Here is a 144179-nt window from a genome sequence, read left to right as displayed (position 1 = left end):
TGTGAACAGCGTTGGTTTTCCATGGAAGTGTCTTGGAGTGTTCAGCTTTCACATCTTAACTCTTCCACGTTGCCTAGAAGATGTAGGAGAGATTTATCCCCTGCCTGCTCTGAGGCATCACAGAAAATCAGCACAAAAGGAGCTGGGCTCGCTGGAGAAACGCACCACTTTTAGCCAAGTCTCTTCCAAATCCTCCTCATCCTTTTGTCTCACTCCATCACGGTGTGACAAAGCCTTTTTGGGAGGGTTGTTTTACAGATGCTTGTAGTTCAGCAACGCGTTTTTCCTCGTTCATACAGAGCACTGTCGCTGCTGTTCATGGTATCTGTTACAGGAACACCTCCGGGCCCTGCTGGGACGAGCCATGGGCATATCTGGAACTGTTGGAGCGAGTCCAGAGGAGGCCACGAAGATGCTCAGAGGGCTGGAGCCCCTCTGCTGTGGAGACAGGCTGAGAGAGTTGGGGCTGTTCAGCCTGGAGAAGAGAAGGCTCCGGGGAGACCTTCTAGCACCTTCCAGTACCTGAAGGGGCTACGGGAAAGCTGGAGAGGGGCTTTTTACAAGGGCACAGAGTGACAGGACAAGAGGGAACGGTTTTAAACTGAAAGAGGGGAGATTGAGATGAGATATTAGGAAGAAATTCTTTGCTGTGAGGGTGGTGAGACCCTGGCCCAGGTTGTCCAGAGAAGCTGTGGCTGCCCCCTCCCTGGCAGTGTTCAAGGCCAGGTTGGATGGGGCTTGGAGCAACCTGGTCTGGTGGAAGGTGTCCCTGCCTGTGACAGGGGGGTTGGAACTGGATGGTCTTTAAGGTCCCTTCCAACCCAAACCAGTCTGAGATTCTGTGATCTGTCCTCAGGGGTTTACAAGGCAGTGGCTGGGAGGGGACAGGGCAGCAGGCGAAGCTGGAGAAGCCGCCGTGTCGGAGAAGGGCTGGCTGTAGCCCTCACTCTCCTTTTTCCCACGGCAGTGTGGTCCCTCACCAGCTCTCCTGGGCATGGTCCTTGGAGGTGCTGTGGTACGAGGGGTGCGTACGTACGCTCTGTGCTTCAACATGACGATGGTAAATGTATTTGCCAAAGCTCTGCTTCAAAGCCAGGGGAGGTTTTGTGTGGCTCATCCACACGGTATGCCTTGGTTTCAGACCCATGGAAGCTCCCTCCTTCGCTGACTCTGCCCCAACATCTTACTGGTCTCATGTTTTAAAAATAAAGGCACAAAACCTTGGTGCTGGCTCTGCCTTGGTCAGGCAGCCCCTGGGCTCTCAATGGCCGCTGGGCACCCAGGTTTTTCTGGCAGCTGGGAAAACATTCAAAATGAATTTCTCCCTTCCCTCCTCCTTGGGAAGAAAGACGAAAATAACCGATTAGAGCTTGCTAAGGTTTTTCTGTTACACCATTAACAGTGCACAGCAGGCCCCCGAACAGCCCTTAGGCCATGGTCCTCCGTCCCGCCATCCATCCTGTGCCTGTCACGTCCCCGCTGACTGAGGGGTGTTTCTGTGGAGGAGGAGCGGAGACCCATCGCAGATGCAGCTGCCCGTTGTGATCTGTCTCAGATCACAGATATTTTAATGATTCTTTTTTTCCCCTTGTGATGAGGCTTTGAGCTCCCACACTGCCCCGTGCGGAGCGGTGCGGGGTAGGGCAGTGCCCGAGCTCCCAGCCGGAGCCCGTCCCATCACTGTGTCCTTCCGTGGCTGTCGGACCTGGCAGAAAATTACCTGCACGGTGCTCTGCAGCTCCAGGCCAGGCACGAGATGGGATTTTGGAGGTGTTCCCCGTTCTTTGTGCTCTGCTCCCAGGACACGTCCAAATGGGGTCAGCACTATCTGCAGTCCTCCTGTTTAACAGCAGCCAGAGTCATGCGCGGGGAGGGGGTCCCTGTTGTATCCCCATAACGTCTGTCACTGTGAAGCTTCATCCCTGTGTGAAATCCCACCACGGGGAACGTTTTGTTGCCATTAGTGGCACAAATCCCTTGGCGAGCGATGGGATTTCCTGCAGCCCCTGCCCGTTTCCCCTGGGGTGGAGTGGCAGGGGGCTGGGGGGGTGGAAGTGAAATCAGGCTGGCTTTTGCAGACGTATCTTGGGCTGTAGGCTGTTCCCCCTGGCCCAATATTTTGCTTTTATTTACAGCCCCCTCCCCAGTGTGTGCTGGCGTGCTGCTGCCCTGGGTGGCCGCATCCTGCCCGCCAGTGGATGCTGTCCAGCCCCTACTATTGCCCTGCAGGCGTCGAGACAGCAGCTCCTGGGGCATAACATGAAGCCCAAGGGCTGAGGACAATGAGATGCAGGAGCTCCTGCCTCGGGGGGTCCCCAGCCCGGCGTGTAGCCCTCGCCCCGGAGGGGATGGACCACTTGGTGTCGGGTCCACCTGGCCTGCCCCTGTCCCTCGCTGCCTGCTCCTTCTGCCAGGATCCCGTGTGCTGTTGATGTTTTTAATCGTTAGGAAACGTGTATAAAGTTGATGGATGATGTGGTGGTGATGTACACGACCTACGTGGTCTTTAAAGTAAGTATATTCGTAAAAATCTGGTAGAAACCAAGGCTGGCAGGAGACTTCTATTACTGGAAGCCTGGTTTTGTCCCAACACATCCTTCCATCAATTCTTTTGAGAGCTAAAAATTGGCTGGCTTTAGTGGAGTTAATAATCATCTGAAATGGAGTTGAGCAATTGATGTTGCTGCATCAAACTGTTTCCCTCCTCCCTTCCCCCTCCTTTCCCCCCACGTCCCCCAAAAAAGAAATTCCTGGCTTATACTCAAAATTCAGTTCAGTTCTCACTGTGCAAGTATTAAACTGTGGGTCTTTTCTTTCAAGTTTCTGGATTTTTATGGGCACAATCGGTCTGTTAACAGGACTTTTTTTTTTCTTTTTGTGGTTTCAATGCATTTATATCATTGACCTTTGCTTTAAAAAGTGTCTTGACAGTCTTTACTGGGCTGGAGCTATGAAAAGGAGTGTTGTAAGGGGGCTTTATTCTATGGAAGCAATGACCACAGGCAAAGCTTTATATTTGCTGAATGATTTAATTCTTGCACATGCAGAACTTGGCTCTGTGCCATGTGTAACGTTGAGAAGAGGGCTGCTTGAGAGGCATTAAACCCAAAGTTTCCAAAACCGTCTTTTTTTTTTTTTAAAAAAAAAAATAGCTTGCTTTCCTGTTATTTTTAAGCTAACGAGTAAAATCAAGGGATGCTGCGCTGAGCTCTAGCAGAGTCATTGGGGAAATAAAGCTCCTTTAAAGAAATGAAGTGGGAGTGTGGATGGAAGGGTGCCAGCCGGGAGGAAGAGGAGGGTGTCACTATGATAAAGGCTTGATCGAGGGACAAGAGAGAGTCAAATGGAGCACCCAGGTCTCTAGGAGGAAGCCTGGGGGGGTGAAGATTATACAGCTCTAGTGCTCGGTCCTGTAAAGTCCTACTCGTAGGGCACATGCCCAGAAGATGAGTTTTTCAGGCTAAATATCAGATCCCCCCCAAATTAGTTGCTTTTCCCTGCTTGGCTCTGCCCGTCCCCTGCCCGCTCACATGAGTAGCTGTCTGGTAGCGGTCAGAAGCAAATAAAAACAAACTGCTTTTTGTTTGCTCTTGTTTTAAACACTGTGACAACATTTGGATTGATGTTAGGTCTTGTGAAAAGCTCTTTAAAAGTCAAACATGCTGAGCTGCTTAACAGCATCCCTTTGAATACTGCATCTGCCTGCTGCAATTCCAGATAATGGTCTGGAGAGCGAGGAAACATCGTATTTCTTTTTCCTTCTTGTAATCAATCCATTAAATATGCCTGAAATTCCATATTCTGCAAGTATTTAATTGTGGAGCCACTTGGGCTGAGCTCCGTATTTTGGTGTACCTTTGAGTATTTCCTCTTCCTTTTGGCAAGCAAATGAACAACAGAAGTACTAAATTATGTTAATTTCGAACAGAAGCAATGTCTTCCCAGAACTACTGCAATCTACTGCATTTTAATTAAAAACAACCCATCAACAGTGCATCAAGCCAGTTGGAGCCTCAGCCTCTATTAGTTTTAATCAACAGATTTTTTTCTAGGGGCTTTTAGAAGCAAATCGTGCACTGCTTGCTCTTCCCAAGGAGGAGCGAGGGAGAACAATAGATGATCTTCCTGCAGGCTCACTGAACCCTGAAATACTGAATTGAAAAGGTGTGTGAATAGGGTGGAGGTTGTATAGGGGGAGAGCGAAGAGGAGGGTGCATCCAGCGGCGCGCAGGGGCTGACCGGGGCTGGCACCCGCCTCGTCCGCTGCAGCTGCAAATAAATCCATCTCCTGGAGGAGACCACATCGCGTTTCTTGGGTTGCTGTCCTGGCTCCCCTGTGCACCACGCAGGGGCTGAGGTTTCCTGCAGGTCGGCCCAGGGCTGTTGGAGATGCAGAGAGGCACTTCTGTGCTCTCTCGTCCTCGGCTCGGCCGTTAGCGGTTCCCACGCGCGCAGGTGGGACGAGCCGCGGCCGGCGGTCCCCGTGCCGGGGCGTGATGGGAAAGAGCATCTTATCCATCCCTGTGATTCCTCTGAGAGCTGAGCCTAAATGCTGCTCGTATATAAAGTTGCTTACAAAAGCGATAGGTTTGAAGCCTCTGCGTGGTGAGACTGGCATGGAAAGACGAAGGAATGAGGGTAACCCCTGCTTTTACAGCCCCCTGGTATTCGCTCCTGCCAGCTAACGCCAACACGCTTGGTTCTAGCCGTGCAGAGCTCCACCCGCCGCAGTGAGCCTCGGTGCCCGAGGGAACAGGCTCCTGCCTGGGGTTACCTACAGCGGAAACCGCTGGGGAAGGGAAAACCCTCCCCTGTCTTGCCCTGGCTCCACCTGGGGAGGAGAAGTCGAGTGGGAAGAAGGGTTTTGCCTAGGTGGCTGTGGGGATGCTGCATGGAAGGGAGAAGAGAAGGCTCTGGGGAGACCTTCTAGCACCTTCCAGTGCCTGAAGGGGCTACAGGAAAGCGGGAGAGGGACTTTTTACAAGGGCATGGAGTGACAGGACGAGGGGGAACGGTTTTAAACTGAAAGAGGGGAGATTGACATGAGATATGAGGAGGAAATTCTTTGCTGTGAGGGTGGTGAGACCCTGGCCCAGGTTGCCCAGAGAAGCTGTGGCTGCCCCCTCCCTGGCAGTGTTCAAGGCCAGGCTGGATGGGGCTTGGGGCAACCTGGTCTGGTGGAAGGTGTCCCTGCCTGTGGCAGGGGGTTGGAACTAGATGGTCTTTAAGGTCCTTTCCAACCCAAACCAGTCTGTGATTCTGTGATAAATGGGATCATGCAGGAGAAGTGGAGGGAGTGCAGGTGGCTGACGCCTGCCTGGGCTGAAAACCGAGCGAGACGCCTGAGCTGCTGCGCCGGGAAAGCAGGTGGTGAGCAGGGAATTGTCCACTCGCCCCAAAATCCCGGAGGTGCTGCTCAGCACCCATGGTGGGGAGGTGATTATCCACATGGATGCTCTGTTATCGTTCAGGTGTTATGATCACGGGTGTCCCAGTGTCCTGCAGGACCTGGGGCTGACGCAGGTGCTTGGTGAAGCTGGGACCGGAGAGGGGCCGTTGGAGCATCTGCTGGGGGCTGGTGCCTGGGAATGGATGGCTTTGGGCCAAGGCTTTCCAGAATGAGCGATGATCTCTGGTGCCCAGCTGGAAATGCTGTCAGGGCAGCTGGTTTTGCAGAGACTCGGCCTTTCTTGAACTCCTCGTCACTGTTTGGCAGTTGTTGCCCATGGGTTTCCCATCCCAGCAGGCATTTCTGCGCAGCGTTCCCCGCTCGGGAAGGGGAGGCCAAAACGCTGACCACAGGTTTGTACCTTGGATGCCTCCCAGCACATCCAGATTTCACTGTCGGTTTTTCTCTGCGCAGCTCTGGGAAATGCCAGTGTAAAGTTGGTGTCACGGGCCTGAAGTGTGACGGGTGCAGCGATGGGTACTACAGGTTTAACGACACCACCTGCGAGCCCTGCCAGTGCAACAACCACTCCAACACCTGCGACAGCTCGACAGGTAACTTTTCTCGTGTGACCGTGGTGGGTGCAGACTTTACCCGTCTCCTCTGTCTCTGGTTTCTGCCATTTTCATTCAGCAGACCTCCACTCTCATCCTCTTCATCTGCATCTTTATGTACCCAGAATCTTTACCTTAAAATCGAAATTAAAACGCAGGGCAAGGTTGGAGCTCGTCCTCTTTGCAAGGAAGTCAATAAAGGCTGCGTTATTTACCCCAGGCTGCAGTGCAGAGCCTTTATTTTGCAGTCTCTATTGGAAATCAGTGCTCTATTGTTCTCTGCACCTCCACAAATACACAACACGGGCTTTTAAGGAGCTTTTGTTTAAGTGCTGTTTACCTGGAAACACATACTGTACTGGCGCTGACGTAAGGTGACTGTTATTGCCACAGATAACGTGATTAGTGCTGGAAAAAACTGGCAGCACCTCATTTATATTGCCCACTTTTTATAAATTTGCCTTGTTCATTTTCCTTGATCGTTTCTTTGACTCTCACTCATACAGATGTTGATGGAGTGCGAATGGCGAAGCCCCCCTGCTTGAATAGCTTATGGGAGGGCAGGGGGGAAAACTAATTGCTTTCCCATCTCCCCTGAAAGGAGAGATCCCGGAGGAGCAATGTTACGTGACTGCCCGTGCAATCCCCACTTTAGCAACAAAACTCATGCTTCAAAATCCAAATTCTCATCAAAACTTCCAGGCTGAAATGCAATTTTGCAATATTTACCCAGGAGCTTAGAAAGGAGCAATAATTTCAAAAATGTTGCAGCGTTTTCTGCATAGCTGGCAGAGAGGCAGAGCTCATCAAACACGGTATTTCTGGGCAATTTCTGCCCCGGTGTCTGCTCGCTCGTGGCCTGGGTGTTTGCAGCAGAGGAGCGGGTGCCGCAGTGCTGGCTGTGCCCAGGCGATGCCCTGACCCTGCTCGGCAGAGAGGGTGTTTCTGGGGGTGGCAGGGGAGCGGCAGGCACCACATCTGCACTCCTTGAGGAGGAATTATTGCGTTCGTTCCTATACTGAACTTTATGTGCTTACGTCCTACTAATATTGCAAGATGTAAGATTGTACCTAAAGCTGGGCACACAGCAGCTGTGTTGCCGATTTGGAGCTGGGTGTGTGGGTTTTGTGAAGGAGTAAGATAATCTGCTCTTCCTTTTTCTCCCTCAATGTTCCCCCTGCTCTTGATTTAAAAAAAAAAAAAACCCAAACCCAGCGCAGACCTTGCCTCCGGGATGGGGCTGTTCAGGCAGCGCTTCTGTCCAGCGCTGACCATGGCACTGCTAAGAAAGACCCTCTTTTTGGTTAATGACCTATTGTTGACTTGACAAAAATCCCTTTTTTTTAAAAATTTTCCTCCATCTGCTTTATTTGCTGCCGGGGCTGGGGGAACCCAACCAAACCAGAACAGAGAACAGTCGATTAAAAATTAGATCTGACATCTAATAAGTAGCGCAGTGCCCTCAGCCTGCTCTAGAGACTGCACTTTGTGTGACCTCCCCAGCTCTACATCAGCTGTGGGTAGTCTTTGTCAAATTTTCAAGGTTTCTTTCATAGTGCTGCCGTACTTCGGGCTCCCTCTGCAGGCTCTGTGACCATCTCCACACGGCGTTGCTCTGGCCAGGAGGAATATTTAAAATTACTGGGCTGGGAACTGGGCAGCCAGAGCTCCCCAGGCGACAGCGCGTCCTTCGACACGACCCTTGTGTCTGTGCAATGAGTTTGGTTGCTTCTTCCCAGCTGGGGTACTGTGAGGTACCTGAGGGCATCAGCAGGATGGGAAATGCTATTAATTATTCAGGCTTTCCCCAGCGATACCTGATTGCAAGCCCATGCGTGCTTTGTGTGGCGGAGCAACTTGCTGACTCACTGGAGAGGCAGCCGCTCTGCAGGGCTGCTGTAGGTAAATGGGAGTAATTTCCGCTGGTGGGAAAGACATTGGTCCTGAAGTGACCAAGACTTGCAGCAAACGCAGGTGTGATTCCAGATTTATACCCCATTAATGCCTGCAGGGTGCAGTTCGAGGCACCCTTAGTGCTGATGGGGCAAACTGCCCTCCCACGAGCCGGTCTGTCCCAGGCGTCCCGCTGAAGCAGCTCATCAAGGTTTGCGACTCGAGAAACCAAGCCCCAGCACATAATTTTCCCCTCTAACCCTGACATCTCTCCCACAAAAACCACCGGCTCGTGTCTGACGAGCTGTTGGGTGAAGAGCAAACAGTGTGTGGGCGCTGACGCTGAGCAAGTGTCCTTAGTCATCAGGGTGCTGAATCAGCTTCCCGAGGGTTTTCCTCCTGCCCTTGCCGTGAGGGTCGGCTGCGGGGACACGCGGGGCTGGCTCAGGGATGCTCAGCTGCAGAGTCGTGGCTGTGGAAAGAGGAGAGAAGGAGCCATGCAGCGTGTTGGGCTCGCAAGGGAGCCAAACTGTTCCAATATTAATAAGAAAAGCTGCTGTGTTTTTTTTTAACAGTCAGCATTAACCTAATTCAGGATTTTTTGAGTGGTTAATGCTGATATGAGACTTTTCCATCGCCCCGCAGCACTGCTAGATGAGCTCAGTGAATCTCCTGTCTGTGCTTATATATGCAGGGAATAAACTGCTCCGTGCCGCCCTGGTTTGTTAGAAGGTGGCTGTTGCCTTTTCGGAGTCTTCTACACGGGATCTAATCAAATAAGCTCCCCTCAGGTCACTGCCACCTCGACAAGGAGCCTGCTCAATTACAGGATAGTCCTGTTGATGGATGGGCTCTTTGATAGAGGCTGAGTTTTTATAACTAGGGAGATTTTTCTTTCTCTGGTCACAATAGTATCAAAAGGCAATTCAGAGGGCCATTAGGACACAGCCTCTGCTACGACACGGCACATTGATTTTCTGATTCAGGGGCTACCCCAGGAAGGGGAGGGGTCTCACGTGAACCCCCAGTTCTCTGTTTCTCTGGGAAAGTCAGTAATTGCTGCTGCCTTGTGCCTGTGTCAAACGTTCCTCCTGTGATGGGGGGAGCTGGAGCCACGCTGGTGGGATGGAGCCATCTGCCTCCAAAGCAGGACGGTGGCACTTCCTTACCCCGACCACCAGCTCTGGGGGGTAGGAAGAGGCTGCACACAAAAAAGGGCAAAGACACAAACTGGAGGGACCCCTCGTGGGAGATTTGAAGCATCAAGATCCCGGCTCAGGGGCACGGATGCAAACCGAAGCCCCTTTCCTTGAGGAGCATTTAATATTGATAGCTTGTGTTTACCCTTCACTGACCTTTCAAAGCGATGAGCTGTGGGCCTCTCTGCTGGAGCTGCCTACTTTTTCACATTATATGTGTGTGTGTGGCAGCGGGGTACGACCATCAGAAGGTCATAAGAGGCCAGGATCATGTTTTGGCCTGAGGGCATCCAAAATCACCTGTGAGCTCTGATAATTGAGAGCGCTCCATGCAGATTCTTGCTCCAAATGTTCTGCTCCAGTTCCTGCCGCTGAAGGGTTGCTTGTGCTCCTGTCCCTGCCCCAGGCACCTGCCTGCACTGCCAGGAAAACACCGAGGGAGACCACTGCGAGCTCTGCAAGGAGGGCTTCTACAGAGGCGCCCATCCCACCCACGCCTGCCATCGCTGCCCGTGCTCCACCGTGGCATCAACCGGCACCTGTCGAATACGTAAGGCTTTTGTTTTGGTCTGATTCCTCAGATAATGAATGTAGATCTTAATGCATTTCAATTAAATCACCACTCGAAGTGCATCAGCCTAGTGAGGTGGTTTATAGCCCGTGAACCCCCCGTTCGTGGGAACCAGGGCACCTCGCTGGAAGCAGCCCCTGCCACGGTGCGTCCCTGGGGCTTGCGCTGCCTCTCGTGAGAGCAGCTGCGCAGCGGAGGGTGTCAGAAACACTTTGCCACGGGCTGCAGCCTGCTCTGAGGAACCTGCAGAGTTTTGTAGAGAGAAACTGCTGGCTGCCACAAGCCCAGTGGCAGCCAGGAGAGGTACAGGAGGTGCCCAGCAGTGCCGTGGAGCCATCTGTACCTCTTGGGAACATCTCCATGGGACTCCAAGCAGAGATTCCCCTATCTTCCTGCTCTATTTTGATGTAACCAAGAGAAGTCATAGCTGTAATAAACACATGTAAGACTTTTTTTTTGATGTTTCCTTGGTCAGTTTTGCAGTCAAGCCTCCTCTGGCTTCATACAGACCAAAAAGTTGCTGCAGATTGCTAACATCCCCGGCAGAGTTCCAGCTGTTTTCTGAAATTGTCTGTTTGAGATGGAAATGTTCAGGAGTGATAACCTGTTTGCTTAGCAACGTGCCGAGCATGCTCTGTGATGCTGGTACGAGGCATCAGAAAACCCCAAAGCTTTTTTTCTCCCTAGAAACAGGGTAACTGCTGCAGCTCCGAAGTTATATTTTCAGCTTATAATTTGAGATTGGTTAATACTCAGTGGCTGCTGACTTTTGTCCTAGTGACTCGTGGTCAGGTCCCACAGAGGGGGTGTTTCTCTGCAAGGGGCTGTGGCACATTCCTGGTTTGCTTTCTGTGTTCTTTAGAGCCTGGTGAAACCGCCCCAAGGTGTGACAAGTGCAAAACTGGGTACACCGGCCCCAACTGCAACCAGTGTGACAGCGGCTACTACAACTCTGACAGCATCTGCGTGAGATGTGAATGCAACGGGAACGTGGACCCGGCGCGGTCACCCAGCGTGTGCAAGCCGGACAGCGGGGAGTGCATCGGCTGCCTGTACCACACTGCTGGGTTTCACTGCGAGGAGTGTGAGGACGGCTACGTCCGAGACCCCGAGGGGGCCAACTGCACCAAGAAAGGTAAAACGTGCTCCTCAAATCAGCGTCGAAGCTCGCTGTGCGGCTCAGGTGGGCACAAGCTGCCTGAAGGCTGGGGAGGGCATACTGTTAATTGTTCTAATTGGTTTAGATTCATCTGGCCTCTGGTACAGGGAAGAAAACGAGACCTTTATAACATGTTGGTGCCTACTGGCCTTGAAATCTGTGGTTGAGAGTTAGCTCTGTGACCACCCTGATTCCCAGACTGTGGCAGGCACCTCTAGTGAACAAGCTGGAAAACAAAAACTATTTGCAGTGTATTTAAATGTAGGTTTTCCGATTTCTATTACACAGAATCACAGAATCAATCAGGTTGGAAGAGCCCTCTGGGATCATCGAGTCCAACCATTGCCCTGACACCACCCTGTCAACTAGACCAGGGCACTAAGTGCCATGTCCAGTCTTTTCTTAAAGACCTCCAGAGATGGTGACTCCACCACCTCCCTGGGCAGCCCGTTATTGCTTGACATACTTGATCTCTTAGTGCCCAGTGAATTGTCCTTATTGACTAGAATAACTAGTTGACTGGAATTGTCCTTATTGACTAGAAACGCCAGAATTTACTGGTGCCTGGGGGGTCTCTCGTCAGTCTTCAGTCCACATCCAAGACGCTGCTCTGGTACTTTGAGAGGCTACTGCACAGCAGAAGGACTTATAGTAAAATGAGAGAAAATGGTTCTGAAGTTTCTCCTTCAGTGGTTGTCAGGAGTAGGTCCACAAGGTGGATCTCCAGCTCCGTGCATGGAAACATTACAGGTGTTATGTCTTAGATAAGAGAACCCAGAGTTCAGGGAAGTATCTGGGCCCCAAATTCGTCCTTGTCACCAACAGCGATTTAATTCAGATCTTCCATTAGGAAGTAATGCGGTTTTCACTCCCATGCTGCTCTCTGGAGGTGTAATCATGGAGTCCTCCTCTGCACGGGGAGATGATCAATACAAAAAAGTTGAATGCTCATTAGCTGTAACTGTACAGTTCCAGGGCTGGAAATGGCACTTTGGCATCAGGTCATCCATTATCTCCCCCTGCACAGCTCTGTCGTTGTGCACAGAGCTCCATGACCTTGCTCCATTAAAATCTCTATGTGAGGCTTTGCTGGTATACGTGCAGTTTTCACCATTTGCTTTATTTCAATGACATTGTTACAGCCAATCCCTGGTGTGGGGAAAGACTGTCCCCTTTCAAAGGGACTGGGACATAGAATCACAGAATGGTTTGGGTTGGAAGGGACCTTAAAGACCATCTAGTTCCAACCCCCTGCCACGGGCAGGGACACCTTCCACCAGACCAGGTTGCTCCAAGCCCCATCCAACCTGGCCTTGAACACTGCCAGGGAGGGGGCAGCCACAGCTTCTCTGGGCAACCTGGGCCAGTGTCTCACCGCCCTCACAGGAAAGAATTTCTTCCTAATATCTCATCTAAATCTCCCCTCTTTCAGTTTAAAACCATTCCCCCTCGTCCTGTCACTCCATGCCCTTGTAAAAAGTCCCTCTCCTGCTTTCCTGTAGCCCCTTCAAGTGCTGGAAGGTGCTAGAAGGTCTCCCCAGAGCCTTCTCTTCTCCAGGCTGAACAGCCCCAACTCTCCCAGCCTGTCTCCAGAGCAGAGGGGCTCCAGCCCTCTGAGCATCTCCGTGGCCTCCTCTGGACTCGCTCCAACAGCTCCGTGTCCTTCTTGTGTTGGTGCCCCCAGAGCTGGACGCAGCACTGCAGGGGGGGTCTCAGGAGAGCGGAGCAGAGGGGCAGAATCCCCTCCCTCGCCCTGCTGGCCACGCTGCTGGGGATGCAGCCCAGGACACGGTTGGCTTTCTGGGCTGCCAGCACACGTTGCTGGCTCATGGTGAGCTTCTCATTAACCATCACCCCCAAGTCCTTCTCCTCAGGGCTGCTCTCAATCCGTCCTCCAACGGACATGCTCTTCTAGCTTTCCTGTTTCCTTGACACCTGTTTTTTCCCTTTCTTATTAAGCAATTAAGAAGTTTCTTCCCAGTTTCTTACACATAATTTGCCTAAAAATTGACATGCTGAGGTACTGTTGCACATTAAAACTAGTTTTAGGTTAAGATTTTCATAAACCACTAGTGCATTTGAGTGGCATGGTTTTGAGTGGCTTCTAGAGTGAAATCCTCACTCACCAGATCTGCAGATGAAACTGTTAGAGTTTGAGCCTGTATTTCAGTGGTTGTGGTTGATAAAAGACAGCAGATTTTGTACCAACCTCGAGTATCCACCGGGACTGTTTGGAGTCTTAAACCTGACCAAGAATTTGCTGCTTTCAAGGCTAACGGAGAGAATATTGAAAGGACGTGTGGGATGACTGAAGTCAGTGTGTGGGACCCCTGGGTGGATGGTGTTCCTGCTGTGATGGTGAGGCATAGGGACGCAGTGATGCAGCGTGGCACCGTGCCACCCAGCAGCCTTCCCCGAGAGCTGGCGCGTGGGCTGCTGGCTCCTGCCGGCGCTCGTTCATTGCGGGCGGCAGCAGCAGCTTTGCAGGGACTGTGTTCCAATCAAGCAGCTGGATGTGAGGCTCCTCACGTCAAAGCTGCCAAAGCAGCCCATTGAGCGAACAGCTGCCGCTCTCGGGGAGCTGCTTTAGGACATCTGGAGGGTTGGCACGGCCCGGCCGAGCAGAAAGAGGCATCACTGTACCACAGCCCAGAGCGACGGTCCGCGCTCAGAGCCCGGCACTGTTTCACCATGACGTTCCAGGAAATGTTTTCACCCGTGTGCCCCTTGCCAGCACTTAGCTGATGCTGACTCACAAATAAAGCCCAGAAAAGTCCTGTTTCCTTGCTGGTGAATCAGCCATTGTCTCTGTTCTGTTTTTTTCTAATTATAGCTACTGGCAGGGTTTGCCAAGAATTGAGTGTTGATGAAGGAATTTGGAAAGGATGACTGAATTCCTCGTGCCCTTCTCCCAAAGCTGTATCCAGGAACCTCTTACTCCTGTCATGTTGCTTCCTACTGCAAAATTCTGCCTGTTATCCCATAGAGAAATGCCTTCTGGCATTCAGCATCCCAAGTATCCTTCTCAACCTAAGGCAGGACCTGCAGAGAACAGAGGAGCTGCTGCAGGGAGGGACTCTGAGCAGGAGCCTAAATGAGGTGTGTGATGCCTCCTCCAAAGGAGTTTCTTTCTCCGTTGCCTGAACCAGGAACGTGACAGTCCAAAGTTAACTCGTGGGAGTTTCCCCGAGGGCCCGTGGCAGGAGACATGCTGAATATTTCCAGCTCCTGTTGCCATTGGAGATGCAACTTAGTGCAAAATCAGTCCTTCGGAAGTGACTCTCCTCTTCAGTCACAATTAGTAGACGTTCTCTTCAGGAGAGCTGGATCAATACAGCACAGCACCATCAGCTGTAATTGCTGCAGCTGTAAGTGGGTTTAAAATGAAGTTGCATTTCTGATAGCAGAAGGAGAAATGAAAGAGAGTGGAAAAGAGGGTGCAGAGAGTCCTGTGGAGCAATAGGTGTAGAGAACATTTTGGTTGATTGAGGCTTCAGCCTCTGGAGGGTTCCTGCTGCCTGGACTTGAGAATCTAAAATAGATCAGGTTATTCCTGTGAAGAAAACACTTTATTAGCTACATTTGCGAGCCTAATACTCAGGCTGTTATGGCGCTTTCTGAGGCCTGTAGCTCAACTGGTTTGAAGAAGGCGTAATGAATTTGCAACCCACTTATGAGATCTCCAGTGTTATCTTGGCGCTGACTCCTAGATCTGAGCAGGGAGTTATCCCACGGCTGCTGGAAGCAAGGGAGGTTCTGTTTTGTGCCTGGGAACAGGCTGCAGAGGAAGACAGAGCTTGTGGCACAGTCTGGTAGTTCCCATGTTCTCATCCTTCGTGTGCGGACGTATGCCAGCAGCTGAAACCAAAGCAGGATCCAAACTGGCTTCTGCTGTGTTCGAAGGCTTCGTAGGAACATTCACAGTCTTTTTTTGTTGTGATTCAGTTAACCTTCTGCTTCTGGTTATGCAGACTCGGGTTTTCCATGAGATCTGTGTGTGACTTCTTCATTCAGAAGCAGAACTGGGATTATTTTGCCCTTTTACATAAAGCAGTGTAACTATTGAAACCCATTGCTAAACACTGTGGCAGCAGAATACTCATGGTTCATTTTTTCATTTTTCATCTTCTTGTGCAGGTAAGGCAGAAATACCAATACTGTGAACATAATCCTGCACCTAGTGCACTAACTCTGAAAGGTTTAAGCTCCTGGAGTCACTGTGTCCTCCCAGCCTGACTGTGCAGCCCACGTAGACAACAAGTGAAACTCCACCTTCGTTAGGTTCAAAGTCCAGACTCTTGCTGAGCTTGGCAGAGCCCCGTTTTCGTGGGCTGAATATGAGCTGACTGGGTGGCTTGCTTTCATCATGAGCTCACGTATCTAACACTGAATCTTGGCTACTGCACATATCCATCCATCACCAGATTTTTCATAGGAATGCTGCAGTCAATGAGCACTTAGCATACAGAATTATTAAAAAAAAAAACCAAACAAACCCGACCCTGGCTAACCATTTGTGTAAACTATTTTGAAAAAATACCAGCTTTAACAGTGGCGACTTAATTGCCATAACAACTGTGATATAAATGTCAAATCTCTGATGTTTGTGTTTGATTCCAGCTTCTCATGTTTTTATTGATCATTTTTTATTTGTTTTGTAGAAGCCACTCTTGGCCCAGAAACAAGGGAGTTTACAACTTCTGCTCCAAATGCCAGCAAGGCAACATCATTTTCAACGGCAGTGATAAACAGTACGTTGTCACCAACAACTATACAGACTATATTTCCTCTAAGTTCCTCTGACAATAGCACCTCTGCTTTTGCAGATGTTTCATGGACTCAGTTTAACATCATTATTTTGACAGTTATCATCATTGTTGTGGTCCTGCTAATGGGCTTTGTAGGTGCTGTCTACATGTACCGTGAGTATCAAAACAGAAAACTTAACGCTCCTTTTTGGACCATTGAACTCAAAGAGGATAACATCAGCTTTAGCAGCTACCACGACAGCATACCCAACGCTGACGTCTCGGGGCTGCTGGAAGACGATGGGAATGAAGTGGCACCGAATGGACAGCTAACGCTGACGACTCCCATGCATAATTATAAAGCTTAGAAGAAGCAGCGATCCAGCGATTCCAAAGTTGGCTGAAAAAAGTTACAGGGCTTGTTGAAGGGGTATCCGGATCCGTGCCAAGGCTCCACGCAGAGGAGTTTGCTCTTCAGATACTCTTGTGCTGGGCATGCTGTAGCTTGCAGGTGAACAGAAAAAAAGTGTAGTACATCCGAATTTCAGGTAATGGGGTGGAATGCATTCAGTGTCCTGTTCTCCATAAAGATCCATAGAATTCACTGGTGTGAAAGACTTGATTATGCTGATCTTAAAATATTTTTTTTATGATGAGGTGGTGGGCTGGAGAAAGCAATACCCCAGGATTAATCAAAACCTACTTGATTTCCAGCCAACCTAACCCTTCTGTCTGCATCCTTTGGTTTGAAAAGTAGCTCGTGAATTAACAGTGGATTTTTCAGGAAACAGACCTTTGTAAAGGCTTCATATTAGTTCCCGATATAAATGTGTTTGAAAAGGAGGACAAAAAAAGGGAAATAATGGTTCACTGTACTACCGAGAGGCAAGTAGAGGATGAGTTGCCCACTTGAAAAAAAGTAACCATGATCAGTTTCCAGTAAGCAGGGAAACAGGAAAAAAAAATAATGAAAATATTTGATTTAGGGAGGAGACTAAGCTTTTCCCTTTCTGAGTATTTATACAGGGTGATGATGCTATTAAAACATAGCAATCCATTTTTTTTTTCTAGAAGGAGTTAATGAACTTGTATAGTTTCTGTGCAAGGGAAGACGACAAGACATCTCAGGGTTGCCGTGTAAAAATAAAAGCTAGGCTTAATGCCCTACCCTGATAGAAATGGTGTGTTCTGTATATAAAATGTAATATATCTTCTTGGAATTGTATTTGTAATTATTTGTAAAAAAGACAACCGACCAACCAAAAAAACCCCCACAACAAAACCGTGAACCCCTCCCTAAGCTCCCTTATTCCCCAAGTCATATTTTATCATCTAGATTTTAATTGTACAGCGGTTAGTGGTGGTGTTTAAAAAGAAAAAAAAATGAGGATTGTTTAAAATACTGTAAATTAGATGGCAATATTGTTGGAGCTGGGACTCTGGCAGACACCGGCTGCTTAAAGCTTTTCTTCTACTGTCATTGAATAACTTTCTTTTTTAGAGAAAACGTGAGTGCTCCCTACTTGCATCTGTCAAATTTTCCCACTCCTTTAAGTACAGAGTGAATACCAGTGTCACCATGACTAGGGCCTGGTAGGTGTCCAAAAATGGGATGTACCATTCTGTTACTTGCTTTTAAATCTTTATCCAAAATGCAAATACACTGTCGTGAATGCACTGAGAGCCTGACCTCGATGGCCGAGCTTTCCCGAAGCGGCTGCTCGTCACGTGAGTGGATCTCACTGCCGTCCCTCCCGTGCTGACTCGGTGACGGGGGGACTTCCCGGCGGGCTGAGTGCGGCCTCCTGGGGCCTCTTGAAGGGCAAAAGCAAAAATCTCCTGGATTTGGGTAGAAACGGAAGAGCTCGCAGGAGCCGATCTGCGCTTCTAGGCTTAAAAGCTAAAGTGCGGGGCTGCTTTCAGGATATTTATGTAGCACAAGGTGGTGGGGGGGAATCAGCTGACAAAAAAACCTACGGGGGACTTTTAGGTTTTACAGATTCCCCTGATTTTTGTGGGGGCTGGCGGATTGTTAAAGAGGGAGAACAGCTAATGGGCCGCACAGCACAGGGAGGTGGCCCCACGGAGCTCCTCGGTCCCCGCAGCGTGCGTGCCTCGAGGCAGGCACCGTGCCCTGCTGTGCCAGGGAGCTGCCAGGGCCGGCCAGCGAAAATCAACACCACGACATTTAAGCAGGGCGTGAAACAAATCCTGCACCTAACTCCTGAGCAACCTCAGAACTAAAGCTGCGTTGCTGCGCGTGTTGGTGCTTCGCAAGCGGTTGATGCTGAGGATAAATGAAGTACCTGCTAAAGGTCAGCAGGAGCTGACTGATGCATCCTCAGAGCCAGGCAAAAATAAATATTTCTCAAGATGAGAAATGGTAGGAAGAGTGCGGTGATTATTTATTTGCTTTCTGGTGCTGCATGGAGGCTTTTCTTATATTTGGAGACTTTGGGGGGGGGGTGGGGGGGAATAGGTGCTTTAAAGACATGCACAAAAATGCCATTTCTGCCTCAAAAACTTGCTGCCTGATTTAAAGATGAGGCACGGCAAGTAAGAAGGAAAATAGTCGAGGATGGCCAAGGGAAACGGTGGGGGCAGAATGTGATATTGCACATAGGCCTGAGCTGATGGAAAAGCCCCTGTTGCCTGCTGTGGGCCTGGGTGAGGTCCCATAGTTTAGGTAATAAATTTGGTCATTCAGAGCAATGTTACTTTTAGTTATAAAACGGGGGAGGACTGGAGGAGAAAATCTGGATATTGCTAATCCTCGAGTTACTCATCAAACATTTAAAGAGCAGAGTGGTGACAAAATAGAAAATTTCCTAAAAAATGTAATTATTTAGCAGTGCTGATTTAGTGATACACTTGCACTTGGTCACTTCATAGGGTGGGGAAAGGTAATTTAGGAAGCGTTAGCTTCTGGGACTAATGCTAGTAGGCAAAGTGAAGGACAGATTGTTCACTTTAATGTTTCCAAAATATTTTAGTAGATCTTTTCATTTTTGCCACAAAACAGCTCTTCCTCAGATTTTGGTCTGACTGTAGGCTGCTTTGTAACAGGAATAGGCTTTGATTTTTGTCTCACTGTAGAAATAACGACCATCTGCAAAACCAGCGTGAGTTCAGATGCTGAGCCCTCCTGGTCCGTGCCTACTGCAGCACAGGAGGCGTTTGCATCTGGGCTGCTTCTGACCTCCAAACTACTCTAAACACTTTGTTTGAGCCTTGGGTTTGAAAAGAGGAGGCGGTCAGGATGCCCGATAGTCCGCAAGGGAGGGGGGCACAGCCGTGCTGTTGTCTGTGGGTCGCACATCTGGATGAAGGGCTGTAGACGGCCCAGGTTTGGACAGCAGAGGAAAGCACAGGATGTTCTTTAGCAGGGACTGGAGCACAGCAAGGTTGTGGCACTGGGACAATGTTTGTCAGGTGGCAAAATGACTCAGCAGGAATATACCAGCCATCTCCAGCCAACCAGGCCTTTGGCGTAGGGGAACAGCACTTCTAAAAGGAGATTGCCTCAGCAAGCAAAGAATAAACAGCTTTATGTTTGACTTTGGTGATGGAGGATTAGGTCCTCCTTGCTCTCTCCATCAATCATGTAGCTGTCCCCTGGGCACCGCAGGTGAGGAAGAAGGTGAGCCAGATATATCTCCAGTCAGCCTAGGTTAGCATCGTACTTCGATGGAGTGCAGAGCTAAAATGCCTCTGCCGGGGTGCTGAAGGCCACCAGGACCGCCAGCTTGCCGCGTATTATGGATTGTCATGAAGCTTCCCAGATGTTGAAGTTTGCCCTATGCCATGTTAGGGTATGAGCAGGTAAAACTGAAATGGACTGATAGGCCCAACTCAGAAGCTAGCAAGACAAGGGGAAGGCCATCTGGGTGACTTCTAGGGCTGATGTGGCAATACAGATACCCGTAGCTTTCCTGAAGGGCCACCATGCATCACGTCCTAACTGGGCATGCCGCTGTCTGGCTGCAGTGGTATGGCTGTCATGGAGAAACGCAGCCGATGGCATGGTACAGTAGCTGTAGAGCATAGAGAAGGTACGACAAGGCAGGTGAGGGCTGGGTGAAGGTGGGAAACCAGCTCTCAAGGCACGATCCTCAGGGTCACAAGGGCCCTGTGGACTCAGCTGGTGTGGGTGGGGGGAGTTCAGTTCCACAGTCAAGTAACTGAAGGCAAGAGGATAAAACGGGGCGGATAAAGGGCAAAAAGGAATGATGTGTCAAAGGCACGAGGCAGCCTGGATGGCTCACAGCTTAGGAGGGCATTTGGTAAGCACAGAGTGCAGCAGACACGCAAAAATGTGGTTGGGTTAATGTGAATAGATGATCTGGGATCTTATGAACCACTGTGGCTAGAAATAACTGCGTGGAGCGCTGACCCTGGGGAGCTGTCAGATGTCATCCATTGGAATGGTAATTCCCTTGGACCAGGCTGAGCAAACTTAGCACGCTGGAAGCCATTTATGAAAGAAAGGGGATGTATTCAGCATCCTTCAGGTATCCTGGGCCACTCAACCACTGCTGTACAGCATCTTTATCTCAAATGTTACGTGCAAGGTAATTGTGGCAGAAAGTTTGCACAGTCTCCTTTAAATAAAGGATATAAGATTGAATCCTAAAAATATGTTTCTCTTTAAAGTGAAGTTTTAAAATGAGCTCCCACAGGACTCTGCTCTTCATGTGTCAGAGGGATGGATTACAATAAGAAAAATGTGGGCCTTAAAAGTTGTACTTGCTCCCAGCTGAAACCCATCAGTTTTACTACGCATCTAAATAAGGCATCTCCTAAGCATACGCTATGCTTACAAATGCATTTCTAAAAAAAAAAAAGTGTATGATTTGAATATATGTCAGAATTTATACAGAAGAATGTTATTTAAAATGAATAAAAATAAATGTATATAATTTGTATCTATGCCGCTTGGATTTTTGCATTTTTTTTTGTTTATTGAAGTTCAGCAGGAGTCTTTCCGCTGAAAGCAACCAGAGCTGGATTGAAACCCAAAGGATTGAATCTGATCTCATCCCAGTAATGACATTTGTTCCAAGAGAATTATTCCTTCATTATTCCCCTGTAAGTGAGATGAGAACCAGGGCACAAAAATGTTTTTTAACATCAGATATTCCTAAGTACAGTTGACATTCTGTGTCAGATAATCCATCTAAAAAATGAGCCCTATGATCTCTTGTATCTGCTTATTAACTGTTCCAGCTTTCAGCTGCTCTCATTAACATCTTTGGTGGCTAGACAGCCAGTGCGTGTTTCCCCATAACTCTCTGTGATATTCACACAGACATATTTTGTCAGAGATGAATGCAGTCATTAAAATGAAACCTACAGAGCAAAGCTAGAAATGGGAAGAGGATATTGTATCAGATTATTCTTCATGACCACAATGGGTCTTTCAAAGGAAATTTATGTTATCAGATACTCTGAAATCCACATCTGTGGCATCAATAGTTTTGAACAGTTCTGGTAGTGTCTGCAAATGGACCTGTGGAAAACTTGCATTTCTTTCTCACTTGTCAGTGTTAGGAAATTGATTTTTTTTTTGGCGCAGCAGCAAATACAAATGTTAAAGGCTAGTTTTTCCTGCTGAATGTTATGTCTAGCTCTTTGGCCCTCACTAAGCAAAGAATTTGAAGACAGGTAAGTCAGCATCAATGAAGTGAGCACTTAAAACTAAGTGTTTATTCAAATGTTTAGCTGAGCCAGAGCTATATAAGCAAAGGCCACACTGGTGAAATTCCAGGGAGTTTATTGAGACCTGATTTGCATTAGCAGACCCATTTGTTTGTGTATGATTTAGCTTAAGAGGAATTTTGCCCTGAACTGTACCAGGAGGAGGAATAACTGACTGCTGAACCAGGTCCCCACAGTAGGGCCTTGAGAACAGGATGGCAAGGAGGACCCGTGCTCAGCTGACGGCGACATCCATCCTCCTTGTGCCACCATCGTGCTTCAGCCACAGCACACTAAGCAGCTGCCTTTCATCCTGCTCCTTGGGAGTTTGTGGTCAACTCATCCATACCATTACACTCACCGTAAGTATTTCTTTCTCAGACTCCCTTTAGTGCTTTGTTTCTGAGGTGGTAAGGATCTTGGGCTGCTTTGTAAAGAAGTAGGAAAGTGTTGTTCTGATATGGCTTCCTGCTACGAGGATTCAGCATAATCTCCCTAAATGTACTACTAAGGTTAAACAACATTAAGCAGATTATCAGAAGGCAAGTTGTTAACTGCTTCTAAACAATGTCTCCCAGCTCTTTCTGCCCCTCGCAGCTTCTTGGTGCTGCTGCAAATTTTAAAACATTGGGCAGTGCAGTAACCCAGAGAAGTTTTCCATCACGTCTGTGTGTACATGCATGTATATATCCATATATATGCCTCTGTCCATCAGACAACCATTTCATGAGGTGATAAACTTAGCAAGGAGGGCCCTGCTGATTTCCTTTCGAAAGACAGTCTGTTGGGACGTGAACCGTGGCTCTGCAGCCGCAGAGGTGCTGTACCAGCTCACAGGCTGTGAAGGAGCTGCGCTGTACTTGTGGCTGATGGATGCTCATTTAATGGCATGCATCAAATATGTAACACCTTCCTGTAACCTTAAACAAGAGCAAGTCAGTATCATCCTTTCAGTAAGTGGACTCATTCATTTTATGGAGATCTGCTCTGTAAACACGTGAAGCCACATTTCAGGCTGGCTGATCAGCTCCTGGTGCCGCATGGCAGACCCGATTTTGCAAACTTCACTTCAGCTTGGCAGAAGGTGAGGCCACTGCAAAAGGGGACTGAGCCATGTAAGGTGACAAATGTCTCCCAAGGGCCATGAGGGAGTTGAAGGGACCGAACGTCTCTTAGGGTCGTCAGGTCCCAAGTGCAAAGCATCAAGCATGTCCAGTAGGACTGGAGATTAAGAGCTTAGTTGTGCTAAGCAGCGTCTGGCAGTTTGAAGTACTAACAGCTGCTCCATTGTGCACTTGTACACATAAAATGGAAAGACAGAAGTAGGGATGGGAAGCCCACCGTGACCATACACATCCAGTGGTTGCAATGGCTGCTACCACCAGCCTAGGGTGTTTTACAGGCTTGCTTACAACTCATCTGTTTTGAACAGAGTAGAGCTGGAGCAGGTACCTGGAGAAGATGAGGCTAATGGGGCACCATGACAATTTGGAATAATAAAACCACAAAATTACCATGGCCCATGGTCAGTCCTTATCCAGGGATAAAGTAAGAATCCCCTTGAGATAGCCCAGATGATGGTAAGTGAAACCTGACACACTTGGTGCCAAAAAGGAAACCAAATCTAACACTCAAGCACGTGGTTACTCCTGGGGGTGAGAGCCAGGCCAGTGACTCGCTTCCTCATGTTACAGGTAATGCTGAGAGTTAAGTCCTACCATGATGCCCCGGTTGAGGTCATAAATGTTGCAGGGAAGTATTTCAATCCTCACGCAGGTTTCCAACAATGGATTAAAAAAGAGGGCAAAGAGCACGAGAAGCAAGGCGAGGTTTGGAGCTCCCCCTGCTCCCAGCGCCGTCACCCCAGGCCAGGCCCTCTCTGCAGCGCCTAGCAGGGGAAATGCTGGCAGGATTTAAGGCAGTTTTAGCATTTCCAACTGTCCATGTTCTGAAATGCCCAACATAACTGTGTTTTCTCCCTGAAAAAGCAGGAGAGCTGCAACGCTCACATCTTCGCTTTAAGAAAAAAAGGCTGATTGTTTCCGAATCAGCCTGCTTCAGTGCAGGGCTGGCGATGACAGCAGCTGGCTTCCCGGATTTTCATCCCTGCCAGTTACACAGAATAGTGACTAGAATTGGAAACTAAAGCGCAATTATTTTTCTCTCCAAGTCTGACGGCGGTGTGGCGCCGGGGAGGACACGGAAACACTCGCTCAGCGGCTCGGCCAGGCCCGGCAGGAGCGCGGAGCCCCTGCGCTCCCCAGCAAAACCCTCTCCCCAACGCGTGTTTCTCGGAGCGGGGCCCGGAGGCCGCCGGGGCGAGGCGGGGCCGGCCCTCGCCGCCGCCCGGCCGCGCCGTCCCCCCGCCCCAGCTCCCGCCTCGGCCGGGCCCTTCTCGCCACAGACTAGAGGCGCGCCCAGGTTGCCCTCAGCAAAGATGGCCGCTGTGGGCGGGAACACTCCGTTGTGTCGTCAGTAAAGATAACAGCTTAACATCGTCGTTTGTCCTCCTCTGGAAGCGATGGCGGCTGGCGGACGGCTCTGCTGCTTCCCTCATTCAAGGTGGCGCCCGCCGGGTTTCGCTCCCGTTGTCTGACTGGCAGTCGCCATCGCCTCCCGCCCCGCTTTGCCCTTTACCAACATGGCGCCTGCCCGCCCTCCTTCAGCCGCCGCCCGCAGCAAGCATGGCGGCTCCCCTCCAGTTTCTATTGTGCCCGCCCTGTACGCTCCTCCGCGGTGGCTTCAGCGGCTTCACCTCCGTCGACGCAAAGATGGCGGAAGCGATTGCGGCCGTTTGAATTCCAGCGAAGCCGCCAAAGCCTCGCACAAAGGGGCCGGAGCTCCGGCCGCTGGCGGGACCCGCGGGCTGGCGCCGCCATGGACTCGCTGCCGGGGGAGGACCTGACGCTGCCGGTGGTGTTTGAGGGCAGGTAGGCGGGCGGGGCCGTTGGGCGGGGGCCGGCCCCGCCGCGGGCGCTGGGCTGAGGCGCCGGGCCCGCCGCCCCCCGCCGGTGCGTGTGGCGGGGCTGGGCCTGCCGGCCCCGAGCGGGTGGCGGGGGGCGATACCCCCCCGGGCTTTCGGCTCCTCAGCGGTGTCCTCCTTCCTCCTCAGCGTCAGCGGCTCCCAGCTGCCAGACGTCTCCCGCGGGGACCCCCAGCCCGGCCCGGACGGCGACAAAGGTAAGGCTGGATCGCGACCGGGAGCCCCCCGTGCGGTGCAGGGAGGCGGCCTCGGGCCCCCGCGGCACCGGCGGCCCGGGACGGCGCGTCACCGCCTGGCTCGGGGGGGCCGAGCCCCTCATGGCGCCGTCCCCTCCGGCGGAGGAGCCCCGCCGCCCGCCTCCGCCTCTGCGGGGGGCTCGATGCTTCGTGTGGGTCTCGAAACCTGCGGAGGAAGCGCCATGCCTGGGGAAAACCGGCACAAAGTGTTTTTAAGTGATGGGGCTTTTTGTCGGTTGTGTCTTTTTAAGACTATAAATCGCCAGCAACTGCCGCAGTTCCTACTGCCCGCTCTGTTGTCTGGGGTCATGATGCTCTGAGTCATGTTTACATAAGATGATCAGCGTGTACTTAAAATACGTAGAATATCCAGCACGGCAATGTCACTGTTCCATCTTCTGCTTGGCTTTAGGGAAGTTGCACGCTGCGTGTCATGAGCGGTTCAGCTCAGCTGTGCCCTGTGGGTTCCTGCCGGCAGACCTCATCTGGGCGCAGGATCTTAGCTCTCATCTATTCATGCGTTGAGAAGCCTTCCTGTCTGCTTCCTGTTGAACAGAAGCTGTAACTCAGAACGTTTTTCTATATGATGACCATGTAACTATGTTCATCGTCAGGCGCAGGAGACTTGCTTGAAGCCCTTTATTTTAAAGTAAAATGGTTGAATAGCATTATTTTGAAACCTGTCTGTGTGCTTAAGGGCTCCGTGTTCTGTTATGTAAATTCCAGGTGTATGTTTTTGATTTCTCTTTATGCGTGCATGTATCCAGCAACATAACTTGGCTGACTTCATTGAATAGATGAAGTAGGTAATTGAAACTAAGACAAATTAGATGGTTTATCTGGAAGATCTATTTGCTCACGAGAGGAAGCAAATATAAGAAACATACCAATGCTGCAAAATAATGTTACTGTGTTCTGCATGTGCTCTAGGAAAGCTGTCTTGGGAAATTAATTAGAATGTCAAGATTTAAAACCCATTGGCTGGTATTCTTTGGGTTATTTGAAAGACTGCTCTACATAGTTGCATAACAATTGTGGAAGTAGTTTAAATGAAATATTTTCTTTTAGTCTGAGCTCAGTGCTACGTGTTTTGTACAATCTCGTTATGCTGATTAAAAGTTTACTTTCACAGATTTGAATGGAAATAAGTTATGCATAAATGTGGCTGTTACAGAACGTGTGTGCAAACAGAAGTTTAAGTACATGTACATTCAGCAGGGATTACATTTTAGGAACATAGACACTGGCTGTGTCGTCTGTCCATGGTTTCCCTGAGTCTAAGGTGGAGGCCTGTCCTGTGACCAGGAAGATACTGAAAGATTTGAACTGCTTTCTGGTAGTTTTATAGGACTTAATTCTAACGTGGTAGTTCTTTGTAGTTGCTCTGAGGACTTATTCTTGAAAGTGCACCTCGCATGGCTTAATTTCAGTGTACATCTTGGTTTAAATGGGTGATGTTGGAATTTGGGAGTTAAGTGATAGACAGCTTACTGTGATCAGAAAGAAATCTAGATGCTAACTGCTTAGTAGCACTAACATGTAATGTAAATAAGGGGCAAAAAAATTTCTGCCTTGTTTCCCCAAAGGTGTTGTACTTTTATTATGTTTAGACTAGTGTAGGCCTTTGCTGTTTCCAAACTGAAGCCTAGCTTAAGAGATTCCACTGTCTGAACTTGTTCTGTCTTCTTAAACGTCTAGTGTTACCAGATGTGGCAGAAGATAAAGTCTCACCAACTAGAGCTCGGACCATGAAGGACTATGAAAATGTAAGCAGACTTTTAACATAAGACTTGCTGACAGATTTATGGCCAAGATATTTCTAACGTGCTGGCTAAAATGTTGACTCTCTGGGTCGGGTTCTTAGTTTGTGTCAATCAACACACCTCTGCTGGAGGTGTGACCAGCTGGCTGGCTGTGCTTTGAACCTCCATTTCTTCAGTATTGCTTTCAAAAACAGAGGCAAAAAGTTGTTGTTGAGACTAGCCAACTGCTGCTTTTAAGTTGCGAAACAAAAATTGGCACCCTCTGCTCAAAAGTTCATGAGATCACCAGAAGCACAAGAATTTGGTTTGCAAGTCTGCAGTTGATTTATTTCAGGGAAGCATCAAGTTTATTTTTGTTTAGACTAGTACAGAATTTGGCTTTTTAATTCAGTGACTGCTGTATAATACCTTTTACCTTTATAATTATGTACGGCTGTGTTTGGAATACTTTTGTTGTAACTGTCTAGTATCATTGTGCCATTCTGTAGATAAAACTGGTTTTGGCACTTACTAGAATATAACGGAAAACATCAGGGTTTTTTGTAATATATCAATTGTATTGGTTATTTAAATTGAATAAGCCAATTGTTTATAACCACTAAATGATGATTTGGTTGGGATATAGCTGTCTTGCAGGACAATTCCCCTGTAAAAAGTTTTAAATTGTTTAACTGAAGTTGTTCTAATTGTGTGAAGAAACTGTAGAGGGGAAAACAATCAAAACTCTCTGAGATGGCTGCTACAGATAAAGGCTGTGTCTTGCTTTCTTCAGGATGTGTTCAAGTGTCTGCAGTTTTTAGGGTGCTTCTGTAGCTGCTGTTAGCTTTTGTAGCAGTGTTATGTTTGAAACGAGTGTTTCTTCTAAACTCTTTCAGTTTCTTGTGGTCTTATATCCGTCTGGGGAGAAAACTATGCTCTTTGATCAGAATTTAAAGCTTGTTTTGAAAGCCTTGGTGAAGGATTTTTTTTTTAGTCTTTATCTATTTCACTTTCTCTTTTGATTTTGTGTGTTGGCTGGGGTAGAAAGACACTGCCTTGGCATTAGTATGTGCTTAAAATCTTCCACTGTGATATGTGCCAAAGACCTCAGTCTAGAATATACATTCTGCAAGTTTATTATCAGCAGTGTTTGTTTGCACAGGGGAAAAAGTTGGGAGGAAAAAATCTGTTGTTGTTTGTTCTGTGTGACGTAGAGGAGAAAGTGTCTCCCCACAGATCTCTGCCTTCCCAGTACGTACAGATCCCTTATGTTAAGCTGAGATGTAAAACTCCTTATAGGCTTTTATGGATGCCAACAGTATAATGAGGCTCAAAAATCCGTTCAAGTAAAGGAAGCAGAATCCATTAAACACAATTAAACACAGAGATATTCCTATAACCTATTTTTGAGTCTTTCAAATTGCTGGTAGGTGGAAGGCTGCACTTGAGAAAGGGAACATTTACTTTCTTTGTCCTTTTACTATTTACCAGTGACCCAGTGGTAGCTGCATTTAGATGTGCTTTTGGACTGACATCATAAGGCTGTTCTTATCCCATTTAAAACAAATCTGAATTAGCAGGTAAAGTTCCTGATATCTCCTGCTTGGAGATGGTTTGTGTGTGTGTGTATATATATATATATATATATAGTACTGCATTAATTTGCTGATCTTTGAGGCTATATTATTTATACAGGATATGACACGGAAGTAATGGGAAGAGGGGGCTCCTTGCCTTGCAGCTCGGAGAGAACAGGATGGATGTAACGACCCTTGAATGGGCTAAATGGTGGATCCATGTAGAAAAGGTCCTTTTGTGTTTAGACCTGGAGAAGATGCTGAGCTAGATAATATTAGAGGTGTAGATTTTTGTAGCATTTATGGTGTGTTCCACTTTCTTGCAATATGGAGGGGAACCACCTTGTGATAGAAAATGTGATTACATGGGCAAAATGAAAGGCATCTTTAATTGAGGACCTCGTTATGATTTGTTAGATGTTCATGAATAGAAAAGGGTGATTGGTATCAGGTTAGGGAATTCTTGTCTCCCCAGCCCACTTAGAGTTTTGCTGTCTTGTAAAATGGCCTCTGCTGGCAAAAACTGTGTCTCGCTGTGAAACCACAGCCTCTGCTGACAGATGCCATTTTGCATAAAAGTGGCTCTGTGCAGGCTTGGAAAGGAGCTAAGCCGAGCTCGGCAAGTGATATTTGCTACCATGCTGTCCCTGGTGTGGAGTATTTTGTGTAGGGTGTATTGCATTGTCCTGTTTTTTCAAGAAGTGTCTGCTATTTCTGTTTTTTCATTCCTCTTTTAAATACGGAAGTCAAAATGCATAGAGGAATTAAGACAGAGTCTTTAAATGTGTAAGTTGAGAGGATTGCCGTTAAAATCCCTTTGCAGTGTGAACTTGTTCACATTTTACACATTGTCTTTTATTAAGCTATAACTTTTTAACTGTAGTAAATTAACTTTCCTCTGAGAAACTGAATGTCAGAGGTGACATTTGTTTCACTTCTTGGTTTATGATTGCATAGTCTGTTTTGTTTGCCTTTTGAAAGTAGTACCCTTAAGGTCTTTGGTTTAATTCTATTGCCACTGAAATACATGTGAGCAGAATTAAGGAATGCTGAGTTCTTTTAAAATTATTTTTCCTTTTTGACTCAGAAATGTATTGAAAGTGTGGAGACTAATTAGAAGTTCAACTAATACAATTTCAGAGTGTCTTTGGCACTTGGACTTTTTCTGAATGGATAAACAGAGACTAACTGTTAGGAATGATCTACTGACAGCTTAAAAAAACCCACAAACCAAACCGAACAGTATAAGTTCTGCTCTCACTAGTTGAACATAGTGCTGAACTTGTCAGTAAGACATGCAGGATGTAGCCCCGTTCTGCAGCCTTGCTTCATTTAAGAAATCTTTAATTTCTTTGCTTACCCTGAATAAGGATTTCAGTTTTGAGCAATATTCTGCATTGGGCTCTGTGACTTAAAGTAGAAAGTTGCATTGTTTTCATGCTTACGTCTATTTGAATGTTCCAAAGTAGTTGTTCCAGTTACTCAAGATACCCCATGATACTCACGAGGTATCACGCTTTAAGCAGTTACAACTTGCATAGTTCAAGTTTATATCCACTGCTGTTTGTGATCATCCAATTGGAATTGTAGGAAAACAAAGTTAAAATTGCTACTGCTTCTAAAGACAGGCTTCTTCAGGAAGTGTGAATGGGCCACAAAGTTTGTGTAGGCAAGCGTGTTTTCAGTTGCTTGCATGATACTTATTTGTGTGAATAATGACGAGGCATCTTGCTGGGCAAAGATTATTAAACTGAAAAATTGTTTGCAGATGCAGGTTCTGAGTGCAGTTGCAGAAAATAATCTTAGGTTTCACAAGCCAAATATTTTAAGAATTGTATTGCTAATAACTTTTACAAGTGGTGCTATGCTGTTGTGGAAAAGCCTGCATAAATATTTTATTAGTAGCTCTGTAACATATTAGATTTCCTTTTGCTGAAAGCATCTGGCAGGGGACACAAGTCTTATTTGAATGAATGTTTTATGCTTAGTCTCTTAAAAAAAATTTAGAGGGAGACTCCTTTGTTTAGTGAAACCATCAACTATGTTACTGCTTCTACTGGGAAGGTTGAAAATCATAAGCAGTTTTCTCCCAAAGAATCACACTATGAAATATGGAATGAGATAAAGGTTTTATTGGTGTTCGATTGGGCTCACATGCCTTGTGTGCTTGTGGCTTTTCTTCCAATGAGTAAGGCTACCGTCCCAAGCTTTTGCCAAGAAAATATTTCCGTTTCAACATGATGTCTTATATTTTTTTCAAGTTCTATTTTATTGAAGAAAGATCTACTTAATATTTTTAGATTTAAAAAAACCCTTGGATGCTTTTTGTGTAAAGTCAGACAATGTTTTAGTGCTTAAAGAAGGAATATTCTAAAAAGCGCGCTCTGTACAACAGCATGTGTTGTATATTTTTAAACAATACTATTTTATAGTTGTTATTTGCTTAAGTGCTAGTGTCTCAGAGTTTTGCAGGGCTAAAATTAAACACAAGCTAAATGATAACATCTTACACAAACATACAAAGTTTATGTGTGTGCCAGTGTGCCTGTGTATCTTAAAACCAAAACAGAACCGAAAAACAAACCCCAAAACATTCAGAAGGGATAGGCTGGAGTGGAATTTCTTCTTGTTCAGGTGAGGAATGGGGATGGGGGGAGAAAAAAAAATGTTATGGCTGGGGTGGGATGGTCGGAGAAAAATATGTTGTGATATGTGCTGAAGCTGTAGAAGATAAAACCCTGTTGAAGGGCTCAGAGTATTTGCAGCTCCCTGGGTGATGCTGTCTTGGAGGGAAGGATGTTCCTTTTGTGGCTTGGGTATCACATGCTGTTATTTACACCTTCATGATTTGAATATATGTGTGTGTGTGTGTGTATATATCACTCACACATGTACATGTTTAACTATGTCCAGTGGATTGAATTCTAATCTTGCACTGTGGAGATCAAAACCAAATGATAGTAGTTTTCACTCTTTATTTTACTTAATTTGAAATACATGACAGAATTTGCTCATTTTCTTTCTTATTTCACAGCAAATCACTGATCTGAAAAAAGAGAACTTCAACCTGAAGCTTCGTATATACTTTCTGGAGGAGAGAATGCAGCAGAAGTTTGATGGTCCCACTGAAGAAATATACAAAATTGTATGCATTTAGAATAATTTAATAGAACGATGTATCTTCTTGAAGAGTTTGTTTTGTGGGAAGGTTACCTGTTTTACTCAACTTTTGAGTCTTTTTTTGTTGTTGGAAGTTTTGGTACGATAACTTCTTGTAGTAGTTAAGTACATGAATTGATGTTTAGCTAGGTCATGGTTTCAGCTACATGTTGCTGATTGGTCTTCTGTCCTGGTCTTCTGCTCTGGTGTCTGTCTTATAATTGCTAATGTATTGAAATGGTATCTGTCAACTTGCAGGCCAGGTCGTTCTGTGTACAATGTGTGCTTATGTCATAAGTAGTTTTCTCAAGCTATAACAAAATCTAAAGATTATTAAAAATTTTGGTAGTTGATACAATTAGGTTTTCAAAAGAAAATGAAAAGAAAATATCTCATAGTGCAGAGAAAAAAACATGCATGGAAGCCCTAGAAACTCCCAAGCTGACCTGCACTAGTCCCCGTTATAGCAGTAAAGTGTGTGTGTGTGTGTGTGCAGCGGATTTGTATTGCTTGAATACAATGGTCCTAAATGCTTTTTGAGATGTCTGAAAGTCTTGAACCTTGCAAAATACGTCCTTTAAAAGCTTAAATGTCTCTATGCTATTCTTAGCCCAATGATACTTTGTATTTGCTGGTCCACACAAAAAGTAATCTGCGCGTTGCCAATAACTTTTGGGTAGGGTGACCTCTGAATTCTCTCCAGACACTTTCATTCTTTTGTCCTAGAACATCGAGCTGAAAGTTGAGATCGAAAGTCTGAAGCGTGATCTGCAGGAGAGAGAGAAACTACTCATCAAAGCCTCGTAAGTGCTAGTATATTTCTCAGTCTGTTACTTAGGATTTTCAAGATCTTGCTTGTATTTGTTTTTTCCTGATGTTTTAGGAATATGAGGATCCCAAAGTAGTATTTTAAGGGCACCTACCTAGAAATTGCTTCATCCATTACAGAAGTTACATGTGTGAATTCTTAAACACACAATGAGGTTAACGTAGTTATACTGGATGGTGTGACTTTGACATTATCCTTCATTCTACTGTATTTTTCAGGTAAATAAATGACTCCTTAGTTGGGAATGGCTTAGCATTCCTATTGTAGAAGCTAAGCTAAGAGCTTAATTATCTCAGCAGGTGAAAAGGTGGACTTTTTTTTGCAGCAGTAGATTGAGAAGGCATTACACAAAACGCTTCTCAGTAAGGCTGAGAGAGCAGTTCAGAACTGATCTAGAGTTAATTTTGTGTTTCTTAATGTTATAAAAATGAATGCACTTAGAATTCCTGCTTTTCTGTTAAAACCTCTTTCTAAATAAGTATTACTTATTTAAAAGTTACGTAGTGCTACCTTGTCTTGTGGCGTGGGCAAGATGGAGTATGCTCTGGGGAGGGCATGGGTGACTGTAGGGCTGACAATAGCCTGCTAAATTGCTTCCTGCTAGATGTCTTCAAAACTAATCCAAGCTGGCAATGACTGATAGCTACTGACTACTACATGGGTCTTGGTTTCAATGGAATTTTCTTTGTGTGGCCTACCTCACATGGCATTGAATTGTTACCAATTAGCCTTTTTTCAGTAGTTCAGAGAGGCCTAGTTTCAAGTAGATCCTGAGGACCAGATTAATTTTTGTTTGGGCTCTCCAGGTAGCTGTCAAAAGGTATTGCTGGGCTTTGAATGGAACCTTGCACAAGTTCGTAATAGGAAGCAAAATTTAGGAGGAAGTTACAAACAAGTGGTCATCCTTTGTTTAGTAAGGAAACACTAGCTGTTCTTTTCTACAAGGTATTAACAATTACTGAAAAGACAGCTGGAGAAGTCTCAGCAGCAGCGTATCTTCAGTTTATTCCAGTGCTGCTTTCTGTAGAAAATACAACTCTACCAAAAGCTTGATACTGTAGTTGGAAGCTTTAAAAATACAAAGGAAATATTACACTTTTTCATCATAGCTATAAAGCGCTTGTTACCCACTGTGGCAAGGCTTGTGTGTGGAACTCTCAGACTATACCACCAAAATTGCTATATAGTGTGTAAATGTTTGTATTTAACCTTAAAATGACAAGCAGGTAGAAGTAGAAGACACTTGTGCATAATTTATCAGGCACTTGCACTTCAAATGTTTTCCACTTTGATATGCAATGGGATTTCTGTCTATACTATGGTCTTTCAGTAAGGCAGTTGAAAGCTTGGCCCAGGGTGGTGGTGCTGAAATACAGCGTGTGAAAGAAGAGGCACAAAAGAAGATGCACGAAGTGGAAGAAGTCCTGACTAGCAGAATAAACTTCCTGGAAGAGGTGAGTGGCCGAAACTGACGGAATAGTTAGAATTCAGTACTGTCTTTGTACTATTGTCTGAGATTTAATACTGTGATCTACCTATATTTTCAAAATTGTTTCAGCTTTCCTGGAAAAATAGCCAGTACAAAACCACAAAAAAACCCCAAAGGGAAGGTGTTTTTAGCTGCGTTTGAGCTGTCAAATATGAGGATAGCAGTTCTTCAGGGAATTCGTACATGTTGGTGGTATTTAGGTACACTCAGCACAAACCTTTGATTCCTGAATTCCAGTGTGAGGAGGCTCTATTTTCAGAACTGCAATCTCAGTTTAGAGGAAGAGAGGCTGGATTTTGAACACTTCTGCTGATAAGGTCTCAGCTTCATAAGTAGCTGAAACGACTGCAAGCACTCCTGTCATTTCCCATCTTTATAGGGGACCTCACTATTGCAATATAGATCTGAGATTCTGTGCCTTTCTGTATCTCAGCTCTTGTGTATTCATTATAGGCTGAGAGAGGCCACCTACTTAGGGCAGCTTCTGGGCAGGTGAACCAGTGGGTGCTTCCCTGTGGGGTGCCTGCAGGCTTTACACTCTGTTGTTTGGTTGACCTTTATCTGCCAAACATTATTGGCTTCTGCTGTCACTATATTGCCTTTTTGCATGACATTCTCCTGTTCCACAGGGTTATTCTTAATAATGTCTTTTTTAATTCCTTGCTATCTGTGGTTGAGACAGTTTTTTCCTGTATTTGTTGTTGAGCCATTGCTGGTATCTTTATGGGGGAATTGCTCCACATTTTCCCCATTTTGTAGTGTAAAAGCAAAAAAAAAATTTCTCTGTATGAATAACGTGTCCTCAGGAGCAAGGAGAAGTTCAGTTTCTTGTAAAGAACAAATTTGATATTGAATGGTCTGTACTGGAAATGTTTGTGTCAAGCTCTAGAAATACATAAGTTCATGATTGTTTTGCAGTGTTGACTGTAAATATTTATCTGGAGGTGTGGGATTGTGTAGCTGTGTTTGTGAGGGGATAGGCATCTGGTGCTCTTTCTGTAAGTAAATAGAAATAACACAAGTAGGTATATTCCAATATTTGCTTTCCTGTCCCTAAAGAATGAATTGGTCATGGGAGATCCTGGTAGCAATCTCTTGATGGTATTTTCTATCAAGATGATTTAGCAGTATTCATAAAGCAGTGAACTCCTTCAGGGAGGAGGAGGGGGGAATCTCCATGACCTTTTTTTTCAGGTTAGTGGAATTGGGATTTCTCAAAGCATTCTTCTTGCTATTGGACAGGTAGAGAGGTTCCTGAATTAATTACTCTGGACCAAAACAGCCAATCAGGCTGGTGTTTCCCAGGTCTGACAAGCAGAAGGGCAAATATTCTAATCTCATGGTGATACAGTGCTTTCTGTAGCCTGACGATAGTGTTGGCCTCTGACATTAATTTTATTATGCTTATGAATGTAAACACTTCAGAGTGGTATTAGTCGCTTGTTTATGCAGCACCATATAATTACATAGATCCAGGTAATGCTAACAAAGATTAATTTCCTTCAGAGGTTTTGATTGAAAGATAAATACTGGCAGAACAGCTTTTCAGGAGAGGGGGTGAGTGGGGAAGTCTAGTGATGAAGGACTTTCTCTTCACCTCCCCCAAAGATATACGCTTTTTAGTATAGACTTGAAGGAGAGAGGGGAATTACTTTTTAGGCTAGAAGGAGGCTTTTATTTCGTAGAAAGCAAAATTCAGCAGGGAAGCTTACAATATAAAAATGAAGATCTGAAACAAATTTTACATAGTGTATGACAAGGGTGGTTTTTCTGGTGTTCCCCGTCTCCGTGAGTTGGGTCACTAGAGGAAGCTGACTGGAGTCTCTGGGTGTTACCTCTGTTTCCATTGCTGTTCAAGAGAAAAATGCCTGGTTCATACTTTATCAATTCTTGCAAAATATTTAAGTGATGTTGAGAAGAGTTCCAATTAGCCACAGCGAGCCTGTGAATATTAATTTCATCTCTGATTGAATAAAAAAGCCCTTTAACCTCTTTAATTTAAGTGTAGCTGTTTATTATGATAGTGGGAGGACAGTGGGACAAAGCCAAATTATACTAGTGAAATCTAAAGCCATAGCATAGGGCACTTTTGTTTCCAGTGCTGCTATCATTTAGGGTATTTGTTTTATTTCTTTGGAACAAACTTCCCTTCTTTATGTACCACAGAAAATGGATTAATCTTGAAAATGCAGACACAAAGAGTTCAGAAGCATTTGCAAAGCGCTTGAACTCCTTGGTAAAAGTTGCTAAATTCAACATACCAACATATGTTTGGTAGAAGAAACTTCAATATGTGAAAAATTATGTGAGCGTTTTGTTCTTATAGGCATCAGGATTGTGTGTTTTAATTACAGAATCTTAAAGCTGCCCAAGATGATGTGGAAAAAGCCATTGCAATGACAGAGAAGGAGAAAGCTTTGAGAACAGCTGCTGAGCAGAAACTTTCTTCAATTATGAATGCCCCTGCAAAGGATGTGGATGTGATTACAGGAGCTGAGAAAGACAGGTCAGAACTCGTACCGGTGATGTTTCTAACCACAGGAATTCTTTACTGTTTAAAGTGTGAAGAGTCAACATGGATATAGGTTTTAATAGTCTGATCCTACCCTCACATACATGAGTGAGTGTTACTGGCCATCTTTCCTATTCAGCTATTAAATGAACACAGCAGAGAATCAGTATGCATGTGACATGAGCATGTCCTGCTTTAAAGCATCTTTGTAACTTTGCTGACTTACCTCCTGCTTGCTGCTTTCTTGAAACCATTGCTGAATAGAACTTGACTCTACCATGTGTTCACTTACTGCTTTCATGGTGTTTATGTACTCTTCAGTCCCAGTGATGTAACTGTTGAGGTTGGTAAATCTAATGGGAAGAGAAACAGAGTCTGAACTTCATGGTTTTGATTGTGCTTTGCAAAGCACTGGCTTTGCTGTGCTTGGCAGGTAGTTGGAAAGGTGTGTGAGTTGTTCAATGACTTTAGGTGGGGAAAATGTGTAAACTCAAATCTTGGTGCTTTGGAGGATTTGAGCCTGGAGTGGAGATCCAAAGATTGTTATGATTCCTTATACTCTGGAGTATCCTTTCCTGTCCATTTGTGACCGAACCCTGCAGGTCACTGCTCTGTGAGTAACTGCATAATTGGTCTGCCCTGGTAACAGAAACTTATGTTGGCCTGAGGCTTTCATTTCATAGGTTTTACATTACGGTAGGACCAAAGCAAAGTTTGCAGTCTTTTCCAGACAGTTTTTGTAAAAGCACACAGATGGAAAACTGCAAATCTGCAATCTCCAGTGGCATAAAATTATGAAGCTGTTCTAATAGGTTTTGATACTGCACCTTATGTGCCACCACAGTAATTAAAACCTGGCTCTCAAGTTATTTCTCTCCATTCCTCTTTCCCTTTCCTGTCCTCCTGTCTCTGTTAGTCATCTGCGTGAACACAGTTGCTGTCCTGAGTGACTTGAGCTGGAAAGGACTTATAAAACCAGTCGCTTTCAGAGGTACTTGAGTTGCCAGCTCTATAGCCTGCGTGAAAACAGTGCTTAAAGCATGGAGACAAATTGTCAGGATTGGATCACTGAAGGGAAGGCTGTGTGGAGTTTGGCGAAGAACATTGTGGTGGTGGTTCCCCCCCCTCCTTTTTTTTCCTCTTCCCCTCCCGCCATGTGATCCAGTGTTAGTGGGATCTTCCATAATTACATGCTGGTAGATCAGTGTAAGTATTCACAGGACCAGAAAAACATAGTGCTGATGGAAGAAGAGAATATTTGACTTCTTGAAGTGAATCAGTTATTAACGTGCAGTATTTTAAACTTCTCCGTGAGTAGCACATCTGGAATCCATATTATGTTAAAAAAGATACTTTCACCATCCAGGCTACAAAATACTAAGAGAATCACAGCTGGCATCCTGTGCCAGCAAGTTTTCACATATAACCCTTACGTCTGTCAGAAAACTCAAGCGTGATTGTTTTTATCAGTTGGAATACTGGAAGTGTCAAGACGTGTATTGACCAAGGAAGGTAGCGCTGACCTAACTGTTTTTTTGCTTATGTGAGACAAGAACCAGCTTAGGTACAAATATAAATGAAACTGGGTACTTGAGGGACACTTAGTGATGGCAGGTAAGGATACGGTGTTGTATGTGCTAAGAAGTGGAATGGATTGATGAGCTTTTTGTGCGTGCTATAAAGGACAATGTAACTAAAATATTGCAGCTTAAGTGCTGACATTTGAAATGGTACTGAAGGAAAATAAGAATGAGCACTTTGCAGATAGCTCAGCCATGTTTGTTGCTTGCTTTAAAGTTATGGCACTTTTTCTGGTTTCTCTGGAGGGAGAAGGGATTGTGAAAGTACTCCCCTAAATTTTACAGGTATTGTCTGGAGTCTGTACCTAGGAAAGTTGTCTGCGAGATTTACTGCAATGACTGGAGAATTGGTGGTAGATGATGCAAGATTAATGTTAAAAATCTTACAATTTTAGACTTATAGAGCAACTGAATCTGTCATTGAAAAGTAAAGAAGCTATAATTCAACACCTTGAAGAGGAAAAGTCTCAGAGTGGATCTTATGATGGGAACTTATCAGCAGAAAAAATCAGAGAACTTACCATTGCTTTGAGGCATGAAAAAGATAGTGAGATAGAGGTGAGGAAACTGACTGAACAGTTATGTGTTATAAATCTCATGTGGTGTAGGATTTTAAAGGTTTTGTGCATGACAGCATGTGAGTGACTTAAGCCAATTTTAAAAAATATTCTTCTCCACAGTAATTGCCTCCCTCCCTTCTCCATTTTCTTAACATTCATTGGATATATTGTGGTTTGGTGGTCAATATTCATCTTTATTATCCATGCTTACCATTCATTCAGTGAGAGGTCATGTTTCCCATTGACTTTATGCCTGTAATATAGATACTGTGCAATTGCTTTACCGAAGTATATATAAAAAAATGCTAGATGTTAATAGATTCCTCAATAGATGACATAACCTCTAAAGAATGTGACTTGAGAGTTTATTTTGGGGAAGTATCTCTGTTCTGATGGTCTGAAGAAAAAGCTGTGATAAGGGAAGTAGGCATAAAAAAAATCTCATGAAATAAAGTGAAAGTCTGGCCTTTAGCTTACAAAAGGTGCTAAGAGTCAGTCTTTTATTTCACTTAAACAGGAAGACAGATATCCTGAAAGCTGAAATGTAGAAACAGGTCTTAAGGCTTGTTGTCTTTTTTTTTTTTTTTTAACTCCTATTGGTTATTCAAGCAGTAAAGTAAAGCTGGCAGAATTAAGAAAGAAATCATGGAGCTCTTGTGCTTCTGATAAATTTTCTTCCCTTTTGTTTTGGAACTTAATATTGGTCAGTACCTACACACTTTTTTTGTTTATGTCAAGAACAGACAAGAGAATCTTCTACTATTGGACTGATTAGGGGAATTAAAAGTTTTCAGTTCTGGGTCTTCTTGCAATTAAATCAGTATGTGTCAGGAAAAACTATCCTGGTGTCACAAGAATATTTGTGTCAAGGTGAAAATGGGGTCATCTTTAATCATTTCATAGGACGTGGACAGACTGATAGTTTTGGGATGCAGTATTGGAGAAAAAAATCTGATGAATACCTTTGTGCAACTCCGTTTTTATATATGATTGCTTTGTAAAAATTATTCTGTAACTTCCCCAAGGAAAAGTGCTAGTTAAAATTTCCCTCAATAAAAGCACCTTGCTGCCATGGATAAATGTCACATAAAAATGCTTTTTTATTAAGTCAGCAAGTACAGTTGTCCTGTCCCATGGAAGAACATGTGTGGGTTTTTGTTTGGTTTTGTGTGTTTTTTTTTTTTCTTCTTAATTTGGACGGGCTCATACTGTGCCCAGGTAGATTTGTAGACTGCCAGGAAGCAACTGATTCACTATATTCCTGCCAAAATGTTGAGTGTAGGACAGTTTTGAGGCATATACTGAGGTGTTCCCCCCAAGGTTTTTAAGCTCATATTGTTTCATTTCAATGCTTAATGAATTACGCTTGTGTATAGAATGAATTTACTTGACCATAACAACTGTTCTGTTTTTATAGGCTATTAGAATGGAGCTTAAAAATGAGAGAAATTCATTTGGAAAAAAAATTCAGGTAAGTTCTAGTCTTGTGTCTGTTTCCTCGACCACTTAAAGGTGCACGTTGGGATCCCTTCTGTTACGCATTTGTAGATACAGAGAGGCCTTGACTCGAAGCAAAGCAAGTCCTCTGGTAAATTCTCTTTTATGTCAGATGACAGGAAGGCTCACCTTGTTTTTGAAGCAATTTTCAGTAAAGCTGATAGGTGCGCTCATCAAATACTGAAGCTGATGCTCATGGTCAGCCCATGAGATTAGGCTGCTTATACTATATTCCAGGCACATCTTTAAGATGATATCTTGCATTTCAAGACTACATTTTATGTTAGTAATCTGAGTAATAAGATATAAGAACTCTGAGAGAATGTACTTATTAATGTGCAGTTACAGTATCTCGTAGTGGGAAGTTAATGCAACTTTCACATAATCTGATTTAGTTACTTCAAGAAGAGCTACAAGAGAGAGAAAATGAGCTTGCTGTTGAAAAGAAGAATGGTTTGAAAAGGGATAAAACCATTCAAGGGCTAACTGCTGCCTTAAAAGCAAAGGAAAAAGAGGTATGATGATTATGATCTTGCTGGTTTGTTGAACTGTCATTGGGAGGGGAGTATGTGCGTTGTGTACGTGGTAGGGGCTGACTGATCTCACTGTAACCATTAGGAGGCTTCTGCTGGGTCCTTAATCACTGCTGTCATATCTGTAAGCAGTTCTGTTAATCTAGAGTTTTGGATCTTGGACTGGAGGAGAGAGGAAAAAGATACTTAACTGATACTTTCTCCCTTAAGAATTTTGAGGAAAAATGTTTTCAGTTGCACACTGATTTATATCAGCTCTGAGCACCACTTCAAAGGTATGAGAAGTATTTTATGTTGTTGAGTAAGTGGAGCTGTCCTAAAGAGAGCTAAAATAGGAGAGGTCAACATCAGCTGAAATTCAGATTTTGTGAAAGAATGGGAAATATTTAACTTGAGTGACAGGCAGTCTAGTGAGTGTTGTATAAGAAAAATTTCTTCATACAAGATTTATTATGATGTATTTGGTGTTTTTGTTCTTTAAAGTATTTGTTTTGTGTAGTTGGATGAATGGATAATGAGATGGGATAGCTATTACTGAATCACCATCCCTTGGAAATAACTTTTTCTACATGGTATTCATTTTACTTAAAGAATGAGGAGCTTGGTTCTGAAATAGAAGATCTAAATGCTTCATTGGCTAAGGCAAGAGAGGCAACTCACAAAGCACACATCCAAAAATTCAAGGTAAGAAGCAAACAAGTAATGTGGCTTCCCCCATCCCTGTTCCTCTCTTCTCCATAATTCCACACAGCAGGTACTGCTTTGTATCTTTGAAAGCAGAGGAATGGAAATTAGGTCAAAATACTGTTTAAAATGTTTAATTTTAACCCTTTCATTTTTATGAGAGCTTGATTATTTTTGAAAAGTTCTAGGTTTAAAAAGTGTGCAACTAATCCCTCCTGTCCACAGAATCCATATTGCATGGTGGGTGGCAGAGCAAGCCTTTCTTCTCATTACTCTGCTACTTAGCTACAAACTTGAGTTGAAAGCAGTTCTCTGTGAGTAGATGATGCTGCACAGCCCACTACTCCTGTCATCTGTGTTGTGAACTTCGAGGAGGGCAGTTGTAACAGTGTGTGAGGGGGAAGAACACAAATCAGACTTGCTATTTCATATAGAAAATATGCTTATGACTTGGTAACTACATGACCTAGTCTGGATTCAAACTGACCCAAAAGTAGAAAGCTTTATGTAATAAGAGCTTTGGGAACCAATAATAACAGTATGGTCTCATTTGCACTACGGGCTGCTTTGCAGGTCAACGTTTATCTAATTCTTAGTTATTGAAGACCTTGTTACAGGCACTGGATGTCATTGAAAGCTGTGTTAAGTTAATTGAGAAAATTTTCGTTGTAACATTTTCCCTGTTGTCTGAGGAACTGTCGTGTCCCTGTATTATTGCACCATAATTCCAAAGTACTGGAAAGAGGTGCCGGGGAGTGGGTTTGGACGCAACAGGAGTAAAGACTGCCAGTCACTACAAAATACCCTTCTAGAACTTGAATGCTGCTTTATGTTGCAGGGTGCTGAGGATTATCAAGCTCTCTTGATGGAAAAAGAGACTCTCTTAGCAGAGCTGCGTTCAGAAAACCTTACAAAGGATGCTGAGCATCGTAAACTACAAAGGAGGATTAAAAGGACCGACCAAGAGCTAAATGATTTGAATTTAGAAAGAGAGAAAATGGAGAAGGAGCTGGATGAAGCACAACTACAGAAGAGCAGAAGTGACAAAACCATTAATGTTATTATCACTTTTTTCCTTTATTTCATAAAGTTTAAAAATAATTTAGCATTTCTAGCATTGTCTTTGTCTAAGATTTAGTTTTTCAATTTGAAGACTTTTTGGAAAGGTAAATGCATTTGCCTAAAGCCAGTGTTCAAAAGAATGTGGGCAAGAAGATTGAGGAAAGTTCAGGCACATAGCACTTAGTCTGCACAGAAAAATGCTTTAAAATAAATATTATCTTGACAGTCTTAGTTAGGCCCTAGAAAAAAAAAGAAACATGACACTTTATAAGTGGTAAAGGGTTACTGTTGGTTTCAGTTTTTGGTGGCAGAATCGAAACATGCACGACAATGTACGTTTTATATTGCTGCTGCGTTTGTCTTGTTGCATGTCTATACGTTATCTTAAATTACACTACTTAAATTAAACTTTCTTCCAAGTTCTAATGCAGAACAGGAGTAAACAGCCAGTTGTTGCAAACTTAAGCCAAACTTCAGCTTTCTTTTTGCTAATGGCTGTATATTTAATAATTTCTGCTTGTAAAGTTTGCGAAGCACAGGGTCAGTGGATCACAATTTAACATTAAAATGATGTCCTGTACCTGTTCATTAATTTTGCTCACTTCATGTTCTGTTTAGGGTTTTTTACCTTGCTGTAGGGGTTTAGGTAAGCACTTCTGCTTCTAGCATGTACTGCTCATGCAACAAAGTGATCAATCAGATTTCTTGTTTTCTTCCTTTGAAAAAAGGATGAACCTTCTGCTGCGTGTTTGACATAAAACATACTTCTCACCTGTGTGTCTCATCGTGGATTTTTCTAAAGTCTTCTCACCATTGCTTCCATTAGGGCAGTATTTGCATAACGAGTAGAGTCCTGCCTGCGTGCAAAGGCTGGTCCTCTTCACTTAGGGATTAGTCTCCTGCTATATTAAATTACATAAAAGATTAAATAAGCTTTTCTTTATTCAGTGGATGTTTTGGTTCAATTATTAAATAAGGACCTTAATAAAGCAGGTGTACGTGGAAATTGCTGTCCCTGCAATATCACTGAAAACCAGCAGAGGGTTCTCTTTACCTGCAGACAGACAAGTTCTTCTCTGGGTCTCCTGCCCCCAATTTAACTTGCATTTTTGGTTGATTGTCAGCTGTGGTTAGGCTGCCGTCACAAAGTCTATGTTTGATGTGCTTTGAAATTTCTTCAGGGTGTTGAGGTTAAGGAGAGAAAGAACAGATCGCTTCTGTCAGTAAAGCAGCCACAGAGAACATATTTTATTGATTTAAAGTATTTTATATTTAAGCGTCTTCTCTATTCAGAACTTTTTTCATCTTTCAGGGGGGCTAGAATATAACTCTGTATAGGAAAGACAGGAAAAATAGGACTGGGTAGGGAGATGCCAGGGGATTCAAAGTTACTTGTATTCCAGAAGCCTGTTTGACTCCTTTATGTCCAAGTTTTTCACGTAAATGACTAGTTCCTTGGGGAAAAGCATTCCTGCCAAAAGATGAGCAGTCTTATAAAAAATTATATCCCTAACCTATTTCCTACTCCTTGCAGAACAGCTGCTTCAATTTCAGAGTTGCGAGTACATTTGGATATAGCAACATTGCCTGGTGAAATGTTGCCCATTAAGTAGTAGATCTGTGGGAGTAGAAAAATATGCTGTGATATTTTGCTCTTTGACAAATAGAAAACCACTTCAGTGATCTGATGCAAACTTTTTATGAGACAGCCTTAAAAATTCTGTTCTGTTTATGCTCTGAGATACCTATTTATCAGTGTTTCTATTTTGTTAGAATAAAACTAGCAAGAATGTTCCTAAACTGTAGAAAATGCCCTCGACATCTATAACGAACTGCTGTCTTAGCTCTTCACTCACTCACAGTGAAATTTTCAGTGGCTTTTCATATACTGTAATTGGGATAATCCCAATTTTTGCATATATCTAGTTAAAAAAAAAACCCAAACCTTAGTGATCCAGAAAAGGTCCTTCTACCCTATTGAAAACCCAGCTTGTTGAGATGATTTGGGCTTTATGGCCCTGGAATGGGAGAAGGTTAAACTAAATTGAGACTGCTACGTGTGAGCTGATCGTCGAAATCACAGACTGGGCCTGGTATTAGGAGTCTTCTGGAGCAATGGGCATAGATGTTCTTGAGCAGTGTCCCAGCCTCAGGGTGGGCAGGTGCCCTGGCATTTTACTGGGTCAACTTTAAAAGCAAAAGCTCTTTCAGTTCTGTACTTCCCAGAAGCTGCTGTTAAGCAGTAGTTCAGCATCACTTGAAGCTTTTTGAAAAAAGAAACTTTGGGCGTATACTCTTACATACAAGGAATAAACATCAACTCATCCTTAATATTGCTTGTGTCCCCCATGTCACTGTGCCTGTAACAGAGATTCAGTGCTTCTTGATAAGAGTTTGTTCACATTTACATGATTAAACACTTCAAGTATCCACTCTCTCTCCAGGCCTAAATGTAGACAATTAGAGTGTATTTACCAGATATTCGTATTTGATCAGTTGGTTGGGGAAATGCAGAATAACTCATTACGCAGAATTTATTATTTGGTCTTCCTACCTGTATTTAGCCTGAGAGGGAGGTTTTGGAGTTTCATGACTTAATTATTCACCAACCTGTTTTCCATCTGACAAGGAGGGGGAGGCATCTGCTCCTGTCTTCTACGTTATAGTGTTTCACATTCATTTTTCTTAGTTCAACCATCATTAATCATAGGAAAGTCTCCTGGGAAAAAGGTTGGCAGATGGAATTGCAAAGTTTATGCTCTGAGAACTGTAGGTACTATATTATCCTTGCAACTCAATGTATAGAAACCAATAGATTTTTCTCCCAGACAATTTGAGTGGTCAATGAGTTCAAGCAACCTGCTATAGTGATGGATAGTTTTGTGTGTTACAGCACTCTGGCTTGTGCAAAAAAGATAATTTTCAATCTCAACTCGAGCTTGTTTTGGGAAGGATTTAGGGAACTCTGGGGGCAGGAATAGCGGAGGCGAAGTATCTGCAAATTGCAAGTCTCTTGCAGGCTTTTACTTTTTCCACAATTGTATGCCTTGTCAGTCCACCTCTTTCCATAAAAGTAACCATAATGTTTGTGCTGCTCTAAAGGCAGAAGCGTAGTTTCTGTACCTGACAAGTGTTGTACACCGAGGCGGCTGAGATTAGATAATGGGCGTGTAGGACTGTTATTGCGGCAGCATCTCTTCTATCTATGCCTGTCTGTCATCTTCTTAAAGCTGTTTATGGTTTTCATAAAGAGAAGTCACAGAGTATTGGTCACTTGAAGTTATAGGACAGGTTGAAAGTGTTCCTGTGAAGTTTAGTTACCTTACAGGTGATGTGTTCACTTAAAGTCTCTCAGTGATGTAATAGTATAAAAATAAAGTAAAAATAGAAAGCCACGGAGTGAACTTTGCAGTGCAGTGAAGATGATAACACTGCAGTTGATCCTTTGCTTCCAGTTCACGTGTTGTATATGAATAGGCTTAACGTGACCCACTTGAAGAGCTCCGTAACTTGAAGCCAAAAGACTTTGGAGTTACCAGACCTTACACTACTTCTAAAAGAGCTGTGCTACACTGCAGTTTGTAGTAGTTAGGAAAAAATAGAAATGTGTTTAAGAGTTTGTGTATGCAGACAAAACTTGGACATGTTTCTGCAGTTCTTCAGTTTTCTTAGTCAAGCAAATAGTTCTTTCAGTCCTGAAAAAATTAACTTTATTAGTTTGCAGAACTGAAGGTCTAAGCTTTATCATTCATTGAAAGTGAATAACATTTGAGGGCTTTTTTGGGAGCTATTGGGGATTTCTTAGCTCAGTCCTGGTAATGAAGCTAAAATTAAGCAAGTAAACCAAAAGGCATTGTAAATGACAATTTGTATTTAATGTGCGAAATAAACAGAAGTAAAACACAGACGTAGTAAAATGATGTTAAGGATTTGATGTGAACCTGCGTGAAGCAAGGTAATTAAGTCAAGAAAAGGACATAAAACAGTTTGTGAAGAGATTGCATTAAAGTGTGGCTAGTATTGTTTCTTTGTACTTAGAATAAGAAACAACTATGGAATTTTAAATCCCAGTGGGGGTAAATGTAAAGTTTATAGGTGACTACCATATGTGTGAACTATTTAAAGGGCTTATGATACTTCATGAATGGGCCCTTTTTGGGAATAAATGGAAAACATTTATTTTAAGATGTAGGCTGTGTTACCTGGTTCTTTGGGTCTGAAAGGGAAGTTTAGATAGTCTTCTGCAAGTTTTAATTGTTTGATTTTAGACGACAGCTCCTTTGTTAGAAGTTTCTACTTCTCTTTTTCCACCCAGTCCATGCAGTAAATGCCCTAGATCTTGCAGAGTAAAAGCTTACAAAATGAGGCTGGTGTATATGCAAGCTGTGCCTCCTTCAACTGACAGTTTTGAAACTTCCAACAAATCAGCAAAAAAGTTTGCAGTGCCATAAACAGTGGTGGTGAGAGAGGGAGGACAGAGAAGCCACGTTATGGATTTTTCTATTGCCCTGTGCCTTTGCATATTTTCCACTTTAAATGGGAACTGGCTATTAATTACATGCTAATAATTTCGTATATATTTCCGTCGATTTAGCGATTGTCCCAGTTCATAGCAAATTGTAAGGAATAGGAATTGTTGGATGTTATTGCTTGGAACCCAAGGCTTTATCGGGTGGTCAGACTTTGAAACCCCATAAATAGCTGTATTTTCATGGGGTAGATTTTCAAGTGAAGTGGAACAGGATCTGCAGGAATGCAGAGGAGGAAGCTCTAACTGTGGTGTGCGTCAAGTGCGTGACTTGCAGACTAGGAGATACTGCTAGTCTGTGTTGATCCTGATGGATCTCGGAGTCCTTTGGACTTGCTACTGCATAAGGCTATTGAAAGAGATTGTTTCTGTGGTTTAGAAGCAAAATGGACAGGAGGTATGTGTTTCTCTGATGGGGAACTAAGATGTGGAAATGATGCAGCTAATCCTGGAGCTGCAGGAAGTAATTAACAGAGCCAGAATCAATATCAAGTTCTGTTCACAACTTCTAATCATGAGCTGACCTGATGGGTCATTTGAAGTTTGTGCTCTTGTCAAAAGAAATGTTTTAACATTTCTGACCTTTTGTTTGATGCAAAAGTAACTAGTAATACAATGTTAGTGCAAGAATTTTCATGGTGTGATGAGAAAAAGAGCAAATGACAAATTGAATCACCCATAACCGATTTTCTCCTGTTTCTAGCAACGGAGTAAATTGACTCAGAAATGAGTGTTCATTCTGACAGCAACATCTACGTGCATGATATTTCCAACAGCCTCGGAGTCCAGTCATTCTGTATGAAAAGCATTTAAACAATAGCAACCTAGATTTTTACAAGCCAATACTGACTAAAGGGTTTTTTTTTTAAAATTATGTTCATTGATGCCAAGAGAAAGATACTGGCTTAAATAGAGTCTTCAGACTATTCGGTGATATGAGTAATTTAAAGCAATGGAAATTTAAAGTAATATGTTAGTTTTTAAGTCTTTTTAAAATTGATTTGCTAAACATTCAGTTTCATTTTTTTTGTAGGACCTTAGAAATCAACTAGAGAAATTACATGGTGAAATGACTGAGAAAGAAAAGGCAGTTGAACATCATTACAATATTCTTTTGAGTGAAAGCAATCAGAAGTTGCAGAGCCAAGAACTAGTTATCAAGCAGCTAACAGACAATGTCAATCAGAAGGATCTACTGCTTCAGGTAGGTAGGCTTAAGCTGAAATGAAAAATGGAAAGTTATCATTTGGTTTTGTATGAGGAATTATTACAAAATCACATTTGTATTTGGAATTGCTGTTGATTTTGATGATAATCCTTCACATTTTATAATACTGTATTTGTAGAACAGACATATAATTATAGAGTGTGTGGCATTCAACGGGATTTGTTGTTAAGGTTTTATGAAGCATGTGGACAGGGGGAAGAAAGCTTTACTAATACTTAGGTAGAATTTTCACTGTTGTGGTAAGATACTTTAAAAGCTCTGAAGTGCTATTATTCTCAGTTTATGGTGCAGAAACTAGAAGTTGAGGATTAGGTATAGATACTGAAAGACTTTATCTTTTTTTTTTTTTTTTTTTTTTGGAGCCCATTCACAATGACATACATGAGAAGGAGCTGCCTGGGTGTTGATGGACGCCTGCTCAGTTTTTTTGTAGCTGGAGGTATAATCCTGAAAAGTATTGTTGATATTCAACCAACAATACAAAGAGCAATAGTTGAGGTTGCCCTATACATGGACACCAAGGTGTATGCCTTGACATTTTTTAATACTTAAAGGATTGGACAGCTGGGGAAAGTGGTTTGATTTTTTTTTTTTTGCTTCTGTTAAGTTGAGCTCTTCTTTTGCGAGCTACGTAAAGAATATGTGCTGGATCATCCTTGGATATTGTCCTGAATTTTGTTTGTTTCTTTATTTTGCAATATGAAACTAGAGTAAATTTTGTAAAACTATCTCATTGTTTTCTTTTGTTAGAAACTGGATGGAACAGTTAAAGAAAAAGATGCAGAATTGCAGGAGCTCCTGAATAAGTACAAGAACCTTCTAAGAGCCAATGAAGAACTTGAACTGAAAAATGAGGGCCTAGTAAAGGAAAAATGTGCTGCACAGTCTCAACAGTCAATCATCAAGATAGTCAGAGAGTTAGAGGTGAGTTTTTCATAACTCTGATCGTTTGCAGCCTTCAAATAGAAGAGAATTTTGACTTTGGCTTCAAAGATGTGGACTCATACGTTGTTTTTCCTTCAGATCAATACCATCACAAAATGTTGTGTATTATTAAGGTTATAACAATGGCTTTATTAATAATTGTGTCATATTATTTGTTTGATTGTGGTGGTGTCGATCTGGTATCATAAGAGTACATAATATCGTACTGTGATGAGTTTATATGGCATCACTAAACTCTTTAAGAAAGCGTGTAAAATGTTTTGCCTGCCATAAAGAGGTAAGAGTTTTTGTGGCCATTAGGGTGGACATATTTCCCTGAGTGGGATGGTATCTGCGTTTCTGAAGAGAGGTGCAGAGGAGACTTTGTGTATTTCTGATAGATATCTAACGGGAAGATTGCACAGAGCTTGTGACCACAGGAGATAAATGGAGTGTGAGGATAAAAAATATAGGTGGGAGTGAAGATATGTCTAGGGCAAGAAGAAAACTACTTTAAAGCAAAGAGGAAAGGAACTAGTACAGAAAAAAATATACATTAAAAAAAGGTGGACAGTATATGCCTATTATTTTATTGGATGCCATAAATTGAACAGACTTGTTAGTACCTGAAATTGGAGGTCAGAATTCAAAGTCTTAATGTGTAGAGTTAGTTCCTTCCCCCTTCACCCCCCACTTCTGTTCTAGCAAAAATAAAGTCAGATACAGTTAAGTTTTTGAATCACTTGCTGACTCCATCAGTGCATTTTTTATTGTTGTGTACAGAGTAATGAACAAGTAAGCTGCTTTTGAAGCTACGTTTCTTGTCTTTTTTTGTGTTGTGTGAGACACAGCCTTGGTGTGTTAAGGTCTCCAAAAGCATCAGGCAAAGTCAAAAGAATTAGGCTAGTGCATACTAATGATGGAGAAAGCTATTTTGTTTCTTTAATAATATATCAGTAATTAATGAGATTTTCTCAAGGAAGTGGGCCAATGACAAAGGAAATGTGAGTACTGTGTACATTCTGAACCCAGTAGTGATGAGATGCTTCATATGTTATGGGCACTATTATTAAACAAGGTAGATGCAAGCCCACGTTGAGTCACGGGTTACATGACAAGCTCAGAGTAAAGGAGCTGCATCACTGTTTGCCAGGGTACCAGGGCAGAGTATATCAAAGTATGTATGAATATACATGCAGAGAAGATAAAAGTCTGTGAAAGGCTGAGCAGAAATTCTACCTCTGTAAAACAAACTGCAGTGCATGCACGTAACTTCTGTAACGAAGGGACCTAAGAGGGATGGAAAATCATACAGAATTAATGAAAATCAAACACTAACTTTCCTCTGTACACCCCACTTCCAGTACAGGTGTATAACCAGGAGAGAGAGCGGTGGCAAGCGAAGCCATGAGCGGTAATGACCCAGGACCCACTTTCTAATCACAAGCTATTCTCTGTTGCTGGTTCACTTAGTGATTGTGAACAATACCTAATCACAACCCATTGTGCTCTCAGCTCAACCTCGGTGTAAGATATCTCCTGTAAGAACCCACTCTGGCATATTAATCATAAGTTTTTGGACACAGATTATCCAGAGCTCTGCTCTCATTGGCTGCCTTGGACTCTTTGATGACTTTACAGTGCTGCACCAACTCTCAACAAACGCACAGCTGGATCCTCCCCACCAGAGAGAACAGAAACCAAGCTCTTCTAGCCTCACTGATCTTTAAAGTTGAAGAAACTGAAATGAGAGATGCAGAACTTTCTTTCATCATACCTTTATACTTTATTTTAATGGTAAATTTTAAAGCAACCAACATCCAAAGCTCTGCTGGGTGCCTTGGCCAGGCCAGGGAAGATAAATGAGAGTTTCTAATTAGAGTTTGGATTCTTGAGCCACTGTCATGGGCCAGACAGAGAGAGTGTGTGAGGGCACAGATAATTAGGTTAGTCATGCAACTGCTGACTCTGGTATCTATGAAGTCTCTGAATGAAATATATTTTACAGCCAGGGAATTTAGAAGTGCAACGGACTTCATATAATTTTGGAAACTTTAGTTGGTTTTGTGCTTAATGCTCTTCTCTCACAACCAATACTCCTATACTTAGAAAGCTCTTAGAGCATTTGTTAGATAAATATATTTCTGACAGAAATTTTTAGACCTTTGTGGTTCATTTTATTACTGAGAAAAGCAGCAAAATTGAGAAAAGTGGCACTTGCTCAGTCCTTGAGCTTTGCTTCTGGGTTCTGTTGTGTCGCACGTGTAATCTTGCGTGCAGTTACACTGCAAGGGGCCTCAGTGATACGGGTTTTCATTCTAAATTGATCTAAGTGTAAAAAAAATTCTTGGATTGGCTGTACTGTAGCCTTTCTGTGGTGTCTGTTTTTGGGAGGGGAAGCTTATATACCGCTTGAGGGTGGAGTAGGAAATGTAGTTAGCTGATACACTGCAAGGCAAATCTGCTGTTTCTGCAGACACAAGGCACTTTCTAATTCCTGTATGATCAGCGCATTATTTGACTTTGGTTATAATTACTCCTGTATTTAGGGAGTTAATACTGTGCAGTAAGGGACCTGAAGAATATTGAAGATGTTGAGGTGTTGGAGCGAGTCCAGAGGAGGGTGACCAAGCTGGGGAAGGGTCTGGAGGGTCTGACCTACGAGGAACGGCTGAGGGAGCTGGGGTTGTTTAGCCTGGAGAAGAGGAGGCTCATAGGTGACCTTAGTGCAGTCTACAACTACCTGAAGGGAGGTTGTAGTGAAGTGGGAGTCGGCCTCTTCTCCCAGGCAACCAGCGCTAGGACAAGAGGACACAGCCTCAAGCTTTGCCAGGGGAGGTTCAGGTTGGACATTAGGAAGAATTTATTTTCAGAAAGGGTTATTAGACATTGGAAGGGGCTGCCCAGGGAGGTGGTGGAGTCACCATCTCTGGAGGTGTTTAAGAAAAGCCTGGACATGGCACTTAGTGCCCTGGTCTAGTTGACAGGGTGGTGTCAGGGCAACGGTTGGACTCGATGATCCCAGAGGGCTCTTCCAACCTGGTTGATTCTGTGATTCTGTGAATACTGTGTGCATACAGTTGTGATGTCTAATTTGCAGCAGCTGGAGAAATTATAGTCAATGCATGGAAGTTGTTGATGTAGCCAGAGCATTGCAGTTGGTGGGTGTCCTGAGAACTGGAATTGGTGCAGTTGTTGCAGTACTGCAGACGTGTCTCAGCTGCTGAAGTTGATGCAGTGTGCACATTGCTGCTGAGTCGTGGTGATTACGGAAAGGGATGTAGCTGACTTTTTTTATACAAGTGTCCTGTCTATTAAATAGTGGTCAGTGCATTGTAGTTGTTGCTTTCAGCCCCTTGAAATTGATGTTGTGAACACATAAACAGGGTGGTGGTTCAATTTCTATTGTGATGGGATTAGCTCATAGGTGAAAACACCAATCTTTTTTTTGTCAATATCTGTGTCTTCACACACTTTAGACACGGTGCTTTTTACCCGTGACACTGAGCATGGCCTGGTGCTGGGAGTGGATGTGGTTGGTGTGTCTCACCATTTCCATATTAGCAGAAATTTCATCTTAAAGGAGTTAGCCTGATGAAGTGATATTTGGAGATCTGTATGTAGTCCACTAGTCTTGCCTCATGTATCACCAAGAAGGGCCATAAGTTCTTCGGAGTCATCAGCTTTGTGACATTTTCTGTGGTTGAGGTGGCATCTTCTAAAAGTCACCAACAAATTCTTTTGCTGTAGTAATTTTCATCTTTAGATATGACTCAGTGGCCTGTAACAATTTTAATCTTATTAATGAGTCCCTCATTTATGGTAGACCGTACATAAAGTTTACTGCAAGGCCAGAAGAAATTACCAAATTCTGGTACTGGTGGATGGATGGATGAATCAGTGATGAGGTGGAGGTTGTGGCCTTCTCTCAGTCGTTCATCCTCTGACCTTCAGAGATTTTGAAATGATCCTGATGGTTGTTGTAAGCAAGAGAGTATTCAGTGAGGCAACCAGATATTGTTGTGACTTTGCCAATAAGTTGTTTATTGCGGAGGTGTAAACCTTTTACTTTCATTGCTTACAATTTGAGAAACCTTTAATGAAAATAAGTTATGTTTTCTACCACTGCTGCTTAGCAGTAGTATTTCAGACTTAAATATAGACTTTAATGGATTAGATTGCCTCCTTTCACGGGAATATAAATCTTTCACTGCAATATGGTCCTGGATGTCTTGCAGCTATCTCCTCTAGCACATTTTCCCTCACATCATGTGTCAAGAGGTTTAATGTTTCATTAACTCCCACAGCATTATGGTCTATTTAAGTTACAGAGCTGCCTTATGTTTTGTGTACTGATGGGGAGTTGATTGGAATAATTCACTCCTACGCTTTATTTAGAAATGACAGTAATAATGTCCAAAAAAAAAATGTTCATGCTGTACCTTCTCCTCCTTGTTGCTCATGAAAGATTCGGACAAATCAAGAACACCTCTTCGTGCTTTTGGTGACTTCTACCTAGCTAGTTGAATTTAGAATTTAATAATTTGTGTATAGTCTGTGACATTTGGAATTAAGAAACAGCTCATGTCTCCTGTTATGCAAAAAAAAAAAAAAAAAAAAAAAAAGAGTTGGGAGGGTTTCATGAGCTTACTGAGATTTTGGTGCAAACGTAGAACTAAATTAACACGTGAATTCTAAAAGGGACGTAGGAAACCGGAGCATGGTTCTGTGTGTGACACTGCTTTGTTAATACAGCAGACACAGACCCTGAACAACTGGTGACAACCGTTATTTAATTCGTGTACTGCAAACTCTTCAGAGTGACACTGCTTTGCCAGCGCTTCAGAAAGAGCTTTTAATTAGGGTATAGTTCTGTAGCATCTTCAGTAATAATTGCAAGGCTTGTATCAGACATATGGAAGAGTTCACCAGAACTTTTAACAGACTGTTCGCTGACTAAATTAAGTCAAAAGATTTATTTCTTCCTGTTGCTTTCTGCGTCACTGATCAGTGTCATTGTGATCAAACTTTTTCCAAGTTAAATTGCAATCTGTGTTTTTCATGTTTAGTGCCTGTTCTTGAAAGGCTGAGATTCTGACACATTGATGAGACTTCTTAATTCAGGCTGTAAGATGTATTTTTTTACATGGGTTTTTTGTGATATTTTTTCATCAACGGACTCTGGATCACCCACCTCCATTTGTTTGCCTTTGTGTTTCTCAGTACTCAGCCAGCAGAAGCCAGTGCTGTGTGCTCCTCCTCTCCTCATCTACATAATAAACTTGATATGAAGCTCAGTACTTTGCATTTCATATACAGGATAGTATTTAATGTAAAAATTGCACTAGAACCTGGAAACATTTGTTAGAATACAGCTTCCATCAGGACTGCTGGTAGATGAACGTGATGCACGTGTACAAAGGCAAGGTCACTTCTTCACAGAATCCATAGCGTTAGGTGGTAGAAGCTGCTCTTTCTGCAGCAAGATCTGACATGCAGATTACCTTAACGGGCGTAATTTGATCAAAACTAGATTACACTTGCAAAATATTATTTAACATATTTGCTAGCGTACTGTGAAGTATGAGTGTAAATAATTAAAAGTAAACAACAGTTGTCCTGGCTTTTGTACTGTTTACTTTGCAGAATACTGAATTTTTCAAATTAACAGAGTCTTTGCATCATTAGTGTGAATTAACGAGACTCTGCTGTAGCTGAATTTTTGTTGCAATTCCTTCCTTAGGAATTGCAATTGGAGTAATAACAGCTGCTTAAAACTCCTGGGTGTAGATTTCTTCCTTGTTAATGATCTGTTCACTAATGATTTAGTATCTCTTGAGAGTTTAGTTTCCAATCTTGAGGTTGTAATATGGAGAAAATAGAATTACCTTTCGTTCTTGCTCTCCAGTTATCTTGTCATACTAGAGCCAGAAACATTCCCCCTTAGCTGTGGCACTTTTTTTGTTCTTCCTTTCAGTCGAAAGAGAAAACTGAGAGAAGCAACTAGGCCTACTATTCTTCTCAAACAGAGGCAGAATATGTCTGACATTAATACATCTAAATTTTCTATAGATATCTCAGTTATTTTCTCTTCTGAGAAGCCTTATTACTTATTACTTATGTAATAAGTGCAAGCAAAAACTCCTTTAAATAGCTGCATTTTTTGCCTCCTGCTGAAAAAGTGGCCGTGTGGTTGTTTTGGAGTGAAAAAAGTCTTGGGAAATTAGGGGATCCTTGCTGAGAATGTAGCATAAGAGTCTGGATTTATTATAATAATAAGAATATACTTTCTGTCAGCAAGACTGCAGGTAAACAATTTTCTTTTCTTTGCACAAGCAGCAGCTTGTAGTGACCCAGCTGAGTGTGCGGAAAGCTGACTCAACGCCTGTGTATGTGACATGTTCATCCTTTATTTGTGGGCTCGATACAGTCCTTTTTGTGCAGAAATGGAACAGAAGCTGCAGAAGCCCTCCCCCAAAGAAAGCCAGTTTTATCCAGAATACGGAGAGAACTGTTAGGACAATGTTCTAAAATGTGTGCTTGGAGCTTGGGCTTCTCTGCTTCCCTCTCCCTTCTCTCCCTTCCCCTCCTCTGAAATAGCTCCCTGCCAGCTTGTTCCTCAGTCATTATGTTGTAAACTTTGGGAATAACGATGCTGGGACTGGGGGGGAAAAGCTTTTTAGACTGTGATAAAAGTGATGAACCGCTGTTTAGATATGTGGCTCACGGCAGGAACACAGTGAAACACTCTTTGCCCCCTTTAATATCAGCTGGTTGTAGGTATCATGGATAGTTTCCAGATTCATATTGGGCTTTGGAGGTGGGCAGTCCTGTTCAGCAAATTTAGATTTCTACTTCTTTCACATTTTCTTCAGAGCACAGGTGTACACAGCTGTAGACATCCAAACTTAAAAATTACATTGTAAGCTTAGTATGTTCTTGTTTTAATTTAGGAAAATAAAGAAGCTGAATATGAAAAGCTGATCCTTGCTTTAAGAAAGGAACAAAATATTTATTCTACTCTAGTGAAGACCTTCAAAGAATCGGATAGGTACGTACTTCTGTGTCGGTGGGTAATCTAAACTCAAAGGGCAAAAGTCAGAAGCTGTGAAAAAAAGTGCAGCTTAACTGGAGTGGTGATTATTTTGTACCAGCCAGTTGTTCATAAGGCATAAACTAGCTGTAGTAGTCTCCTGAAAAGAGAAATATTTTTGTAAGTGAGGTTATATTATCTAAATTACTTAAATGTTTCTGAACATATTTCTGTTTGGATTGGAATCTCAGATGAGCCAGATTTCTGTTTAGGTACCAAAGTAAGGGGCTGGATTTTCAGGAGGTACGTGTCCTGTGTTGGACTATGGGGAAAAAATCAAATCATAGTGAACTTTTGGGTGCTGGATGATTTGCCATGGTTTACTACTAAAATACAGATAATGCTTATCTTAAAAGCAGTGCTGTGAGAATTTTGATGGGAATATAAGCCAGTAAGATTTTGGAGAAGGTTAAACAAAACAGAATAATTAAAGTTTGCATAGTATGCTTTCCATGTAAAGCATGCAGAAGCATGGCAGGAGCAAGTGTTTTTAACCTTTTAAAATCAAAGACGACAACATTTTAGAAAGAAATCTGAGGCCTACTTTGTATCCTGTTATTGCTTGGCAGCTGAGGAGGAGACGTCAGGATAAAATAAAGAAAATTCTTAGCCTTTAGGTAAAATAAATGTAGATGTTTTATAAAAAATTTACTTTTACTGTTATAATTACAAACATCTTAATTATGTATTGGCAACATTTGAGTGCTAGCTTCTGACTCTTCCTGCCTGAAGGCAATGGCTCATACCTGCCAACTTCGTGGGAATGTTTGTGGTTTGCAGTTGGTTTATAGACCACTATGGTTTGGAAACCATAAAGTGAGTAGCACTAAAGTAGACGAGATTTGGTATTTGAATTAAGCACATTGATAGTAATGCCATCCTGTGCTTGGCCACAGCTCAGAAGCTCTTTTAGGTACTAGAATCTTTTTGATTAGAAACAGTGATAGAAGTCAGATTATGGAGATTATTTCTTGTCTCTGGGAAAAGAGCAATGGCTTTTGTGACTTTTCTGTTGCACAGTCACCAAATGAAGGAAGAAGCCAGTTTGTTTTAATATTTCACATGGAGGGTGTGACCTGGCACTGACACACGTTCTGTGGGTGAGGCGATTGTCAAAACTCTGTGTAGTAATGACAGCAAAGTAACACAGCTTTGATACTAGTTTTTCTTACAATATCTTTCAAATGAGGAAAATTATAACTGTAGTTATAATCATTAGGGTAATAGGAGTTTTCCAATTAACTTCTGTAGGATCAGGATCATTAGTTCTGTTTTCTTGGTACGGAGTTCTAGGATGCACAGAGCAGTGTGTGTTATGCAGCGGTTTGCAGAGGACGTGCAATGATTCAACAATAGAGCTGGAAGTTAGAGGCAGGTCTTCTCATTTCTCCTCCTCGTAGTTTTGTGGGCTGAGATGTGCTGTAAATCTCATCAAGGAAGACCTGAACCCCCAAAGTTCTGGCGAGCTGATAAACAAGCCCTGCAGATAGATTCAGCTTCCTCGTTTGTATAATTGCCATCAGCAGTGACATGGATTTTAGGCAAACATCTGTGTTCTTGCTGACATATCTTCTTTTACGCGTTATTTATTTTAAGCAACCTGGCTGGTTATTTTTCAAAATAAACTACCGGATGTCAGGACCAAGACACTTCGTGTCTCTCCAAGCAGGGAATCAATGCTTTTTCTTAGAAAACCTTTAACTGATGAAAAGGAGAAAATGTGCTTACTTAGCTTCCAGTCACATGTTGGTTTATTTTTATTCTTAATTTTTTGCTGAGCGTTTAAGAGAGCTCTCTCTTCAAAGATACTCTTGAGCGAGGGAGAACTGGTTAAAAGCAATAGTTTCTTGTGCAGGAAACACTGACAACAGCACACTTGTCAGAAGACAGACCGAGAGTCTTTTCATACATGCTGCCTTTTAATTAATGTGTTTCTACAATATGCTGTTATTCTCATGCAAGTATGATGTGCTGTATATTCCTGTATAGTCTCCTGTAAGATGAATTTAAATTTTTTTTTAAGATTCCTGAATTCTCTGGCATTTAGTGCAGTGGATTGGAAATTCTACAGCAGCTTAATTTATCTGAAATCACTGAGGTTCTGAGTGAAGTAATTGTGGAAATAAATAATATAATGAGTTCAGTAACACCTCGTTATTTATTTGGTATTAAATCAAATTTATTTCATTTTATTACAATTTCAGTTTTTAGTGTACTTAGGTCTTTTTATGGACTGATCAGAGCTGTCTTGTCAGTGCTGTTGAATTTGTAAGTTTTGGCATTCACACCATCGAGATAATTGAGACAATTTAGACCTTAAAAGGTCTTTTTACAGACCGTTGGATAAATGAAGAAATAAAACAGTTAGTTGTGACTGGGTCATATTTTCAATGAAACCTGATTTTTTATTTTTTTCTTAAGTGGAGCATTAGATTATATAGTACTTCTGCAGCAAGGAAACAAAGTTTCCCTGGTCGCCCTATAATGGAATACACAGAGCCATCTGTACTCTATGACAGTGATATTTTTCTGGCTCACTTTTCAGAAGTTAGTAGTTTTGATTTTCCTTAAAAAGAATTACACAGAAGTTGGCTGGTAGAATATATCTGTCATGTTGAAGCTGACTTACAAGCAGCACAGCTCAAAACAGCAAGAAAAGGACATATATGTAAAGGTTTAGTCTCGTCTTTCTGTGTAGGGATTTGTTTATTCTTATGCATCAAAATGGTGTAACCTTGTGATGCAAAACAGTGGTGGCTGATGTGAAAAGGGCTCTTTGGGGAAGCCCAGATGTATGGAAGGTGCTGAGGTGCACAACAAAATGTTTTGACTTGAATCTTGAAGATTTTTTCTCTCCTTTTTTTTAGTATAAATAGCTTGCAAACGGAACTAAACAACATTTTCATGTTGCGAAAACAACTCGAAGAAGACGTTTTAGCTAATCGGAATCTACAGAAGGTCTTAGAAGATCAGATTAAGGACATTAAAAACCGACAAGGTCTGTATGCATGTGCAGCTCATCCCTTGTATTGATCTTCTCACACAAAAGAAAACTATTTTTATTACAGTCAGTTTGCTGCGATGGAGAAGAAGCGTTTGAGAGTAGAAAAAGGTGTGAAAAGACTTCTTTTCAGCTTTCTATACTGAAAATTATTTGGGGCATTTGTAACAGAATGTCTTTGAGCAATCAGGGCATATACAGAGGGACAGCTTTTCTCTTTCCGTGCAGCAAATGTTAGTAATTCTATGGCAGTTCTACTGCAGTGATCATTTCAAGATGCCTACAATTTTGTACCTATAGGATTTACTATTTTCTGCAGAAGTCAGAGATTCCTGGCTTTGAATAAATCTGTGGCCATGGGATCACTTTCTGACCATGGAATGTAATTATTTCACAATACTTTGGTAAAGAGCTTGTGTCTCGGGAAACGGCTAGACTCCTCCTAACAGAAGAAGTATTTCCAGAGAAAGAAAAAATAGCCAGAGGTTTTGTTATTTTGTAATTCAGAAATAGTAAAGCTTTTAAATACAACTTATCTTTTAGCTTTTTCATTGTATTTCTTTGGAGGTGTTTTTAGTATGTACTTAGATATAGGAAAGAATAATGTAAGTGGACGTTGTTAAATATAGTTTACTGCATATGTACAGACACATGTTTTATTCCATAAGGGGTGTATAAATAACAATAAAGCCTGTTCACTTACCCCTTCAACTTAGATTTTCAATTTTAGCATCACTCCCTTGACAGCTATGATAAGTGACAAAAGGAGAGCTTCTGCTGTTTCAGTTTCCAACCTCAAAAGCACAGAGATGAACAACCAGGGTAGGCTAAAGGGTCTTGTGGATACTCCTGGGTTCTCAAGCGCAGTGGTGTTGAGGGTGAGGCTGCTAGGAAGGAAGGCTCTGAAAATCAGTAATCATTTGTGAAGCTTTGGGTCCTTGCAGCAGTCCATGGGATCAGTGTCAGAGCTGGGAGCAGGATTTGGATATCAATTCTTTGTCCTAATTTAGATATGCTTTCTCCCTATCTAATGAGATATATTTATAGAATTAACTGTCATCTATATTGTAAATGAACAGATGTTTATTGAAACATAACAATTATTCCTGTAGTTATAGAGGAAATTAATAAGTAGCTATTTTTAATTAAATTAATGCAATCTTTTGACCCAAAAGCAAAATAAATTCAATGACTTTGTCTAACCCGGCTTTTTGCCTTGAGACCTGGAGTTCATGTTCGTAAAAATGTAGTTAAAACAGAATAAACTATTCATGCCTTACTTATCCTTCCTAGAAATTATTTCTAATTGTAATGCTAAATATGCAAATTATAATTCAGAATTACTTTCACAACTCATGCTGATAACCACAGAAAATACAGCCTCAGAAAATACAATATGTCTATGTGTCAGAAGCACAAAGAAATACGAGGACAAAATTTGTTCAATTAAACAGAAAGCTTGTTTTGGGGGATGAAACATTTTAACTGGCTTCCCACAGACTTACTAGTAGGTTCTTATTCGAAAAGTCCTGTCTTTGCATTTTATGCTGTGTTTTCCTGCAAATAGAGTTTCTGAAATAATTCCTGTCCTTGGTTATTTTGGCAGATGAAACACTATCTTTCTGTGGAGATCAAACATCTTATATGAGTATCTGTTTAGGAGAGCAAGATCATTTAAGCCTACAGATAGACCATCTGTCTCTTGAAGAACTTAAGAAAAAGGTATTGATCTTTTTTTATTATTTACTGTTTCTCATGGCTTAATTCTGCATCGTTTATAGTTTGTGCATCTCTCACAAAAAGGTTTATTTAGGTATAGTTGAGTAGTTGTGAAAGGATTTGAAGTTCTCATCTCTGTGGTTTGTGATCCACCTTTTATGAGCTATTTAGTCTTTGTTACACCACATGAGCTTCAGAGTCAGCTGAAGGATGGGTGGCTTGCTGCAAAGGTTTTATGATAGACACCTGGATTCAAGTTTCAGACTCAATACCTTATTTTAGTCATCATGAAGTATACCAACTCCAAAGAAAAGTTTCTGCATTAAGGATCCTACGACGTGTATTTCATGCACCTTTATTAATCATGAAGATAGTGGTGCTGTCTATAATTTATACTTCTGTATAGTGCACTGCATCCCAGGATCTGCAAGTCTTTTGATAAATATGGCATGTTATAAAATAACCCTGAAGTAGGTTAATGTTATCTCCATCCTCCGGAAGGAGAACTGAAATTCACAGAGATTAAATGTGCAGAGCATTGTCATACAATAAATCAGTATCGGAGTTCAGAAACTTGTTCTTCTGACTCCTTATCCTGGGCAATGACCTCTGATCCATGCACCAGTTTATGATAAGGAATTATTTTAAATATGGTCGTTTGGGAGTGAATGTAAGTGAAGTTTTATATTTCTCATGGCCAGGTGAATTGTAGGCAGGTGTTCAAAATCTGGAGGTGGGTACTCTGAAGGAAAGAAGTTTACCTTACTCTGAACAGGTGTCAATAAAAAAAGCCCCAGACTGGGTCCCAGTCCCATTCTGGGGTTGTACAACTTTTGTCTCTGAATGTACTCCCTTCGGTAGGTTCAGGGACACTCGTTAGCAAAAGATGTTTGTAAACCATTTCTTACTTGAAAAAGGATTTGTATGCCTGAAAGCTGATCTATTTTTTCCAAGTACATTATTGGTCTGATAAAAAGATACCACTTTCTTCTGCAAACATTGCCTTCTTGATATGCTACATGGGTCTGTGACATAATGTCTGTTCAAGAGTTTTGAACGTGATTGTCCATTCAGATTTTGTATCTGTGAGACTACTCAGAATGATAGTGGCTTATATCTTGAGACAGAAGAACAGCTTGTTTCTGAATGCTACTATTTCCCTGTAATGCTGGTTTCCCTTGCACTAAAATGGTTCTTCTCAAATCAGCCTGTTGGTGTGAGGTGCCCTTAGGTTTCTTCTTGCTACTGAGTTGTGACTTGATAGCTCAACTCAATAACATGGCTGGAAATGACAGTCTTACAAGTTAAGATTTCTCGAACACTAACTCACAAATATATAATCATGTTCTCATACATGAGATTGCCTCACGAGCAGATACAGAAGCCCAGGCTTTCCAACTCTGCAGTTTAGATTTAGCTGGAGATTTATATATAATCATTTGTTTTCGTACTAGTATGGATGTTACCAGTTTTGCTTGTTCTTCCTTTGGTTATTTAGGTTACTGATCTTCTCTTGATGGTTAAGGATCTGCAGTCAATTAATCAAGAACTTAAGAAAAAACAGCTTGGACTTTGCACAACAGATTCTCAAGGGAAGGAAGCACTGAAAATATTAAACCACAATGAGGTAGGTTTTCTGTGTTAAAGTAGTGAATCTGACTCTCACATCTGATATACCTTGTGGGATCACTTCCATCAGTGCAGAATGATTGTAAAACCCTCGGGGCTTAGGTTGCTAATTTCTTATAATAACTTTTTAGATTAATGACATAAACAACTTTAAGTGTTAGCACAACAGAGAATCAGCTCAATGCAACTGTTCAGCGATGTGTCAAGTTGATTTTAAGGAAACAACTTCCATGTTAAAATATTAATTGGGTCTGTGACATATTTGTTTTGCCAACTGAAAGGGGAGGAAATAGTTAATTTTACAAAGCAATATCTTATATAACATTTTAGTTGTTACTGAATATCTGCTCATCTGCTGTTCAGGAGTCATTCTCACGCTGTGTCTAATTCTGTAAAAGCTTAGTTCATATCTCCTCTGCATCTACAAAACATCTAGGGTTCACCAGCGCTTTGGGTCGCTTAAATGCAGGGTTGTTCCTTCAAGTAGAATATAGAAGTATATGAGGAAGTGGCCAGCATTGTGGTAGGTTGCTGAGAGGCACGAGGAAGTAATCATTGCTGGGTGTTTCATTCTTTTGCCCAAAGCTAAGACTGGTTTTAGCTGTGGGGAAGAAGAGGTCTTGGCAAAGCAGTTCCACTGAGAAGCATTTTGGGTGCTGGGTCCCCATGTGTCTTATTGTGTGTGAATGATGAAGGATGTTCAGGAGGCTCTGGTAATATTCTAGTGAACCTTCTAGCTTGTTATAAAATATTACTTGAAATGTGGCTGGTAGTACTTTTATATTCTGTTGTGATTTTTGCATTCAGTTACATTGTTCTTGTGCACCACATACTGAATAGGAAGGTAAAATTATAAAAGGAATAATGATGGTGCTAGTATTTTCTGTCATGAATTTCTAAATCTGAATTAAACTCGAGAACAAAAAATGAGGAATACTTTGAATCAGTTATATGTAGGGATTGCTTAGTTCTAGAACTGGGACTGTGGTATTGATGATTTTTCTGCAGGACAGTTTATTCTGTAGGACTCTGGAAAAAGGGTCATGTCTTTTACCATATGTGCTGCAGATGCACTGGGAGCAATCATCAAAAGTCATGAAATTTTCTTGCTTTTTCAGTTTTAAGACATACTCCTGTTATCTTTAATTGAAATATGTTTTAAATTATAGATCGACCTTTAAGGGTGCCGTGGCTTTTATTAAAATAATGAATTTACATGTCACTGTAATAGGTTTGCATGAAAAGCTTGTGGGCAATCTGTTCCAGAGTACATACAGTTTTTGTAGATTAATATGTTTAGCAATTTGCCTCGTCATCCCGCAGAGGGTGCTGCACCCCCACGGATGCCGGAGTTATACCAAAGGAATTCCTGTCCTGTGCTAAGATTATCTTGACAAGATACTGTGTGCCTCCTGCATTTGTCTTTGCACAAAAAGAACATACAGGGCTACTTACTTCAGGAGCTGTCTACGTGAAATTAGACGTAGAATGACAAAGAGTGAAACTTGTAAAGTGTAAATAAACCTCAAAATTCTGTAAAGGAAATAGGAAAGTAAAATATGGTATTTTAACCTGTGCCAGAATGATGAGAGTACTACGGAGCTCAGAAGTTAAAGGATCTTTTATTAAAAGTTTCTAGTTTAAAAGGTACCGTTTTGTCAGTCTGGGCAATAAATGGCTGCCTGGTTTTGGGGTTATGAATTGTGACAACAGTGTGTTTTGCATATTAATAACCATTGCCAAAAAACCCTAAGTTCTATTTTTTTGAGTGTATTTTGGGTAGAATTTGTTGACAGATAGTGCTGAGATGACACTAACATACATCCAGTAAGAGGAACTGGGGCAGACGCAGGAAGATGTATCCTCCTAAGGTTCTTCAAATGAACCTGTCTTTCTTTTCCTTCACAAAGCCAGAGCACGAGTCAGGTGAATCTGTGTGTTGTTGCCTCTGCAGGGCATCTCCCGGAGGTCTGACAGCCCCTAGAACTCTTTATTTCTTGGCTTCATGTTCGGAAGGGAGGGAGAAGGAGGAGAGGAAAAGGTTGTTTTTGTACTGTCCTCTGAACATCTGCTTTCTCTGAGAGAAGCAGCCTCGGTGATTTCAGCCGTCAGGGCTCCAGGGATCTTTGCAAACCAAGCATGTCAGTGGTTCATTTAGGAAAAACATTCTCAAGGTTTTCAGTCTCCAAGGAAATACTTTAAACAGGCAGCTTATTCTTGGTAGGCTTTTTTTTCTGGCCTTAAGACACTAATTTTCTTTTAATATTTTGTTGAACATTAGGTTGTATTCCTTGGAGCACAGAAAGTTTCTTTTCAGCCTCTCAGACACAGGACTGTAGGACCAGCCCCAAACTGCAGTCATTTCTTGTAATAGTGCGCTGTAAACTGTTGGTCTGATGGAATAGTTTCATTCTCAGAAGCTTCACTTATTAAGCCAAATACTGGCCTGGGAAAAGCAAATACTAAAAAATGTTGAGTCATAAAAGGTAGTTGCATTGGGTGGATAAGTTATATGTGCAAATAATTTTAATTTTAATATATAAATGCAGGATTTTACCTGAATCTACATATGGAAGATTAAACCTTAACAGGTTTTTTTTTTCTAATAGCTAACATTATTGGACTTTTGGCATCCCACATTTACAACAAAAAGATACCTTTTTATAATGCATGCCCTTGCTATACACCACAATCCTATCTGTGTCTTCCTCCAGTTTTCAGGTTGTCCTAGAAAACTAAGTCTGAGTGAAAATAGCAAAATAATTCAAACATGACTCGCAAATTAGTTTTCAATATAGATTTCTAATACTAAAAGGCAAATATATTAATATGCTGCACCATCCAGCTTCTGCCTTTTAAAACTCATACTTAAAACCATTAGAGTTGCTTATACCGCTCGGGATTGGAAGATAAAAAGGCTTTTCTCGTTCGTTTCATATATATATATGCATACATTCTATGCATACTCAATTAAAAAAATCAAAACCTACACATGCCTTCAATTCCCGGTGTTCTTAGGAAGCAAAAATAATGCTCCCTGCAGAATCCTGTCTGTCTGCGATTGGGCTGCCGAGCGGTGAGCCAAGACTTTCCAGGTGTGACACCGGGGAAGAAGCAGGTTTCTCTTGTCGTGTCATGAGTTTCAGCACTGCGCTGTACATCCATCGAAGCTATAAATATCACATCCACAGCCCCTAGACACCAGTTTCTTTCCTTCCAGGCTGTCACCTGAGTTTTTGTACTTACAATCTCAATTTTCTGTAATTATGCTCAAGATTCTGCTTTTCCTGTCGTAAGGTAATTTTTCTTTAGCCCAAGTCACACCAGAATGTGACTGTTATACACAGCAGTGGTTTATTAGTGTCACAAGTGCTTTAAGACTAAAATTTTTGTCTAATGCAGATTTGAATCCACTGTGCAGTATCCTGCTTATGGTTTAGGCATATTTGGCATAGCATTGTTGATATTTAACATCACTTTCACACATTTTCACTATTTAACGAGATTCTAGAAGGAAAGATCTTAAATAACTGTCTTTTTCTGTTAGATTGGGAAATGCTGCTGTAAAACAGCACGATATAAATGTCCAGTCTGGTCTTATCACAGGGGAGTGGTGGAGTGTGGTAACTGCAGGTCGCTCGTGGTGGATCCCAAAGTGGGATGAAAGACCTTTTACTCAGGTTGTTGCCTGGCAGGCTGTGTCAGAATGTGGCTACTGAATATCATAATTCTTTGGAAATATGAGTTTTTCTTATGATCAGTATTAAACCGACACAGGCAAGGCTAGATTCTGGCCTCTGTTGCCAGAGGAAACTGAGTAGAGAAGGTGAGTTGTAAGGGAGATGAAAATATTCTCCGTGAGCTGTAGTGGTCTTCGCTGCTGTTGAGAGAGGAGCGACGTGTGCATCTCATCCCTGGCTTGCAGATCTGTTGCTGAGCTGTGACATCCAGCACACCAAAGGGGTTCTGGTCTTGCTGATGTCAGGAACTTGGGTTCTGCTACTAAAAAAGCTGAGTCTTCCTCCTCCTCTTTGCTCAGGAGGTATTAGTGGTAGGAGATGGGTTGGGTTCTGTGGCAAATCGGGAGAAAAAAGATGTTTTGGCACCATTTGCTACAAACTGGCAAATTTAGGCAAGACAAAGCAGATTGTAACCTTCAGGGTAAATCTTTTTAGTGTATAGCAAGCTACGTGTGCTTTGTTTTAAAAGCATCTATTTCTCAGATGCTGGAGAAGAACCTAAACTGTGTAGCAAATGAAAATAAATTCTGGAAATTGGGAAATAAAATAGGCACAACGAGAACATGACTGAAGATACAGAGGTCCTTTGCCAGAAGAGGTTAAGTGATTTTTGTATTTTTTGTAAATTCGGAGGAGAAAGGGTTAAATACAAATGAAGGAATGTAGAAGGTAAAGTGTCACTGTATTTAATATGAGGCATTCCTGGTTTTTATATTAATTCCCTTTGATCTTATTGAAGAAAGCTAACTCAGTGTTTGTTACTTTGTATTACAGGCTTTTTTTGTTTTCCTTTTAAGACACGTCACTGACTTATTTATGCATGTTTCATATCACGGTATTTTTTTTTGTGCTACATTTTCACATCATTCCATACTTTGTGTAGTGTCTTGAAATAACAGAAGAGCCTGTGATGCAGACTGAAGATGGTGAAAATGAGAGGAAGATGCAGAACAGTCAATTTTCTGAGAGAGTCGGTCAGGTAGGACTCCAGGCTGGGTACATTATGTTACAGCACTCTTTTCTCGGCATGCCTTCAAAAATTCTTATTTTCTTAGAACACAAAGTCTTCTGCAAACAAAGCATACTTTTCTTGGTATCTGATTTTCCTTTCAAATAATGGTTATCCTAAAGAGTTTCTGAAAGCTTTTTCCTGTATTTTTCTGCTGCTAGGGCTTTGCAGTCAGGATGGCTTTCATTCTGCTCTTTGTTTTCTCTTGTTTGAGTGCCTATAGGCTTCCTTAGTGGGGATGACAGAAAGTCCCTTGAAATTGTGTTTCTTTACATACACACACACTGATCTTCAGCCTCCGTTGCATCAGGCCTCTAGTACAAATTGTATAAGATTCACTTTCCACTATGATTGAGGAAAAAATACTGTAGATCCTTCTTGAGGGTTGAAATACTTGATGGCTTGGAACTTGTTGACTGCACTTTCGTACGTACAGGAATCTACTGTCCTTTTATTCTGTCGTTCAAAAGTGATGTAATATAAAGCATCATGGAATCATAAAATAATTCGGGTTGCAAGGGACCTTAGAGGATCATAGGGTGCAATTAAAGTTCAAGCTTTCTGGTTTAAAAATTATAGCATGCTAAAATATGACACAACATGGGGCATTTTGGTTGGTAATTGTAAAGAATAATGATGTTCTGTTTTTTTGAAATGTGTAATTTCTGTGTTTTCTCCGTTTATGCCTTCAGGTATCTTTGGATTTTCCTTCTGAGCTGGATAAACAGGTAAGTGATATATTGTAAAGGTTCTCTTGACTCTTAAACATCTAATCGCTCGTTGCTGATGTCTGCTGATGTCAACTGTATGTGCATGAGCCCAGTGTAAATTCTCGTGTAATTGATACAGAAGACTTTCCTTGGTTTAAATGGAGGTTGAATTACTGGGGGAACCCATGTAGAAACTCCCTAGGACACATCTGCAGTGTTGCATACAAAAAGTTGGCAGTTTGTAAATACTTCAAGTTGCATCTTGTCCTGACCATCAGGGCTTACATCTGGAGACCCCAGGACAGAATTTGGTGCTGTAAAGACAGATGATTCAAAGATGAACTAATAAAAAGTTAGCTGCAATCTGTAGGCAACATTCCAGAAGTTTCATACCTCTTCATAATAGGTATACCTATAATAATACCTCTTCATACCTCTTTCATAAAGATAAAGACCTTCAGGGAAATCTGCTTACTACTAAACAACTGGTCACTGAATTAATCATATGAAGTAGATGTTAATTAGTTTTTCTATTAATAAATAGTAAGTGAAATGTCTGTGGATGCTTCTTAATGTAGATAAAGAACATGAGGAATTACAAAACCCAATTACAAAAAGATTACAGCCCTGAATTTAGTAGAACATGGCATACCTGTGTAATAAGAGAATGTTTGCAATTTTTTAACAGATAACTCCATCAGGCTGTTCAGAGAGTTTCTGCAAAGAAGGACATTATAGGAGTCCAAATAAGCCTCAGTGTGAATATGATACAACTGGCAAACACTTTGGCAGAATAGGAGTGAGTGAACATGAAACAGAAGAGAACTTGCTCACATCTCTTTTAAGAGAAAATAAAACATCTGTACTGGAATCTACGTAAGTATGAGCGATATGTGCTGCTTTTGACAGTATTTCTATTTGAGAAGAGAATAAAGTAATTTTGCCAAAGTGAATTTAGATAATGGCACTGTCTAATTTACCTGAGAGATTGGCAAGGCGCCTTCTGAGCCATTTTAGTCTATCATGCAATTAAGTAATTAGGAAACACACTATCAGTAGAAATCCATATGAAAAACCCGTTACAAGAAAAAAACTCTCCAAAGTTACTGATACACAGAGCTTTATTGTAGGGGCTGATTGTTTTCAGAATAGGGTCTAGCAGTGTTAAAGGGCTCAGATGATAAGTGGTACTTTTTTAAAAGAAATAAAATATCTGAGAGCACAGGCAAGTGAAAGGTGGTGTGGTGGAAGGGATGACACTGTACTGCTGTAAAAATTATACGTGTAAGGAACTGAGGATGGAGGAAATGGAGTTATAATGACTGTTTTACAGGGTTAATTTTGAATGGACATTACTGCACACTTTGTGGCCTTTGCCATTTCATCTGAACTGCTTGGACAGAGGTTTGCTCTGTCAGCTGTTTAGGGAGTCTGTGCCCATGTCCTACAGGTGACTAATTCATTATTCCAGTGTAATAACTGGTATATTACGCAAGTCCACTTGTAGGACTGTGCTGAGATGAACCATGTTGTAAGTACTTAGGTCACTTTTCATGCAGGAGAAAATACTTGTGTAACTAAATCTGTATAAGCCCTTGTGTAACCAGTGTTTTTCAAGTGTGTGTATGTTACACTATGGTTTGCTCAGTTCCCAGCTGAAATGCTCATTTCCATAGAAACTGGACAATACCAAGCAAGAAAATAGTGTATAGAAAAACCACACCCTGACTAGCTTTGTTTCCCCCAAATTCGTGCTTATACTACTTAATCTCCTGGTTGAAAACTGAAGTAGAGCTTTGCTGGAGATCATTCTCGTTTTCCTTCCCTAGTTCTCTCCACACTGTAATGACTATGTATAGCATTACAGGACATGTTTTAGCACCCATCAGTGCTGCACCTTCAGCTAGCCAGAGTGGTTTCTGGAGAGCAATGGGAGTGACCTTCCGTAGACGTGCTCAGCAGTGCTGGTAGCAGAACATCCTGGGGAATTACACAAGTCAAATCCCGTTTTCTGTGTTCAGCATGCACTGCACTTGGCTTTACTCAAGCAATTCTGTACTTTTACATTACTATTTAAAGCTCTCTAACATGCATAAATAGTTGTCAAAGCACTAGTTAGTGGTAAATGAGGAAATACTACTATCTTAGAAGACGAATAGGTAACATTGCTTTATTTGTTAAATTTACTTAAATGTCTGCTAATGAGTGATTCCAGCACCATCATCTTTTCCACTCTAGTGTGTAATCTTTTCTATGTTCAAGTATAAATGACCAGATTGACTGGTGATGAGCCTGTACTTTGCATAACTTAACTCTCAGTAATGACATTAGATGCAAGAGAAAGAGATAAAGCGCCTTGTTCTACCATTTCAAATCCTAGCTATACAAATGCAGTTGTTTTAAATGCTGGTTTATATGTTTAGTGGCACAAACAGCTCTCTATTGGGTGCATGAAATCATCTGTAGAATTTGAGGACTTGCTTATGCTTTAAATGTCTCTTGTTTGGCTTCAGTTTCACTTGAAACATTGCTTTCCAAACTCTTGTCCGTGGACCACTAGTTATCTGTGGGGCAGTTTGGTGGTCTGTAGTGAGATGGTTTTGCAGGCTTTTGGCTGCTTTCTCAGTTCCCATCTTCCCTGTTACATTAGAAACATGAAGGGATAGATTTTCAGAAAAACTCAACATCTAGAGTCACAGAATCACAGAATCAACCAGGTTGGAAGAGACCTCAGGGATCATCGAGTCCAACTGTTGCCCCTACACCACCCTGTCAACTAGACCATGGCACTAAGGGCCATGTCCAGTCTTTTCTTAAACACCTCCAGAGATGGTGACTCCACCACCTCCCTGGGCAGCCCCTTCCAATGTCTAATAACCCTTTCTGAAAAGAAATTCTTCCTAATGTCCAACCTGAAGCTTGAGGCTGTGTCCTCTTGTCCTATCGCTAGTTGCCCGGGAGAAGAGGCCGACTCCCACTTCACTACAACCTCCCTTCAGGTAGGTGTAGACTGCACTAAGGTCACCTCTGAGCCTCCTCTTCTCCAGGCTAAACAACCCCAGCTCCCTCAGCCGTTCCTCGTAGGTCAGACCCTCCAGACCCTTCCCCAGTTTGGTCGCCCTCCTCTGCACTCGCTCCAACACCTCAACATCTTTCTTGAAGTGCGGGACCCAGAACTGGACACAGTACTCAAGGTGTGGCCTCACCAGTGCCGAGTACAGAGGGACGATCACTTCCCCAGACCGGCTGGCTACACTATTCCTAATAGAGGCCAGGACACCATTGGCCTTCTTGGCCACCTGGGCATACTGCTGGCTCATGTTTAGCCGGCTGTCGATCAGCACCCCCAGGTCTCTTTCCGCCGGGCCGCTTTCTAACCACTCTTCCCCAGCCTGTAGCGCTGCAGGGGGTTGTTGTGGCCAAAGTGTAAGACCCGGCACTTGTTCTTGTTGAACCTCATGCCGTTGGTCTCGGCCCATCTATCTAACCTGCCCAGATCCCTCTGTAGGGCCTTCCTACCCTCCAGCAGATCGACACTCCCACCCAGCTTGGTGTCATCTGCAAATTTGCTGAGGGTGCACTCAATGCCTACGTCTAGATCATCTATAGAGATATTGAACAGCACCGGCCCCAGAACTGAGCCCTGGGGAACACCGCTAGTGACCGGCCGCCAGTTGGACTTTGCCCCATTCACCACCACTCTCTGGGCTCGGCCATCCAGCCAGTTTTTAACCCATCGAAGAGTCCACCCATCCAAGCCCCGGGCAGCCAGTTTGTCTAGGAGGATGCTGTGGGAGACAGTGTCAAATGCCTTACTGAAGTCTAGATAGATACATCCACAGCCCTGCCCTCATCTACTAAGTGGGTCACTTGGTCATAGAAGGAGACCAGGTTGTCTCCTGTGACAACAGGAGTGACAACAATGTCTCTCCCATAGAAGGAGACCAGGTTGTCTCCTGTGACAACAGGAGTGACAACAATGTGTCTCCCATAGAAGGAGACCAGGTTGTCTCCTGTCAGGAGACAGGAGTCTCCTGTGTTATTGGTAGAATTTTATTTTTAAGGTAGTTCAATCAGAGAGTAATCTCTCTTGAAAATCCATTCGTATTTCTTACATTGCTGTGTTACTTACGCAATTGATTTAGTTACCAGAGGTTTAGTATCTGTTCACAAATGGAGAGAGAGGCAGTAGAGCATCTATGGTCATAAATAGGAGTAAAGCATTGATGAGATAATTTATGATATAACTCATGTTGTGAAAAGGTTTCAAAAACTCTCTTTGTTAGTGAGTAATTCATTAGTGAGTAAAAGGGAATCTCCTAGGAATTCAAATATGTCAAGACACTGTAAAAGAAGTTCTTAGAAGGTATTCTTGTTTGCTTAAATAAAAATCAAAATTCCTGCCCTTTCTTTCCTCTTTCCTGAGTATAGCGGAGAAGAACAAAAGAAAATGGTAAATGAACTGTTAGATCATCTGAACACAACTGAGGAAGAATGTTCAATTGAAGATATAGAAAAAAAGGATGAAAAACATCTTAGGCAAATGATTATTCAGCTAAAAGCTGAACTCAAACATTTCAAGCAGGTCAATAAATTCTTAAAGCAGCAAGTAGAATTGAAATCAACTTTTGATGGGAAAGAGAAGCTTTATCCAGATGCAATGCCACAGATTAATAAGGATATTGAGTTGTTGAAAGTGGAATTGAAAGATGCAGCTACACAAACAATGACTTTAGAGAGTAATGTCATGAGATTCAAGCATAAAGGCAAAAAAGCAGCCTCAGAAGAAAACCCAAAATATTCAAGATTAAATGCAGAAAGAGAACATCAGCAAGAAAATGTGCATAAGAAGGGTGAACAGCATGAAAGGTTCTTTTTTACAAGGAGAACAAATGAAGTAAGTTTATTTAAGATTCTCTTTTTGGTACTTAGGGAATAAATGTATAAAAGAGAAAAATATGTTTCATTTCTAACATTAAATCTTGCCTTTGTGTAATTTTTAAAATTAGAAAAAGAGATGTAAGCCAAATATATTCTAGATAATTGTTCTTAATGTTCAGGGCTTTTCATCACATACTTCGGTGTGCTTCAGAACATTAATTAATTGAATTTCAGTCCTCACTGGGACCAGATACTAGTAAATATTATAGCTTTTGGAAAAAGAGTTTATAGCATAATGGCCTGATTCTGTACTAACTTATATCTCCGCGTAGGTGTTCATAACGTGCAGAACCAGAGCGTTCTGAACTGATGGTTTATTAAGTCTAAACGGCAAATGTGTTCTAGAAAATTGAAGACTTGCACCATGTCCGAGAGCGTGCTGGTGAAGAGTTAATGGTAGATTTCAACAAACTCGAATCTTAATTTTAGGCTTTTATTAACGTCTTATTGTCTTGCTTTTAGAGAAGTATGACCAGTAGTACTCTCTAAGGCACTTCTTCATATTTGTTTGGAACCTAAGTGCACAGAATCTGGTTTGTGAGTACAGATGTAATTCGCTTGTGCCGGATAAGTTTTCAAGTCTTTTTTTATGCAGGCAGTCTCTGATCCCAAACAAAGAGGTGGGAAAACAGTTGTCTACTAAAGAGTTCATGTGTGTTGTTTCAGTAGCAGTTGTAGAAGCGAAGTTGAAAACTCTTTGAAGATCTTGGCTCTTGCAGAACCGACAAAGGAGAGTCTTGCTTTTGATTTTGTGCACTGCTAATAGAGAATGATGTGGCACCTTCTGCAAAGAGTGGTTCCCATGACTTTAGTGATCAAGAGATTTCTGTGTGCTAGCAGTTGGGAGCAACTCATTTTTATTCTGGCTTGTTTTTGTTGGATTCATTTTTCTGAAGGGAGGGGCTTGTAAACCAAGAGGTGTTGGTAAGACTCGGTTCTCTACAGGCATAAACATTTCAGTATAGTTTGGGCTTTTAAGGAAAAGATTTTAGCATGCATGGTTGGTCCCTGGCAAACACCCTAGAAAATTCATGCCAGTCTTAGCAATAGGTTATGATACCCCTGAAAAGTTAAAGCCTAAGTAACTCACAAAAACTATGTCTTGTTTCACCAAACAATTTACGTGTAATCAAAATCTATCAGAGTATCTTCAGGTACGTTCTTAGTCTTTGTAAGCTTTCCTTATTGGCAGTAAATTTTCTACCTTTAAAAAAAATTATGTTTGGGGAGGAAAGAGGATAATAATGGAAATGTTCTTGTGCTGTTGTTAATGTTCTTAGTCTATTAGGTGTTTGGTCAGTTGTGTTTGGCAGGTTGGCTGCTGTGGTAGCTGTTCCTGCATCGCTGGGATGCCTTGGCGAGGCTGAGACAGAAAGGAGGGGATGTGCTTTCTCATGGGTTTGGGTTGGTGCTCTCCAGGGCAGCTGACTCCAGGAACACATGGAGAGATGAGGGCAGCTGGAAGTCAGGCAGAGTGCAGATGGGTGGTGGAGGGGGAAGGGTTTTGAGATCCTAGCTGGTCTGTTGATGAAGATCTGGTTGTGATGGCTTGCTTAAAAGCACTAATGATGTCTTTGAGTTGCTGCTTTTGCCTCTCAGGAACAAAGGACAATCTCTCTGAAGGCGAGTAAAGGCCTGTCTGCCCTCCGCGGGGAATACCTAGAGCTCTTGCTGCAATTCTGATCACAGAAATCTCGTTTTTTCAAGTTCCTGTTTTCGCTGAGTCTCAGTGTACTGTTTTGATTCATCATTTTCCTGATTCCTCTCTAGTTTAATCAGTTGCAACCTCAATGCAATCCCCGAGTCAGTTGCTTTAAAAGCTTTCTTATTTGGATTAATGCAGTGTGTCTTTTGCTTCTGAATGGCTTTTATAAATAATTTCATGTAGCCAGCTGACCTGGACTTTGGGTAATCTGGGTGACTTATATGTCTGTACAACAGCCCTGAGACAGCTGGAAATTGTTCCATGTTATTAGTGCAGTTTAGTAAAACTAGCAGGAAGTTCATCCCGCCTGGATTTATTTTTCAGCCTCCAACTGATATTGTATTCATATATGTACAAAAGGAATTGAGTATGTCATTAGGAAAATGGAACTTGCTTTTTATTATTTTAAATTGTGTAAAGAGTATAATTGCTAAGAAATGAATGTGGAGAGGTATTTCAGAATACATTGGGTGGTAAAAGAAATTAGGGGACTTACGACACTGGTGGAGCAAATGAACAGCAAAAAAATATACTAAATCTATCTGAACATGCCATTATTGATTTTTATTATTATTACACACAATTCCGTAACTCTCATCAACATATGGCATGTTTTTATCTTTTTGGAGGTAGCAGTAGTTTCTGCTCTGTAGTTTAAACAAGGACGCATTTATTTTATGCAGAGTCTTCAAAAGGTGAAAGGCTAAAATGTAGTGACTTAAGAAATTTAACGTCTCCCCCCGACTCCAGTGACGGAGTGTCTGTTACAGTAGGTGAAGGGAATCCTGCGGAAGCAATTTATAGAGTGTATGGGTGCAGAAGCTGTTCTTGTTCATAAAGGATTTCTCTATGGCAGAATAAATTTCCTCTGTGGCTGATGTAAAGCTATGTTGATTTTCTCGAAGGTATGGAAGTGGGCTGGTATGAAGTAGGGCCTGTTGGGTGGAGATAAAAGGAAGAAAGGAAAACAGGTTCAGGAATTTGTGAAAAATTAGGAAGATCCTCAATTAAAAAATAAAAAGGATTTATGGGAAACAGTTACTGGGCTGTCAGACATTTATGATATAAATGAGGAGAGTGGGAAGTAGCAGTTAGAGAGGTTAGTTTGGGCAAGAAGCTATTTTCTTAGGGCATACAAATTCAGAGTTAAGTAATACACCTACTGATTAAAAGCCTTTGCTAGTCACTGGTCAATTTGCTGTCTTGCTTCATGAGCTGGAAGCCGTTCACTGTGTGGCTGTGGATGCATCAGCAGCAGTTACTTACGGAAAATTGAACCAGTGGGATAGGGATTTTTTTCTCTCTGAATGTTTGTTTTTCATGTTCAAGGGTATTGTGATCTTATTTCAAAACTAATGTGACAGCTGACTGATCTTACAGGAAAACTTTTATTTTTCCTGGAATGTTTATTGATATTTCTTCTACTTGACTGTTACATGTGTGCTACCAACTCCCCGTTTTATTCCCTGCCTTTTTCAGACTGATTCTACTTACCTGCTCAAGAAATCCCGTCTGCCCGTTCTCGTAAAATCATCCAGACCATTAGGAAACGTGCCTCCGTACTCCTGTATGCAGAAGTCAGATTCCAAACTGCAGCGTCGTACCAAGGCACCTTCTGAAGGTCTGAAAGCCTGTGAACTACAAACCAAACAATTTCAGCCACAAACAAACGGAGAGTTATTATTGAATGAGTCTGTAACTGAAAACCTTCAGGAAGAACCTGCACAGAAAAGCACATCAGGGAGAGGTAAATAAAGAGCAGAGATAATGACTTGTAATACTGCTTGAAAATAGTGGCTTCTTTTCTTGTAGAAGAAAGTAAAACCAGATCATTTTTACATATGTACAATGCTGCTTAATCTTACGATTTTCTTGGGTAGGCAAATGCGTGTAGATCTTGAAAAACACCTTTTTTTTTTTTTCTTTTATCTTTGCCGCTAGAATGTGAAACAGCTTTATATGGAATAAAAAGTGCTATGTATACATGGCATAAAGTATATAATAAATGGCAGTTTCACAGGGTGCCCGCACATGCACACATACACGTCAATGTTCAGGTAAATGAAAAATTTCCTTTATAGGATGCCAAGTCTAATGAAAACTCTCTGTAACGGAGACAGGAGAGTATAAAAATACTGTATTTGTTTATGCTGCATAAGTAAGTTTTTCCAATATTCCACTGATCAGTCAAGTCATCTGTGTCTTGTTTCCAGTGTGGCTGGGTTAATTTAAACTCAGTTGTTGACACAGTGTCTGGATCAGCAAAGTATGAGAAATTGTAAGGCAGAGAACAATAGGTGTTATAGAAAGATTTGGAGTGGTAAAAAAAAAAAGAATTAAAAATGCACTTAGCAGATTAAAAACTGAGTAGAGATGTGAAGGATGGGTGAGGGAGAGAGGAGGTGTGAATATAAGAAATAAGATTCAATCAAGTAGCAAGGGAGCCACTGTCAAATGCAGAGCTCGCAGAGACTGTTGTTAATGATGACGTTGTTATGGTAAGGGGCAGATACGGCACAACTTTATTGTAAATACTTAAACTGATAGGACTAAGCAATTAATTTCGGTAGGTGCAAAATCCATGGAGAATGCTGAGAAGGGCGGTACCTTTGAATTGGATCCTGAAATGAATCAGAACCTGTCAGGACTGCAGCCCTGTGGGTTCCTTTCCACACTGATTTCCTTACCCTGGATAACAGTTGTACTGCACGCTTAGTAATTCTGGGACTTGGTGCAATGGGAGGTTGCAGAAGATTAGTTTGTGGTCAGTGCTCGTATTGGAGAAACTTTTTAGCCTTTTCTCTGAGCTTAACATACAACATTTAAAAATTAACTGTTAGTTACAGAGGGGACTTGCAAATGTTTATCTTCATTTGTTGGTAGGAAGCCTTTGCTGTTCCCATTCTTAGTAGTTATCCTTACAAATAGTTCAAGTGTTTTAAAAATATGTGCAAACACTCTTTCATACGACCAGTAATGTTTGTATTACATTTTCAATAGCTGTTCTTCCTTAGCTGATTTTCCTGTTCCAAATTGTCAGAGAACCAGGTTTGGATTTGTGGGGTGGGGTTTTTTTTGTGTTGGTGTGTTTCGTTTGGTTGGTTTTTAACTATCCCCACTTATTTTTTTTCCAGTCACTTACTGACTTCTGTTTTACATTCCCCCACTATTCTCCAGTTGACTCATTGCTCAAACTGGATAATAGTGAGGTGCAGGTGGGGCTGCAAGGTATTGATCTGGGTACAGGGCACAAGAATGAACATGCGATGGACAAGAATCAGCAAAACTATCAAGGTAGAGCATTTATATGGTATAGTATTAAAAAAAAAAGGAAATTTTAAAACTCTGGTTTCTTCTGAATTGTGCAGAATTGTAAATTACTGCAGGTAATTGTCTCCCTTGCCATTATTTGTGGGTTTTAAATCTTGTTTTCTTAGCTAGTATGGATTAATTGCTCTAAGAATCCAAGTTGGTCTTTTAAGGGTTATGCTTTCGGAAGGGCCACAGGGATTTATGAGTCTGGTTTCCAGTAAAAATAATGAGTTGTGTGCCTAACTCTGATCTCTATTGCTGATGTCCTCACTTCTGAACTCTTCTCTGAATTAAATGTTTGTTACTTATTGCTTCTGCATCTGGTTATGAACTATTGGAATGAAGCAATTGAATGACAGAATTTTGCTTATCTGAATTATTTGAAAGCATTCAACTAGGTTGAAACCTAATGGAATCGTTTAATGAAAATGTAAATAGCCTTAATCCTGTGTGTTACGTGTTCCTGCATCATCCATTAGTCTTTCTTGGGAGGGCTTGAATAACCTGGTCAACATGTTGTATACAGAGTACAGAGGATAAGACCAATTTTGTAATCCTTTGTCACATCATTAATTTTATTTGTATAAGTAGTTTCATTGAAGCCTGTTGGTTTGCAGGATCGTGCTCTATGTGTGCCCTTTATGTGTGTGGACACACATATGTACAGAGGGCTTATTAGTTCTCCTTTAATTAAAGCACAGTGTTTCATTAAAAACTATAACCAGTATTCTAAGCAGAAATATTTCTTCCCTAATACCTGTTTTTATTTCCTGTTTTTATCTGGAATGTTTGCATGAAAACAGGATTACAGAGTTTAAGAGTTCATCTAGTATCTGTTTTTTTTCCATCTCAGTCCGCAACCTTCTTTGACATCTGTGTTACTGCAGCAACCAACTGGCAGAGAAGGAGGAGCAGCTAATGAACTCAAGTGTTGCATTCCCTTAGTCAATGTGTTTTCTTGAATTCATACACGGGCATTTTCTTGGAAGCATTTCTGTCCTGTGGTTCTGTCACCTTTCGGATGACACACATAATGGTGTGCAGCAGCCTGTGTACCGCGGAGATCATCCAGCCTTCACTTCAAATATGTTGCTCTTCCACTATCACAGCTTCATTTTTTTTCTGGCTTTTAGGTTATATTTGTTTTTATTCTCTTGTGCTTGGGCTTGACTTGGGCCTTCATACACAGCTGCCCCGAGATTTTGTATTGATTTAGAGCTTGAACCTGGGCATTCGAATTCTCCATGGAAACCAATTTGAAAGTATTAAGACCTCTGCAAGATCAATGAATGGCTCCCGAAAGGGAGGTGCTAATTCGTAGTGATCTTTTGCAGAACTAATAGAAAGCAAAAATTTAATTTACTGGTAACCACAAAATAACCATTTTCTTAGATACTTACAACATACAGCCCTCAACATACACAGAAGTATAAACACAGAATATATGTAGGAATATATAGCTTTTATTGGTCTGAGTTTGGGGTGGTTGCATTACTTACGAATGGCAAAGTCAACTAAGGGATGTGATGTGCATGCCAAATGAGTGCCAGTAAAACCTTTAACACTGAACATTTTTATGGATTTTGTTTAGAACACAGTTTAAGAAGAAGTTATTAAAGCCCCTTTTTCAAATTTTACTATTTTGTTGATTATCTTTTAAAAATTCCACTGACTTTATGCTCCAGTTGGTTTTGTGTAGATTTTTGAAGTGAGGAGAAAAAGAATATTTAATTAGAACTTTTAGGAAGAACCATTTAACGTCATAGAGTCTACTTTTAAATCTCAGTGCCTTACGTTTGAGGTTATCAGCTTTGTGGCTGGAAGGGTCTGGGCTTCGTCGGTGTCTGTTTGAGGACTGCATATAGCAGTAGTAATGTTCAGTCATTTGGGAAAACAAAGTGGGTGTATTTTGAGTATTGTTTATTTGAAAGGTGATACGAGGTTTGAAATATTTGATGTGCAAGTTGAATGAATGGGCAAAACATAAAAGAGGGCAAAGGTCCAAAACTAACATTGTATAGTTTGTAATTATTCTGCATTTTTATTCCGTTATTATAGAAGTAAATGAATTCATTCTAGTGCTGTTAAGAACAGAATGTCAGATAAAGAAATATTAATATTCACACGCAAGCCTCCTGTTTTTCAGAAATGCAAAATCATCATAACATTAACAACGTGAATATCCAGCGTTCATTAAAAGAGATAAATGAAGAGTTTTATTCTGTGGAACATGAGGACATTGACTCAGCCACCGCATATTCAGGTTCCGAGTGCCTGCGTTCTCTCAAATTGAGTGTAACAAGTACAGATGCACTTGATGACTGTGAAGTCATAGATGATACAGAAGAATTGAAGCAAAGAATTAAGAATATGAAAACTGAGCTTGAAAAGTACAAAATGTTCGTGCTTCACTTACAGACCTCTGACCGGCTGTTATCCAGTGGTATTTCCAATGTAGTTTTGAGTGACACAGCCTTGCCCTTGGAAGGACGTGTTACACAAGTGCAAGATGCAGCTATGCAAGAAATCAAAATATTTTCTGGTGTATGTCAGCTGATGGATTACGAGGTCCACGCTGAAAATAGGAATTCAGAGTCTTCAAAAGCATCTGGTACACGGACAGCACAAAACCTTAAGGAACTACTCTCAGCAAATGAGGCAGGACTTGAAAAAGAGCAACTTGCAAATATGCATCTTGATGAAGTGTATCATGTTCAGAACAAACTGAGAGAAACATCACCATCCAAGTGAGTAAAGCTATTACTGTTTCAGGTTCCTTTTTGTAAACAGCAGTGCCAAATAACATAGGAAGGCAATACGAAGATAATTTTATTCACATAGGAGCATATTGTTATAGTAAAGGCTAAATTTTGCTAACATAAAACAACTGAAACATTTATTTAAGAGAGGCCTTGAAGCACAAAACAGTATTTCTCTTACAACAGAACTGCTCCTGATAAGCTGAAATCCTCTGTGCGATTCTGTGCCAGACACCGGTGTCTCTCCTCACACCTCAGGTCCCCAGCTCTCTGCTGCAAGACATCCTCTCTTGAGTAAACTCAGATCTCCCCAGGTTACTCTGTGAGATGGGCTGACCTCTGCAGTCAGAGTGTTACAGTTTTGCATCACTTGTTTTTTTTTTTCACATGACAAGTGTAAGAAAATGGAACATCCCATTTAAGATAGAAATGTTTCCGTGGGCAGTTGGCTGGCAGATACATGCTGGCCCTTCTGTCTGTGTGACCAGACTTTATGTATAAAATAAGAAGGTTACATTCTAGTTATAATTTGTTTTGCAGTTGAGTGCCATAATGCCTTCCTTTGAAGGATGTGAACGTAGATATATATATATAAATTAATGAAGGATGTTTTACAGCATAAGCTCATAAGCTGGAAAATCATTTATGGGAGGCAGGACAGTATCAGTCTTGGTTTTTGTATGATAAGACTGGAGGCAGCATTTTGGCTGGTGTGTACAAATCACAGACATAGAATGGGGTCCCATAAGATCAAAACTTTTTTAACTTCCCTTTGCCCATTTTTTCCCCCTCTAATATTGTTATTGTCCTGAGGGCCTGCAGAATGGCAGGAAGTATAACAAAGATATTGGGCCTTTTGGCTTTCTGCAGAATGCTTGAGGAGAAATATTTGGAGACGCTGAGCAACCATCAACATGGACTACTGTATATCTCTTAGTATTACTCTCATAAAATACAATCGTGCTACATAATACATGTAAATTTACATACCTTGAAAATATACCTCATCCATTTTACAAAGGAAAATCTAACTGTAAATTAGGGAATGAGACAGTATGGGTCGCTGTAAAGTTTTTATGGCCACTGTCTAGGACAACTGCATGTCACAAGTGACAGACCCAAAAATGAGTTATACGTCTCTTCCTATACAAATGACAATAAAAATTCTATTAACAACCCACACCATCATAGATTTTGTTTGTGCCCCATATTTTGTTTGATTCCCTGCATCTTTTCAGATCCTCTCCCTTTTTCTCTCTACTAATGTATGATTCTGTACAAAGAATTCTACCCGTGGTACAGGCAGTGGCAGTATAAAGGGGATGTCTATATTTGCAAGTGCAGAATAAATTCACTTGATCTGAGTTGAAATTTATATCCTGGCTTGTGGAGTACAAGAGTTTGGACACTACAGTGGTTGTCATGGTCATGTCTCTGGTAATAAACATACAGAGACGTGCAGAATTTTCAGACTGGGTGAAGCCATCAGCTCAGAAAGTCCAATATTGTGCTCCTGGCAGGAAATAAGGGAAGTTTCAGAAGAAGGAACAGCTCCATCTGTTCTTCCATAATGAATTAAGAAGAAAAAAAAACCAAACAAACCACAAAAAACCAACCAGTCAGGAAAAATATGTGTATTCTTAAAAACTCTTTTCATATATTCACTCTTATTTTGGCACCTTTGCATGCCATCCAAGTTATTTCCAAGCAGACAAACAAGTCATCACTTTAGTTTCTGCCCATCTTACAAATGAAGCAGTTAAGTGAAGGATAATAACCCACCAGTTATGCCCGTAAATACAAACCTCAACAGTTAGAGACAATACATTTCTCATTGTGGCTGTAAAAGCATTTTAAAAGAAAATTGAGCCACATAAAATTATAGCTTAGGAATATAAGTTTAATTCGCTTTTTATTTATATTTAGATGTTATTTATGGTCAGAAAATTACTTTAAAGATAATTTCATTTTCTCAGATATGATTCAATAGTTCATTCACAAGCTCGAGAACTCTCCGTTCAACGCCAACAAATTAAAGAGATCTGCAGTGGTTGTGTCGCTTACCATCAACATCTGGTGAGCCTTATTAAAGCTTTTGAGGAACTGCTTCAAGCCAGTGATGTGGATTATTATGTTGCTGAAGGCTTCCGTGAGCAACTGAATCAAAGTGTGCTGTTGTTTGAGAAGCTAGAAAGGAAATTCCTGTGTGGTAAGTAGCAGTGTTTTGTGCTTATTGTCTGAGATATATTAACGTTCTCGAAATTTCAAGGTTTTTTTTTTTTCTTTTTAGTGAAAAGGAAGCCTTACTTCCTCTTGGTTGCTTTTAAACGATTTACAGGAGGACTGTCTTGGAAAAGAAAATTTTAGAGCTCCAACAAGACTGCATTTTACTTTTGTAGTTGTCCTCTGTATTGACAGCTTCCATTTTGAGCTGTTTATCTTAGCACATGCATATTTGAACTGTTCAAAATATAGTGGTTATAGTTTAGTAAAAGTTTAGTTACAAGTAGGCTTCAGGATTTTCTATTTCAGGAAACAGCGCAGATGACTTTGTTGAGCCTGAGCACCGGATATCTCCGTTGAAGGGTTCTCGTGGGCATGGTTCACAGTTGGTTTTTAACACAATCTGTGTTAACTAAAAAGAAAAAATTACAGGTTCCTGAAGTTTTTCCCCTAAAGTGCAGTCGCTTGCAAGAAGGGTAAATGCAGGGCAGATATCTGGGCTGTGCTTTTAGACTGAAAGAAGAAATTATCATATAGTAGTCCATCTAGGCAATTTTCTATGGCCAGTGCTTTTAAAGAAACTGCAAGGAATCCTGCATTGGACAGTTGGAAGATAATACCATGGTGATTTGCACATTATTGATACTCCTGTAGAAATGACACAAGGTAAATTGTATGCAGGTGTAAAATCATCTGTCACTGGATGCACCAAGAAAAAGAGCCATAAACTTTATAGAAAAACCCACCCGAATGGTGCACATAGAAAATTAAAATAAGGGAGGAGAAAGGGAAAATCTATTTGGTTAGAAGGCAAAGAAGAATAATTTCTTTCAGAGTTTTGACTAGCTCGTGAATTTAAGAGACTGTGGTATTGCAAATCAGTGTGTATTTCTGTAGGGCATAATAGTAGAACAAGAGCCTCCTGAGCTGGGGTCCTAGGAGAAGTCAGCCAAAGAAGGTGTTGTCCTGGTGTTAGAGAAAGCAGAGTGCTGAATGGAGTGTATACCCAGGAAAACAAGGCCAAGGGCCAGGTCCTACCCTTGGGCCACAACAACCCCATGCAGCTCTACAGGCTGGGGGAAGAGTGGTTGGAAAGCGGCCTGGTGGACAAGGACCTGGGGGTATTGGTGGACAGCCGGCTGAACATGAGCCAGCAGTGTGCCCAGGTGGCCAAGAAGGCCAATGGCATCCTGGCTTGTACCAGGAATAGTGTGGCCAGCAGGACTAGGGCAGGGATTGTCCCTCTGTACTCGGCACTGGTGAGGCCGCACCTCGAGTACTGTGTCCAGTTCTGGGCCCCGCACTTCAAGAAAGACATTGAGGTGTTGGAGCGAGTGCAGAGGAGGGCGACCAAGCTGGTGAAGGGTCTGGAGGGTCTGACCTATGAGGACTGGCTGAGGGAACTGGAGCTGTTTAGCCTGGAGCAAAGGAGGCTGAGGGGAGACCTTCTCGCTCTCTACAACTACCTGAAAGGAGGGTGTAGTGGGGTGGGGGTTGGCCTCTTCTTGGCAGCTAGCAACAGGACTAGAGGACACGGCCTCAAGCTGCACCAGGGAAGGTTCAGGTTGGCCATTAGGAAAAATTTCTTCATAGAAAGGGTTATTAGGCATTAGAATGGGCTACCCATTGGTGCAGTCACCATCTCTGGAGGTGTTTAAGAGAAGACTAGATGTGGCACTTAGTGCCGTGGTCTAGTTGACACAGTGGTGTTAGGTCAAAGGTTGGACTCGATGATCCCAGAGGTCTCTTCCAACCTCGTCGATTCTGTGGTTCTGTGAAATACATACCAGTAAGCAAAGCCCCTTTAATTATAAGTGAGAACTGGCATATTGTGTGAAAAATGGGAGCTTACACATCTGAAAATGCTCTTGTCCTTTTACTGTTTATCCCAGTTCTCCCACCTATTGTTTGGCAAAGCATTAAGTTGGAAAGGCAAAGCCTTAAACGTCTTAAGAAGTGGGACCATACCAGAGGATGTATTATTCCTGACATTTCTTATTATTTTCCTAAGAGACCTGCATCTTGCTGCCAAATAGTCTCGCTGGTTAAGAAAAGCACAATATCTTTCATAAGAGAGCTAAAATGCAACCGTGTTTTGGAAAATGAGCATCAAAATTGACATTTGTCACCTGAAAGAAGAGTATATCATGCATGTTGCCTTCAGTTTGTAGTTTGAGGAAAGTTAGCAGCAGAGCAATGGAAAAGGGATGGTAACGTGAGTGAAATTCAGCAAGAAAGACCTTTTGCTGTTGTCGCAAGTGTTGCTCTTTCTGACCCAAACAACCAGCAATACTTCCACAGATATCAGCTGCAAAACTGACGTCTTCAGCGAAACACTTGAGGTGGCCTGAAATAGGGACCCTGACCCCTGCATCTTCCTGAAATTGGCTCTGGAAGATCACTTTGTTCAGGAACATTCGGGCCCAGCCATGCAATGATCTGTATTCTGCCTTTCATAAAGATAGTGGCAGCATGTTGCAGTTTCGATTGCTCCTATAAAGGAGTTGTATATGAGAAAAAGGTATTATGGCCAGTGTGTCATAAAAGATTGAGTGTATTCAATGCTTCCAGTGGCTACAGAGAGTCCTTGCATTACAAATGAGAAGACTGTGTAGTGAATAAACATTAAATGCCTTTAAAAAAAATCCCCAAACCAACAGATGGTATCCTATATACTATGAAAAGTCACTGACAACCAAGACAATTCAATATATCTAACACAATGGTGTTGCATTGAATCACATATTAAACTAAAATGATGTTTGTAGGGTTATAAAGAACATCCAGCGTACTAAGAATTGACTGTAAAGCAGCAGCATAAACAACCGTCTGTCTCTGCATTTCCATCCTGACCTTCAGTGCATTCCCCTGAAATTTCAGCTGGGCTACTCTTGCCTGCTGCTTTTGCTTAATTGCACAAAAATTTTAAAATATGGGGAGCCAAGGTGACACCACGAAACTCTTATTGCCTTATTCAAATTAGTGTCTGAGTCCAGGTCTCTTGCACTGAGTTGTGCCTGTGCTCACACACTGTACCGCTGAGAATATTGCAGCCAAAATCCCGCGTGTGCCCCTTCATCAAGGATCACTGCTTGGCCTGATTCTGGGTGGACAAAATCCAAGTGCGATGGAATTGTTTTTATATAACTTTTATTGATGAAGTAATGGCATGTACCTCTAATCCTTTTGCCATATAGCACAATATTTTACATCTATATGCTAACTAAAACACCAAGGCTGTAAAATCTGGCACCTGGGGTACCTAGTAATTTTTTTGGAACTCCAGAGAAAGCTATTGCTTTGTTGCTGGGTTATAAATAGTTCTGCTTGTGTACAGCATTTGATACTGATACAGCGTGTTGAGTATCTGTTGACTTCTCTAATTTCTCATTAATTTACTATTCTATATTTAAATAGTTTAAGGTGGAGAAGAAAAAAGTATAATGCTCAATATCTGTTTTTAATCAGATATTTCTGCTTTGCAGGAGGATCAATAGGTACAGAAGTTACTGTACTTTACGAATTAGCTCAAAGGTAAGAGTGCAATTGAATGTTGATAAGGACGCTTCATGTTTTGTAGCGCAACTTACACCATTTTGCTTTTTGGGAAGGCTTTGCTTGCGTCGCCTGTTTCATTAATATCTATTTTGTTGATAAAATATCCACAGAAAACAGGCTTTTTCCCCACTTCTCAGCAAATAGCTGAGATGCTGAGAGGAAGCATCACGCTATCAAGATTGTTCCTTTCATAAACAAAACAAACCCCATGTGGCATAATACACTGTTGTGTAGGTTCAGATATTATCCTAATTGTAGCTGCTAGGAGGGATAGTCTGCTCCCTTTCTGTTTCCGTGACCTTGGGGCTGGCTCAGGATCACTGAAGTACAGTGCTGTTGAACTTCAGTCTCAGAACACCCTTACGCTGAAGGTGAAGAGAGCAGGTGTTGTTATGCTGCATATGTTGGTTTTATGCCAGCCTGAGATTCTTCTGTGCTACGGAAATCCTCAGCTGCCTGTTGAAGGCAGCTCGAGGTCCCCTTAACGCGAAGGTGACTACCTGGCGGCCCCTCAGTTCAAGAAGGACAGGGAACTGCTAGAGAGAGTCCAGCGCAGAGCCACGAAGATGATTAAGGGGGTGGAACATCTCCCTTATGAGGAGAGGCTGAGGGAGCTGGGTCTCTTTAGCTTAGAGAAGAGGAGACTGAGGGGTGACCTCATTAATGTTTATAAATATGTAAAGGGTAAGTGTCATGAGGATGGAGCCAGGCTCTTCTCAGTGACATCCCTTGACAGGACAAGGGGCAATGGGTGCAAGCTGGAACACAGGAGGTTCCACATAAATATGAGGAAAAACTTCTTTACGGTGAGGGTGACCGAACACTGGCACAGGCTGCCCAGAGAGGTTGTGGAGTCTCCTTCTCTGGAGACATTCAAAACCCACCTGGACGTGTTCCTGTGTGACATGATGTAGGTAATCCTGCTCCGGCAGGGGGATTGGACTAGATGATCTTTTGAGGTCCCTTCCAATCCCTAACATTCTGTGATTCTGTGAGGTCCATTGATTATTCCTGCTGACTTCAGTGAGGTCTGACTTCCAGTCTTGATGTGCACCCCTGATGTATAGGGATTAGTCATGTTCTGTCGCATAAATTCACTTGCTTTACCTGTGTCCTGTAAATTTGACACCATGCTCTCTGTTCATGCTTCCGAGGTAATAAAATCGTTTTTATTTTTTAAAACGTTTTGTTTGGCACAAAAGGGATAATGAGAAGAGCACCACAATGTACCAGCAGCTGAAGGATGAATCACCTGTACCATCTGCTCTTCATAGCTTGTCTGACTTTGATTTGTCAGAAAAGTCCCGTGGATCACCTGAGCACAGGCATGACCTCGAAGGACAGCATGGCACACTGGTGCTTCTGCCAAACAAGTTTCCCCCAGGTAATTTTTTTCCCACTGAAGATTCGCTAGATATTGGGAAAATGTGATAAATAAGACACAAGGGAACTAATTAAGAAATAATGAAGAATGTTTGTCTGCTTCAGCTTTCCAGTATCTTGCGTAATCGTTGCAGTTTCAGTACTAAGGCGTACAGAGATAACAACAATTTGAACTACGTCCTGTTGGAAACAGAATTAACTGTGATATTTTGTGTCTTTGTTGTTTTAGACGATCATCTTTTACAGTACTCCAGACGGTCTTTAAATAGACAAGTTATAAGGGGAAAATAGACAATTGTCAAGAGATTATTACATTGAAAAAGAGAGATTTTCTAATCTTATAAAAGCCAGTGTTGTATTTCCTTTAGAACTGTAGGCGCTGCATAATTAATAAGTGGTGTCATGTTTGACCTGGATAGTTTTCACTAAGCACAAGCGATGCTTGCAGTAGTTTGTTATAGGCAGCGATGAAAATTTAATAGCTGAGCTAGCACATACTGTTCTGGAGAAAAATATTGCAGAGTAAACCAGGAATGTATGACATGGATATACTGACAAATAAGATAGTGACAGTTAGAACAGATAAGTTCCTGAGTAAAGCTGAAACTTACAGCCAATGGAAGAAAAATTGTAGACCGGCAAAGCAAGAAGGAAAAGGTACAGTAATGAAACTTGATAGAACAGATTTATTTATTATGGTATGCATTGTGTGAGTTGAAGTCAAATTTATATCTGAGTTCCTCTGGTAAGCTTTGTATTGTTATAAGGAAAAATGTGTACTATTGGTGTGCCGAGCCTGAGTGTGAGGCTGCATTGCAGAACTTCGGATCCATTTCGCAGATCGGGGAATGTTTTAACTAGATAAAATTGTTATCTACTACAGTTTTGTAAGAAGAAGAAATTCAAAAAGTCTTAAAACTGGACCATTGTTTAAGTTACAGTGTAGAGTAGGAGTTTTCACCGAATGCATGGTTAGGGCACTGTAGAAAAAGACTGTTGTGGAGTCGGGTATTTAATGTCTGCCATTTTGAACAGCTCTGTATCATTTTTTAGTGTTAACACACGTTGGATTTTACAGGAGTACAGAGTATAGAGGAATACAGTCATTTACTCTGAGTAAGAAGTGATCTCTTGGTTTATTTAGAGTTATTAATGGAGCATCTGCAAGAAATTCGAATCCTGAGACAACGTTTAGAATACTCCATAAAAACTAATGAGAGACTGAGGAAGCAGCTTGAGAGACAAGTAACAGACAAGGAACTAGATCAAGGTAAGAATTTATTTCATGACAAATTAAATTCACCTTTCCTGCTTAAAGCCTGAGGGATCAAATGCTGCTGGAAATGTGCTTTTTTTGAATAAACCACATCCCTTTACAGTTGGAAAATGAGGTGCCTTTCCCTGCATACTGCTGCCTCTTGAACTTCAGCAGCAGACACAGCTTTTCCACACTTGTAGAGTGGCATAAATACAGATCTAATGTGCCTCTTCCTTGAGTCCATTGCTTGAAGTGTATCTGGTACCAATGCACAAATCTTTTATGGGATACAGGTACACCACACAGCCTCAAACCTGCAATTGCACATATTGCTAAGAGAACAGGGCCACCAGGTAGTTCTATGACATTTGATGATACCATGGTTGAATTTCATCCGGAGAATTGAAAGACCTTTCTAGTTCTGTTATCAGCAAACAGACTATTTTGGGTGGTTTTTTTGCCTTTGGGATATCATTATTATTATCATGGTCTTGGATTTTAAGATGTCATCCTCTTTTAATTCTCTGCCATGTCCAGCCAGGGGCAGTTGCAGGAGAGGAAGCCCCTTTTATCAACATAATTTCAGTGGGGCCTGGGCCCAGTATGAGTAGAGGAGGAGGTGCTTTGCTCTAGACTACATTGCTGCTAGTGATCTCAAGTAGGAGTGCTGTGGAATTAGCTTTCCTGTCCCCACACTGTGTGTACCGGGGTGGTCAGTACAGCACCACTGCTGACAGGACTGTTCTGATGCCTGCTCTGGAGTTTCATAGCTGCTTTAAAGCCAGCTTGTGTTTACATGCAGAGACCAAGTATCTGTAAGACAGAGCCTAGGCCGTGGTGTTCAGCTTGTCATTTGAATTGATCGGTGTGATAAATGTGTTCTACCCAAAATGACATCGTGAGTTTTTAATGAGAAATACCTGACAGTAACTGATGGAAATTTTAGCATAGAGTTGGTTTTCATTCCAAACTCTAATATAAAGCAGTGGATGAAAAATACTAAAAATAGGTATGCAAATTCAGAGTCACTGCTCTGTGTTGCTAGTGTTCAGCATCTTTGAAAGCCAAGCTCGGTGGTGCATTTAAAACTTTGCACAAGAGGGTAGCCAGGCTTTCACTAAGGATGCTTTTGTAGCACTTTTTCAAGCACACCCTACCAACATACTTTCCCACACTTTGCTCTGTTCTTGCTCTCCTTCCCACATTTCCCCCATAGGACAATTGATTAATATACAACATTACTCAGAGTGGAAGGAGGCAATAAATACATATGTGCTTTCCTTTTACTCAGTTTCACTAATATTGACATTAGATTCATTATGTTTTACAGCATCCCCATGATCCACTTGTGTTGTTGTTTAAATGGAGACTACCTGCAAATGGCAGTTTGCTTTCAGGAATAATTTACAGTGATGGAAAGGTGTATAAAAAGCATCCATTTCATTCATGAAGTATTTACGCTGCTGGAAAGGCATACTGTTCTCGTGAAATAACCACGCTGAAACACTTCCAACTCTTTTACAGCTTCATAAAGATTCTGGCAAGGGCATCCATTAATGCAGTGAAAGTATATTTTCTTTATAAACTGTCTTATGCCTTCCATCTGTCTTCTTGTTGCCTTAGTGCATCTACCAGTGCATGGAGGAGAAATTTGGAAAAGAAGGGAAAAAAAGCAACTACCTGTTAGAACAGCTCCTTTTTGTTACTATGTTCTTCCAGTGCTTCATGTTTCTCTCTATTTCGAAGACCTCTCTCCTGTTATCAGACATGTGTATTCTCTCTTCTAGTAACAATGCTACTGTTTTTCCAAAAAACAGATGGGCTCTTTTTAACTTTCAGTGTAAGAAGTTGTTCCTAAGTGAAGTTGAAGCAGATTTCAGCTTTGGGACATAATAATTCAAAACAATTTTTTACTTTTAACTTAATATCCTTAGTTCGTTTTCCTTTAAAAAAAAGCCAAACAAGTTGTAACAGACAGAATTGTTGATGAGAGCCTGTTAAATTAATGTGATATTGAGCTGTTTGTTCAACCAAAGTTAGTGCATAGAATTATTCTTGTCTGATTAATATTATATGGATGTATATACACACATCTGCCCACTATTTTTGCCATGCTATTTTTAATATTTAGGTTTTCTAAGTATTTAAATGCCTCTGGGCTTCTAGTAGTCTATAAATGACTCAAGTGCTGGTAATGACTACATCATTACTATAAAGCTGAGGTTTGCAGTGCAAGGAGAACTAAAATAATTGCTTCAATCATTTCAAATGTTAGGCTTCAAAATAAAATCAAAGGTTTCATTTTGAGTTTTGTGGGTTTCAAATGTTATTAACAGCAGTTAACATTAAAAAGTGGTTTTGTTTGCTTTTTTTAACCCGTAAGTAGCTAATGTATCTGCTCAGACTTATCTTCAGCTTTAGTATGCCGTTCTTTCGCTTTACCTGGGAATGAATATTTCCTTCCTTTTGCTCTGGTTTTCAATAATGCCTGTCTTTCACTCAGTGTTTCCTTTGAAACCTTCGAAGTACGCTTCCTTAGCACTCCCTTTTTCAGCACAAAACATAATGAAAACTCAAGTGTATGGCAATTGTAGGCCCTGACGCTCCGCTTTGGTTAGATGGACCTTTGCATCTATGGAGAGCGTAATTGATGTCAGCAGGGCTCTGCACAGAAGTAGTAGTCTCAGTAGTGGGTCAAATTGCAGGATTGTGGCCTTATTACCACTGGCTCTACATTATCCCTTATTATGTAAGATAACTAGTAGTTATATTCTAAAGCCTTTCAGTAGGACTGTGATAGCATAACTTTTCAAACAGGATAAAGCCGGGTGATGGGCAATAAATTAAATTAGAATCAAAATGAGACCATCAAGCATTGCCACTTCAAGTTGAATTGCTTTGTTAAAATCTGAAAGGAGAAAGCCTTTTGAGTTCACATAGCTACCTCAACTCTTTAACATATAGATAGTAAAATGCCATTAGTGGCAGTCTTCTAGAGCCTTTGAGTCTTTGAGTAACGACAAGAGGTGCATATCATGGCACACTACATCCCAGTTAGGTAGTGGGTAAAAGCCTCAATTGGGATTACAATAAAATGAGATTACTCAGAGGAAGTGCAGCACATCAAATTGAATTGAACTGCCAGAGCTGAAAGGCATCCTCCTCATATGTTCAGCTAATTTTTTTGCCAGCTGGTTATTTCTCTATTAACCAAATAGTTGACACTCATGTAGTTATCTCAGGCTTTAAAGTGTAGGAGATACTGGGATAACCAATCAACTGAAAAATACTTTTAATAGCAATGTTAATTCTGGTGGGTCCTGAAGTGTTTTACTGACTGTAAGCAGGTTATAAAGGGCAATAACAATTACTTGAGTTGCATTTCAGAGGCAGCCACCTTGAGAGAGGAATGTGGCACTTTTCAGAATGTACTGTAACATTGCTCATAGCTGTGGGATGAGTAGCATAAATACAGTACGTTATGAGGATTACCTAGACTGGAATTTGACTGACTGGATAAATGATTTAACACTTACATTCATACAACTAGCGATAAGGTCCTCAGAGTAGGATTCATCACCCTTAAGTTTCTAAAAGTTAGACATCTAAAACTGTGCTGGTTACCCAGAGCTTCTCATGGAGGCACTGGAGAGAAGTACGTCTCTTCGGAGGACAGGCCATCTCATCCGCAGAGAGGTGTGTAGAGGATACATCGAATGAGTCCCTCTCTGGAGGTGCCTGTTTCTCCCCGTAACTGTTGATGGTTGATCAACAACTGGCTCAGTTATCTAAATTTTAGATACACGAATTTAAGAGGGATGAATCGTCATCCCTGTGATCATCACAGAATCACAGAATGTTAGGGATTGGAAGGGACCTCAAAAGATCATCTAGTCCAATCCCCCTGCAGGAGCAGGATTGCCTACATCATATCACACAGGAACGCGTCCAGGCGGGTTTTGAATGTCTCCAGAGAAGGAGACTCCACACCCTCTCTGGGCAGCCCGTTCCAGTGTTCGGTCACCCTCACCGTAAAGAAGTTTTTCCTCATATTTATGCGGAACCTCCTGTGTTCCAGCTTGCACTCGTTGCCCCTTGTTCTGTCAAGGGATGTCACTGAGAAGGGCCTGGCTCCATCCTCATGACACTTGCCCTTTACATATTTATAAACATTAATGAGGTCACCCCTCAGTCTCCTCTTCTCCAAGCTAAAGAGACCCAGCTCCCTCAGCCTCTCCTCATAAGGGAGATGTTCCACCCCCTTAATCATCTTTGTGGCTCTGCGCTGGACTCTCTCGAGCAGTTCCCTGTCCTTCTTGAACTGAGGGGCCCAGAACTGGACACAATATTCCAGATGCAGCCTCACCAGGGCAGAGTAGAGGGGGAGGAGAACCTCTCTTGACCTACTAACCACACCCCTTCTAATACACCCCAGGATGCCATTGGCCTTCTTGGCCACAAGGGCACATTGCTGGCTCATGGTCATCCTGCTGTCCACTAGGACCCCCAGGTCCCTTTCCCCTGCGCTGCTCTCCAACAGGTCTGTCCCCAACTTATACTGGTACATGGGGTTGTTCTTGCCCAGATGCAGGACTCTACACTTGCCCTTGTTATATTTCATTAAATTTCTCCCTGCCCAACTCTCCAGCCTGTCCAGGTCTCTCTGAATGGCTGCGCAGCCTTCCGGTGTGTCAGCCACTCCTCCCAGTTTTGTGTCATCAGTGAACTTGCTGACATCATAAATGGGTTCTCAGTTTGTACTCAGCAGCAAAGATAGTGCCTCCAGCCCAGCCTTATGCTCTAGACTACTGGGGTAACAAATGAATTACCAGTCTATTTACGGTAATATACTTTGCTATTTACGCACTTCAAGAAAGATGTTGAGGTGTTGGAGCGAGTGCAGAGGAGGGCAACCAAGCTGGGGAAGGGTCTGGAGGGTCTGACCTACGAGGAATGGCTGAGGGAGCTGGGGGTGTTTAGCCTGGAGAAGAGGAGGCTCAGAGGTGACCTTATTGCAGTCTACAACTACATGAAGGGAGATTGTAGTGAAGTGGGAGTCGGCCTCTTCTCCCAGGGAACTAGCGATAGGACAAGAGGACACAGCCTCAAGCTTCGCCAGGGGAGGTTCAGGTTGAACATTAGGAAGAATTTCTTTTCAGCAAGGGTTATTAGACATTGGAATGGGCTGCCCAGGGAGGTGGTGGAGTCACCATCTCTGGATGTGTTTAAGAAAAGACTGGACATGGCACTTAGTGCCCTGGTCTAGTTGACAGGGCAATGGTTGGACTCGATGATCCCTGAGGTCTCTTCCAACCTGGTTGATTCTGTGATTCTGTGATTCCTGCATTAACCACCGAGGATTAGTTGGTAGAACCTAGTGGCCCTCTTCAAAGGTGTCGTTAAATACAACAGAGTATGAACAGAGCAAAACTGAAATATATGGTAAACCCTCCTACAGTTTGCATTATTTTCAAAGAATAGCAATGTCACAAAATGCTCCTGCATTTTGTCCTGTTGGAATTTTAGCTGATAGGTAAAGCCTGCCAGGGATAATTTTGCAGTTTTGGTAATGGCTGCCCAGCAATGAGAGGTACTTGTGGTGCAGGGCTTTGGATTACTTGGCATTAACCTGAACTACCTTTTAGTCTGTAGGGATAACCTTCAAAATATATAGGGGAGAAATATCTTTCATAACATGTTTTTCTGCAATTTTTAAAATTGTTCTTGTCTGGAAAGTTTAATCTTTAATGACCTAGAGATGACTCATAAATCATCTTTTATGTATATATTTATAGGTTCTGCAAACATTTTTATCCATGGCTCAGAGCAGCGTAATTCCCTGACTTCTGAAATACATTTCCTGAGGAAGCAAAATCAAGTCCTGAATACAATGCTAGCAGAAGGATCCAGAGGTAAAAATGTAAAACTGTGCTTTACAGGAGTAGTCTGCAACTCATTCCGGATCAGAAAACAATAAAATATTAACAGTCTATTCATTAAACTGACTTAACCATTCTTCCCACCCCTGAAATTCCATGCTCAACCACAAGCATTCAACCTGGGGCTAACAATGATAAAGGAGCAGCCATAATGCTCCTTCTTTCTGTTTATTTGTAGCATTTTCCATTTGATATTCACTTTCATTTCTCCATTTTTCTTTTTGCATTCCTTCCTTTTTATACATTCTTTTTCCTCTTCCCCTCGTGCCTTTTATTACCGTTTCCGTGCTCCTTTTTTACGCATGTTTCTATTCTGAAGCTCTCCAAAGGGGAGCAAACTAATTACTCTTAGGTTCGGAAGTCTGCGACAGAGGCTTGACTGGACAGGCCAAGTCCTCTGCTTTTTGGGAACGCTTTGGAAGAGAACAGAAGTGAGGGAATCCATTTGGAAGTATTTGTAATCTCTGAGATTAATTTTAAACTTTCCTCATTTTCACACCTGTGAAGAGAGAATATTAAAAGTCTTCACTCTTCTTCCCCAAGAAAACCAGCAACTCACCAACTACGTTCTTACACGCAGCTTAAGCCACAATTAGGTCCTAAGTCTCCCTATTTTCAGACTGTTCGTGTAGAAACACTGATGCTTCCTCCAGAGTCATGTATTCTTTCATCTCTTTTGGTGCATCTTGGTGCTTATCAGTTTGTTCAAGTTCTACTTTTTTAATTAATATATTCCCGCTTTTGTTTGTTTCCATGGTTGACAATATGATCTGGTAGTATCAGGGTTTCTTTTTCATAAGAACCATGATGAACAGAGCGTTGTCGCCCTTGTGTTTTAAAATGATATCAGTATCTCTGGAGTTTGTGAGCTTCTTTTCCTTTAATTCCTGGAAGTGCTAGAGAAAGAAAAGCCTCTTAGATACCTCCTGCATGTTTTGGTCTCAGGTGCTTTCTGTCTAGTCGTAGCTTAGCCCTTCAGTAGTGTAAAAGGCTGATGATGCACATTTTTAACAGCACGTAGGGATTTCCATTTTCTTAGCTTTCAACAAGACTACCGAAGATGAGGGGATGATTTTCTAACTGTTGGGAATGGAATCCCCTCGAACAATCCTACTGAGTTCTTTTCTTCCTAAAGAGAAGTCAGCTCCGTTATTTTGTGAGGATTGGCGAAATTCATGTGCCTGCGTTGGGACCCTGCAGACAGTAGTTGTTGAATATTATCCTGACCAAATTCCAAGAGGTGTTGGGTGCATTTGGCATATAAGGCTGTACACAGGTTTGTGTTGAGCCTTTGTGAGTCCCGGAGGTTAATGTTGCACGTTACAGAAAATCCATCTAGCAAAAGTCATTAGAAAATTGAAATACTGAAATCCTAAAACTCACAAGAGCAGCTGTTATTTTCTGGCAGTCTCTGAAAAAGCTGGTTTTGTTAAAAATCATTGCTTTAGTGGGTTGTGGGCGTTGCAAATACCTTGTGTTTCTTCTTGTTTCAGATAAACAAAAGGAAAATGAAAAGTTAAGAGAATCTCTTTCTAAAAAGAATGCAATCATTGAGCATCTTCGTGAGGATTATGAATGCATCAAGAAAGAAAATGAAAGGTTGCAAAAACAAATTGGGCAAAAGGAGGATGAAACCAGATATCTGACATGTCAGGTTTACAGCAGTCGTAATGAATTAAACAGGTATTGATTCTGTCCACATTTAGACATTCATTCAGAGAAGGCAATTATCAATGTGACAAGCATGTGTTTAGCCATAGCCTGTAAAATTAATGAGGTGCATAGACATATTCAAAAGGCAAGGGAAGAATTATGGAGGAAAGAAGAATGGATTTTAGATTTTGAAACAAAAGGTAAGAATTTAACTTTTAACTTAGCCATTTATTGGGGCTTAACAGGTTGCAAACAGAGATTAACATAAAGCAACATCAGCTCTCTGAGAATGAGAAGTTCCTGCAGTCACTCCGAACTGAGATCAAGGTTTATGAGAGGTTGGAAGAAGCAAGAAGGAAGACGACAGGTATAAATGCACAGTTATTTCTATACCCTTAACCCTTGCAACCCTTCCCTCTCTGAATATCATCTTGTCAAAGGACAGTAGGGCTAGGTCACTGTTTCTATGTTTCTACTCGCATCTGCTATGCAAAGCAGAACTGACAACTTGGTGATAAAATGCTGCTTTTTACCCAGGAGTGTAAGTGCGAGGTTGAGATGTGTATGTTCTGACTAGGCACACCCAAGTTTCCTTTATCTTTTTAGCTAAGCTGAAAACAAATACTGAAGATTCAGTGGCTCAGGCTGGATAAGCTTCATGGGAATCTTAGATATTTACTTGTCATCTAAATACATGCTGCAGCATCCTCACAGGTAGTGCTTAGTTGGGTAGCTTGTGCTTTCTCTTGTCTGTATGCGAGGGCAATGTCTTCTCCCTAGGGCTGGGGAGAAGTGCTGGCACTGCTTTCTGAATGAGACTTTTAATAATTTCCTGTCCATTTGTCTGTCTCTGAAGGTGAGGGGTAGTTCTTTCTACCCTTTTTAAGGAAGCTGTGCCACCACATAGCTGTTGGTATGGTTAGGTCACAAAGTGGGATGCTCTTCATTGCTGCATACTCGTTACAGGATCCAGCAAATTTTCCATTGGAAGGTCTTGTAAAAGTTCATTTTTTTTCGTCCTGCTACTTGAAGTAATATGCCCTGCCGTCACTATTTCATGCCTGGCTGCAGCAGAAGAGCCCTGTTGGCATAAGGCTTTAAGCCAAAGTTGGCTCAGGGATGGAAGTGAGTCTCCTTGCAGAACTGGTAACGTAATTAGAGAGCAGCAGCACCCTCCTCATGCAGCTGAGCCCCTTCCCACTGGCAGGAGAACAGTTTGATTTCAGCATGAAAGAGTACATGGAATTGTTTGTGTACTGATCTCCTCCCATGAAAAGACGACCGCAGCCCTTGCTTTTTTCAGGTTCAGATTTGTTCCTCTGGTTGCCAGGTGATCACTATTTTCTTTTTTCTTCTGTATATAAAATTAAACTCCCAATTCTACTCCATCCCTCCTCCGCACTACGACTTTACCCATTCCTTTTTGTTTCCCCAGACTGTGCATTAACGCACTTCAAATTTTGTAAATCCGCTTCATTCTCTTTTTATTATATTTTTTTTGCTTTTGGCATGAGACTTACTGGCTTTTATGGACAAAGTGAAAAATAATTTTCGACTCTTTAAAACTTTCGAGGGTAGAAGCGATTAAGACATGCTTTTTTGTCAAACCATTATCTTAATGCTGTTTGTAGTTAATTCTAAATATTGAGGATAAAGCTAGCTGTAGTTTACTTGCTCAGCATTCTGAAAATGGCTAATATTATTTTAATTGATAAAGGTGTTAAGTGTTTCTTTTGAAATTGTCTCAGGTCCCAGATGCGATACATCAGAAGAATTCCAAAAAGATCAGAATAATCCACTTTATTTACATGAACTATTGACTGAAATACAGAGTTTGCGGGTGCAGCTTGAAAGAAGCATGGAGACAAACAAAGCTTTGCATGAAAAATTACAGGAACAGCTTTCCAAAGGAAAGAGAGAGGAAGTGGGATCAGTGTCAGCTGTGAATCTCAACTATCTTTTCAAACAAGGATCTCAGCATTATGCAGGAATGAATGGTACTGTGCCGTACGTGCTTTTGGTATGCTGTGGAACCTGTGCCTTGTTCTTTAAACATGCTCTTAAAGCCTTATACAGCATCAACTGTACGTTTGGGAGCTGCCCATCAGCCTTTCAAATCCCTTTCCTGTTAGAGCTGTTAGTGCGTGGGGAGCTCAAATGCACACAGCACTGTTATATCCTCCAACTCTCCCTCCCTTTTCATTCCAGAGCAGCATTTGCAGACGTTCTCGGGGATGGAAGGATGCCTACATTAAATTGCCGTGTATTTGCTTACCTGGGGGTTCTTTTTTTAATGCAGAGCTCTATAGCATTTGCTAAGGGTGACGATGTATTACTCAAGTATCATCAATAAGTGCACTAAATGGCCTTTGTGTAAATCAATTGTCCCCTTTTTGCCCTTGAGGAATATATTACCTTTATTTCAATCACTGTTAAGTGATACTGTTTTAGCAAATCAGGGAAAATGTAGTGTTTACACTCAGGGTTAGATTATTGTCCCAGTATAGATGTACATGGGATACAGAAGGCACAAGAATGTTCTTCCTTGCTGCTAAAGTACTCTGCATAGTAACAGCTTTCCATACTTACAGCTTGAAGCCACCTCTCCTACTGCCTGTACAGGTACACATCAGGTAATGGGAAGCAATAATAATGGGGCTTTTTGGGTCCATACACTTCACCTGAACACACATACCTAAACCTTATGCACTGCACAGAGCAAGCAGCACCAGCCAGAGCATTAGTGTGAGAGCTCATGAGACACAACGGGGTTTTTTACCACCTTACTTCTTTTGTGGGTCCATCATGTCCAATCAGAATCATACTTCAGATGAAGTACATAATGAGCATAAATCTGTGCTACTCTGTACAAGTAAGAAAGATGGGAATGTAGCAAATAACATTTATGGCTTGCTACCATTCTCTGTGTGCTTTATACTTGAACACTAAATTACAGTCATGTACTCCATATGGGGGTGGGTCCTTGGGGCCAGTCATGATCAAGTAGGTGTGGAATGGGGAACCTGTACCACCAGTATCTCCAAATTACATTTGTTCCTGGTTAGTGTCTAGATAGAATCCTTGATGTTACTTTTGACCTGCAGCAGTTAGAGTAGTTAGGAGCTGGAGAAGCTCGTTATTTCTTTGAGAAAATGGTGAATATTATAATAGCTTGGTTTGATATGGACCAGAAAGACTCCTTGGAATGTCAACAGCTGAATTTGTTAGTTTTCTAGATGGGCTGTGATTAGCCTTTACTCATAGGTATTTAGGGAGTTTGGAAGGACTGAAGAGGGGTGATATAGATATGACCTAGCTATGGTATAGCTGTGGAGAGTGTCGTACTTTTTGTGGAATTAATGTAAAACTTAGATTTGTTGATTAAATTATCTTCATTAGGATGTAGTTTAGATTTTCTGACTATGACTTGATTTTGGGAGATATCTAGAACTTTGGGTAGATGCTAAAAAGATTAATGTAGGTAAATATTGGAAGGTACATGGCGTGGTACTGGAAAATTAGCTGTTTCCGTGCTTCCTGACTCCAAGTGCAGCATCAGGAAAAAAAAATGAACAGAAGTAGAGCTGGGAAGTTTTTCTAATGCATGTTAACTTCTACTGATATACTCTTCCTTGTCCTGTTTTTATGTATAGAAAATCTTTGCAAATGCCCTGCTACCAGCAGAAACATTTGTGAGCTGCAGAAACATGGAAATTGCATTTCGCTGGCAAAAACAGGTACATCCCAAAGTATCTTCAACGTGTGTGTTATCCGTATCCCAGACTTGCTGTTTAAGAGCAGTCTAGTGTCAGTTAGTTCTACATGTAAGGACAAAAATTAAACTATTTTTCTGTCCCAGGTACGCACTCAGCCTCTAAAGACAACTTAGACAGCACTTCCCATTGCAGTAGCACTTCATCTTCCAGTACGGCATGTACCCCTCGTCTGGTGCCTGGACATCGTATGTGGGCAGACAAAAACGGGCGCCACGTTCTTGGCTTGATTGAGGATTATAACGCTCTGCGGAAACAGATTGCAGAAGGGCAACAGGTTTTAGCAGAAATGGAGGTTTCTTTAAGAGAGGTCACTGGTGTGAAACTGCAGGAGCCTGGAATAAAGGTAAACAGTGAAAGCTGTTAGAGGATGGCGAGCTTTACCTGGAGGTGCAAAATGTCTAGGTTACAAAAGCAAAGAACTAGGTTAGTGGTGCAGCAGGCACCATTGACTGAATAATTCTGGTGGGACACCTCAACCTTGACAGTCCAAGTCTTGTCTAGATGCAGGCACCTATTTGTGATTCTGGGTTAATGAGGCTATGGATAAATTAGTTAATTCTGGTTCTTTAATAAGCAATCTCACTTTTACTTGCAGCTTGAAATGAGGTGAAACTACTTGCTTTTACTATGGAAATTGGTGATTGTTACACTGGTAACGATAAAAAAGCCAAACAAAACCAACAACAAAACAACCCAGATAAAACTCTAAAATGCTTTAGAAAGGGCTTGAACTAGGGGTGTGTATCAGTAACTAAGGATAAAAATAATGAAGGAGATTTTCTCGTAATGAAGGCTTGGGATAAACCCAGGAAATAGGAGACAGTTAAAAGAAATCTGATGTACAGCTGATAGAGTTCCCCACTTGTATTCAGCCCTTTAGTAACACCAGGTGATAACTGTACATTAATGACTGCTGTATGCTAATGAAGGTAGTTTCATATTAGGGAAGCTTTTTAATATTTTTCCACTTCCTGGTATCAGTTTAACACTTTAGCAATATCAGTAGGTGGTCTAGAAACTTGAGTATCTCATTAATGATCAAATACTCTCTTTTAAGACATAGTGTATCATCCTTTCTGCATCAGGTAAGAACATGTTTTACCTTGGTCAGCCCTGATTTGGTCAGGCAGTTGCACTAGATGATTGTGGTAGGGCCTTTCCAGCTGAAAGTAGTCTGGTCTGGTCTGGTCTGGTCTGTTCTGACACAGTGATACCAAGTCGTGGTGCTCTTGCTGTAGTCTTAAACATAATTCTTAAACCAATGAAATGTTTGCCTTGTGTTGAATAATGTCAGTCCTTTTCCTGTAGAATTGTGAGAACTAGTGTTTACTTGTGCTAATTTTTTCTTATTTAGTATTTTTAATTCCTGGATGCAGTTAATGATAGCATATTGGGGTGGGTTGAATAAGACAAATCTACCTACAAGCTTTAACAAAAGGGAAGGAACAATCTGTACACATCCGTGGCAGCTAATAATGAGCTAAGAAACTTAAACTGCAACAGGAAAGCTTGGATCAGGCATTTAAAACATGCCAGTGGTAAAAATAGTGAAACACCAGAATGGAGTGTGCTCAGAGACACTGTTACTGGAGGCACTTTTAAGAACAGATTACGTGAATGTTTGAAAAATTACATGTAATACTTTCCTGCCTTGGAGTGGGAAAGTAAACTAGGTGACTGATGAGGGTCCTTTCACCCCTGTGATTTTATGATAATATAAATGTTGTAAAAAACGTTCTCTGTGCTCTTCAAAAGCCAGAAGGTCTTAACTGCATGGATAAATTTGTGCTACTTATTTTTCTAGTCACAATTAGTAAAGCTGTTGAAGATGCTGTCTTCAACAATTCTGAAATTCTTTTTGTGATATCACATGTGTGCTCACACAGTAAAGTGATGTCTGAATGACACTTCAGACTCTCTGAAGTATCATATGTTTTCAAATGACCTAGTTAAGACACTGATAGTGACTGGAAAACTAATCTCTCTGTTAAGTTTTTAACTTGTTTTGTTGGTGTAAAGATAAAAGCAGTAAGTTTCACAATTTGCAGTTTCCTGTCAAGCTTTGCATCACTGAAGTTTCAAACTACTTAGCAAATGGGATATTTTATGTGACAGGAGGATTCTGGTTAGCTAACAATGCTAAGTATATTCAAATGATATGCTGCATGGGGCAGGAATTGTGAATGCTTTTCTTTCATTACCCTTCCCCCTTCTGTATCACCATTGCTTTGGTAATTCATTTGCTCCCCTTGCATTCTTTCCCTCCTTTATTTCACATTTATGCAATTTCTTCGATTTGGTTTTCTCATCTGTCAGCAGAGGAAAACATTTTATGTGTGTCCTGATAGTTATTTTAGCATTAAATGGAACAGTTTAAAGGGTCTGCTAAGGAAGAAACATCTATATTGCTTAAATTGATGTCTGTAATCATTTGACTTTCAAATAACATGACACAAAATACAAATGGAGAAAGAGAGAGTTGCTAATATTACCGTGTAGCATAACAAATCTCGTAAATCTAATCTATTATTAATCATGGTTATTGATGAGGATAAATCCCCTCCCTTCCTGAAATTCTCAGATAATGCATAATTCACCAGTCTTTGTAAACTAACAAATTAGCTTTTGTGACACACAATAGCTGTGTACATCATCTTAAATATGAAATCGTACCAACTGGATTTAAACCGATAATTAAGATTATATTTTCATAATGTTTTAAGCATAAAATATAACATGTCCCTAATCCTGTGATATAGGTCCCAGACCAGGCATCACTGCCTAGCTTTGCCACAAATATTCACACAGTACAGCAGATTTTAGAAGAAGCTGCACGTTTACTGAAACTTCTCTGGAGAGTTTCCCTTCCACTGAAAGCTGTACACGGTACTACTCAGGGCACTCAGGTACTGTTATGTTTCATTTTGGGTTTTGTGGGTTTTGAGGTGTTTTTTTAACTATTGTAGTGTGCTAGGGAAGATGCACCAGTTAGGAACATGTCACTTGGGACAATCTTTTGAAAATCGTGAACGCAGCATGCCCAGTCCCTGGACACGTGGATTCAGTTAGCTCTCATCACTGAAGGCTAAGGCTGAACGTGTGCTGGCTTTTTATCCTGATCATATTGTATACCAGGGTGTTTATTTACAAAATACTTTCTATTAAAGATGTAATCTGTAACCCTGTTACATGATACACAACCTAGGCAGATGGCAAACGTTCCATTTCAACAAGGAAAGGTTTGGACTCCCTGTTACAGAACCAAATTCAAATTGATTATGTATATACTAGTGTAACAACAGAAACTTCAGCAACTTTAATGTAATCTGAGCTACATTTTCCTTCTACGTTTTTAATGTCTAAGCTGTAAAATAGGATGCTTTTTTAAAAGTGTGACAAAACCCCGAGACAAGTTCTGTAACATCTTAACTAAAAAGGATTGCATTATGCAAATGAACGGAAGGAAACGGAGTGAGGAATGAATTTTCTATACTGTCATAGTACCACCACTCAGTAATGAAACTGCTTCAAACTCTGGCTTTAAAATAAATCTAAAGTGTTTTCACTGAGGTTTTTGCATGTGTTTCTTAAGGAAGGCAAGATATTGCTGGAAAAAAAAAACAACTTTAGGAAAGTAAACATTTTATATGTAATTTTAATAACACTTTTGTTGTTATTTTCTAGCATCCTTAGATGTGTAAAATCACAAAAGCAGTAAGAATGAACTGTACTGTCTAATATACTTCAGTGGTGTTTCAGATCCCTATTTGGGATGTCTTGACAAGTGTGTATACTTCCATTTTTATCCTTATGTGTATGTTCTATATAGACAGCTGTATGCTGGCTTGGGCTTCAGTATCTGAACATATACACACACACACAGGTCTTTCAGCATATGTGTGATGCACCTAATGCTTTACTGTCGTACTGATCTAAGCCTTCTTGATCTAGACCAGTCACTTCTCAAAATCTGACCTCAATGTGTGTGGGATCTGAGTTCCCACGACTGCAGCTAATTAGAGCCTAATAGAGTGTTTTCTAGAGTTTGCTGTTCAGCATCCTGAGATCTTAAGGATATTAGGTTGCTTCTGATGTCTTAAATGCAGTATATGAAAGAACATCTCTTGAAGCCTGATTCTAAAAGATAGTGAGCATTCACTGCCTTCTCTTCAGCTCCACAGAAGCTGTGAGTAATCAGCCCTTCTGAAGAGCTAAATGCTAGGGGCATATTCCAGAAGACACTATTATTTAACAAGTGGCACAACAAGAAGAAAAATGTACAAGCTTGAGTTTGCATGAGGATCCAGATCAGTGGCTACTCATAGTCCTGTTTTAAAAGATACTAACCATAACTTAGTTGAAATTCATGGTGAAAACCGAACCTTGAATAATGATGCTGTCAAATAATTTTGCAATAAAAGTGTCCCAGTCATTTGTACGGTGCCTTTCAGCCCTTTGATAAAGGCAGCATCAGCTATTAACAGAACACTGGAGAAGGAAGCTGGAAGCTCTGAACCTGGCAGACAGGATATTTGCTGATCCCATAGCACTGGCCTTTGTTATATTTTCTAGTTGAGGGGGAAAAAAAAAAGAAGAGAGGAATGGAAGTTTAAAAACAAAAATAGGCGCTGGTGTCAAGACTTTTCTCAGACTAACAGAAAGATTATTTGCACTAAGAGCCAGCTAAGGATTGTAGTTGCCTCTTGGCAGTTTCATAGAATCCTGTGTCATTGGGGATGTGAATGTGGAAGGACAGGCACTCAGTGATGTTTCACTCCTTTAAATTGTTCGTACTCTAAGGAAGCTTGAGGGCTCTTGTACAAAAGTATTTAGCAATTAACAATGTACCAAGTACTTTTATATAATGCTTTAATGTAATATTTTCTTCTCTCAATTTAGGACGAAGGAATGAAAGAAGAAATATTTAGATTACGCAAGAAACTGTCCGAGCAAGAGAAGAAGTTACATAGCATGGTGAAACGCTTGCACTCCACAAACCAGCTGAAGGAAAAGATGGAGAAAGTCATCATTGACCAGTGTGAGTGTGTGCTTTATTACTGGTTCTTTATAGGCTCCTGCTCTTTTGCAGTTGCTCTGACTGGCGTCACCGTGCACACTCACTTGTTAGTGACGAACAGTTCGTGAGGTTCAGACTGTACAGAGCTGATGGAGCCTCATTCAAATGGAAAGAAGTTGCCCACTACAAAAGGCTGCATAGAATAACATGAGAAGCAGTTCATGGTTTTACACATGAACCCACTGATAATGTGTCAGTCCATGCAGCTGCCACTAATTGCCACTAGTTACTGGGTTTATTCCATTTCAGATACTGCCATTCCCCAAGTTTTCTATCCTACAGCAGTTCCTGACAGAGGCAGTTGCTGTTGCTGTTGACCATTCCAGCCAAAGTTTCTTACATTATCCTTCTCAAAATTGTGATTTTGGCTCAGTCTTGATCAATATGGAATTAGGCTTTTAGATTTTCTGAGGTGCCTGTCTGGTGCATGTACTGGACTAGATAGCTGAATACTGGGAAAAGCCAAAGCAGCAGCAAAGGAGATGTGTCAGCGCTCTAGACCAGACTGAGAAGTGCAAGAGAACAGAAGGCTCAGAACAAGGGAAACAAAAGCTTACTCTGAGTTGTTTTTTAAAGAAAAAATAGGACATGCTGTGAAAAGATATTTTACCCTTAGGAGCCATGTCTAGAAAATTACCTGGAAACATGAAAACAAGTGGGACGTGGGCTGTATTGTAGTTGTGTTAAGCCAGGTGACTGGAGAGAGTCCGGCGAAGGGCTACAAAGATGATCAGAGGGCTGGAGCATCTCTGCTACGAGGAGAGGCTGAGGGAGCTGGGGCTGTTCAGCTGGAGAAGAACAGACTGAGGGGGGGATCTTATCAATGCTTACAAATACCTCAGGGGTGGGTATCTAGGGGATGGGGCCAGACTCTTCTCAGTGGTGCCCAGCACCAGGACAAGGGGCAACGGGCACAAACTGAAACATGGGAAGTTCCATCTGAATATGAGGAAAAACTTCTTCACTGTGAGGGTGCCAGAGCCCTGGCACAGGCTGCCCAGGGAGGGGGGGAGTCTCCTTCTCTGGAGATATTCAAACCCGCCTGGACTGACCGTGTGCAACGTGCTCTGGGTGACCCTGCTTGGGCAGGGGTTGGACTGGATGATCTCCAGAGGTGCCTTCTAACCCTTAACCATTCTGTGATTCTGTGACTGTTCAAGAGATCCATCTCTTCTGCTTTAATCACTCATCAGAAGAGATTTGAATGGAGCTGACCTCTTCTCTGCCTTCATGCTATGGCAATATGTAAAATGTTACACATCATACAAAGTTATGAAAATGACCATAATTCTATAAGTTACTCAAATCATTTAAATGCAATGTAGAGGAATAAATGTTATATTTCTCCATGTGATTTTTGTATCTAAGGTACATAGATCTTCTGCCTGCAGATTATTTTTTTTAAGCATTTATGGGCTGGTTTTTGGTCAGTTCTTTAAGAAATGTTGTATTAAATGATGTACAAGTTACTTATATTAAATCCGAAATTATGTTTTGTTCAGGTTTTAGAGTTAAATAGCTGTTTGGGGTTGTCATATAAAAATCAAAGCTATTTTATTATGTCTGTCCAAATAATATCCCTGGGGTGGATTTACTGGTTTAGTTTGGTCAGTTCCTAGTTCCAGTGATATCTCAGACACACTGGGTAATTTCAGTAGGGCTGGGCAGAGTATAAATCCGCAGAGATTTTACTTTTATGGCCAAAATGTTATCCCCATAGCCATTCCACCCAGTACATCTCCCCCTTATTTTGCTCACTCCTTTTCAGAGCATTCAACCTCATCTGAACTAGGTCTTAATAAAATGAAGCCTGTGTTTTCTGAAATCTCCCTAATGCAAAGTGCTGCCTGGCTAGCAGCAGCGTCGCTATTAGCATCACATCCTCTAAATTCTCTTCATGTACTGAATTTAATATTTTTGATTTAGAAAAATCTAGTTTGCCAGATGAAATGAATTTACTAGCAGAGTTCCTCATGAGCAGAGAGCGCTGTGCTACACAGAAAGACCTAGATACGCTTTCCTCTAAGTTTCATTGATTATGGGAATTATGGATGTCACGTTACCTTTGCCTTAAAGAGCAATTTCAGAAATGTTTCTAAATTCCATCTGTACACAAACTCCTGACCAAGCATCCAACAGAACTGGTGGATCTCATGAAGCTGCTGGATTTTGTTAGGATGCTTACGCTTGGTTTTTGTTATTTCTTCCTTTCTCCTTTTGCCAGTAAGAAAGCAAAGGCATCGTAGTCGGTGACCTGCCTGCCTGCACTCTCCAAACGTCCTGCTAGCTGCCCACTCCGCTGAGGAAATGCAGGTTCCCTCTGTTATTTACCTGAACATTCCTAAATATATTTAGAGGCAGAGACTGGAGCATTCTTGTGGCTCCGAGTCTTCTGTGTGCTTTCTCTGGCGAGCGAACTCATTGCTTATGAACCTCATCTGAACATGGAACAGTGCAGTGCCAAATTGCAGTAATCTGCCAAGGGTGTAATTATCTCGTGACAGCTCTACCCTTGGAGTTGTTGGGTTCTTATTATTGTAATGAAAAATCTTTATTATGGCTAAACTGTTTATTTTTGAGACTGGAATATTAAATTGGTACTCAGGGATGGTATTTTTCAGCAGTTATGGAGCTGACACAGATTAGAGGATCCCATATTTAACCTGACATTTCTAACTGTCGGTGGTGGTTGGCAGCATCCCCTCCTCCGTTCACAGGTCTCGTGCTGTCCCCACAGCAAACTAGCTGGATGAATAGAGACAACTTGGAACCCTCCAGAGCAAGCCACTGACATGATTTCCCTTAAGCATATATAGGTTGCTTCGTCCTTGAACTGCTGGAGGAGCTGGCTGCCATCTGTCCTCTTCCCAGCCCATCGCCCCCCATAACCTCTTCACTGCACCATCTTTCTCCCCCTCCTGCTAACCTCATCCCTGCCAGTCCAAGTAGGCTACCTACCAGATCAAATTGCACTCAGATCGTGCACCATCTCCCCTTAAAATTAACAGAGAGTCTTCCTTTGATGACTTAGATCGAGGGAACCAGGTCGTCAGTATCGCAGGGGGCTGTTCATGTCTGTGGTGTTAATTGCAGTGATGAGCTATGTTAGTTTCACACATACAGGAGAAAAACTTTAAAAACATTTCCCTGATGTTTCGATCTCAAAAGCAGGTTGTGTGCTGGATGGAACATAGGCTGGGGGTAAGGAGATGGCACTCTAGTGCTGGCACTGCTTCGGGCCTGCCCTGCGGTCCTGAGCGACTCCTCCTGCTCTTCCCTAACTCTGCTCGTCCAGCCTTGCCCCTGAATCTGGGGTTGTTGCAGCTGGAGGCTTGTACCTGAGCCTGAGCTTCTGAGCAGGGCTGGGGAGGGAGGAACAGGTCTGGAGTTTGGTGAGTAAGAAAGCTGAGGTGGTGGTGGGGGGGTCTGTATGATTGCCTGGTCACTGCCCATCTTGTAGATGTGAGTTCGTACGGTATTTAATATTTGATTATAAGGCTTGAATACAGAGAATATAGAAAGGCTGTGCAGATGTTTTAATCTCCTTTTTCTTTCCAGTGGTTTTAACTCATGATGTCTTAAAGAAGGCTAGAGGAAACCTGGAAGTAAGTAAAATTCTTGCTTGCATTTAATTCCTTGGTATATATTCATTAGAAATATGCATTGCTGTGTCAGTAGCATTTTGCAGAATTAGTCTGATTTGCTTTAGGTTTGCTACCTCATCAATCTGGGTGACAGCAGTTTAGTATGATAAATATTCTGCAACGTTTGATGTTTAAATTAGAGTTTTATGACTGACCACATAAACAGCTAAACCCTCTCCTTTCTGATGCTTTCCCCAGATTAATATTCATGTCTGTCATCTTCCTCCAGTAGTTTATTTTCAGCAGATCACAGTGCAATAACCTGCCTACTGAGCAAGTTCACAAAGGCACCCTTATTTAAAGCTTGTGTATGTGTTAATAGCTGGTGCTGCTTTTTTTTTAACTGTAGACCAATGGGCAAAGCTTTTGCAAACAGCTATTTGCTAATGCAGTGTATGCAATTAGTTTGAGTGTTTGAGTAATCACTGTTCAGATTTCATTTCTCCCAGAAGGTTCAGACTTCACTCCCAGAAGGATGTAACACACTTCTTGACTCCTAAATCCCATCCTTCTCCTCACACCACTCCACTCTGAATGACTGCACATTCCCAGCCCCTCCCTTAAATTCTCCCTGACCTTTTCCGTGACTCTCTTCTCCCTTACCCCATCAGCAGGGCCTTCCTCAACCCTTCCCCATGCAGCTCCTGCCCTGTTGGCTCAGCCCTACTCAAGGTAGAAAGTGATGACCAGTTTAATTTGAAGATTTGCTGAACACAGCAGCTCGTATCACAACTACCTGAAGGGAGGTTGTAGCACAGTGGGAGTCGGCCTCTTCTCCCAGGGAACCAGCGATAGGACAAGAGGACACAGCCTCAAGCTTGGCCAGGGGAGGGTCAGGTTGGACATTAGGAAGCATTTCTTCTCAGCAAGGGTCATTAGCCATTGGAAGGGGCTGCCCAGGGAGGTGGTGGAGTCACCATCTCTGGATGTGTTTAAGAAAAGACTGGACATGGCACTTAGTGCCCTGGTCTAGTTGCCATGGTGGTGTCAGGGCAATGGTTGGACTCGATGATCCCAGAGGGCTCTTCCAGCCTGATTGATTCTGTATTTGCAGATCCTTTTGCAGCATTATGGCCCAGGGGTAGGGACAAATCGTGTGCGTTTGAAGTACTGTAAGATAGTAATAATTAATTGCTTTTCTAACCAGGTCTCACCAGCTGAGAATCAAAAATCACCTTCCTGTACCAGCAAAAAGAGGATTCTCTGAAGGAGAAGGTTCCACTAATAAAAACTGGTCCTGTGACTGCTGTTTGCTTCTTTATGCCTTACTATTTATTGATGTAAAAATGTTTGTTTAGCTCTTTTAATGGAATCAACCTTTGACCAAAAAAAAAAAATTAAAAAAGACAAAAAAAGAAATCTTTTGGTAATAACTTATTTAACAATTTCTGTAATGTAAAAGATGCTTTTTAATATTTATTACAGAAGCAAGGTACTGGAGGGATTGAAGAAAAATCCAGATTTTTTTTAAAGTTGGCTCATTTGAAATTTTATATTTGTACTTGTGTTATAAAGCTTTATTATAGTCAAACAGGTCCTGAAAGAATCAAGAACATGATCCACCTTCCAAACTGTATCTTCACTGCTGAAAGAATGTAGGTTAAAAAAAAAATAAAATTCTGCCAGTTGTCATTGTTTTGTAGCAATGTGAGAAATGTTCAATATTTTAAAGCATTTTAAACATATCTGGAAGATTCTTCTGGAAGCTGCCTGCTGCTGAGCTTTCTTCTTGCCCTGTTAGAAGCTTAGATTGATGCGAGGTCTGAAAATACTACTTAAAATCAGACAATTAAAATGAAAAATGATCACAAATGTGTTTGTGTTATTTTGCTGGTAAGAGCAGACTCTGAGCACTCACTGACCAATGCAGCCACCTCAGAGCGTTTGTTTCCTGAGGTCACTGAGATGAGTCCAGTCCTTAGCGGCAGCGTTGTCAGGTACGGGGGGAGCGCTTGGCGTGGGCGTGTTGGAAACTGGCTTTCATGAAGCCATAACTGACTGACACCTTGCTGCTGGCAAAACGTTAGTGTCACCCCCCTGAGGTCTGTACGGAGGGGACAGAAGGCTGTGCAAGGGGGACAGCCAAAGTGCTGAGATCAACTTTTCTGCTAAAAAATCCTGAAAAATGTTTCTTAAATTTAAATAAATCTTTTACTATGGGTTTTTATGTCCCACATCGATACATATAATAGTGATATTTTGGGAAGGCCAGAGGACACCAGCACAAAGCCGTGTTTAAGGCCAGGTTGGATGGGGCTTGGAGCAACCTGGTCTGGTGGAAGGTGTCCCTGCCCGTGGCAGGGCGGTTGGAACTAGATGGTCTTTAATGTCCCTTCCAACCCAAACCATTCTATGATTCTATAAAAGATGCCTGGTTGTGATCCCCTTGTGCTCCCCTCATCCTGCCCGCTGCCTTTTCAATTTTGCCTTCGGGTTGAGCTGCCTGAGCACTCAGTTTCACAGCAGAGCTCAGTATCTGCAGCCTGTGCTCAGTGGCACAGAGTGAATTGGGAAAATAGTGTAGCTTAACCCTAACAAGACCATAAGTGAGTTAAAGTGATTGTTGGTTACAGAAGTAGACAGTTTGATGATACTCAGATGCTCTAAATCACTTTTTGCTTCTAAATTGCAGCCTGATGTTAAATAGTCGGAGCTGCCGCATCCTCCCTTTGGGCAGACCTGCACTCCTGCATGCTGGGTGGTTGCCAGTACAATAGCCAGGTATCGCACAGGTCGCAGCTAATCTGGTCCTTGGCACTGGCTCGTGGGAGGGTCTGTCATATTCCGTGCTCCCACACGACCCTTGTGCAGGTGAGCTTTTATTAAAGGACAACACCATGAAGCCACGCACTGCCAGGGGGCCCGTTTCTGTGGTCCCTGGTAGGACTTGCTTTTTGCAAGTTCACAGCCAGGGGCCTTCTCTGAAGTATGAAAATGGATTTAATGGGAGCTCCCACAGCCTTCCTGGAGGTGTCATCATCTAAGAAGTGTTATGTGCCTTGGAGATCCCAACCCACAGTTGGCCTGAACCTCCAGCTCACGTTATGGCTGCTGAGCACTTGCCCCTCCAGTCCATCAAGGGAGATGAAAGCTCAGAACTGAACGGCCGTTGGCTTTAGCTGGCAGCAGCGGGAGGGAAGCTCGTTTGGCTGGATCAAAGGAAAGCTGCCAGAAACACTGGAAAAGTTAAAAATAAACTTTGCAAATTGAAAAAGGGGGAGATAAGGGAAGAGCACGCAGCCAAACGTGTTCTTCAGTCTCTTCACACATTATTGTCCTCACAGCTCACTAAAAACGTCAAGTTAATTTTACTAAGTAGCTAAATTATAGACACTCAGATGTAATCAGAAGCTGCTATACATTTCAACTTTCAAAATTAATCATCCTAAGGTTTTGAGTTATAACACCTGAAGGAAACAGCTGTACATCTATATATAGTACAGCCGTGTCTCTTGGTCTTCTTGCAGCCTTCCCCCTGCCCCCATCTGTACTTAAAAATAAATAAATAAAGTAAATGTTTCCCTTTTCTGAGATGATTTGCCACTTTTTATCGGTCCCTGCTGTGCCCTCTCAGAGCTCTGTTCCTGACCCTTTTTTCCCTTCCCCTCAGCTCCCATTGCTGCATCCAGCTCCCAGCAGAGTGTGTGTCTGGGTGTGTGCTGGGCAGCTCAAGGGGACATCGTCACTACTGAGATTTGGTTATCTGGAGGGAGAAATGTAGTGTGTCATTGCCTCTTTAAAAACAGATGATCCTACGAGATCGAAGTATTTCATCTTAATGAGAATTGTCTCTTAAACACACAATTTACTGGGCTGGTTTAAAAATAATTTAAAAAAAAAAAAAAAGCAGCTTACCAGATGGAGGGCTGCAGAACAAAGCTTATGGAGTGTTAAACTTTGTTCCCATTAAACAAAATTAAATTTTCCTTTAAAAATAATTATGCGGGAGAAAAATAAGCAGCGTAAGCAAATGGAATTAAAGGAGGGGCTCATTTGCTTAGTGAGCTCCTGCCCGTACTGTCACTGTATGTGCAAGGTGATTTGAAACATTAGTGAGAGAGGAGTTCAGGACCGAGCGCTCACGTGGGTAAGGGGAGAGCTGTGGGGCTGTTGTCTTTGCCTGTGACCTTGAACCTCTCCGCTCTTTCCCCAGGCCTGCAGGCAGTAAACAGGCTGTGGCCTTTCTCATACAGGATGCTGAAGGGCTGTGGAGATTAAGGAAAAAAAAAAAGATAAATTTAAAAAAAAAAAAAAAAGACAAGACTTTTTCCTCCTCTTCAGGCCCCCTACAAGCTGTGAGCACTGAGTAAGGGAAATATTTAGTGCCGCTGGGGCAGATCAGTGCGTTACAGACACACACGTTCCTGGTGCTGCCGCCAGCCCCGAGCACGGCTGGCAGGCTGCGGGCGCAGCGTCAGAACAGCGTTGTAATTACCTCTGCCAAAGAGAACAAATAGAAATAATAGTAAAAAAAATCACAGGTGGTTGGTTGTATTAAAAATAAATCAATGCTAATGCATTCAAGCGGTTAAAAGCAAAAGCGCAGCAGAGCCGTGGGGTGGTTTAATCTCGACAAAAGGTGCCAGTTGCGTCTTTGCGGGGAGCCATGTGCCAGGTCGCAGAGGGATGGGTGCTCAGCAGGAGGGATGGGTGCTCACGGGGTGGGTGCTCATGGGGTGGGATGGGTGCTCACAGGGTGGGATGGGTGCTCATGGGGCTCCTGGCAGGGGGACAGGGTTGGCGTGTGGCCGGGGCAGAGCGCTCGCCCCCAGCCGTGTCCAGAAAAGCCGAGCGGAGGGGACCGTACCTGCTTTACAGTCTGGGTTTATTCTGAATGCTCCTGAACTAGACAGAAAGCAAATCCCGTCCTCACTTCCAAATTCAACAGAATTGACAATATGGGAAGAAAAATATAAAAAGAAAGAGTCAATGCTCTTTGGCATTCTATTGACACCACGATCCTGATGCACAAGCAGCCAAAGCGCGACCCGCAGTCACCCGCAGCCACGAGCTGCGTGAAGCGGTGGGTGCCCAGAGCTCATCCACGTGGGCAGACGTGGGCTGTGGGTTAGAGCAGGACCCGGGCCGGAGCCGCGTGGCTTTGCTGCGAGCACCACCGCCTGCGAGGTCAAACCGGCCCCTGCTGCTGCTCCTGTCCCAGCCCTCGGATGCACCCCAGCACCCGTCTGTGGTGGCTGTGCTCAGCGATGGGCACCTATGGGTGCGGGTGCTGCTGCTGACAGGGAGCCGTGTCGCAGGCAGCGTCACGCTGGGGATGCCGCACTGGCCGGGCCCCGCAGGGTGGTCAACTCCCAACACTGACCTGTCTGTATCAGCAGCCACCCTGCAATGCCTGGCACGCTGGGCTCAGGTCACGGCTGTAACAACTCGGAAAAAAGCTGCTTGAATAGCACAGATGCTCCCCCCCCCCCCATACATTTCTCCCCCACTACATTTCTCCCCTCTCTTCCTGACCTCTTCCATCTCCACCTTGGCTGCCCAGGTCCATTTTTGAGCCTCTTTGGGACAGCCACTAGATGGCAAAAGCAAGTTGCGCTCGCAGAGAAGCGGGGCCGCGGCTTTGGGAGCGATGGTGGACGAAGCTGTGCAGAGCCCAGTGCATACCTGGGGCCTCGAATCCTCCAGCGCAAAGCCCTGGGGTTGTGCTCCTGCCTGTCTTGCACGTCTCCTGCTTGCAGGAAGCTGAAATAAACCCAAAACAAACCCCGGCTGCTCCTAAAAATGCATTTTTTTTTTTTTCTTCCCCACCACAAAGTTTGACATCACACTGGACCCACACTCAAGCATCTGGGTTTTGCAGTAGGCACAACAGGCAAAGTGGGGCCAACCCAGGTTGCTTCAGGGCTGGTGACAAGAAAGATTTCAAGTCACTTCAGTGGCCCCTTCCCACCTTTCTGTCCCCTCCTCACCCCCCTCCCACACACAAACTGTTTCGCACAGCTTGCTCCTGTCTTGGGAGAAGCAGCACAAAGATCTCGCTTTGAGCAGTAGCAGCGTGGCAGCATGCCTTTGCAAATCAAAAGCGATAAATAAACCCACAAGTATGCCCTTTTCCTAAGTATCTACCCAGGAAATCACTCCTCGAGTTAGTTCCCAACAGAAAATCCAGCCCTCGGGCAGCCCTGGGCTCTCCCCGGCCCTCCAGGCTGCCCCTGCCCCATCCTGCCTTCAGACCCGCTGCTCCACTCTCAGCCCCCACATGACCTTTATCTTTAATTTTTGAATTGATCCCTCTGGATAAAAGCTCTGCATGCCTATTTTTAATGTGTTTATCTTGTCATTTCTTTAGAAAGATACTTGTACAATATTTTTTTTCTCCCCTTCCTTCCCCCCATCCCGGTCAGAGAAAACTACTTGGGTAATTTGTTGAAGCAGGTTGCTGGGACATGCATTATGCATGAGATGCAATCTTTATTTTTGCACTCCACTGTGTGCATTCTCAAACAGCAACGGTGTCGCGTGCCTGCACGCGAAAGGAACATTAGCAGCTCAAGAAAAAAAGAAAAAAGAAAATGCCCATTTATTTAAAAGTGAAAAAAAAACCAAAAACCTCCACTCTTTCAAGCTGTTCTAGCTGGGATTGCTCGTAGCAGCTGAACAGCAAGAGAATCCAGTTGTTCCCATTTATACTCCGCTGTTGACTAAACTGGCTCAGAGCTGCCATGGCAGCGTTGGTGGTGAGCCCAGCGCTCGCTGGGCAACGTCGCTGAACACCCCCGCGGCCATGGAGCTCACTCTCCCCACCCCTCCTGATATCTGTGGGTATATACACACATATACACGTGCACACTTGCATTTTTGAGCCCATTCTTTCTTGCTGCTAGAGATAATTAAAGCCTGCGTTAGCCACTCCTGTTCATCACAGGTTTTGTGCTGCAGTAGCTTTCAGAGCACCTCACAGGGCCAAACCCCAAAGGCCACATTCACCAAAGCTTGGAGCCTTTTCACCAGATCTGCCCTTATTCGCCCACCTCTCCCCCAACCCCTTCACGTTCTCCTGCCCAAGGCCTGGGTGCCCGACTCCTTGGCTGGTCACACTGGGAGCAGATGGTTTGCTGTGCAGTGGGGATACAGCAGGAGCTGGTGACACCAGACGGTCAAACAACCAAGGGTACCTGCTGCTACGCATTGTGTCAAAAGCCTCCGGGTTAAATGCACAAAGCAGAACCACACAAAAAAGATACAAAAAATCCCACAGGCCATCAAAACTACACACCCCCGCTCAGCCCTCAATCAAGCAAGCAATCATTCAGGTTGGAAGAGCCCTCTGGGATCATCGAGTCCAACCATTGCCCTGACACCACCATGTCAACTAGACCACAGCACTAAGTGCCATGTCCAGTCTTTTCTTAAACACCTCCAGAGATGGTGACTCCACCACCTCCCTGGGCAGCCCCTTCCAATGTCTAATGACCCTTTCTGAGAAGAAATGCTTCCTGATGTCTAACCTGAACCCACAGTGTGTCATGCTTGGAGGTCACCTACTATTTATTTTAGAGCAATAAGATGAGTACCTCGTCTTAAAGTCCATTTAAAATGCAGTTGCAACACTCACGTCTTTACCAACCTCCACTGCGGTGCAGCCTCAGCACCTCCATCACCTCCCCTGCACAGGACCGCAGCAGACACGGTGGGCAGGAGGTGTCTCCTCCAGCCCCCCAGGATGGGCCATGGCCAGCGCTGGGTCACCCCGCGCCGGGAGGAGGGCGAACCCCCCTGTACTGCTGGTCACGGCAGCGTGAAACGGCTGGAGGAGAGAATGAAGGACAAGACACCAGGTGCGTTAATCCCAAGAAGAGCATGAGGAGTGGAAAAGAATCAGAAAGTGGCTCCTGAGAAGGACTAAAGGGGGGGGAAAAAAAAGAAAAGTCAGAGTATGAATAAGAAGGAGAGAAAGAGGACATGTGGAAAGGGAGAAGGAACAGGATAAAATGGGGACCAGGATATAAGGCCAATTATTTTTGATTCTTTGTCTTAGGGGCTAATTTATTGCAGCGGTAAATCACACTCAGGACAGGTAATACGGCGGCCAGAGCCTGGACATTATTTTAACAACGTAATCATGATATTAATGCTCAGAAAAGTGGAAATTTTAACTGCCTACAGGCCACATCTCACTCTTTATGGTCTCCCCTTCTGCTCAGCATGAAGAAATATAGCACTTTCCCAGAGCCCTGGGGCTTCACGTGGGGGCAGGAAGGTTTTGTGCAAAGGCCCAGAGTTGGGTTTTCCTCATCTTAGCATCCCAGCCCTCAGATGGGCTCAGGCTGCAACGCCACGTTTTCCTCTCTCCCTGCTGCCACGCGCTGGCACTGGGGATGCTCCCACCCACACGTTAACCCCAGCAGCCACTCCAGCACCCACCAGGGTGTAGAAAAAAAAGAGAAACCCACCAAAAAAACCTCGTATACACTAACTGGTGTATGTCCCACACACACATGGGTGATGGGCAAGGTGGGGATACAAGAGCTTCAGCCATAATTTCTGGGGTGGGGATCAGCTGTACAAACCAACTAGGTGAGGCTGAGCCTTTCATCACACCTCACAGCGTGTATCTCGGTTGACAGGGAAAAGTCTTTATGCTATATGAGGATGGTGTATATATACAGAAAGAAAGTTTCTAGGGGTTGGAAGAGGTGAGGTGGTTGGTTACACACCCTGGAAGCGCTGGAGCCGCCCCATCGCCGCAGCCCTCCTCAATCCGCCCGGGGAGCAGCGCGCTGAAGCAGCAGTTCGTTAAGGCTCCATTAAGATGTCTGCGCTGCACAGGGCTGGCACAGCTCAGAGAAATCACGCCCTGATGCTTTGCCTGGCTCTGCCCCAGTCTGAGGGGTGCCATGTCCATGCTCTGCCCCAGCTGCAGCATGGCCTGGTGTGAGCATCCCACAGCTCCCACAAGATGCAGCAGGGCACAAGTAGGTACCCGAGGGCTCAGCTCTGAGCGGTGCAAGCCCTCAAGGCAGCAAGTGGTGTCAGCAGCCTTGAAAAATGATGTTAAAGACGTGAAAAAACCAACCTGCTTTGCCTCAAGTCATCAGAGCAAATTATGCACTCCCCAGCAGTCGTGTGATATGAAATTAAATAACCCCATTGTGCGCCAATCTCGCTGCCAATGGAAGAGGCAAGTTCTCTGCTTCCCCCGAACATCATTTGAGCCCATTTGCTCACCATTTCCCTCCAGTGTCACTCGCTGTGAAATCCACGCCGTGATCCCAACGTACCACTCAGCAAACAAATACAGCAGCATCCCCTCGCAGCTCGGTGTGAAACTCACGGGTCCCACAGTCCTCCTCCTATTCTCCTGCCCTCAAGGCATGGAAAAATCTGGAGAAAGAGATTGTACCTCACCCCAACCCATACCAGTCTCACCTGTGGTACACACTGATGCTCTGACAGTCTCCACCAGTATTCTGCTTACCTAAAGCCATGGCAGGATTTTTTTTTTTTTGGTAGATGGGAATATATTTAAGAAATGTGTTTACTTATATCCCGTAAAAGCACAATAAACTTATCTCCAGACATTGCATTAAAGAAATACTGTGATTTTAAAAGTTACTTTGTTCTAAACCTCCTCCAGGCAGAAAAGATAATAAAAAATAGCAAGGCAGTGGTGATTAAGGGAATAAAAAAAAGAACCATGCGGTTACAACGTCACTCAATGGCCTATCCCTAACAGAGCAACACACAAAATACACATGTGGGATAAGTTAAAATATCTTGGAGAAAGCTATTAATTTATAACAATGGTAAATAAGGGTTGATGGGGGCAGCGGAGGGGTTTTAAAGTGTGATTCATGTTCTTGAGTCCACCAGATGTCACGTTGGCACTTACAAGCCTAAGGTGGTTTGAAATGCAGCACAGATTGTCTCACGTTTGATCTTCTAAACCTGTCTCCATCCATCATCGTCAGCAACTGCCAAGATAACAGGGGACAAGTTTTGATTGGAGCCTGATTGGTTTTTGTTGGTGTAAAGGCAGAGATGCATATGGTCCCAAAACCTGACATTTCTACTTCTTCTGCTGGAAAAATGTGACTTTAAGCAGAAACAGGGCTAACTTCCACCCCAAAACCAATTTGTTTGATGGAATTCAGCCTGCAGAACAGGCAGGATATTTATATTTATGTCTGCTTGAATGCAGGCTTGCGTGCACACGCTGCTTGATTGTTTTCAGTTACATCTGATGGTAATACAGAGAGGAAAGATCGGTATGAAGTGAGTTGGCCTGGTAACCTCCACAAACAGAGCAGGATTTACACTGAGACTTGACACAGGGAAACCAAGAAACATCATGAAAATTTTATGCAGCCAGAGAAGCTTTGTAATGATCTGCTCTCTGTGAACCCTCAAGGTCTCTTGCATTGTGCTGATTTTCCCTCCGGGCTCTGCGCTTCAGGAGTGATTTTGCAGCTCCTGGCTGAGTCTGTCAGCAGTGCTCTCCCTGCTGACGTGTCCCCTGGGAGACCTCTCGGCAGCAATCTCAGCAAGACCAAGAGCGGAGTCTCACCAGCCACCTCTGCGCTGTTCTGCATGGAGAGGTGAACCCTCGAGCTTCTCTAGTCTAAATACATCCCCTGCCCTTCAAAGGGCTGGGCCATCTTGTGCTGCGGTGAGTGGGCACCCTTGGCATTGCATGGCCTGCAGCTCCTCCATCAGAGACCACAGCCTCCAAGCCTAGAGTTGATATTTCTAAAGAAACCATGTACTTCACCTAAACGCAAAGGGCAAAGAGCCACAGTCTTGTGAAAGAATCATAGAATCACAGACTGGTTTGGGTTGGAAGGGACCTTAAAGATCATCCAGTTCCAACCCCCTGCCACAGGCAGGGACACCTTCCACCAGACCAGGTTGCTCCAAGCCCCATCCAGCCTGGCCTTAAACACTGCCAGGGAAGGGGCAGCCACAGCTTCTCTGGGCAACCTGGGCCAGTGTCTCACCACTGGAGAGAGCAAGAACATATCCCAGCCTGGGGAAACCTGAAGCTTTACAGCTGAACCATTTATGGGGTGGGGGGACCTTCTCATCCCACCATGCCCATTAGCTTGCACAGTGCTGGTGCACAGTTGTGGGAGCCTCTTGGGACCTTGGCTTGGCTCCCTCCCCAGGGACCCCCACCAGCTCCCTGGGGATCAGTCACATGAGCGATGGCAACAGGATTTGGCTCGAGACGTCACAGTAATATGGTGCTGATTAAAGGTTTTATCAGCATGAGCTTGTGTGGCGATTGCATCGCTCACAAGTGCCAGTGAAACACTCAGCCCACACTATTAACCAGCCTATATATGCCACATCACTCTTCTGTAAAATACTTCATAAAGTGTTTTAAATTTTTCTGTTGTCTTTTTCCCTTGTAGCTCTTGGCTATAAAACCAGGCTGGGTTTAACTGCTGAGAGCCCAGCTGAACAGAGCTTGCTGGGATGGGGAAGCCACCTTTACTTTTCCACTTATTCCATGGTCTTAAAAAAATCTTAGCAGTGAAAATATGAAAGGGAGTAAAATTATGCAATGTGATCTCCTGTGTAAAAAATATGCAATCTGAAATAATCCTGTAATACCTCGTGAGCCCAGTGGTAAAATTCTAGATTCACTGGTTACGGCTGGTGTTTTGTAAGCCTGGACTTCACTGGTTCCACAGAGCGAGGCAGAGGATGCCCCTGGTGAACTTGGATCTTAAGTGTATTTTTACTGAAGACTCCAAAGGACTGATTCGAACACGTGTGCATCTAGAAACAGAGGAGCCATCTCCAGCAGTGATGGATACTGTTTACAAAACATCAGGGAACCGGACCAGAAAACACCCCCCTCAAACCAGCCCAGTGCTGAGCCACACACAACCCAGCTGACCTCTTCCCAGCATTCATCAGATGAGCACTTAAATTTTGGAGAGTCTAGGAATGAAAAACCCCAAACCCAACCTCAGGTCAGTCAAAGCAATCTGGCTCTTCCTTAGGGATAATGAAGGAATTAACATTAGGACAAAATATGTTCACTCAGCATAAACCTCAGCCAGGATGTTTGTCTGATGGCATGGGAAAAGATCAGCGTGTGATCACTCCAAAATCCCTCTAAAATTGGAAACTTTACAGGGCTGGCAAGGAGGATAAAGCAGCTGTGCGTTAGACAATCCCTACTATCCCGGGGTAAACCCCACAACCCCTCTGCAGTGGTGCTGACCTTAAACCCTCCCTGCCCCCCTCGCCACCTTTGCCTGCAGGGTGGTGGGGTGGCAGAGGGCCAGGGAGGGACATGGTCCTCCCCAGAAAGCTTTGACTGCGCAGGACAGGGACTTGAGTCAAGCAGGCTCAGCCCTTGACTGAGGTTTCTGGTCAGGAGGATGGACACACGGACACTCTCACGTCCTGTGGTGCCTGTGCGATGCGCCCAGGGCCACGCAGAGCATCATCTGCAGTGATGCAGGTGTCCTGCACCAAGCCTTCCCCCTTCACACCTTCCCTGAGCCATCCTGCCTGGTTCGTTCTTCCAAAAAAAACAATTTCAAAACACTTCCTTTTTCTAACCTTGGACTACTGCTCCGAGCATGTTGCTTTAACTATCTTTTCTTTTTTTTTTTTTTTGTGGTCCCTTCAGGAACTGACACAGTTGAGAGAGCAGAGAAATTAAACTGTGCAGGATTGCCTCCTGCATTGATAGACTCTGATTCTTATTCACACAGAGACTTAACAACAAAAAAAAAATTACAATATCATTGGGATCTCTCCTTGCTCAAAAATCTGTATTCCATTAACTCTGGCATAAGGCACAATGCAAACCAAAAGGAAGAGAAACTCACACCACTGGGTAGCTGGAAAACAGAGGCAGAGTAAATTAGCATACTCAGCGTGCAGAGGGAACGGAGGGCTTCGACTCCTAGAAAATGATCCTGGTGGGAGGAACAGTCAATCCCTCCTCGGAGCTGCAATGAAAGCCCATGGCCAAGAGGGTCTGTGTGAACTTGGTAGCAGAGATAAGAAGGAGCCAAACTCCAGTGGGCATCGCTTTCTTGCCATTGATTAGCTGCTCTACTTGAAGCTGGAAAACATGCGCACCACGCTTGGAAAAATAAGAGTCGAAGGCGCCCTGACAGAAAACCACCAGGCACAGACATCTGAAGGAAAGCTGGTAAACAGGAAAGTGACAATAATCCCATTACACAGCAACAAAAAGTTTGTTTCTGTCCCTCCCAGGCAGAAAGCAGAGCAGGGTCCATCCAGAGCTGGCGAGACACCACCAGGTACGGGGGCTGGAAAGCTCAGCGGCAGGAGGGGCGCAGGAGCAGCCCCAAGGACCGAGCGTGACAAACCCAGCTCAGCGGTAATTACCGGCCTCGCTGGCACTGGCGCCGAGAGCTGCTGGGCATCGCGCCCAGCAACGGGCATGCAGAGCTGCTGGGACAGGGCAGTGAAACTGCAGCTCTCGGCTCCTCTGTGAAATCCTCCACGCTGCAGGTGGAGCACGGCACTGCCCAGGGAGGCTTTTGGCAAAGCAGAATTGATGTGCCCTCCTCATTTCATCCAGGAACGAAAGCCTACCGTCCTCTGGATGCTGAAACCTCCCAAGGGGATGAGCATGATCAGAAAATAACAGGCAGGTGGATGACAAACCAGGACAATTGCTAACAATTTGGCTGTGCGCGGCTCCCAGTTGTGCTCACAGCCAGCCCACCCGAAAGCCCGTCGGCAGCAACAGGTCCCCCTGAATTTCTCTACCCATTAGTTCATGTCGGTACAAGCATCAGCGCAGAGGAGGACGACACTTAGCATGGGTCTGCACGGTGCTTGGTGCAACAGGAGCTCAGCGCTGCCGAGGTCTCTGGGCATGGCCCATGGGCAGTTACAAGTTCACCTGCTGCGGCAGCAGATGGGTGTGCAAGCTGGGACCCCAGGCAGGCCTCTGTCCCCCCCCTCACCAGACCAGCGACCTGTGGGGACCAACTGACATTTGCCATCCAAAACACTCCTCATTTTCTCAACGTGATGCCCTAGGTTGAGAGCATCGCCCCACCAGCACTGACACTAACGAAGGACGACATCCCACGGCTTTGAGTCTTAGGGCAAACTGCAAGATCCGATTGAAGCTTTTCCCACAGCTTGGACGTTCATACCTTTCCCACGTGGACATGTTGGGATTTAATGAAGGGCTGAGCTTGCAGGGCTGCTCATTCTTCAGCTGAGGCATGAATACTATAGCTTTTTGTGCTATGATTCCATTTGCATGGACATCATATATCCCATATCGATGGTCTATAACAACACTCAATGGCTGCAGGCACACAGCAAGGTGCAGAGCGAAGGAAGGAGGTTGCAGTGGTTGGGAGAGGGGAGAAGCAGGAGGTATAAGGTGGTGGGAGAGCAGCATGAGGGACTGTCAATGCCTGTGCTGGATTCTAGCCTTAAGTAATTTTAAAGCTAAGGTAAGGTACCAGTTTGCAGGTGTGCACCATGATTTGTTCGTATGCGTTAATGAAAACATATTTGGGACATGTCTGTCAAATTGGGTTGAAATCCAGAAAAGCAATTAAGTTGTGTGCACACACACGTGCAGAGACTGATCACATCAGCCTGTTTCCTAACGACATCTGGCTGTAAAAGATATTTTTTTTTTTTTTTAAAAAAAAAGGTATTTCCCCAGGGTATTGCAGAGTACACCTTCCCTGTTAACGAGTTCCCTTCACGCGCAGCGTGTAAGGCTTATAGCACTTCGATGAAGTTCTGCACAGGGGTGAATTTCACCAGAAGAGAAAAGAGGAAAGAAATACTGCAAATCCCAGCAAGGCTCTTGCAGCACCAGCAGCCCTTGTGGGAGCCCTGTCAGAGAGCAGCCAGAAAGCAAGACTGGCACCGAAGCCAAATGGCACAGTTTGTACAGGTCCACACAGGCAGAGGTGATTATGTGATGCATGCAGAGTCTTTCCAGCTGGAGGTATTTTAAACACATAGGAAATAATGTCAGAATCATAGGACTGCAATCTTTAAATTATATTCAAAAAAGATGCTCAAAGCATATATCATTGAATTATGAACAGCTTTGGCAGCTTTATTGATGATGTTGAATCTGGTTGACAGATGCATTTACACTGCATAAGCATTTGAGATGCTAGAGTAATTGCTTATTAGTCTTGTTGTGAGGCAAAACACCAGATTGAAATAAATAGGAGCTCACGAACACAGAATTTTGCTGCCTCTTTGATTATTTTTTCAAGCTAACCATCTGCTAAGCATCTGGGATTCTTAGAATCCAAGATCCATAGCACACACAGGTGGGAATTGGAAAATACAAATAGAAGGAGCTTAAGAACCCAAACAAACTATAATATAAAATTGTCCAAAATGACTAAGGAGGTTCTTTCCTAGCTTGCATACAAATGTAGGGAGTTCGGTTCGTACAGCATGCCCTGCACGCTGAGCAGATGCGCAGCCAAGCAACCGCATCCACTTCATGCACTAGTGCTCTTCAACACATGCCAGGGCCAAAAAACGGTCTGTGTTGTACCCCGGGATGGGGCATGGAGGGACTGCAGGGAACAGCCAAGCAGGGTACTCAGCAGCAGCAGTCCTCGCCACAAGTGAGACATACTCGGAGAATCCAAATTCCCCTGAGGTCACCAGAAAGACTTCCAGGACTCTCTAGGGCTTTGCTTGCTAGAATTTTGGTAGACAGTGTAAGACTTCAGGTTACGTCTCTGTCCCTTACTAATATATTTTTAAACTTTCTACTACATTTCAAGCATGTTTGACAGAAAAAAAGAAAATAAATAAATGCCCACAGTGAGGGAAGGGCTGCGGCATCTGCTCAGCCCTTCACACCGGTTCAGCCTTTCCTCTGCTGAGGAGAGGGCTGTGTGCCTACACATCATGATGGAGACCCAGGCTGTTATACCAGCTGCCCTTCCCTGACCTCCAAGTCTCAGAAATACACCCGTCCTTGTCCTCACCGTGGCCCCGTGTTGGCACTGCCACCCGGCAGAGGATGAGAAGTGGTGGCCAGCTGAGCACTCGCCCCTCACACCCTTCTCCATCTGGCCTGAAGACACGGGGAAGGAAGCAGTTGGTACGTCGGGAGCCTCAGCTGAGGTGATGCAATCCCCACAGTAAAAAAAAAAAATAATGATCTGAAGTCCAAAACTTAAGCAGGACAAATTCAGGAGTCAGAATGAAGTTTGCTACACAGTTTATTGCAGCCTGTGGGATGGCAGCTTTGATAAGAAAGTAAAATTGATATTTGAATTTTCCCCAGCTGCCATTGCACTTGATGCTGAGAACACGAGTTAATAAAAACAGCCAGTTAAATAACTGTCAGACTCTAGCAAATGCCCATAAAGCAAATGTTCTTTTAAAAAAGCAAATTAGACATGCATTTTTCTCCATGAAAAAGTGCAATTAGAAAAGCTTTATAACTAATATTTGTTTTTAGTTCTAAAATATTACGGATATTTCCTAAACATAGTGCAGTGAAGGATTTCAATTAATCTCCTTTGAACACACACATTCAGGTATTTAAAAAGGAAAAAGAAGAAAGAACGATTTGTGCATCATGATCCATCATCTCCAAAAGCTGTAAACAGTATCTTAAAGAGCAGAGTTTGTGTGACAAATTTGAGATTAGGCGGATTCCGATCTAAAAATTAAATTGCTTATCAGAGAAATAATATTAGAGTAAAATAAATTAGAATCTCTACTGAAGACTCTAAAAGTAATTTTTAAAATTAATTAGAATCAAAAAGATGGATCTCAAAGGATAGGACAACTCTAATTTAGACAGACGGTAATTAATTCCTTATTTCAGAAATTCATTAACAGGCTGTAAGAGCAAATCATTCCTTTGCTGGAGTTAAGCTCCAGAGAGAAAGATTCATCTGCAAAGGGGGTACGGGACCTCCCCTGCGGTCCCTGGGCACGAGGGCAGGGAGAGCCTCGCCGGCAGCCTCTCGCCACGTGGCACGGGGTTGGGGCAGCAGCTGGCTAAGGGGGGTTGCGGTGATTTATTTTGGGTGGGCAACGTGGGCCCAGGCCCCCCAGGTGAGCAGGGTTTGGACCCGCAGCTGGGTTGGGTGGTGAAGAGGCTGAAAGCACAGAAGCTGGGCTGAACCATGGCCCTGGCAAGGATTATAGGTGGGGACAACACAAAACACTGCTCTTATTTCTTGTGAAAAGCTATACAACGTGCTCCCCCTCTCCCGCTGGCAGCAGGTTTCCCCATCTTGTTTCAGCCTTCATTGAGCTCCTGACAGACCAGCACAGATCCCACCACAGGTCCTCAGGCCCTAGTGTGGAGACCAAAAACCTGGAGATTTGGGGGAGTTTTACCATAAAACTTTGGCATGCAGCAACAGGGAACTGAGCTCAGAGAGGACAAGTTTCCATCTTCTTTCTCTGCTCCTACCTAAAGCCAATGGACACATTTCACAGCTCTAAAAAATAAACACCACCACCCAATTCGCAGAGCAATAGCCATGAAGAAAATAACTCATGCATCTCAGTAGACTTAGTGCACAGGTTTTCACTGCCAATAAATAAATGCCCTGGCAGTCTGGTGTGCCGCCAGCCCCCCCGGAGCAGGTTCACCACTGCCACTCCACTCTGCAACCCTTCGGAGAGGCCAAAGCGCAGCGCTGGTCCTCGCGAGAAAGCACACTCAGCTCGCTGGTATCTGGGTCCCTTTGATAACTAGTTGGGCTTGGAGCTTATCCTCCGAGCTGGATGGTTTGTCAAGGGGAGGATAAGCAAGGTATGAATCCATTGCCTGTACCCAGCTGGAGAGAAGCCCAAACCTAAATCCTTATCTGAAAAGACCTGAGCTCTGGATCTGGATCCGAGGAGCATCCCCCACTGGCCTTCCCATCTGCGAGGGAGGTAGCCCAAGTCCCGGATCTGCAGCATCGTGGGAGGGAGAGCCATGAATATGGATTTAACCCTCCAGCCTGAACCCTTTGGGATGAGGGCTGCCAAGCACCACGAGCCTGCAGCAGTCCTGGGCTGTGCTGGCTTCTTGGCCCTACTGCAACAGAGAGGATTAAGTGGACATTTCTCCAGGGAACAAACCTGGTGACCTGTGCAGTGCACGGACAGACTGCTCCTAAGGCCTTCAACCAGACACCAGAGAAAGGAGATAGAAATACAATAGGATTAGCTAGTGCTGGTTGCAAAATAATCTCCCTCTGTACCTTAACTCATGGTCCTAATGGGAGAAGAAGCTTCCAGAGAAGAGGACAGATCACCTGGCAGTGGGACTTCACCATCTGGGACCAAAAAGGAGCCACGCAGCATGACATATATAACAAAACATGCTCAGTACAAGATCCCACATTTTGCTCACACGTTTTCACCACAAGCTTAAGCGCGAGTTCACTCCTCCTCCCCAGGGCTCATTTAAGCCCAGTTTGGTTTTGCAGGAACTGAGGGGGCTACCCAAAAGCTGAAACCAGCCCCCCATGCTGCACTTGTGTCTGTAGTTTCTTTTTCCTAAGGCACAAGTTGGCCTAAACTTGCTTTGTTGGAAAATGCAAGTTGCTCCCAGTTGCAGAGCGCTCGGCTCTGCTTACTGCACCCCAGGGTCTCCAGAAAATAAAGACAATTAGTGGCTACCTCTGAAAAATTAATTTAAGTGACAGACTGTAAAGCTGCCAAAAACTAACAAGCATGTGAGAACTGACTTAAAAAAAAAATACAGCAGAATGTCTGTTTTTTCTTTTTTCCTTTCACAGAGCCATTGTAACCTTGAAAGTCCTTGCTCAAGCTAAAAAAAAAAAAAAAAAAAAAGAAGGAAAGATATATTACTGTTACTAAGTTAAACAGCTGATTAAAAAGGAAAGTACAGAAAGGATCTCTTTCCTCTCACTGTTTTTCCTTTGGAGTTTCCCAGGATGTCCCAGCTGGAGGCAGTCCCATTGGCACAGACTTGTGAGGGCGTGTAAGAGCAACACAAAGCACTAAACCCAGGAAGTTTTGGGGGTAGGTGGCACAGTCTCACCTGCATAGCACTACGTGTTTGAAGGAGGGTTTGTATGCTGGATAGCTTGTTTTCCTTTCCCTTGGTGGCATTAGCAGGTTAAAAAAGTTCTACTAACTTCCTCACAAGCCTTGTCTCATTTCTGTCCTTAGAGAACCACAGCTACAGGAATTGTACTGCTATAACGATACACACGCTTACGGATAAAGTCACACTGAAGGGAAGACAGGAGCTGGCCTGACCATCAGATCTGGACTTGGGGTCCTCAGAAGCCCAGGCTGCTGCTGCTCTGAGCTGGGTCCTCTCATGGCTCCAGGGATGAGAGAACCACAGCAGATGCTTCAGTTGGTGGAGGTGGATACAACAGTGGCTGTGACTGCTTGGTGGAGATTTACAAAAGAGCTGAGAGAGGAATCAGATATCTGCTCTCATTAGGTGTCCCTAGGACTGCGTAGATAATAGCCTCATTTTCTTTGGGGGAGAAAGAAAAAAAAAAAAAAAATCTAAATTATTGCTTTTGGCCAGTGCCAGCAGTTCCCGTTTCACGGCCACACGCAAGATAGGAGGGAAGAGCAGTTTGATCCTGCCGACCCCAGCCTGAGCAACGTGCCCCAGTCTGCATTTGAGGAAGAACAATCCAAGTCTCTCTGGTGACCCCAAGGCAGCAGGCAGGCTTGCTCTGTTGCTGTTTGACGGCTCCTTGTGCACCAGGCACACGCCACAACTTAGGTGGGCAACGGCGGCTGCAGCAGGAGAGCTGGTGACTGAGATGTTCAAGACATCATGTGCCACCAACTCAGCGCAGGTGCTGGCCTTAGGGATCACCCCACCGCCACTCCAGCTGCAGCAGAAAGCCATTAATATCTAAAATGTGCTGCCAGCCATAGAAGGAGCCTGTTTTAAACGAGGCTTATGCCACAGATTTAACGTTTAGATACGTTTGACTTGTAACCTCCTCTGATGCCTACCCAGCACCTGATGCACTGAGCAGTGTCAGGGCCCACCGTGACACTCCCCCCCTCCTCCCACCAGCTGCTTCACCATTTTCCTCCCAACAAACACTTGAACCTGGTGTTGCGGGCAGCTGCCTTTACAGCTCAGTGAATCAGACGTTCTGCCCGCCGCTGCATTGTCTCTTTCATTTACTGTGTGACAAAGGCCTGGAAACTGTTTGGTTTTCTGTCATTATATCCCAAGGATATTAAATTTACATCAACTCGACAACAAGAGCACAGCTAGGGAAATGAAACATTGCCTCCGGAGCGAGGAAGGGACAGGCATCCCTTCGAACACACGGTGCAGGTCTGGATTTCTGCTCTTCCTCCTGCCTCATCACCATCTACCAGGCTGGAGAAGAGACCTTGCAGTCTGGATGGAGCAGAAGGTGGCAGAAGGGATAATGCTGGCGATGCCTCTGTCCCAAATATCTTTCAAGCCCTAGGAAGGCACCGTCCCCCAGCCAGCACCACACCACACCTGCAGTGACCAAAGGCACAGCTAGCATCTGCCAACTCATCTGCTTTCCTACAGCCACGACTCACCGGCTGGTTCCCCATCCACAACCTTTGGGGAAACACCTCTCCAAGAGCTGCAGGTGGCCAGTCGCTCTCCACCGTGGCCACATACACTCCAGAGTTGCTGGCACTTCGAGAGTCCCTCTGTTCCCTCTTCAAATCCCCAGGTAGCCTCTTAGCTGCCTCCTAATCATCAGGAGGCCTCTGGATCTCTGTATTGACACCAAAAAGCGTTTCCACTTCAGTATAAGCTCCTTATCTCACCAAAGAGCGTGCTCAACGTCTCTCATCCCATTACCAGATATGAAGAGCTTCCATTCTTCCACCTACCAGAAAAATATTTTTTTTGGTCTGTTTTCATCTTTGTTACCCAAATATCTCCCTCCCACCCACCTTTCCCCAATTGTTGATAAACATGGAAATCCATTCCTCTCCTAGCAAGGGGAACAGGGCATCTTTTATCCTCCCCCAATAAATGGTAATAAGCTTCTTATCCTCTTACTAATAACCGAGAGCGTTGCAAATCCTGTATCAGACACACTAGGGTTAGGGTTGTTTGCATTACGTGAAGAGATTTTGTAAAGTGGCAAATAAAAGGCATATAATTTTGTTCTTTTATCTGAATCTTCCTTCTAGGAGGGAAGGCAGAGTTGTTTAGAAGTACATTTAATTAGGTATTATTCAGTATCAGGTTGAGGCAAGTTCTCCTGATTCCCACAAAGAACTTCTGCACTAATTTGTTCCTGCTCGTGGATGAAAGGTCATTCTACTGACTAGGAAGTTAAGTAAACAAAATTAGCATCTGATTTAAGAGATTTCTTATTCCCTCTGGTGTAAATTAGTGTAAAAATTAGTAAGACTTTCAATTGCTTCTGTTTTCCACATTTGAAATGCATCAGTTCCCTGAATTTAATGGTGTGGAGACTTATTATTTCTTTATTTATGCAATTGCATACATATGGGTGGTGAGATGGAAGAGACCAAGTATATCAGCTTCAGAAGTGAAAGTCGTTCAAGGTTAGCAAGAGCAGGACAGAAGAGCTCATAGCAGCTCTGACACCCAGACACTGAAGGAGTAACAACTCCATATTCACAGCTGGGAATACATGTTAGAAATGCAATGGGGACTTCAGCTGTGAGATTCTGTGCCACACAATAACCCAGGGCAAAGCAAACCCACCTTTACTACAAAGGCTAACAGGGTACTTCATTCAAAGGTTTGATTTTTTTTTTTTTAATTGAAATAAAAAATAGTCTCTCAGGTCTTCATATCACATTCAAATCGCTCTGAGTACTTTCCAGAGATTAGAAAAAAAATCAACCACTACTTGGGATTAAGGTAGAAAATCCCAACAAATACGTTCCAGAAGCAGGTTCCTGATAAATTGCTCATTAAAAACCTTTAGATTTCTTCCAAATCATCTATTATTGATTATTGCTGCCCATTCTAATAAATAACCTGATGTTACTGCAGCTTTCCCTGATGAGCTTAACTTTGTACTGCATTCTTGAAAAGAACTCCATACAGGGCCAGGGGACTGAAAAATGTAAACACATTAGAAAATAACCTCAGAGAAGGAAGGCGACAGAGGTATATTCTTCTGTCCTGCTGGGCAGAACAGCCTGCCAAAGAGGCAATCATTCCTGGGGAGGGAGGAGGAGTTGAGCTGGCAGTAAAGGAGCACCTGAACCTTGGTATCTTCCAACATAAGTATGGGACAGATTTTTCTAATCACCACTTCATTGGTTTAAGGACTATTCCCAGCATGTCACACATTGTGTTCCAGCAGTGAATAGGGGGCATGAAGACTCCTGTTAAATTAGAGGGCTAGAAAGCAAGCCCAGAAGTGGATTTTTTGGGAATGCCTCTGGCAGAAACCTTCAGCTACCCCGTAACAGAGTGAGGAGCTGGACTTTTGGGCCTCCCAGAGCCATGGGAGTCACATCTGTGGGACATCTCTCCCAAGACATTCTTGATTGGAAGAAAATATCAACCAAACCCTCCAAATCAGAACTGGCTGCAGATAGTGGCAAGAGATGCTGAAGGTTTGCTATTTCTGTCCACCTGCACCTGACCCTCTGCGGAGACCCACTGTGGTCCCATTGCACTGACCCCATAGAAGAGTTTCTCCTCCAAAGTTACACTGGCTGTAGCACTGTCCAGGAATGATGCTCTGGCCCCATCAGAGCCATGAGCTTCCCTAAGGACAAACATTATGCAAAGGGAGCAAAACCAGCTCCCCCAAACAGCCTCGTTGAGGTGGGGGTTACACTGGTCTCCAGTGAGGTCCTCCTACCGTAGTATTTTTAATCTTGCATGCTACTAATTTGGATGCTGATTTTCTACTGTGCAGTTCAAACATATTTCCACTTTAATTGGTAAAACTCAGTCCCCAGACCCCAAAGAGAGGTGCAGCATTTTCAACCAAGCTCATCATTTTGAGTCTGCAATTGCTTGTTAAACCAAAAAGATGTGGAACTGAGAGCAATATGTTAAAGTTAATAACATGAATATTAATTCCCTGAAGAGTTATTGAATATATCTATTCTACCAGCTAAGTAAAGGTAACATCCTCCAGCCCTGTAAAAGAAAGGCAGGCACTGAAGTAAAAGTTTGCATTTCTTACTGACTCAGTTTAAAAAGCGAGCAGAAACACTGGTTTTCTAGTTATGAAGAGATCAGCTATTGCAATCACCATGAAAGGCTTGCTACAGAAGGGGTTTGGGACATCCCAGGCTGGGCTGGGCAGGCCAGGAGAGGACCATTGATCCCTAACTTAAGAGCAAAGTTGCGTTGTGCTGGAATTAGGGTATTCCCAATATCAGAGTTACCAGAAATCTACAGCTACTGGCAAACCCTTAGGCCTGAGTGCCCAGGTCTGGTTGGTGTGCCACCAGGTCCTTGGCTCTCTTTGCACAATGAATCCTGGACTCCTTCCTTGCACTGGGGCACCGATTCTCCCAGGAGAGCCACACCGTGAACTTTTTCCTCTGACTACAGAGACGACATTTTGTAGGAATACCAATTTTTCCCAGTCTAATTATGCATGCAATAAAAATGCCAGCCTCCTCAGAGGCTCAAATAAAGGTTCAGTTTCTGGATAAAATTGGGTGTAGATAGAGAGTAAGCACAGAAGTATTTCTCTACTGAAAGAGATCTCTGGAAACACCAGGGCCCCAAACCAAGGGGTTCAGGCATCTCTGTGCATAGGTGGCAGCTGAACAGGGGTTTCAGGCAATGGCCTCGAGGTAATGGTATCTGAAGTCCTCCCAAATCATCCTTGAAGGGCATGTCTTCCTATATGGAGTCCTACATCCAGAGTCATCATAAAAATCATTTCGGGTGCTAGAAGATCCAGTTTAAAGACAAACCCAAATTTGTCTTCTCCCACGGGGAGAGCAGTAACCTCTCGGCTGGCTCTGGAGCAGCTGGAATATTTTCTCCTGTTGCCCGGATCATGCTTGGATCTAGCAACCCTCTCTAATTAGAGTCTGGCCTTGATCCCACCTTGACCAGCCCTGAGCCAGGACTTCTTGTCCTGGCCATTTTCCTCTCTGCTGTATTCTTCCTTGCAGCTCATCAGCCTAAGGCAGTGCTAGAGAGGAGGGCAAAGGTTCAAAGCCCGTCAGAAAAGGGACCTCTCACAAAAAGGTCAGTAGACCTTGCAGGGAAGGGACAGTTTGCGACTGCTGTGGCCACAATGTCTTACGAAAACAGAGATTAAAACCACAGCTAAAAAAAATGAGCAGAAGAGCCATTAAGCATATGTTGGGTACACGCTAATAAACACATAAACAACAACAATTGCCAGTTAACCACAGGCGAGAACTTTCTACGAGCCGCAGGTACTAGGCACAAATTGACAATAATCAGGTTTAATGGGTTTGGTTTACAGTCTCACTGGTTTGCATGTTTTATTCCTTTCTGCAATATTAGCCAGTAAAATAAAGTCTCTGTACTGGCAAATCTGTTGGGGAGGGAGAGTCCCAGATGTTGAAAGAGTCATAGTCAATAGAGATCCCCAGGGACTGGGAATTTTTCTTCTGTTATCATGCTGAGGCCTCAGGCAGAGCATGAAGAGTGCAATGACAAGGATGAAATTCGGATCCAAACCAGAAGTGATAGCTAACAGAAGTGCTTAAGTCCAAGGGAATAAACTCAAACTTTTATTTCCATTCAGATGGAAAGCCCTTTGCACTGGAAAAATGCAAGAGGTTCCATACAGAGGGATGTTAAAAACACAGTGACTGTATTTTCAGCATAAAAGTTGAAGCTCTGCTTTGAATGGACTAGAAATAGAAACAAATGAAACTCATTTGGAGAAAAACACAGCAACCTTTTAGCTCAGGCTCTGAAAGAGGCTGCCCAGACCAAGACAAGCCCTTAGAAGCTTAGAGAATCCACCATCAGAACAGGAGTCAATGCCACAGATAGTTATTACTATTATAAGACATTTTTATAGCACCACAAGTTTAGTTTGCATTTTGCAAGCAATGTCAGAGAGACTCTGGTCAATATAGGGCAGAGCACACCAGCAAAACAAAATACAGGTATAAGAGCAACTGGGAGAGGGACTCAGGAGAAAAGAGAACAGAGAGGACCAGGTATTCAGCAGAACCAGGCTTAGGAAGAGCTTTCAAATTATTTACTTGCTTTATGAGTATCTGTTGCACAGCTTTGCTAACCAAGTGTATACAAATGCCGTCTACACTGATGAAGGAGCAGAAAGCAATAACATGACTTACCTGTTTCCATGATCCGAGGCCAGGTTTCAGGTAGATCCTTGCTCTGGGCCAACCACAATACCCACAAAATGGGGGAAAGCACCCGGAGCAACCCCCAGCAGCCCCTCTCCCACAGCAGAACAACCTCTTCCCACCTCCCCCTCCAACTGATTTGCCCTTTGCTTCCTGATTGGCCCCAAGAAGCTCACAGAGCACTGTGTGGGCAATTAATTACATCCTCCTTAAAGACTCCTGATTAACATTTCCATCACATGCTAACGAGACACTTCCTGGCTTCAATCTGCTTTCCTTCATTATAGCTTTCTGGAGACAAACTTTATACGTTTATGAGAAACATTAAATGCACCATTGTGTAACTACGATTTATAGCCGTCCTGGCTCTCTGAAGTTTGTGTAAAGACCCAATATATCATAGTATGAAATGTGGAATGGGCTCCTCAGGGTGAGATCTCCATCCACAGCTGTTTCTTAGGTCACTTTGGAGGTTGCTATCACCATAAAAACCAGCAATCAAACCCAGAAACGTGGATTGATACAGCCTACCTGAGCCTGCCAAAATCAGAGGGGAACGTCCACATCAACGAATAGCAGCAAAGCGATAACTCCAGAACTTCCAGAAAAGCACAGGGTGATTTAACTGCTAACCATACCTCCAACAGAGAGAGATTATATGGGAAAAAAGGTGAGGATTGGCATTGTGGGCAACATGCTAAAAAATGAGAGAGACATAAACAAAGATGACTGAACAATACGTGTAAAGATAGGAATGAAGGTGGGCACCTGGAATATTGCTTGCATTTAATGCAAGAGAAAGGTTCCACGGTTTGAATAAAATGACTTGACTCCAATCAAGGGTTTTGCAGTTTCACTCCCTGTAATGCCTCTGAGCCCTCTCATTTAGCGTGTACATTCAGCATCCAGAGTCTCACTCTAATACATAATACAATAAATACACAAGAAGCTTATTGTAATAAATATAACACCACTGCAAATGAAATAGTAATTAGAAGCATAATTCAGACAGATTTTAGTTAATACCTATTTACCAGGAGGTGCTAATCTCCTAGATAAATGTTCTAAGTATACAAAATGTGCCTCCCTGCTCCCACCTTCCCTCTGTCAAGAACTGTTCACCTGCTAATTGGAATTTTAAAAATTGCCCCATATTTTGGAGTATGTTGGCAACAGCTATAGTGGCTTTTGGAAACTAAATGCTCCTGAGGTGAACAGTTTAGCACCTCACTTGTGAAAGCTGGCGTGGGCAAAGCAATCCATCCACCTTGCCCTCCTCCAGCTGGGTCGGGATCCATAGCACTGCTACTTCTGCTAGAAGGAGTTGATGTGGATAAAACATGGTGGCAATCCTGTTTCCTCACACCTTGGCACCCTCTCCCAGCCAGCACATTAGCTCCCTGCAAGGCCATGGGTTTAGCCATTAACTGTGCAACGTGTAGGGGGACTGGGGACAGTGTGACACCAGCCCAACACATCTCTGCCCGTTGGGTGGATGGGAGATGGGAGGCACAGGGGCTCCTCTGCTCATTCCCTTATGAAGACCCGTGCCAGCGTGCTGCACTTCTGCTGGGTCTCTGGAGTGGCTCAGCCTTCGTGCCTGAGCTTCTTAGTGACTCTAGGAATTATTTACAATTTGGGAGTAACAGGCAGTAGAGGGGAAAATTGTTTATTCATACTAGAGTGGAGCCCAGCGGTCCCGGTGGAGATCAGGGCTTGCCTGCTCCTGTCGCTGAACACGAGGCAGACCCTGCTCAGCCCCACACCACCAGGCCAGGCAAAGGCAAGAAATGAAGATATTCATTTGCCTCCATTTACAGAAGGGGAAGGGAGTCGAGCAGACAAGACTTCCCTAGATGCACAGATAGCCTGTGGCAGGGAGGGAAGCAGCTCTTCCAGGTACCAGCGCTGTATTCACACCTCCAAATTACTCAAGTCCTCAGTGAAGCACTGCTGAGCCAACAAAAATGAGTTACAGCCTTTGCCCAGGACTTGACCCTTGTTCTCCAGAGAAAAGATTAAAAAGAATAACAAAGATTAACTTTTACTTCTCCTTTACACGTGGCCGCGGTGGCTCTGGAGCCTTGCCCTAGCTGGGGATGAGCGCACGGGGTGCTGATGTGACCAGAGGAAGGCTGTGCCCACAGAGGTGCATCCTCCCCATTGGAGAGAGAAAAGGAGACCCAAAGGGAGCTCGCCAAAGCTCCTGGGTGCACCCTGCTCAGGGAAAAAAAGCAAATCAGTCCTATTTCCCCCCCTTAATGCTTGGAACTCCCCCAAGACACTCAGGTTGGAGGGAGAGCAGGCTGTGCTACAGAGAAAGTCTTCACACTCATGGACATGTGTGCACCAGCAATTGCCACCACTGCTCAAGCTGGACCCAGAAGTGCCCTTGATGAAGTAAAAGCACAAATTGCTGTCAGCTGTGACAGCCTAGGAATTAATCTGGCCCTAAGGAGACAGCGATGGGGAAGAGTGGAGAGAGTTAGCCTACACGGACCATAATTCTGCAGCCCCAGGCTGTGCATTCATCGCTGTCTTTTCTCCCTCCATCATGGGCCATGTGCAGTAAGGAATTTTATCCTGCGGGGCTGCCAGCCTTTTAATCCAAGCAGTTCATTTTCTCCTTGGAATTCATCTTCTGGACCAGGACGCACTAACTGCGAGCCTGCATTTGTGATAAAGACCATGAGACATAAATATTTTACACTGGTAATGAGATATTTAGCATTGATATACAGCTCAAAGCCCAGTGCAATTCCAGCTTTGTTAATTATAATGAACTATTGTAGGATTCGACTTCATCTGCTCCTTGTAAATCTTGCAATGCTAGTGTGATGTGCTGGTGGCTTCTTTCCAGGGTGAGGCTGAAGCTCAGTCTGGTGAATGTTTAATCAGATGTTCAGGACCACAGTAAGAGCAGTTTAATGGCGTGAATGGTGTGTGGGTTGTGTTATGCTGTTGCCTGGCTCCCTTCTGGAGATGAAAATATGGTCCTGTGCATAGGGCCTGAGTACAACTCTGTTGTAAATCCATCGTTTTCCTCATAGGTCTCAAGCAGGGACTGAAGCTGCTAACCATGAGGACTGTCTTCTACTGCCTGAGCTGCCATGACTGGTAGGAGAGTAAGCCAGCTTTGCTCATATAACTTGACCTCTGGAAGCGGATATAGACCTTAGCCATCATTTTTTTAGGTCCTTTGGACACCTTCTGTCAGCTGCCAGCTCTTCATGTGGCAATGAAGTGTTAGAGTCTTGTCACTCCTCCCAAAGCCTGTGATGCTCATCCCCTAGCCCCATATCTGACACATCCCATCCCAATTTTGGCAAGCTTAAAGTTCACATTCATCAACAGCGTGGAAATAGATAGTGCAAACACACCATGTGTTGGGGTAAAAGATCTACATTCAAAGCAAAGCTCACATAAACCCCCCTGGATTTAGATTGATACCAGAGTGATGTCAGGAGGCAGAAGCATCCTCCCTTGCTGAGAAGGGACTGTCCTCCCACATTTTCCTTTTGCTGACTGCTGGGGAAGAAGGGTCTGGTAAGGCACAATGCTTCTTATACTGGATAGCATCCCTGAAGGGGAGGTAGCTGCTGTATCCCCCTGTCCTTCCTTCCCTACCCTCCTAGGAGTACCCATCTGTTCCTTTGCTTCTCCCTGGGTCTTCTCCCCTGGCTATCACACAGCAGGAACTGCTCTACTCCCCCAGCCAAAAACGCTACAGAGCTTTTTATGCCGAGAAATACTGAGCCTCTAGAGTTATGTTTGTGTGCCCAGACTCACCCAGGATCGGGCCCTTTGCCCTCAAGTGTGTGTAGGACATGGGAGGAGCAGAGAACACACTTCTGTGTTGATTAGATACTGAAAAGTCACATACCTCTGTCCAAAGAGGCTAGCCAGCATGGATCGGGCTCTGAATCAATCCTGCCTGTGCTGAAGCACCTGGAAATGGAAGATATCAATGGCAGGAACAGCATCAAGTTAAAAATGTGATGGAGTGTGAAGCTGGCATTGGGAACTGCCATGCAGGAATGGCACGGTTCCGCCTTTATTTAGAATTAGTGGATACTTGAAAAACTAGCTTAACATTTTGTCAGATGCTACGCATAAATCTGGATAATAATTCACGCTACACTAGACTCTTTATAACAGTAGTTTGCTAAAACAAATTGAATTCAAACCTATATTCATTTACTAACTTAATGCATGGCATATCTGTGAATAATTTTTCATAGTCTAAAAAAAATTCTAGGCACACGCTTAGTTGGAAAAGAGCCAGCAAATCTAAAATTAATGTACATTAAAGCATAACTGGTACTCTAAGTGCATTTGTTATATGCAACAATAACTGATTTAAGTCTTTTTTTTTTTGAGAAAGAGATTATTGTGAATGGCTAAAAGAAGTTTAGATCTGAAAATCCTGGGGTAGAATGACAAATCAGAGCTTCTTATATTTCAAACTGAGGTTGTGCAAATTTGGGAGGAGGGAAAGACCCAAGCAATTTGGCACTTAGAAGATGCAGTATTATTAATGGAACAACTTAAAGGAAAAGTTTGCCTTTTTCTTATTTAAATGGTTACTGGGGGTGGAGAGAATGAAACTTCTTTGCTTTTGAAGATGTCTTGAAACATCTCCGCTCCCTCCCCATCTCTCCCTCACTTGAAAGCATGTGACTTCAAAAAAAAAAAAAGAAATTATTCCACTTTTATGCGTTGCATTCCAAAACTGAAGCGATTCCAATTTTTTTTTTAAGGATAATAAGGAAAAAAGTGCTAAATTCTGTAAAAATGAGGGCCCACTTCTACACCGCTGCTGCACAAAAATGATCATTTCAGTCCTGCAAAACCAAACCCAGATCAGGTTTGACAGCCATCCATCTGCTTAGCAAGTGAAAGCCTGACCCTCAATGTGACCTGCTCCGAAGACAGGACCATTTGGACAAGAGCGGTGTAATATATCAGGGCCCCCCAGAGCATGAAGGATGGAAGACACCCAACAGTATCTCATGTTTTATGTTACTGCCTGCTGCAGAGGTTCATATTTCAGAAAGCAAGAACACTCATTGCACACCATCCACAGGCTGCCTTACATTTCACCTCTGTGTCATCCCCTCCAACACACATTAATATTAATTTCTTCTTCCTCCCCCATCCCAACAATTATTTACTTTGCAAAGGATTTACTGTGACACTTCAGCTGAAGGCAATGTGTATATGCCCCACTCCTGCTGTACAAGAATTAATTTTTAGAATTCTTAATTTATTACCAATTAATTTCTTCCAAATTATAGGAGAGGCGACCTGCTGTAGATAACTGTTCCTTTCTAATGCCTTCCTAGAAAATCTTTCATTAATAAGCCCATTAATTTAATGGTGGCAGGGGCAAATCATCCAGAGAGAACCCTTCAGTTGCAATCTGTATGTCCCGCCTCATATTTTGAGAACATAGTAAGAAAGCTGGGTTGTTTGCAATAAATGCTGATATAAAATATGCCTGTATATGTATGTATGCAAATAGCCTGATCTAGCATCATTAAACCTTTCAAGGAAATATGAAGTTTTGAAGCCATTTCCCACTTTAGAGCTCAGGCAATGACTGGAGCATCTGCATTAAATGTTTAATGTTCAGCGGAAGTGCAAATCACCATTTAATTAACTTCTTCTATAAAATATGATAGTTTAGTGAAGTGAACACAGATGAATTATCATTATTCAGGAAGATGCTGACTGTGTTGGTGAATGCCAGACTTTGCAAAGCTGACAACAGTGGATCAGGGGGCTCCTAGTATCTAAAACAGAGTGAGGGTTTTTTTTAAGGGACCGTTTATTACTCATGGAACTGCGTTTTTCCACAGCAGCCACTGTTATCAGACCCAGGCATGTGAACGCACAATTAAAGGCAAAATAACTACTGCCAACAGCTGGCAAAAAATAACTTCCTTGAGCAACCATTCATCAGCTTCTGAGCTGGAGCCTCTGCAAAGCCACTCTTTGATGCTAAAAATGAGTGTCACTGTAATTCTGCCACGAGGGGTAGTCACTGTTCATGAAGATCATTTGGTACATGTCACTGAGGTACGATGTGGGACAAGCCATCCTTGATGTCCCTCTGAAGGGCACTGTTGCAGTCCCTCCAAGAGGGACCAGATGGAGAAGGAGTGCTAGAAGCCACTGTGCAGAAAGGTGAGCAGAATTCCCTCTTGGTGCCTGCCAAAAAAATGGGTTGCTGCATCAGGCAGAGCATTGGCTGCAAACTTCAGTCCTCTGTGTAGAGTCCATGGGATGAACTCCTGGGGCAGTGGTGAGCCTGGATATACAAATGGAAACCAGGAGCTTTGCCACTAGATGCCCTGGTGCTGCCTGCTTTAGCAGTCTTCTGTGAGACCTGAGCTGTCCCAGCCTGTGCTTGGGCTTCGTGGAGGGCCAGAGATGCATCCTGCCCTCTGAGGCACTGCAAAGATCACATCACATTGCCATAAGTGCCCCTGCTCCTCCATGACCTGCAAAGCTAAAGAATGTTCAGCAGTCTCACTGATTTCTTGCTCAAACTCCAATTTTGTGGACTTCTGTTCATCCCCCAAGCCATCTGGAAAGGATTAGCCACTTTGAATGGACTCATTTTATCTGATTATTGCCATCTACCACTATGCCACTCATCTACGCTCCTCTGTACTCCGTGGAGATGAAGACAAGTCCATTGAGTGCTCTTATCTTGGGCTTATCTCATGGTGAGTCACCCCCCTGAAATACCTTTCCCTCTCTCTGTTGATTATAGATAGAGCCTGGCTGCTCATTTTATGTGGGGCAGTTAATTTTTTTTTAAAAAAAGTACTACTCCTGTGCTATATGTTGCCAAAGAGCCAGGCCAGACAGGGCTACATCTCATCTCTGGGGGAAGGAGAACCTGTCCCACAGTATGTCGGTTTACAAGGCAGCACAAATGTGAGCTAGTGCAGAGTGCCCCTGTGGAATAATGCTCAAAACAGGGGAAAAAAAAAAACCTGTGCGAAGATGACCTGAGGCACTTCTGATTGTTTGAGAAATGAAGAGTAATGAAGCTAAATGTTTCAAAGTTGGAGTTCTATTTTATTTTCAATCTTCCACTAACAATGATACCGCACTTCATCTCGAGTTCTGATCTAACAGTGCTTCTGCTTACTGAAATCTTCTTTTCCCTTTTGATATATGTTTCCTTGAAAAAACCCTTCTCAATATAAAAGCACATTTCATTTGAGCAGTCACTAAAACTGTCTTAATGTCTCCTCTCTTCACTTGAAGAAAAACCCCAGCCCCAGCGAGGTGATTCTCTGCTTACACGGAGGTAAATACGTCTGTGTCAAAACCAGCTTAATTTAATGTCACTTCACCAATCATTTAACTCTGGTTGGCTGTCAGAAACCATCTCCTTTGCCTTGAATACTTGCCATTAGCTTCCCATCGATAACTCCCTAATCTGTAACAATTCTGCTCTTTTCCCCCCTGCTCCTTTCATCAGCCTTTCCTGTTCCCTTCTCCTGCTCTTGGTGATGTCCACCGTAGTGGGGTCACGGCTGACAGGGGTTACAGACTGAGCAGTGGCATTGATCTTTCAAGATTATTTTTTGTCGTGTGTGCCACTGACATGCTTACACGTGCACACATATATAACCACTGCTTCTTGCTGGAGGACATGGCACTGAGTTGCCCTTTGCCGTCTTTAGCTGGGTTGTTTAAGTCTGAAATTAGAGGTGGTTCCTGTTGCAAAAAGATGGGCAATGGGCGTACATGGGGGCACAAAATGTTGAGGTTTTTTTCAGTTTGGAAACAGGGCAGATGGAAACAGTTCTGCGTCCAGAAAGTAAGGTGTTACAACAAATGTGTATTGCAGTGCTTAGATATGAGTGTCCAAGAGCATCCAGGATGAAGTTTCTAGAGACACCCAGAGCACAAAGACAGCTGCTTGCAGAAGGGATTTACAAGACCCAGCATGCTAAACCAACTTCCTACTGCCCAGCCAGATGAAAATACCAGAATTCAACCAAGTGCAAGTCAGGGATAACATGACACAGCAAGTCCACCCTGATCATGACCACGAGAATGACGGATGTGAATTTTCTACAAACGTAGAGCAGAACACCCTGTTTTTCAGTAGTCACCAGCTTCAGAGAAGCTCTGAAGATGCCACAAATGCAATCACCTGGAAAGAGCATGAGAGTGATTATGCAGGTGGCAGTTTATCAATCGATCATCACTTTCATCAACAGCTTTTCATTCCTTGTTCCCATCAAAAGGGACATCTCTGAAGGGTCGTTCCGATCAGGACAGTCTAATTGCTACTGGAAAGTTTGGTGTTTGAAGATTGTATGATTAGGGAAATGTACAAATTCAATTTCTTTCAACCAGATTCAATTCTAATCTAATCAGAGAGATAGAAAACTCCAGTGTAATAATGACAAAGAAAATGACTTTGTTTCAGGCCATTTAAATGTCCGTTACTGCAAACACTCCAACAGAAGAGGCTGTGTTTAGAGTCAGAGACAGGGTATTTGCTCTGAATTCAACAGCAAATGGGCCATTTTCTGTGTCTAAATTAACATTCTCTCTTTTTGAGAGAGAGAGACACCATCTAAGTCAAATGAGCATTTGTGACATTTAATAAAGCAATTATATCTAAAGGCTAGGGGCTTGAGATAGAATGGACTGGCTAATGTTTTCTTGGAAAAGTCTCTCGATAAAGGAATGATCCTTCTCTACAGGCTTCTGATGACCTTGAACGGATTAAAATTGGTAGTGGAGAGCATCTTCCATCAGCACTATTTAAGTCAAAACCAGATCTGAACAAAAGAAGGTTATTATGTGTTCCTGGGTAGATATTTCAAAAGAGCCTAAAGGACTGTGGACCCTTGTTGGCTCCCAGGCTCTGAAGAGCTTGACAGCACAGCCAACCAACAGCCCCAAAGTGACCGCACCACCTCTTGGCTTGCTGTTGGCTAGCCTGCTTGGTACTGACTGTATCATAGGTGGCTTTTATAACTTGAACTGAGACCCAAGCTGTGCTGCTAGACTGCTGCAGACACCTGAGCTAGCTAGCTTAAAATGAGCTTAGGTCTATCTACATAAGCTTCACTTGCTCCTTCGACTTTCTTGATAACTCAATCCTGACGCTGAGCAGTTCAAGAAGTTCAAAGATGGACATTCAAAGTATACTGAGCTTTTTGGAAATGTTACTGTTGGTATTACAGTAATGCCTGGAGTTTCTGAGCTGGGATCAGGGCTCTTGGAGCCACACAAGCATAAGGAGGATATATCTGGAAGTAAAATTTCAAAAAAGCAACCCATTTGGTCTAGCTGCTCTCCTGGAAAGAAATTCCCACCAAGCACCATGTCAGCAGAGCAGCATCTATGTTGAGAGCTGCTGGAGTGTCTCACTGGGTACTTGTGCTTGACTCAACAACAATAAAAATCAAGGAGGGGACAAATTACAAGATCATGTTTGAGAAACTCAACTTTTAAGTGACTCAGAGTTGACTGATGAATCAGTGGCATAGCTGGAAATAAACTCGAGGAGCCGTGGCTGTACAACCACTCTTTCCTTGATCTGATACCGTTTACTGTTAGAGCTGTAACATTCCTTTCACTGGCCTCGGAAACAGCAGCTCATTTACTCACTGCACATTCAGCCCAAATGGGCCAGCATTGCTTCAGAGGGGTCTCATCACAAAGCACCTCGGCGTCGACTGGAAGTATTTCTGTGCTCATAACAATATGCATTGTCTTGAGCTGGTGTGTGCAGCCAGGGTCACCAGAGCATTTCTTTATACATTTTTAAAGTGAATTTTCTGCTTGTGAGAGGTTCTTGATTGACAGTTCTGGAGACTGAAGTCCTTAGTTTAGCAGGAAAACAGGGCAGAATTGCTACAATATGAGCTTTGCTTCTGTTCTAATGCTTTGTTGGGCCTCAAATTTGGGCTGAATGGAGCAACACTAAGTATGAGAAAAATTTTTCTTTACTTTCTGGCCTATCCACGTGCCAAAAGATTGGCTAATAGGAAGCTTGCTGGTTTTACGGGCGATGCTGAAGTTTGATTTCAACCTAGTTATATCAGCTGAGGCTTTTGTGACAAGGATCTATTCTTGTACTTTCGTTTTCCAGCTAATAAAAACCCTGGCCAACAATAGTGACCCAGCTGTGGGAAGTTCAGTGTTTTTTCTCTGCTTCTACAAAACAAAGCCCACTTACTGCTTCTCTCAGTCTAGCCTTGCTCACAGCAGCTTGCTCACCAAGCACCAAGGCTGGGGAACCTCAACAGGGAAGGCCATCTTGCTCAGACAACTGCAAGGACAGGATGAAGCTATCATGCCTGTGTGATGACAGTCAAGTTGAAGTGTTTATTAGATGGCTCATGCGATGAGAACTTGATCGTTGCATAAAA

General features: G+C 42.9%; 2 protein-coding genes across 2 annotated transcripts in view; both read left to right on the top strand.

Annotated features, from left to right (window-relative positions):
- Positions 1-16050, top strand: part of MEGF9 (multiple EGF like domains 9) — a 24779-nt gene extending 8729 nt beyond the window's left edge. Inside the window, exons 3-6 of the mRNA XM_068414233.1 lie at positions 5864-6003; positions 9502-9645; positions 10529-10801; positions 15487-16050. Of these exons, the coding sequence (XP_068270334.1) occupies positions 5864-6003; positions 9502-9645; positions 10529-10801; positions 15487-15941 (1012 nt within the window). The 3' untranslated portion in view covers positions 15942-16050. The remainder of the gene's footprint in view (positions 1-5863; positions 6004-9501; positions 9646-10528; positions 10802-15486) is intronic.
- Positions 16051-23893: 7843 nt separating this feature from the next.
- CDK5RAP2 (CDK5 regulatory subunit associated protein 2) lies at positions 23894-110312 on the top strand. The gene is given in 40 exon segments (XM_068413882.1): positions 23894-23962; positions 23965-24200; positions 24383-24450; positions 26188-26255; positions 30843-30953; positions 31694-31770; positions 33127-33250; positions 35640-35791; positions 37773-37935; positions 39355-39408; positions 39830-39949; positions 40559-40651; positions 41490-41708; positions 47275-47445; positions 48220-48393; positions 55347-55444; positions 58354-58484; positions 60094-60209; positions 61705-61833; positions 66459-66554; positions 67277-67312; positions 67983-68170; positions 71726-72191; positions 75420-75687; positions 77118-77234; positions 79399-79999; positions 81988-82220; positions 85720-85768; positions 86995-87176; positions 88320-88445; positions 94229-94345; positions 95866-96055; positions 96271-96392; positions 97774-98022; positions 99679-99762; positions 99885-100144; positions 102561-102707; positions 104701-104839; positions 108437-108483; positions 109670-110312. Coding segments are annotated over 40 exon segments (6132 nt in total). The 5' UTR covers positions 23894-23911; the 3' UTR covers positions 109730-110312.
- The last annotated feature ends 33867 nt before the right edge of the window (positions 110313-144179 follow it).

The sequence above is a fragment of the Nyctibius grandis genome, chromosome 16 (genome assembly GCF_013368605.1).
Source record: "Nyctibius grandis isolate bNycGra1 chromosome 16, bNycGra1.pri, whole genome shotgun sequence".
In the NCBI taxonomy this organism is placed as follows: Eukaryota; Metazoa; Chordata; class Aves; order Nyctibiiformes; family Nyctibiidae; genus Nyctibius; species Nyctibius grandis.
Note: the sequence above shows the minus strand (reverse complement) of the source record. Positions and strands in the feature narration are given on the sequence as shown.